The sequence below is a fragment of the Lycorma delicatula genome, chromosome 5 (genome assembly GCF_047948215.1).
Source record: "Lycorma delicatula isolate Av1 chromosome 5, ASM4794821v1, whole genome shotgun sequence".
NCBI lineage: Eukaryota > Metazoa > Arthropoda > Insecta > Hemiptera > Fulgoridae > Lycorma > Lycorma delicatula.
The window spans coordinates 104,975,613-105,097,508 of NC_134459.1; the positions used below are offsets into that span (position 1 = coordinate 104,975,613).

At 28.9% G+C, this 121,896-nt stretch overlaps 2 protein-coding genes across 5 annotated transcripts; one reads left to right on the top strand and one right to left on the bottom strand.

Moving 5' to 3' along the window:
• Window positions 1–38,244: 38,244 nt before the first annotated feature.
• Window positions 38,245–77,771, bottom strand: LOC142325265 (protein TAPT1 homolog). 3 transcript variants are annotated; one of them, XM_075366793.1, is made up of 12 exons: window positions 77,283–77,771; window positions 74,028–74,182; window positions 68,051–68,148; window positions 66,407–66,460; window positions 64,655–64,823; window positions 63,119–63,254; window positions 58,844–58,941; window positions 56,294–56,444; window positions 51,830–51,999; window positions 49,874–50,095; window positions 42,005–42,202; window positions 38,245–41,135 (listed from the first exon to the last, which is right to left on the bottom strand). In XM_075366793.1, exons 1-12 carry the CDS (start codon window positions 77,464–77,466, stop codon window positions 40,875–40,877), a joined length of 1,896 nt encoding a protein of 631 aa, XP_075222908.1. In that variant the 5' UTR covers window positions 77,467–77,771; the 3' UTR covers window positions 38,245–40,874. The 3 variants fall into 3 exon arrangements, with proteins under 3 accessions (XP_075222908.1, XP_075222906.1, XP_075222909.1); XM_075366791.1 differs by having other exon boundaries at window positions 74,028–74,185; XM_075366794.1 differs by lacking the exon at window positions 66,407–66,460 and having other exon boundaries at window positions 74,028–74,185.
• Window positions 77,772–77,837: 66 nt separating this feature from the next.
• LOC142325266 (peroxisomal N(1)-acetyl-spermine/spermidine oxidase) lies at window positions 77,838–112,044 on the top strand. 2 transcript variants are annotated; one of them, XM_075366795.1, is made up of 7 exons: window positions 77,838–78,038; window positions 86,717–86,886; window positions 91,251–91,361; window positions 92,998–93,772; window positions 102,441–102,639; window positions 109,572–109,692; window positions 111,585–112,044. In XM_075366795.1, exons 1-7 carry the CDS (start codon window positions 77,867–77,869, stop codon window positions 111,771–111,773), a joined length of 1,737 nt encoding a protein of 578 aa, XP_075222910.1. In that variant the 5' UTR covers window positions 77,838–77,866; the 3' UTR covers window positions 111,774–112,044. The 2 variants fall into 2 exon arrangements, with proteins under 2 accessions (XP_075222910.1, XP_075222911.1); XM_075366796.1 differs by lacking the exon at window positions 77,838–78,038 and adding an exon at window positions 78,047–78,230.
• Window positions 112,045–121,896: the final 9,852 nt, after the last annotated feature.

Sequence of the window (121,896 nt, forward strand, 5' to 3'; positions counted from 1 at the left end):
AAAAAATAAATATAAATTAGATTATAAACTTCTCTGTGTATTATACAAAGTATTATTACGAAGAATGTTTTTTAATCCCCGTGGCAGAGTAGTAACGTCTTTGTCTGTCATAGGGAGGGTCCACGCTCGATTCCCGGTCAGGTGTGGCATTTTTTTACATGCCATAAAATATATTTTTACTCACAAAAAAACGATCTGGGGACGATGGTCTTCTTGTTCAAAATATATATTTAAATAAACTATATTTTAAAATAATGGAATTGAATTTATATTACATTTTGCAAGTAGTATAATGTTTTAATTATTCTTATAATACCAGACTTAACGCAAAATGCTTATTTAATCCAGAATTCGTTTACAAAAAACCATTAAGTTTTAAAAAATTGTTTTATCAGTTCCATACTTTGGAGAATTTTAAAGAAAATTTATATAAGAAATTGTATTTGGGAAAACGTTTTTTTTTTATCCGTTGATTTTGTAATAATTTAAACTTGACTTTCCCGGAAATTTGATGTGAATTTTTATTTCTAAGATGGGGAAAAATAAAGATAAATACACGGTTATTTTAACGGTTTTACGGAGAAAAGATTGATTATTTTAGTAGTATAATTTTTTTCTACGGTACCAAAAAATACCAAAACTGATGAACAAGTTGTGTAGTACATTCGTAAAAAGGAAGCATAAAAAAGAAGAGAACTTAAATTCATCTCGGCCTTTCATCCGAATGGTCCCGGGTTCGAATCCTAATTAGGCAAGGCAGTTATCATTTGCTACTACATTCCATTTCCGTATTCCCAAGTACTTCAAAGCTTCTAGGTGAATTAAAGAATTAATTTATCAAGCAAAGAAGTATATATATACTTATTACGAAGGAATAACTTATTAAGTTATTATAACTTTATATATATATATATATATATATATATATATATATATATATATATATATACACTATTTTAATGAATATTCAAAATATTAAATAGCGCTGGTTTTCGTATCCCCTTTCAGTCGGTTTTCTGCATCCGATAAGATGAATGAAATTTCTGAATCTACGTGTACAAAATTAGTATAAGTACATATGGTAGTATAACCGAAAAGGTTGCATTTTTCATTCACAAAATCAGAAAGATTGTTTTCAAGATACCAAACAACCCATGCTACCTTACTAAGGAAATTAGGAATGAAGTTTTCCCCCGTTCTCTTCACCGAATCAAACATTTGTTGAATATGGGCATGCCAAATCATTGAATTACAGGTATTCAACACTAAGAGTGACATCTTCACACTTTTCACCCCAGGAAATGGCTTTATCACCGTAAATCATTACTTTCAAAGAAAACAACTCCAGACAGAACGTCTCTTGTACTTCAGATAGTTTACACCGGACGATTTATTAAAGAATTGGAGGATCGTAGCTCACTTTCAAATGAAATAAGTTTAAATGAAGTGCAGAAAAAAATGTGAATATGCAATTTAATAGGCGTACAAGGAAGTCATGTGGTGTCCACATCAGGTTTTTATAAACAACTTTTTGCGTTCTTTGCTGATTTTTTTTAGCGCAGTCTCTACATGTGATTACTGAATTAATTTCAGTTTGTATGTATGTACGTACGTATGTGCGTGACAGACGTCACATCGAAACTAGTCAAAATGGATTCAGGGATGGTCAAAACGGATATTTCCGTTGAAATCTGAAAACCGAAATTTTTCACGATCACAATACTTCCTTTACTTCGTATAAGGAAGTAAAACTGAGAATCTACAATTACTCGCACATTTCGATTGTTAAATCATCATGAATATTATCATATTTAAAGAAATATTATAAAAATAAATCTAAATACAAAATTGAAACGTAAAGAAAAATAAATAATTGTATTAGAAATATATACTAAAAACAAAAACTACTAATACTATTTATAAGTGGATACACTGACCACTACAAAGTAATGATTTAAAAAAGTTTATGCTATAAAAAGGTCAGATTAGGATTACAGTTAAACTTTGGAACAGGCATCGACAATAATCCTCGTACTATTATTTCTTTTAGTTTTAATTTTATTTTTTAATTTAGAAAAATTGAAAAAATTTGTTCCGTACTCGTAAGACTATTTTACTTTAAAATTGGTTTTGCAAATACAAATTATTTTTAATTATATCATTAATATCTAGAATGATGATTACTTAACAATAGAAATGCCTAATTGATCATATATATATTTTTTTTTTAATCAGTTTAACTTAAAGAAGGTTCTTTATTCGACCAGGATTTTTTAAAATAATTTTTACGCCTTACCAAATAGACCGATTTCAGTTTGGAAATTGACAGATTATCTTTTAATTTTTGTGGTAGAAGTTCCATTGATAAACTCATGTTAAGCTTAATTTTTACACTACTTTAGAAAAACATTTTTTGAGATGAAACACTACTTTAATTTCCCAGACGATTCGATCAATTTTTTTTTTCTTTTTGTCATTACCTGTAGTAACGCTATTATTCTAATATTTAAATTAGTTTTACATAAAAATTCAAGAAAATTACTTGGAAAACTCAAGGTAGTAGTAATAGTATATACCCTCACATTCTAAAGGATCATAGCTCACGTATAGTAGCAATCTTTTTACATCATTTCTCTGGACTTCTTTTCTTATTTTTATCAACACAAGGTTTCTTGTCTTCGTTCTGTACAGACAGTTTTTTTTATATTGTAACTTTTTTTAGGCCTCTACATATTTTAAACAAAAAATATATATTTTAAAACTTTTAAAAGATAATACCGAATTAAAAAACCACACCGTAATTTTAAAATATTAGTTTTTCAATTATTTTCTAAATATCCATCCTTTGATCTGTTCTAAATAAAAAACCAATTATCAGCATCTATTACCCTTAATTTACTAGCTCTGATTTCTAAATTTGAAATTTAAGAAAAAACTAAATAATTTTAGTACAATTTTTTTTAAGGTTATATAATATTTTTAAACTATTTTCAGCCTCCTTTTTGATATTTCATTTCCCATTTACTGTTTTAATATAGTTTTTCTTTATACACTTTTTAAATTTTGTAATTCTTACCTAAAGCATATGTGAAACGACTGGATAATCGACTAACTGGACCAGAACATCCCATTAAAATGTAGTAGTAAACGAAAAAATAAATTCAATATTTTAATTAAAATAAAGTACTATAGTATAAAAGTTTTATTTAGCAATCAGATAATTTATACACCCATAATATAATAAGAATGAATGATGATAAAAGATCAAAAACAAAAAGGAATACTTACGATTACATAGAAATGGTAAAACAAATGAAATATGGAATAATGAATGTGCAGGATATTTACCGTGAAAAAGAATAAAACTGGACAAAAAAGAGTTAATGTGTAGGACTCGAATATTGGATTACGACATGAAAAATACAAGAGATGAAAATATTTGGGAGAGGTCTTTAAGGACCAGCAATGAAACACCAATATTTACAAACTAATTCATAACTAAAGATTATCTACATTATTAAAATAAAATTAAAACAAGCACAGCAGCGACATTGACATCACATTCATTGACATCAACAGAAATTTTCCTCTAAACAGTACACAAGCGAAGAAAAATTGTGTATCTTCTTATGTTAGTGTTACGCAAACATATAAATGATTATAAATTTTAAATGACATAATTTTTAATTTTTTTTTTGTCTTCAATCATTTGAGTGGTTTGATTCAGCTCTCCAAGTTTCTCCATCTAGTGCCAGTCGTTTCATTTCGGTATATCCCCTATATCCTATATCCCAAAAATTTATTTTCCATATTCTAAACGTTGTCGGTCTGTAGAATTCTTTCCATCTACCTGTCCCTCAAATATCAAAACGACTATTCCAGGATGCTGTAAGATGTAGCCTATAAGACTGTTTCTTCTTTTAGTTTTATTTTTCCAAATGTTTCTTTCTTCATCAATTTGCCGCAAAACCGCTTCATTTATCACTTTATCCACCCATCTGATTTTAACGTTCTCCTGTAGCAACACATTTCAAAAGCTTTTAATCTTTTCTTCTCAGGTACTCCGATCGTTCAAGTTTCACTTAAAGCTACGCTCCAAAGTTATACTTTCAAAAACGTTTTCCTGACGTTTAAGTTAGTTCTTAATGTACGCAAATTATATTTTTGATTGAAAGCTCGTTTCTCCTCCGCTATTTGGCAGTCCTGCTATCGGTCCTGCTTCGTCCACCTATAGTAACTCTACTTCCCAAATAACAAAACTTTTCTACCTCTACAGTCCTTTTCTCGTCCTATTTTTATATTCAGTGGTCCGTCTACTTTATTTCTACTGCATTTCATTACTTTCGTTTTGTTCTTGTTTATTTTATTTTTAATAATTTTCACTAATTTATTCTCTCTCTCTCTCTCCCTCTCTTTTCTCATTATTGCATTCTCGCATTGCCAATGGTTTAAAGTGATTTTGAGGATAAGAATTTTATTTTTAAAATTACGTCTTAAAATGGAAATTAATAGAATTAAATTTTTACTAGACAAACGACTATCATTAGAAAAGTATTTACGTGAAAAAGTTGTACAATATTTTTGTTTTAAAGCTGCTATTAAAACGAGAATTAATTATTTTTTTTATTATTATTATATATATTTTTAAATCTATATAGGCTGTACTCACGAAAAAAATTACCAAAAATAAATTTATAAATTTTTCAGTGAATTAAATGCAAATTATGCGAAGAAGAAGTAAAACAAGACCTAAATATAAAAAGAAAATTCGTATTCTTTAGGTGTGGAGAAATAAAAGCAGTATGTGCTAAACAAACGACAACCTACTCTTTTTTCTAAATCCAGTATGTATGTCACAGCAGTAACCATTAAATAGTACCTTCATATCCAAATGTTTAGTTTAATGATTGTGAAATTTAAAATCATTATAATTAAATACCGGTCATTAAATACCGTATAATATTTTTATCATCATATTCGACCAATCCCTTACTTAAATTCAAAATTACTACTACTAATCTGGTATCTGCAGGGCCAATGCTGTTTAAATCCTTTTTCTCTTAACATTATTAAAAGAATAATAATAAAAGATTTCTAATTATTTAATAACAATATCTATTCAAACTGGATCGAGGAGTTTTGTTAAACATTGCGTTTTTATAGTATATAGCTAAAGTGAAACTATAATATACAGAAGAAGAAGAATTTTATAGCAATTTAGATTAAATATGTAATAAGTCAGGTCAGTAACTTATCTAATGACTAATGTATGTATACAAATCTGGCAACTACCAATACCAATCAAAATTTAAATATTTTATCAAGCGTTTAAGTAAATGCAGTAGCATTAATGACGCTAGAGGAAAATAAGAAACAAAGAATTTATTCGGAAAAACCACTGATGTCCTTCATAAAATGGAATTACATTTAAAAATGAGTCATTATTTTTAACTTAAATATATGAGTGCGTATATGAGCGCGCATATATATATATATATATATATATATATATATATATATATATATATATATATATATATATATATGCGCGCGCGCATGTATATATATATATGTGTGCGCGCGCGCATGCACACACACACACACACACACACAGTATCTATACCTCTTTTCTCATTAATACGAGGTAAAAAATTATTTTTTGCATTAATTAAAAATTTTATTTCAGCCACTTTAAAAGCATTTATCGATATTGTTTTACAAGGTGATCGAAGGCGAAAGTTATATTAAACTGTTGTTATTTTTTATGAAAACTCATTTTAAAATAACTATTAAAAAACATATCAACGCAATCAGTCTCTTTTTCTGTTGATAAAGTAACTTTTCATTCTAGTATTAAGTGACGCGCATCGAATATACACCATATTAGTTAGTTACTTTTTCTAGTCTAAATCGTATATCCTTTAACTAATAAGAGAAAGTTTTGACACTAAATTTAAATAAATGTACGGTTTAATTACTACACTTAGATTTGAACGCTGAAACAGGTGAAAGAAATCCACTTAAATATCCTACACGTATTTCATCCAAATATCATCATCGACAAAGGTTCTCTTTGCATCGTATAACGCAGTTATCAACTGTTAAAAGATTGTCATACTGGATAAAGTCGGTCTGCCACACTTAAAGCATTATAGTCATGTCACGTACTTAGGATGTGATGGGAAAAGTGTATTACATGTGAATTCGTGTCATTTAATTCAATTTGTTTTTGTAAATTGTTGCATGTCTTTGTACGCATAATCCTTAAAACTGTAAATAGATGGATTTTATTTACAGACTATCAAGGTTATTATTTAAAGCTGATAGATTTTTTTAATTTGCTTCTAAGGGGTGATTAACTTGATTTTGTTTCGTAGCGCTCTTAGATATAAGTCTAAGAGCTTCTTACTCCAACTAGGAATATTTTGTGGTCGTATTAGTTAATTTTACATATTCCATGAGCATTATATTTGTTTGCTGATTATGTTTGTGTATAAGAAAAATCAATCAATCACATTCCAGACACGAAACCGGAATCTTTATTGGTTAACAACTGATCTATCCATACAAAATCATAAAAATAGTAAAGCATAGTAACTTTAAAGTTCCTACAATCGGGAAGGAAAAGTAGATTATCCCTTTATCATTATCCATCGATTTATCTTAATCAAAATTACGTTAAATCGATGTATAATGATAAGGGATAATCTAACTATCGACGGACACCGAATTGAGAAAAACAACTCCACTCTTAGGAACGCTACAAGGATCTTTCCAAGCAAAAAGCATTCCGTAATTTACCCAGGATGGAAGCAGTGCATTATTATTAAATAATTTCGCGTTGAAAATCTCAGTACATCCTATAAAAACTTTTATTTCTCCACATAATAAAAGATCAGCTGATAAAAAATTGAGTCTTCTTGAAAGAAAACCCGTCATTAATTTCCTTTCGAAGTGGCGCTATTTTATTTTTGTAGCACCTGAAAGTATCTAATTAAATGATAAACTGTTCAATTTTAGTCTGATTATTTTAAATAAGAATAAATTTAAATTAAATTATTGGAAATTCTTTGAAGAGAATTAATTTTAAATTGCTGTTTTATAAATAAATAAAAATACCTTAAGAAAAAAATTGATTTTAATTATATGTAAAAGAGTTAGATTTTCAAACATAAGTTCTCAAAAATGGCACCACTTAGCAACGATACGCCACCATTGAATATGCTGAATTGAATTGATAATAATAAATTTAAAAATATTATTTAATAATAAATATATTTACAATTTTTTTTATTTGTATAAGATAAGATGAACAGTATTTATTAAATTTCAATTTTCTAGGGAGTAAGGAAGTATCTTTCTAGAACAAGCAAAGGGTAAATGAACTGTGTATTCAATTTAAAACTCAACAGATTAAAGTAATACATACGGTATGTACAGGAAGCAATATATATATATCCTGTAAGTAAACACTTTTAATTTTATAAAAGATTTGTTTTTAGGGAGATTCCGGAATACGTGGATTTTTTTGTGGTTACTATCGCCTAATATTTTATAAAGATTTGTAATAATCTAATAAAAAACATAGCAAAATATGATTGATAAGTATTCTTAAAATATCAAATCATAAACAAACAAATACAGAACGGAAATTCTAATAATAGTGTATAAAATCTTTTTATAGTTATGCAGAAATATTTCTCACAAATAAAGAAGTAACATTTACAGAAACACCGAGGGAAAACCATTAAACTAACAAAACACTACTAGCGGTTTTGTTTTTTCTGAAATTTAATCAATGATCCTGACGTCAAACAACCTGTGGATAGTATACAAGAGGGATAAATAAAGGAATGAGGTAGGACTGTTAAGGTATACACTATCCTAAGCCGTCCGTGAATAGTCTGAAATTATTTTTAGAACCTTATATTAATTCTTGTAGTTCACAAATAGCCATCATACTTTTATCATAATTAAATCGATTCCGAATGAATGTATAATAAAATAAAAAGAGTAAAAATAACATTCAACCTTTTTGTAACGATTAATAATTTATATTTTTACTAGATTAGAAAGTCTTGCTGTAAATTTTTTACTAACCTACTAGTTGTACAATAGTTTTGTCAGTTTATTTAAAACCTAATTTATTTCCCGTTTATTTAGAATCCGTTAACTTCTGCAGATTATAAACAAATGAATTGAATAATTTTAATAAAAAAACATGACAAATTTAAATTACCTTTAAATTTAATAAAATTATAAGGGAATAAATAAAAATATAAAATTTTAAAGGGAAAATAAATAATAAAATAGGGGATAAAACACCGAAAATGATATATAAAATATAAGATAAAAGCAAGTACGAAATTTTTTTTTTGTCTTCAGTCATTTGACTGGTTTGATGCAGCTCTCCAAGATTCCCTATCTAGTGCTAGTCGTTTCATTTCAGTATACCCTCTACATCCTACATCCCTAACAATTTGTTTTACATATTTCAAACGTGGCCTGCCTACACAATTTTTTCCTTCTACCTGTCCTTCCAATATTAAAGCGACTATTCCAGGATGCCTTAGTATGTGGCCTATAAGTCTGTCTCTTCTTTTAACTATATTTTTCCAACTGCTTCTTTCTTCATCTATTTGTCACAATACCTCTTCATTTGTCACTTTATCCACCCATCTGATTTTTAACATTCTCCTATAGCACCACATTTCAAAAGCTTCTAATCTTTTCTTCTCAGATACTCCGATTGTCCAAGTTTCACTTCCATATAAAGCGACACTCCAAACATATACTTTCAAAAATTTTTTCCTGACATTTAAATTAATTTTAAATAAGTACGAAATAAAAAACAAAAATAAAAACAAGTACAAATTACGAAATTTATTTTTAAAGAAAAACCAAAAAAAAATGTTTCTTATGTACGAGTATATGTATTTATTTATTTATTTTGAAAGTATTCTGCCTAATTACGGATTAACAGAAAACAATCCTAAATTTATCCAGTTATAATTTGCGATTAACAATCCAACAAACAAATACTCCAATCAAATTTATTTAAACACCATTCCTATCAAATCATATTTGACTGATTTTGAACGAAGTCTAGTGGTATTATACTGTATAAAAGTGTATCGGGAATTATTTTAAATATCAGATCTGCTGATCGATAAATACGTTTTTCATCTATTAGGTTATACTAGATGTTTTAAAGCAAATTTTCAAAAATTTTGGTAATATTTAGTCTGTAAACTTAATATTCCTAATACGTATCATCGTAATTAAGCCAGATCTACCTTTTTGGTGTTAAACCTATCAATATCTATATAAAGCATTAGATATTACTGCAAAGGTTGACTATATTATGTTAACCATTAATTGACGAATTTCATCTATATATATATAAAAGAACATGTCCTGACTAACTGATAATTAAGGTTGTGCAAAAACTACTGAAGATAAATTGATAAAAATTTGTGTACATGTTCTTCTTACGGTATAAGTGGAGAGTAAGAAAGGAGTTTTTGAAATTCCAAGTTTAAAGAGTTAAAATTGATTTTTGATTTTTTTTTAAATCAGGCTATTTTTTTTTAATTCTTCGGTAACAATAAAGACTACAACGTGATTCTTGGTGTGTGTAATCTTCATGTGAATATCTAAAACCTATCTTCTAGATTTTTTTAATTCGCCGAAAGGGGTGAAGAACGGTAAAAAAATGTCGAAAAATGATTGCAACTTTTCCCCGTTTCCGACTATACCAAATGAGAAATTTACCCGATTTGGCTTGCAAATACTATTTAGATAAATATCTCAAAACGATTTTCGAGTTTTTTGAATTTTAATATTTAGAGGGGTAAAAAATATAATTTGTTTTTTTTAATTTTTGCCGTTTTATGTTACCGCTATTGAAACAATCTTTATGAGATTTCATAACATTGTGATGGTAATTCATGTTTGTTTTTCTAATTATGTATTTCCCGAGCGAAGCCGTGACGGGAGATCTAAAAATCAATTAGTGGGTCCTTTACTGACGAAACTGTTGCTCTGAAGAAATTGCAATACACAGATAGTTTTTATAAATTTTACCGGCTTTAATTTTTATTTATCATTATTATTCTTACAAGCATTTAATGAACACAGAGGGTCCAGGGGTCAGAGCTCTCTGTCTAGACGGGAACGACGAGCGAAGCGAATCCTGACCGGCTAAATATCTCTTGAACGCGACGGGAAACGCGAAAACAATAATGTTTATAACTCAACCGTTTCAGTTAATTATCAAATTCAAAACTATATCAATCTCACCTCATTTTGAAAAAAGTGATACTGCAGTAGATGACTGGATTTATTCAATGAAATTCTGTTATTATTAGATAAAATTCAGTCAAAATATATGCACTGAAATTGCCTCAAGGACTTGTATCACCTTGATTTAACCATATCTCACTGTAAATAAGAATTTGAAAATTTTGAACGGTTATGCTTTACAAAGTATGATTTAATTTTTTAATGAAAGAAAGAGAACAGAATTGCTCTACTATATTAGTAGATAAAAGTAGTAGAATTCTGTTACTCTAAAATATATATACATATATTCAATTTCGCTTCATTTTCCCTTCACTAAAAAAGATCCTTATGTAATTCAAACCAAACGGCAAAAAACTGCTTTAGAGATATATCATGCAAAATTTCGGGTATGAACCTGCAAAAAAAATAAATATGTATATTAAAGTACCGCTATCGTGAAATTTGTAGGCAATCTGTCAAGAACATCGTCAATGAAAATTGACCGGCCATTTTCAGGAACAAACATCTTAAGAGAGTCCTTACTAAAGAAAATGAAAAATCAAGCAATACGGTTTACGGTGCTTCTTAAATACAGTGATGCAAATCAATACGGCAAGCTCACAAAAACGTAGGTGACATTCATTAATCCTTATAAATAACACCTTTACTTTCTTTATCGTAGGATCTTACTGTATAATAAGTTACTTTCAAAGGAAGAAACTTTGACAGTGTCATGTGCACCCCATATCCTGTAAATAGTTAATATTCATAAGAAATATTGTAGGAGGCAATAGAAAACGACTGCAAATTAATGTACCACTTTTCTACGGAATAATGTTTCATATGCATTGTCTTCACTCAATCTAAGAAAGTCGTAAAATATACTAAACATAAGAGAGATATGATTTGGAATAGACAAAATATTACAAAAACTAACATCACAGGATCGATTGAAGATAGCCGATAATTATTTTGTACAACAACGAAGCATAAATATAAATTTATAATTAGCGTACATATCTTTCAATCTTTAGGTTCTGGGTTCGAATTCCTTACTAGACTTGAAATTTTTCACTGCTACAAAATTAATAATCAAACATCTTAAAAAATGATGTAATTCTACGTCATTCAATCATTATTCAGTGAATAAATAATTAAAAACCTAGAAATAGTATATTTTAATTAAAGATGTTTTAAGATATGTTTCATGTTTCCCATCCGGTTCAGTAAAGAATAGAGAAAAGTTCATTTAATTATGTTCATTGTTACAGGATCGTTCACATTATGTATTATATTAAGCACAAAGGTCTGTACTGATAATTTTTTGACTCGCAATATTGTTATCACTGCCCAATCCGGTATAGACTGTATCCTGTTCTCCACAGCTAAATTTTTCAAACGAGTTTTATGTATAAAACACTAGAACTAAATCATCTCCCGCGTGTAGAAATGCTCGAAACCAAATCCATTTTTTATTCTTTTTTTAAATTACGTTGCACATGCTGCGGCTAAAAGAAAACCACCGATTCAGAAGCCAAACTGATTGATTGAAAATGAAACATTTTAAAACGTGTCATAGAATTTTTTGAGGACAATTTAGATTGTTTTAAACAGAAGTTCTAAATAAATGTTTTACTGCATGTTTTCTTTTATAATGTAAAAACACCGTAAAAATTATATTCTTAACTAAGAATATTCCATTATTTATTATTTTTTAATTATTCTGGTGAATTTAATGAAATAAGCATGTGTGCACTTCTGTATGAATACGTTTCGACAAATTCTAAAGCAGGATAATGGTAAACAAAAATAAATTTTTATATATATATATATTTTTTTTAATGAAGAAATTTTAAGACTATGCTTAAATTAGAAACCAAAATGGTGGCTTCTCAATTCAAAAGTCTTGGATTTTATTTCCAGAAAAATTCTGACACCTTCTCATCAATCACATCTTCAAAAAATAATACTAATAAATTCTTTGTAATAAATTGTATTGCTATAAGATAACGAAAATATTTAGGTTAAAAAATTAACATTAAATAAATAAACAAGTTTATTTATTAAACAACTCAAAAATTCGTTTTTGTTTAGTAGCTAGCGAATTCCACTGGTTTATATAATGGTTTAAAGGATTCCAAACAAAACTTTCTGGAATTTTCAGTGTATTTTAGAAATAAATTGTTTATTGCAGAAGAAACTTGTGAAAAGGCTAAGGACATCTAACTTGAAAATAATTTATCCATCATCCTTTAACGGTCAATACTTTTTAAAACTTTCTCCTATTTATTTTACAATGAAAATTATTTATAAAAAAAGAAAACATACAAAATTTTATTTGAAAGTTTTTTATTGCACTTAGTAGAAACCTTTTTTTCGTTTAACCTCCGGAACCATAATTAGGTATTGCTTCCGAGGATGAGAGTGAAAATGTAATGCCATGGGATTCGAACCCGGGACCTTCGGATGAAAGACTTAATAGACACCTACATACCGTTAAAAACAATGGACAATAAAATTTTCCGTATTACTTTAAACATTTAAACAAAATAATAGCTTAATTCTTTATTTAATTATTTTTACTCAGAAAACCTAATTTTTAAAAATAACAAATTGCTTTAATTATTATTACGTATTAAGACTTTACTTCTGGGTGGGTGATGATGGAAGATATCATGAATGTAAACGCATGACACAGTTTTAAGACACTGCTGTTAAAAAACAAAATTTAAATATCAACCTTTAATCGCTGAAAATTAAATATATATATATATATATATATATATATATATATATATATATAAGGTAAAAATATTATAAATAAAATATATAAGTTTATAATCATAAATAAATTATAATTATACGTACAGTATAAAAAATATGACATTTAATAACTGAAGAAAGCAAAACAATAGAAAACTTTCGAAAATTTCCCCATACTAAATTAGTAAGATATAAATCAGCATTAATTTCACCGTTCTCAATTCGTTTAAACTTTTTATAAACAACCGGATACGGTAACTTTAATTTACGGAAATAATAACCATCGTAATGCACCAGAATATTAGCCTACAAAACAAATTTATGTAATATATAAATCAAAATAATTTTTTTAAATATAAATTGAAATATTCAAGAAATTCCTTTATAATTTCTTAACAAACATAGTGTTAATTATATTCGAAACCAACAAAATCTTTAATAACTTTTTTTTACTTTTAATCTATATCCTACTTCTACACTCATAATTAAAAAAACAGCTGGAAAAGAATTTCTTACTTTCCCGGTTATTAATAATAAAATTAAAAGCGTTAGCGCCAGAAAATAAAATAACAGAATATATATTTTTAAAGAGGGATAAATTAAAAAAAAATTGTAATATCCATACATAGGTTAAGCTTAACAAATTTGCTTAAGTAAAGTAACACACCCTTCAACAGAGGCTAAAAATAAGAAAAAGAAAATTTTCAAAAATTTTTTCTTCATTTTTGGTCCGGGGTCTAATTTTTTTTAAACTTTACATACGAAGTATAAACATTCAAAAAATTCTTGAAAAATATCTAAACCAAAGGTATATATATATATATGTATAGCTTATATATATAACAAAAGAACAAAAAACATATATTTCAATTTTAAGAGGTGAGGATTAGTTTTTTGAATTTCTTTTTCAGTTGTTTATATTCGTATATGCATTTTTGGTAAAAAATTTGCTTAAACAGTTTTTTCTGTAATCTATCTCTGAAGAAAATCGAAATTCTCTGAAGAAAAAGAGAATCAATCTCCCCCTTAACGAATTTTGAAAAAAATTAATATGATCAAACACATATATAGAAATATTTTGGGGAAATTTGAAAGAAAATCGATTTCGTCAATCTTGAGTTATAAGGCAGTGCAACACACGTATGCACATCGTAGACACATGCATACATATACGTTTTTTTTTTTTTTTTTGTTAGATCAACTAATTGAACCCTAAAACAAAAATATTTGCAAAAAACCCCGATACCCCATTTTTTACGTAATCACCATACTTTCCCTTTAATTTAATTGTTCTAGCTAAATTAAATTCTAGCTTACATTCATCGGGAAAGTAAAGCCAATATAGCATTAATAAACTGTAATGAAATCAAAAAAGAATTGAATAAAGACTTTTTTTAACGCAGTTTCTATGAAAATAATATATTTATTAACTTTGCTATTATGTTTAAAAGTAAGATTTAAATTCAACAATTTCTATATGTAATGAGGAGAATGAATGAGAATAAAAGCTTAATCAGAATAATTCTTATTTGGACGCTAGATCCGATTATTTCGAAAGGGGAAAACGACGAATGTAATTGGGGAAAAAAGTGTATCTTTATATTTCGTATCAATTGTGTGTGTATGCAAATATGCACATGCTTAATACGGTATTTATATACGCATGTACAATAATAAAGAAAATAATTTTTAAATTGACATAAAAAACATTTGGTATTTATTAATAGAAATCATTAAATTGAATATAATTTACAAATAAGGAATTAATAATTTTTCCAGTGGATAAAAAAAAAATTATGTATAATTTACAAACTGTGTAATGTATGACAGATGGTGACCGTTAACGAATTGTGACCTCCACTCAGGCCGCTGCATGTAAAGTAGAACGATATAAATATGAAATCGAGTAAAATGAAATTAATGTTAATACCTCGCTTATCGGTTCAGTCAATGTAATCTAGTATATGGTTGACCAATGTTTTCAGTTTGAAATTTACACCGCTATGTAGAAGTAAATACGCTCAGTTAAAAAATATGAGAATAATTTTCTCTAGTTACGTCATCTATAGGCCGATCTAAATTATTTTTAAAGATAATCTATATGTATTTTCAAAGATAAGACAGTACATATTTTCTGTTTACCGTTGCTAACGTAGCTCAAATGTGATTAATTTTAAGTATCCAAGAGTCGTACATTATTAGTAACTCTATAAAGAATAAGTTCGCTCATTTTTACAAAATGAGTTCTACAACGACATTAAATTAATAAAGTAAAGATTAAAATAATGGAAGACGGAATTATCAATCATAATCGATTGTGGAAGTAGCTTGTATAAAAAGTAATCGTACTGTATAAAAAATAGTATTACTGTTTTCAGTAATACCGGACTTCACATATTGATCATTTCAAGGGGATACTTTCACTATATCCCCCCCCCATTATTTTTGTTGTATTTTTTAAAATATTTTAACTACAGCATGTATAAATATATATATAACGAAGTTAATATTTTTAACAGTAGTATGAACAATAAGAAACTACCAGGTAGTAGATGTTCGAATGCATCATTTTGGTTAAGATGATTTATTTTCCAGAAAAAAATGTCAAAATATTAGAGATAACAGTTAAAGCAGTCATCTAGAAGTTGATAAGAATCTTCGATTCAAGGAGGTCTTTCAATATGCTACCAAAAAGGCTTGTAATGTTTACTTCGGTGTTTGGAGAGCAATTCATCTCGATTGGGGGCTTAATTTCAGAACCATGCGTGTTCTATATAAGGGTGTAGGCGAAGCTATGATGTTATATGTTGCACCTGGGTGGGTTTATCGAATGAGGTACAAATGTTACAGGATAATATTTAGTGGAAAGTCCACGCCGTCTCCTATTGTTATCTGTGATTGGTGCCTGTAGGACTGTCTCTCGAGAGGCCGCCCTTTTATTTCTGATGGATAAAAATAGGATATCAATAGGCAAGGATATCCTATGCAGTTTGTTAGGTGAATTTCCCCCTATCACCATATTACACAGTTTCTTTCTGGACATGGTTCTTTTCGACAAAGGTTGGCTAGATTTGGTTTGATTAATTCAGACTTGTGTCCGGAGTATAGGACCATTGATGTCCTTTATTCGTCGTGTCTTATACGTCTGCTCCAGGTACAAAGCTGAACGTATACATGTAGTTAAGAGAACTTGCGAGAGTCAATTCTGGTTTCGATCTACAAGTTAATTGGAAAACCAAAAGGGAATAGAACATAGTTACTGGCTTCCTGAGATTCTTAATCTTACGAAGGATGGCTGAGGAGGTCTAATGCTATTATGGATGGATAAATAGAATAGCAACTCGGGTAGACAGGACCCCGCTTGGGTACTTACTTCTCTAAGATAGACGTTTTGGCATCGAGCGCCGGTTAGCTGCGATATTTGCTATCAGGATAACAATGATTATGTTAAGAACACTGTGATGGAGCTGTGGTATGGAAGGGTGTGGCATTGACTTCGCTTCCGAAAGCGGATCAAGAGATAGAGTATGTTTTCATTAGAAGCTTATTAAATTTAAATTTTTGAATCTCTTCTTCGATTTTTGAGTAAATCAAAAGGACTTTGATTAAATTGAATTGTAGGACAAAATTGTTGTTGATGTGATCAACATTTGTCGTTGGTTTAAGAATGGAGTATATTAGGTGTTTAAAAAACTCAAGTAAGTAGTAATAATCTGAGTTTATAGTCTATTTGAAGTTAGGTATGGGAAAAGATTTTGTGTGAAACCTTCGGTATTAGAGGAAGGCGGGGAGTTCGTGCTTCCTCGAAACGGTAAATTTGATAGTTGAGGGTTGTAAGTTATGGTAGGTGATCGTGGCTGGAGGAAGCCATAAGAAGTAATCGATAGTAAGTTGTGTAAATACACTGATAGAAATGTCTGCTGAGGCATTTGCATCGGTGGCATCCTGACAGAGGTCAAACTGATGATTTTGGTGTATTATCAGATTTAGAGGGTCTAGAAAACCTCCATTAAAGAGCTAGTGTATAATCCACACTGATCTAGCGTACTAAGATCTATTTATTTTTTTTAAGGGGAAAACGACGATAAAGTCTAACGTAAACATTTTTGTGTGGAGTTGCAGGAACGTGTTGAAAATGACAATAGCTTTTTTCATCGCCCAATTTTCGGTGATGAATCTACGTTTCACATTAGTAGAAAAGTTAATAGACATAATGTAAGAATATGGGGTACAGAAAAGCCGAAAGAAAGTTTACAACATATACGCGATTCCCCTAAAGTGAACGTGTTTTGCGCTGTATCTCGTGAAAGGATGTACAGGCCGTTCTTCATTCACGAAGTGACAATAACCGGAGTAATTTATCTGAACTTGTTAAGTGAATGGCTAAGTCTCAACTCGAGGAAGATGAGACAACGTAAACAAATCGAAGTGACAACTTCGATTTTACTATAAGATGGTGCTCCGCCTCATTGGCACTTACAGGTCGAAATTATCCACTGCTCTCAAATTTCTATACACATTATGTCTAATCTTTCGTATTAAACTGTGTTCATTTCTTTCAATTTCTTAAAACACGCTTTTAGCCAATTATTAGAGTAATTTTTAAATAAATAGTAGTCAAATTTTGTTCGAGTAACTCAATATTAATTATTCAATAGAATATGCTTCCAGAGGGAAGGGGTTAATAATCCATGAATTACAATGTAGCGTCTAATAGTTTACGCGACTGGATACTACTGGGTAATTCATTGCCTAGTACACTTCCCTTTGCTGTTTAAGACTTTTTACAGTAGATTTCGCGATAAGAGTAAGGTTAAACTCAGCCTCCTACCTATAAATACTTCTAATATGAATAAATAAATAAACTATATCATTATTTTTATATGATTTGAATTATAATCTAACAAAAAAGTCACGAGTTTGATTTATTATAATTCTGTAGTAAACAGTTAGAAATAAAAAATACAATTTATACAAAATTAAACAGTTTATTTTATATTATGTTATTCAAAAAACTGTTTAAACATAAAATAGCTTCTTTTTCGTAATTTTCTGGTCGATGCTTCAGAGCTAGGAAACTGTCAATACAAAAAAAATCTGATATGGGCACTACATGACTTCCTTGTAGCAAAAAAATTGATAGCAAAAACTGTCGGTTTTCAGATTTCAGCGGAAATGTCCATTTTGACCATCCCTGAAACCATTTCCACTAGTTTCGGCGTGACCTCCGTACGTATGTACCTCGCATAACTCAAAAACGATTAGCCGTAGGATGTTTAAATTTTGGATTTAGAACATCTAGTTGTGCACCTCCGCTTTTGATTGCAGTCGACTGAACCAAAAGTGTCCAAAAAAACCAAGAATCCAAAACAATTTGGATTTTGGACTTTTTCTTAACTGCAGTAATAAGCCCTCATTGAGAGCTTTTCAACGATATACCATAAGTAGTACTTATTTTCATTGGTTCCAGAGGTATAAGCAAATAAAATTTTAATAATATATTATTTGGATCTTACAAGGTAGAAGGCACATCGGTTCGAATTCGACTTCACCTACTTTTTTAAATTTTTTTTTAAATTTAAATATACTTATTTATTAATAATTATTAATATCTGATTGTAAAAAAAATTTACAATAAATAATAATTCAATTATAACAATAAAAGAAAAAAATATCAGAAGTTATTAGTGAAATAAAATATTATGTACTTTTCATTTAAAAAAAAAATGTATATATGTAGTTTAATAGGCGTTCAAGGAAGACGTGTGGTGTCCACGTCAGATTTTTTAATTATTAGCTAAAACGTAACAACGGCTCAACTCAAATGTCTTCTTTCATTAGTCAGACTATAATTTACTTTACTCTCTTCTCTAAAGTACATAAATTCCTTATAAATTTTAAACTTTGTGTTAGAAAAAGAAAAGGTTTATACAAAAAATTTATTCATATTATCATTGTGAAATTCATTTTTTTTCTTCATTATTTATCATTTAGGTCGCCCAGTACGTTTGAGGTGCGTAATAAATGTTAAAAAGTACAAAACTTTAAATAGACAAATATTATTGTTGTTCAGTAACCCATTTCAGAAGCTATTTTCATATAATTTACTATTTGAAATATTAATTTACTTATATGACACACTATTTTTCATATATGACATAACTTAAGATACACAGTAATTCAGGTGACACATATTCATAAAATACTTATGCTTACTTTCTAGGGACTATTTTTAAGATTACTTGCACTAAGTAAAATGCAAAAATTTAACAAAATAACATTATTTTACAATAATACTACTGCGTAAAATATACATTAAACTTTATGAAAATGGTAAAAAAAAATATATATATATTTTTTTTTTAATGGATTTTAATCCTAATATGAAGAATATATATCTTTCATAATACACTATTTAACTGGATATATATATATATATATATATATATATATGCACAAGGTGTATCACCAAGTTCTCGCGGGACTTTCATATAATCTATTCTACTCATGAAAATAATGGAAAAAGTTCATATGTTCTAAAATATTATAATTCATAATGTTCTAAAATGCTTCGTTTGCGAGTTTCGACTTATGAAAGATTTCGCTCGGACTTCAGCTACCCTGGTAAAATGAGGTCGTACTGAAATTTTTGGACGTTAATTAAGGAGCAGAACTAGTGATTACTATAGTTTTTGACCTGAAAAATCGAATAAAATAGGTCCCAGAACTGTATCTGCAGTAGCTGTTGGAAAATCTGTGATAAAAACCAAGCAAATTATGGTAAAAAACATATTTTTTATGTTTGACGTACAATATCTTTGTAACATCGGTAATAACACATAAACCCCTTTAAAAAAAACTTGTAGAGAATTAATTTTGAACAAAATGATGTAAAATAAGTTGAATAAAACGAAGAAAAGTTAGAATATTTGGAATTTTAGTTAGAAACAGTACACTAGATCAGTGTGGATTATACGTACTAATTATAATAAATATTCAAAAACGAGCCACCATTTTCAACACATATCTTGGCACGCTTCTGTACAGCTTTTGTTCCTCTTTTTAATTCTTCAGGGTTGTTAAGTGGCACAGCCGCACCCATAATGCGGACAGTTAATTTCTCACGAGAGTGTATTTTTGTTTAATATACAATATTTTTAATCTATTCCCAGACGCAAAAATTTAAAGTTATTAGATCAGGCAATCTTGGTGGCCAGGAATGTGGACCTCCACGACCGATCCATTTTTCAGGGAATTGATCATTTAAAAATACAGGGTGTCCCTTATAAAACGCAACCCATCAATCACTCATCCACGAAATTTCCAAAGTCAAGCTTACTCCTTTACTCGTTACTGAAATGGACTCGCGGCGACGCAGTAGAACACTACCGATAGTAACAACAATGCAATCATAACGTTCAGTATATTGCTAGAGACAAGATGGTGTTTTCGCTAGATGAACGTGTTTTCATTGTTGAGTTGTACTTCAGTACGAAATTAGTGGTTGCTGTGCAACATTTGTTTCGCCATAAGTACCCAGATAAACCAGCTCCTAACAAAACATCAGTATTAATGTTAGTTGAAAAATTTAGAGACTGGTTCTGTTAATAACAAGGAATACAAAAGATCTGCGTCAGTGTTGAATACAGATATAGTCACTGAAATCAAAGACTGATTACTCGCCTCGCCAAATAAATCGATCAGACGTTTGTCTGCTGAAATTAATTTGTCTAAATCAACTGTTCATCGGGCGACCGAACAATTACAATTACGACCTTATCGCATTCAAACGGTTCATCGACTTCTTGAGCCCGACAAAGAAAAACGGCTACAATATTGTCAATGGTTCCGTCGATTTCTGCGTGAGGGAATTAATGTTATGGATTTGTTATTTTTCACAGATGAAGCACGGTTTCATTTGGATGACTACATAAACAGTCAAAACAGTAGAATTTGGAGTGCTGAAAATCCCCGCGTTTATCACGAAAAACAATTACACCCGCAGAAGTTGGACTTGTGGTGCGCGATATCGCGGAAGAAAATAATCGGTCCTAGTTTTTTCAAGTACACCATTAATGCAGAACGATATCAGGATATTTTATTTCAGTTCATTGCACTCTTGGAAGAGGAAAACACACTGCTGGCTACAACATGACGGTGCGACATCGCACTACGCAGGTTCAACTTCTGATTTCGTTGAGGAATTCTTTGGTAATCGTGTTATCGGTCGAGGCTTGTGGCCACCAAGATCTCCAGATTTGACTGCGGCGGATTTTTTTCTACGGGGTTATCTCAATGAAAAGGCCTACAGCAACAAACCACGAACACTTGAAAGTCAATATTGAACCAGCTGTATTAGATATCCAGCTACAAACTTTGAAAAAAGTTGCAAGAAACGCTGTAAAAAGAACTGAAGCTTGTATTCAAGAAGATGGCGGCCACTTCCAACATTTACTCTAAATGTAAGGTAATGGATGGTAATAATAAAAATTACATTTACATTTACACATGCCTTTTTATTATTTCAATACCTACCAATATAAGGTTGGGTTGCGTTTTATATGGGACACCCTGTACTTGATAAACACCGTAAACAAAACATACGTTTAGAGTTGTCGATTGCATTTCACCAGTTGTAGAACTCCAAGCGGAGCGCACTGTCTCCTGAGTGGAGGTCTTGAATTGGCTGTATACGATAAGAATAAAACTTGATTTGTTACCCAAACCATCGTAAGCGAAACTCCGATTCGCTTAGGAAAACGTCGTGTACTGACGCCCGGACTGCATCGATAATAATTTCATCAATAACAACAGCGTCGTGTGCGACATATCTTTCGTAGCTGTTACTAAGTAGTGAACTATTTCACGAAGATTGCGAAAAGTCAGGCTAATTGTTTCGCAATCTGATCTGAATCCTGCTATTCGGAAAACGTGTTTCATATTCTACTGCAACAGCTGTACCGTTACCACTTCACTCACCTAAAATGATTGCCGCCATTATCAGCGTATTCTCCTATTGTAAATAAATACGGCATCACTTCAGTGACAATCCGAACACATTCAAACTAAAATTCACAGAAAACCTTCGCTAACGATAGTACAGTTCACAGTTCCGATATACTTAATGTATCTTAAAGAACGATTAAAACACTAATACAGATTGCGCACTGTTGATCAGTTGTTATTTTATTGCCTCTGAAATAATGATTTTTTAAATAATCTATTGTATTTATCATTAATAAAAAATACTATTATCTAAGTAATTTTTATTTATTCATTTTCATTTTACAATTGCTACGTAATTTCTATTTTTTTATTTTTTAACAATAAATTTTCTTTTTACAAATTTCTTACATTTACCAAAAAAGAATTTGGTTTTTATTTACATTAAATAAGTATTTTTCTAGCAAATGTAGATTTCTACATTGACAACGTACCGTTTCTAAATAAAATTCGCATTTTTCTAATTTTTCTTTGTTTTATTCAACATATCTTACACCATTTTTTTCAAAATTAAACTCTACAAGTTTTGTATGTTAATTACTACTGATTTAACAAAGTTATCGTACGTCAAACATAAAAAACAAGGTTTTTTACCCCAGTTTTATTTTTTTTGTTTTTCATCCGATTCCTCAAAAACTACTGCAAATATGGTTCTGGGACCTATTTTATTCGATATTTTATATCGAAGGCCATGAAAAATCACTAATTCTGCCGCTTAATCAACGTACTAAAAATTTCAGTACATCCTCATTTCATCGGGGTAGCTGAAATCCGAGCGAAATCTTTCAGTAGCCGCAACTTGAAAACAAAGCATTTTAGGACATATGTTTGCATGAACATTTTCTATTGTTTTCACGAGTAGAATAGATTATGAAAGTCCCGGGAGAACTTCGTGATACATTCTGTATGTTTTTAATTAAACAGGGCATTGATTAGAAAGTTTTTTATATATTTTTTAGTCTAACAAAGTAAGCCTACAGCCTAGATTAAAATATAATCTAATTCACATTTTAAGTGGTTTTATGAACGACAGTAAAACTTCCTTTTCTCGGGAAAGAGAACAAATAAGCTTTACGTCGAGAATTACACGAATAAAGTCTTTAAATCGACATAAAACGTTAAAAAAAAATCAGCTGTTCTATTTGCAAACAAGATAAACAGAAGTAGGTAGTGGTTTTTAGAAAATGTATGCACACTTGAAGAGGTACTTAGGTGACCACGCGCCCGGGCACGGGGCTTACAGCCCACTATGAACACCTTATACGAACATCACTGATTGTTTATCCACGGTCACCAATAATTAAGTAAACTAGTTTAAATCTAGTTTCCATATTAAAAACTCTTTACTGTACTTGCCCACACAATACTGTAATATGGTGGAACTGAACAGTACAGCTGTAGAGTGAATAACCTGTTAACTTGAATCATTGATGCATTTTGTTTTCACCTCATCTTATAATGTATTATTGGAATTGTACACGTGCGTACATCCATACACACCTTTGCACTGCACACGTTAACACAATGACAGAAGAAAGTTCAGTAATTTATTTATCAGTATTAAATCTTTTGTTACTATTGTCATGCATGTACTTCATAGTAATCAAAACATTATAATGCATATATTTAAAAAAAAGCAGGCCACATTGAAGTAGTGTCATGGGGCCACTGTCTAGCAATACAATTTGACCTACTAAAAGGGTACGTTTAGTGTACCCTGTTCTTTATATTATTCTATTATTGGGTCAAAGAGACTATATGATATCTTCTTTCCTTCCAAAATAATACCCATGAAAGAGAAATGCTGGAATTGTCTGTTCCATACAATCAGAACTTTCTACCATCATATTACATCCACCATTTTGAAAAAATATACTATAATAATAGAGAATTTGTTCCTTCAGAACAATAATTTATACTTTATTACTTTATTCTGTACTTTATATTACTCACCCAGTAAAATAGTGACGTAAGTCTAAATGAATGTTTTGAGAAAAATCCAGTTGATGTGTTAGAATTGCAGAATAAAACCTTAACTCAATTCAAATAATATTTCATAAGGACATTTCGTACGATTATGATAATATTTTTTTGAGAAAGAACACAAATTTTTCAGCCATTCAGTATAAAGATCTCAATTTCATGAAAATCAGACTTACGATGCTATTTTATTGGGTATGGAATATGTAAATACAAATGAAAAACAGATGATAAAAAAGGTATAAAGTAAACAGTGTTAGAGAAAGAAAATAAGCTACACTGATTTTAATGACATAATAATATTATACAGCAAGAAAAATGTTTTATAAGTAATAAACAAACTAGAATCAAGTATTCATCATATTAAAATTAATTTCACGTAGAAATTAAAAAAAAAAAATCACGCTAATGCAAAGACAAAATATGGTGGATATCAAAATGGTGGTAAAAGCAAGTAAACAGTTGAAATATTAAGAAAGTGTTCTCACCAAAGAATGGAAATGAAAGTAATTATAACTGCAAAAAACTGAAAGTAATAACTGCAAAACAGAGCTAGCAACATGAAAGGTTTTTAGTATCATAAAATGGATATAATTTTTCAAATATGTCTTATAATATGCAACATATGCATTGTTTTATCACCTCATCTTCAGCATGAACAATGAGAAAAAGTTAATAGATAATAAACATACTTGAAATGTGGATTTGTGGTGAATGTAGGAAACTGATTGGACAGGTAATATCAGAAGAGATATAGGTTTGAAAGAATGAATACATGAAATAAGGTTACTATAAATAATACAAAAGGAAAAAAACATAAATTTTAAAAACAGAATGTATACGTAATGGATATGTAGAAGTACAACAGATTCAGAATAGTAAAGATGTCAGATGACATTAACTAAAAGGAAGGAAAAAATGCAAACAATATTTTAATTGGAAATTTAAACAGAAAATAATGTTTCCATTATTGTTATAAGGGACCAGTATAAGAGCAGAAAACTTTATAATAAATACAATCCAAACCACATTATCATCCTATGTTTAGTAAAGATTGCTATAAAACTCATATAATATAGCAAATTGAATAATCTGGTGTACTTCTAGCTATTATCACTTCTTATATATCACCCAGAAGGGAACCCTATGAAACTTTAAAAAAATATTTTGCAAAAAATGTTTCAAATTTTTTTTTTTTTTTATCAATCTTGTCACTGTTAAGAAACTTTTTACTAAATTGTACTCGGGAAGTAAATCTAAATCCCCAAAAACATAAAATAAAATTCTGAAAAAAATAAAATAAAATTCTGTTTTAATCTATTGCTTTAGATGTTTTGCTAAAATTTATCCTAAATTAATAAATCATAAAAATAGTTTTGCCAAAAAAAGTGGAACTTCAGTGCTCTGTATGAGATGAAATAGAAAACTTCCAAGGAAGTTTGTTGGAAATATTATTTTAATCTCTAGAAAATATTTTTTTATATTTTCTATTATCCTAAATTTTAAAATTCCAATAACAAAAGGAAAGTTTTACTTAGGTTTTTAGAATCCACCTGTAAAGATTCAAAGTGATTATATAACAGAAAACTAAGTAAGAATTCAATCGCATTAACTGTTACATCTGATTAAAATGTTTTGTTACTGTAAGTTTGGTTATGATAGGCTTCACCATTAACAGGATATATATAATTGATACATTTGAAATAAAGGACAATAGATAAAATAAAATAACGGGCTTTTGTTTCAGTTTAAAAAAAAAAACAAGTTTAAAATGAAAATAAAATATATTTTAACAACTTAGTACATACATAATTTAGATGGGCCTTTTTCTCTTGAAAAGCTTCACTATGAAAAATGACAGCATTTATTCATTTTCAAAAATTGTAAAATAGTGAAACTGTTCATTAAATTGCTGGTATCCTGAAAAACCAGAATAAAATTTATTATATTTTCTAAATTATACTTTTATGAAAACTGTAAGGTTAACTCATGCAGACTTGACTTAGTCAGCAACTTATATGAAAAACTGCTTATAAAATAAAACATGATCTTAGATTAAGTCTTGCTGCTTATCTAATAAAGTTACTTGGATAAATTTATACTTAAAAACTTCCACAAGGTTCAGTGATAAAAGAATCATTCATATCAGCCAAGATGTTCTTTAAACCAAATATCCAAACATCAAACAACAAAGAATGGAACAATCATGTAGACAGTACCTGGCTACAAAGAAGAAAATCTATCAATAGGGTCTAGAGATATAAAACCAAATACAGGCTAATATAGAAGACAAAAGTCCATCTGAAAAATTTAGAGTTTTAGACTTGGAAGGATTGGAATAATTTTTCTTTCACAGATTATTTACCATTTATTTAAATTATTATTTTATTATTGTTTTGTTAAATGTTTCCTTAAGGCACAAAATTTACCAATTTTTTAGATTTTTTAAATGATCTATATACATTTTTGTTATAATAGTACTATACTACTTTCCGGCTGTAGTATCACTATGGCCCCAGAAACGTAAAACCTATGCTGGTCTTATCAAGGTAATAAAAGTATTAAAATAAAACAATATAAAAAAACATCATTTAAAAAAAATAATCATAATTGTATTTTGAAATTAAAATTATAAGTCACTACACTTTCCTAAGTATATAATAAAACAAAATTTACAATTAAAACCATAATAATAGTAATATTTAGGCAGAAAAGATATTAATGAAGAAAATAAGATTAGTTTAATCACATTCAACATAGTTATCTCTAAAAACAGAGTGCAAAATAATATGTTTGTTGTCACTTCTGAGAACTAATTTATCACATTTTACCAAGAAATGATATAATTTCTTTGCATAAGTGAAATTTAACTATAATTATTACTATGTATGCATTACTATTTTATAAAGAAATATAAGTCTTACCTTTGATTAAATAGTAGTGGATAATATTACAATCTTTTTTTTACACCATCATAAATAAATAAAACAGGAAGGAAGTTGAAAAAATATAATTTTATCATAAAAATATATTATTCAAAAATAAAAAAACTTAATTTACTAATAAGTATACACTTCAAATATGTGTATTTTTCAATGACGTGTTATATTTTCATAATATGACAGAAAACACTAAAATAATTATTTTAGAGAAGCAAAACAATATTTTACTAATTACAAAATTGAGTTTATTAACAGAACATATACATTTTATATCACATATATTACAATCATAGATTTTTTAACAGACTGTAACATTTAACACTGGAATCTACGTTTTTATTAACCTAATCTATATTTGTTATTTCATATTATTATTGATAAAAGAAACAACGAATATAGTGAACAAGAATGATGTAAAAATTAACTATAAAAAAAAACTGATAAGTATAAATCTCATTTGGCAAATTAATTTTTAGTGAAATATGTCCACATAACTAGGAAAGAAAAAATAAAATATTATTTTAATATAAAATAAAATATAGGGTATAGGAGTTATACACCTTTATCTATATATAGGTACAGGATGCTTATACAGCTCAGGTGGAATTGGGTGACGTAGCTTTTCGACAGCATTTTAATATTGTTTTGTTGCAGCATCCTTATGTTGTCTCAGGGAATCTGCCAGGTTTTGCTGAATGGAAATGCTTCTATAATGGTACTGATAGCATGCCTACTATTATGTGTAGAGATAGCAAGGGCTGTTATGTACAATATATTATATATATATATATATATATATATATTCAGGAATTTGCAAGGTATAATCCTTTGCTGACTATTTAGAAAAAAGTTAAACAAAGTTAAAAGTTAAAAGTTAAAACAGTTAGACTATTTTACCTAACAGGAGAAAACGGATAGCAGAAAAGAAATTTTATTCAAGTGAGGAGGTGGGTGATTGCAGGAACAATACATACTTTGTAGAGTTGGAATAATCCTACTATATGGTTATTTGGAAGGAATCAACAAACTGCAGTATTGGATGAAATTGCAAAAGCTTAAAACCAAACTAGTTAAGAAATAAAAAAGGTTAATCTTGAAAAATTAACTGGTTTTTATTTTTACATAGTCTTTTCAAACCACCTCATGTGTTTGTATGTATATATATATATATATATATATATATATATATATATAATACATATGTAATAGGTGTGCTCTCTATAATTAGCAACAGTACTACCCACTGTTCAGGATCACATTCTTGTTGAGATGCCCTCTGTAAACGACAGACAGACTGTTTTAAATTAGTCAATTTCCTATTCCACAACAGCGCTTGCCTCTCTCGACCGGAACTACAGGGTATAAAGCACTCAGCAGTGTCAATAAAGGTCATTGACAATCTTTCTGCCAGGTTCTCCTATTCCAAATCATTGACACTCCTGTCCTCCAAAACTCGGAGTCTTCCAATCTGCATACTTGTGCAGAAAACGACCCTGCTGAACTAGAACATTACATTGGTAGCAATCAATCAAGCCGGCAATGATCTCAAACACAATCGACCGATGATCACTCGAGTAACCATCAACTACCTTCCAATCGCACACATTGACAGGAATGAACCTGCCAAGTGTAACATCAATGTTTGTTGCTCCAAATAACGACAACCATTCACCATACCAACATACATGGACAATTGACCAGAAACAAACTGCCATCCAAACTGCATTGGGCAGTACAGCTTTGGATGTTTGTATCATACCTTAGATCAAATCTTTTTTTATCAAACTTATTTATTTTACTCTAGACACTATTGGCTTAAGCCAAATTACTGATAAGTCTAACTTTTTCTTAAAAGTTTAATTTTGAAAATATGAAATATGTCAAGCCTGACCAGAAACTTCTAGAATAAAAGCAGAGATGTTAACTACTCCTCTCCCAGGGAGGTCAATAATTTGCAGAACATGACTTCCTGGGGCATTCCAAGTGTTGCAGTACCAACAAATAGTAACGAATTCATTTCATCACTTACCCTAATATAACATAAAATGTTCCATTAGGAAAAGAAAGCACTTTGGGAGGATATTATAGAGCTATAATTAAGAGAAAAAATCATGTAAACTGAGAGGTCTGGAAATGGTTTTTCCCAGTTATTGCTGCCAAAAGATTTCAGTTTGATTTTAACTCTGTAGGTTGCCAATTAAGAAATGAAACTTTGTAAAAAAAAAAAATACTTATCAGAAATTTAATTTTAATAAAAGGTAAAGTGTGGCAGAAATTTTTACGATTCCAAATAATAGTCAAACAAAAAATCAAAATTACTAATATTCAAGTTAGTAAAATTTTAACTGATTTATCAAAAATACTGCTCAAAATAAAATAGACTTAATTAAACTTACTCCTATTGAATAATCAAATATTCCAATATTAAAATTAATTCACTAACTTGTCCAAAAATTTTATATTGCTCATCTCAAAGTATCTTTATGTCCCTCTATGAGGACAGTAGTATTTAAAATTCAAGTAATCACTTCATCTCACTTAACTTTATTTTCATCAAATTCCGTAATCAATCTAATTGTCAAATTAACAGGTCCTTAATAGCCAACCCATTTTCCAGTAAAATGTTCATTTAAAAATTCTGCCACATGATGATTAGTACGTAGAGGAGCTATATATCCAATTTTCACAGCGAGACATTTCCTAGTAAAGAAGAAAATTTACCTTATAAAAAGTCTAGTTTGCTTTGCTCATTAACATAATGTTTTAATACAAAAGAATTAATTAACTGATTGGTTAGCTACCATATTACACCACACATTCACTGAAAATTTTCATCAACAGTAGCATTTGAATTCTCTTCTTACTACTAATCAGAATTTCAGGTGTTATTGGTACCATCACGGGCAGAAGTAGCTTCAACTACAAAACAATAGTCATGAGAGTATACAGTGATTCACTAGTATCCATTCACAGAATTATAGTCATACAGCAAAATCTTCTGGCTGAGGTGCTGCCCTTTCTACACTTGAATTGGATACAATCCATTAAAGTAATTTACCAATCCATTTAACACACAACTCTTTAAAATATTAAGCTGTCTAGATATTCTTCACAAACTTGTTGTCCAACTACGTTTAACTGTTTAAAGAAAATGTTCAAGTTCATGCTCAAATCCATACCAGAAATATTAGAACTAGGGAAAGTAACACTCTAAGAAAATTGTTAACAATCATATAAGTACTTTATGGTCTGGATTTCTGAACCTAGGATACTTATGTTAATCATCAACGACTTAAGACTTCACATTTTCACTGCAAAATTCACAAACATAAACCACATGTGTGTATGCAGTATAAGTGAATAAGTCTCAGGAATTGTTAAAAAAACAATTTCAGTTTTTATAGACACATATTAAAATTTTAAACATAAATAAGCACAATTCGAAATTAAATTATAGTCATACATTAAATTAAACATTAAAACAAAAATCACAGTTCAAACATTTAAGAGTCTACCGGTACATTATTTTATGGTCAACAATAAATCTTATTCAAATTAAATTTCAATTCATTTAATTAGAAATGCCTATTATTTCATTAAAGTATTAAAATTTGATTGAAAATATTTTACTATATAAGCTGATTTGTAAAACAACCACATTAATTGCAGTTTGACTTTTTTCTATCGCATGGCTTTTTTCTTTAATTAATAATGTTAAATTTCTCAATCTAATAGTTGTTTTTATTGATTTAATTTATAATAATAATCTCAAAATTAAATTCTCTACATAATTTATTATAAAGTTTTACTTTTTAACTGGCAATTTAACTAATTTATTTAAGTCAAGCCTAAAACATTTTACTTGAGTTTTACATAACTTTCTTAAAAAATATTAGATACAGTTCTGGAAATCATCTTTTTAAAATTTTCAGGTCAATAACATAAAAATACACTAATTTTTTACCATAACTAATATACATAACTGCTCCATTTTAACCACTGAGCAAAAAATTAGCTTGAAAAAAGTTATTTCCAGATCTATGTTTATACAGCTTCTTATAAAAAGTCTACTCTTTTTCTAAACATAATTAATATATAATAATTATACTTTAGCAGTTTAGAAAGCTGTATGAAGTTTTGAATTGTCATAATTGTACACTTAATATGCAAATTACCGCAGCAAGTGCTATTAAGACTCTCCATTTTAAGAGGGTTAATAATGGAATAGAACGGTATATCACATTGAAGATTGTGTAGTACCTAATGAATTTACATTATGACATTTGACTTGGAAGCACGTTAATTTCTCTCAGGTTAAGAAACTATGTTATCAGTATGCATCTAAACCAATTCATTTTCTGGCTATTATTTTCTATTTTGAATCACTGCATAGTGTAAATTAAGTTGCAAGCAGAAACCATAATTGACACACTGTCTCACATTTAGTATGACTGCCCCAACAGCTAAGCATAGTACGAACCAAAATAAATTTTTTTTTTTTTTTTCTAAGCATTTGTTCATAGCTGACTAATTACTACCAAAGCTTTCATTATCGCTCACTTCAATTGTTAATCTAAGGTTTAAATTTTTATTACAACTTTCATTAAATTTTAGTATAATTGCAAATTGCTATACATACTGATCCTTATTTACTTCCTAAGAAGTAGCTGGATTCATATTTGTTTAAAAAAAAAAAGTCATATGAAGTGCTTGTAATCTGCAGAAATTTTTTTTTTTTGCTTGATGGAATTCACTACAAAAAATTAAAGCTTATTCGTACGAATAAATAATGTAATTTTAGTAGCATATGCGAAATGCCATGCCTGTCTGGGATTCAAACCTGGGACCTCCGTATGAAAGGCTGAGAAGTGCCATTGGGCCCGACAAATTACACTTAGTAATTTAAAATCTTTAGTCAGTATAATATGAAATGCACTGATTCATCACAGAAAAAGAATCATTAATTTGTAATCCTATCCCATTTTTTCTTATGACTAAAATGCATGCAAAACCTGATATATAACAGGCATTAGTATAAGAGATATTAGGCTTGCTTAACTAGTCTTGGGAGGGTGAGGTTAAATTCTCATCCTTGTACCTGTTCTTATGTAGTTTTTATTACTGATCAGTAATCTTCTGTTTTCACTGTAGGTAAAGATAACCCCATCTTCTAAAGTACAAGTGTACGATAAATAAAAGCTTTAGACTCTTCCAGAGAGCTCTCTGGAAGAGTCTAAAGCTTTTCTCTAACTGGGGATGCTTGATTTGTACTGGGATTTCTCTGAAAGTAAAACATCCTTATTCACCACTCATCCTTTTCCTTATTCCTCATCTCTTGCTTTCCTATAATCAGATGTATGTGTGTTCCAGCTTTGGCCAAGATGAGAATGAAAGAACTTGTAAAGCAAATGTATCCTTGGTGTGATCTCGTGATGAGCTGCCTCTGAACTCATCTACAGACTCACACCAGATTCCTGGTGACTGCACACTAAATTTAATAAATGAACTCTTATTGACTAAAGTAAGACTACCTAATCCATCCTAAAATGCATGTTTAACACTTATATTTAGCACAAACAATTGCTATTCATAAAAAATTATATAAGTTATACTTACACCAATACTGGTTGAAGAAATCAACACTAAGAAACAAATTAAAATCTGAATAAATCTGTAGCAAAGATATGAAACCTTTTAATAATATTACCTCACTTCTTTAACTAACATTGCTAGTTAACTTGTAATTTCATTGACAGCTACCTGTAAGCAATTTTTACTTATTCTGTTCCTTTAAATCTAATTATTAAAAATCTTTTTTCCAAACCTAAGAAATATAGTGTAAAAATATTAATGAAAGACATTACCAAACTTTAAAAAAGTAAAATTTACTTCCAAAAAAGCCCATAATAAAAGTAAAAATAAACCTTTTTTTGTTTTTTAGGAATGCAGACAAACAATGTAAGTGAAGACGTAATGAAATACACAATTTTATCAAATATCCCACAAATTTTCACACAAAATACTGACATTAAAATGACATTAGATGATATACTAAGCAATGAATATAATAACAAAAAACAATAAATATCTTCTACTTGTCTAGCAATGGGATTTTTATGAATAACTTTTTTTCGTAATGACTTAATGACATCAGATGAAGCGGTTCCACAAAAAAAAATATATAAAAAACACATAAAAAATATGGGTCATATTGAGAATCTCCGCTTTTTTTAAATAAATTAAAATACTACGCAAGTATACAAAATAGAATCATGTTTATTTATAAAAATATTTTAATCTGGACAAATAAATAATTCAAGCAAATACAACAATAATTAAAATAATGCAAAAAAACCAAGAGAATTATTGTTATAACATAAAATAAAATACTTTACCAAAATCACAATACCAACACCACCACCACATTTTTCCAAATATTCTTTCTGTATTTTTTTTGCAATAATTTTAACTGAACACACTGAGATCAGCAGACTAGCAAATAATAATAATAATATTATTTTATTATTTAGGCTAATATATCTAATGCTTATAGATATTTATTTATATATTTAAAAATAATAATAATAACTTGTCCCTAATGAGATACGTATTATTTAAATCAATATCAACAAGAAAAATGGTTAAATAAACCCTAAAAAATAAATATAAAATAAAAATGTTAAAATCTGTAAAAAGCATATTACTAAAATGAGTAAAAAGGTTAGTTAATGCCACCAAGCAAACTTACGTATTATAGTTTTCATGTCACCCAAAATAACATGCAATAGATTAATGTATATTAATCTAAATTAGGTTAACACATTATTATTATTATATTAACCATATTGGTAATAATCATTAATATAGTCCTATAACTTTTATTTATTACAATTTCAAATAATTGTACCAAACACATTTTGCTGTTTTATTTCTATTAAACACATTAACTATTTTACTCAATAATTACCAATAACAAAATTATGATTAACCATTATTATAATGATTAAAGTGTTAACAAATTTCTATCTATTACAAGGTTTGATCAAAAATCATTGGTCCCTATTTTTTTCACACCAACTAGCTGCACCACAGGGTAGGGATTAGAACTGCATGTGCTTTTGTTTTGTAGCGAATATCTGTGATTTTGTGCAAGACCACTGTACTCTGCAGGTGCTGCCAGACAATCATATTTGGACAGATACTCTGCACACATATCCATTTCTGTTTAATGTCTTCTTTTGAGTGAAAATATCAGAACGGACTGAACAAAGAGTATGCATTAGTAAAAAAGAAAAAGTGACTTTTTGGTAATGAAGCAGTGAATGCTACTCATAAATGAATGGTATAATCATTTTAAGAATCGCTGAACATCAGTTGAGAGCAACAAAGATCTCACCCAGCAAAAAGAAACAATCAAGAAGGTTTGACAGTTTTGATGGAAGATCACTAAATGACAATTAGAGAGAATGAAAGAAATGGGAATTTTGTTTGGCTCAGTGCAAATAATTCTGATTGACAATTTTTGCATATATCATATCTCTGCAAAATTTTTATCAAGACTCTGTACTCCTAACCAAAATAAAAGTAATACAAGTGTTACATGTAACAAATTGGATTACAATATTGACCCTGATTTTATAAACTCCTGAGTGTACAGTTATGATCCTGTGACAAAGAACAGTCACCTCAATGGAAAATACCATAGAAGGCACAACAATCATGAAGCAATCTAAAGGTCATGTTGACAACTTTCTTTGATCACCAGGATATAACTCATCATGAATATACTCATGGAGGTTGATCTGTCAAGAAGAGTACCACCTCAGTCACCTGTGAGATGCTGTTATATGTATGACCTCAGCTGTGGCAAAACAATGACTAGTTAATTTACCATGACATGTTCTAGTCTATGAATTACAATTCATATAGAATTTTCTAGAGAAACATGACATTGTATAGGTTCAGCAGCCTCTCTACTCATCAGATGTAGCTCCACACAATTTCTGTTTTTTTTTTTCAAAACTCAAGGCACCACTCAAAGGAATAAGATTTCAAATTAGGAATAAGAAACAAAGAATCAACAGGTGGGAAGAAAAGGGGTGTATCAACTCAAAAGGGGCTTATTACTTTGAAGGAAGTAGGTTTCCAGACATTCAGATAAGCAACTTTCTTCCTGGTCTAAGGTCCAATACTTATTGATCAGGCCTTGTACATGTGAACACTAGATCAGTAAAATTTATTTATTCAAATTTACAAAAATAAAAACTTTACGTATTCTTAAATTATATAAATCAATATATTAACACATTCAATAATAAACAAAACAAAAAATTAGAACAACACAATTTTATATTATTAAATATAAATATATTAATTATCAATCATTTATTATTGTTTTAATGTTTATCCAATAAAATAATATAACACATTTTTAACACTCAATTGTAGAAGATAGCTTTCTAAGACTATAAAACTTATTTTTTTCTAAGTTTTTAAAATTCAAATGTGTGTTACTTATCAGCAATAGCTAATATTAATCTTTTTACAACTATGGTAACACAGCTTGTTTTGCATTATAAATATTTTCTGTGCTTTGAGCATGTTACATTAAGTAGTACACAAAACTTTATAGTGTTAACACTTAAACAAAGCTATTAAAGAAGCATTATGTTTTCAAAAAGATTAACTTATTAAATATAAATTACAATAAAAACTTATTACGTAAACTTTTCTTCAGCAAAGTAGAGCATACAAGGATGTAGGAGTGCCACCTAGCTGAAATATATGTCATATATATATAAATAAGACTACATATAGTACACAAATTTAAATTTATTTATAGTATTACATAGTAAAAATTAGTCTTTATATTTTACTACAGTAACTATTTGGTGAATGTTAGTATGTAAGAGTAAACTCAAGGCATTAAGTTTTAAATGCAAACATCACTTTACCAGAGCTCTATCTTTTGAGCACAAGTATGCCAGTTGCGATAATGTACAGTAAAACACATTCTTATAACAATTTTACAAAAATGGGTAAGAAAATTGAAAATTTATTTTTAAAAATATTAATGTCAATAATATAAAATATACAATGTTAATAATACAATATTCAATAAAATGCATTCATTTATTTTTTATATACACATCAAAATAACTTCTCAATCATTCCCTAAACTATTTAAAATGTCAGACATTTAAAACAAGGTCAATCACAATTATTTAACATAATAAAGTTAATATTATACAACTTAAATTCTTGTACTTTATACTTTGAAATAAATTTCTCTGTGTTAAATCTGGTCTGCCAGATGGTGTAATGATAGAACTGCTGAATCCTGGAGTTCTAAATTTAAAAAAATCCAACTACACTGGCCTGATCTGTAGAATATCAAATTTGCAAGTTATATCATTTACTATATGCTCATAAAAAACGTGTTAAAATTATTTTTGAAGCTTGAAGAGTTTCAAATGTCTAAAAGACAAGTGAGAGATCACTTTAAAAAATTCTAAAGAAAAATCAAATATTAAATTTTCTAATAATTTTTTTTTATCAGTACAAGAATTCCACAGGTAAAACTGAACACAATGATTGAGATTTATATAAGATTAAGATATTTACATATAAATGTTACAAATAAATTAGTGCATATGGAGACTAAACCAAAATAGGTAATACCTGCAATATCATTTAGGCTTTTTTCAAACCTACCCCACTGTTCATTTGATTACGATAGTATCTTACAGTCAATGATTTAAAGATATGATGTATGATGTACCTGTGTACACTTGATCTTACTTATAGTAACATAATAAATTTTGACAGAAAATGAAAAAGTAAGAAAGGATATACACAAAAAAATGGAAAAATGGCCAAACAACCCATGATAACTCATGATTTCATGACTGAATTCATGATTACTTTGGGCATTACTTTTACTTGAGTCAATCATTTCTTACATTTCCCTTTCCTAACAGATTTATTACATCACACCAAATAGCACCGGATCAACTTGGATTAGACTATAAATTGTCCTTCTTTTAATCAAATAGTTCTGTAACATGTACAGAGTCTCAAGTAGCAGCATTGTAAGAAATGAAAGGATATAAAGTAATGAGGGCAAAATACCAATATTGAAGTCCACATATTAAATTTCTTATTCTTACAGAATTGTAGATTATGAAATTAATATTTACATTAATAGAATATATAATTTTCCATTTTTTTTCTCTTCAGGAATCCAGATATTTAAATTTTATTCACAAAAAATAACAGTAAAGTTAATAAAAGCAATAAAGAATATGAAAATAGAGAGTATTTTTTTAATTAATGAACAAAAATTAAAAAAATAATGTCTTACTTGTATAAAAAATTTAAAATTTTGTTTTATTAATTCTGATATTTACTGAAAACTAACCACAGATAAAATAACATGCAAAGTAAAACGTAATACAATATAGAGTATCTGTATGCCTCTTTAATAACCTACAATTTAATTTAAAAAATAATTTGAAGAGCTTAAATAAAAACTTCCTGTTTAGTGTCATACAAATTATATGCATCGTTATTAAAATTTATATTAAAGACATTAGTAATATTTTATTTTAATTACACAGAAAACCCCCCTGAATACAATGATTCATTTAACTTATAAGTAATAATTTTATTTATCAAATAATAAGTATACAAAATTAAATTATGGTGTGGTAGCAAGTGAAGAACAGATTCACTATAGCTCAATAGTAAAGGCTGGGATGGGATCCGAGGCTTACACCATTGTTCATTTGTTTATAACATTCATTCATTTTTGTGTTTATAACGTTCATTTCTGTGAGAAATGAATGAACAAATCAAACAAGTATAAACAAAGGTTTTAAACAAATAATCAAAGATAATTATAGTTTCCTAGAATTAGTTGTTGAATTTTTTTATTTTTGGAGAGATTACAAGACTAACAACCCTTTATTTAACAAGTCTTATCATGACCACTGGATAGGAAACAGTTTATATAATAGTCAACAGGCAGTCCTCCCCACTAGTGCATCCAGAAATATACTGTTTCTATTGGTTAGATATCTTCGGCATGGACCTCGTAGGTTGTGATTTACAGTGAAAAATATCAGCAACTGGTGTTAAGGAATAATATATAAGGAAAGGAGATAAATAATGAAAAAAAAAAAAAATATATATATATATATATCCTTTTTTTTTCCACCTCATATATATATATATATATATATATATATATATATATATATATAAAGGCTGTTCAATAAGTAATGATAATAGTGATCCTGAGGGAAAATGTGTTTTGAAGGGTGGTAATATACATATCATCATGTATCCCATTCTTTTAGCAATCTATAATGATCAATTTTAAGTTGATCAGTGCAGTGAGTGGACGTATGTGACGATTCGTGTAATGTGTGTTAGATATTCGCCTACCATGTCAAACATGGATAAAAATTAGAGCAACGTTGTAACGTGAAATTTTTAGTGAAACTCAGGAAGAAAAGACGAGTATGAATTATTAACTGCGGTGTATGGTGAAGATGTTATGAACCTTCTACAAGTGGTATAAAGCAATCGAGGAGAGTAGAAAGAGCACTGCTGACAAGCCATATGATGGGTGCCCTTCAATGTCTTGCACCAAGGTTGTAAAGAATACAACTACTGCTATCGTCTGCGAAGAACAACAAATTACTGTTGGGGAGCTTGCCGCATGTCTAGAAATTTCAGTTGGCAGCGCATTTTCGATTTTGCACAATGATGGCTATGCAATACGTGTCTTGCAGATTGGTGCCATGCCTGCTCACACCAGAGCAAATGTAACATCTCAATGGAAAAGGGTGCAGTTGCCACCTCCGAAAAAAGCAAAGATGAGTTGCAGCACCGGTAAGGTTATGATGATAATCTTTTTTGATTCTGAGGGATTTTTGTACCAACATGCTGTCCCTCAAGGTCATACAGTCACGGCAGATTATTCCAAATCCGTTTTGATCAAGATTTTGCATCATTTTAAGAAAAAACGGTCGCACAAAAACATTAACAAAATTTTACTGCATCATGACAATGTGCGGTCCCACGTCGCTCTCTGTAGTTAATTTTTTAATGCTTGCGGCATCGCAACTGTACCCCACCCACTGTACAATCCAGATTTGGCCCCTTGCGACTTCTGGTTGTTTCCCAAAGTTAAATTTCCGCTCAGGGGATGCATATTCAAGACCAATGACAAGGTCATCAAAACTGTGGAGGTGTGCTGCAAGGAGCTCGAGAAAAATTGTCTGGCATTCATATTTAAAAAGTGGCAGGAACAATGGGAAAAATGTATTAGGACCAACAGGGGTTACTTTGAAAAAGAGCGTGTGGATTTTGAAGACTGAATATTTTTTCTGTAGAGCATTTTTATGATTACTTTTTGAACAGTCCCCATATACATCCATGAAATCGAGAAGCAAGAACAGAAAATCCTTAGGAAAATCCACAATGCGGTACTCAGAGACAGAACCTGGATCAAAAGACCCACAAAGAAATTATATGAAAGCACAGACACCACCACTGACAAGTTTAGGAAAAGACATCTACAATTCCACAGACACTTACACAGGACGGGTGAAGACACACTTACTAAGAAGATTTTCAGCATCGTCAATGTAAGTAAATTAAAGTCATCTGGATGAAAGAAACACAAGATCATCTGCAACGACTGAACATATTAGAAGAAGAAATCATGGACAGAAGGAAATTTAGTAATGAAATCAGAAATAAGAAAATTGAACAAGAGCAAAAAGAGAAACATAAGGAAGAACATGGATGGAGGAAAGGAAGAAGAAACATAATGAACGAATGAAGAGGTTTTGGGAAGAAAAGAAAAGAGAAGGAAGTAAAGCCATGATTGGCTAAAGTTCATGCTCTCTCCTTAAGGGGGAATAATTGGAAATAATAATAATAATACATCCATGAAGAATATATCTACAGAAATAACAGCATGAGGTAAATAACCTAACCCAAAAGGGTCTTTCCAGGCAGCAGGCATTCATTTTACCCAGATCCCTTGAGAGACTGGGGTTTTTATATCCAGGATGGAAGCAGCACATTATTAATTGGTTTTGTATACAATCACCAATTTATCTGCTATACTACACAAAATCCAAATGAATCTATATTTTTTCTAATGTTAAATAAAGTATTATTTCACAGATTTGTAGTTAAAATATTTTTTTTAAATTAAAGTGAGGGTCCAGGACAAGATGATAAACACCACAATATCTGGAATATCTTATGAAGAGGCAATTAAGAGGCAAAAAAGATGAAAAGCACAGATAAAATTTAATGGCTAAAACCAAGATTAATAGAATTGTTCAGATAATCAATAAAAAAAAAGTGGTTGTTGTCTATCCTTGGGCAAGTAATAGGATGGAGTTAATGTTTAATGAAAAACTGCAGTAGTTGATAGCTGTTATAATTTAAAAAAAAGATCCATTCGAAAAATTATTAACTAACCACCATCCACTTCAAACAAGTTTCCTTCACTTTTGATGTAGCAGTTTTCCTACACTATACTAAATGACAGATTCCTAAGTATTATTAAAAGATCCTTTACTACATACTTTATAATTATTCAGAATTATATTTACTCATTACTTAATTATTCAGAATGTAAAACAATATAATTATCATTATCGTTACATATATACATAAAGTTTTTTAAAAATAATTAATCAGTCTCCCATTTAAAAAAAAATGTACATAAAACCCTGATTAAAATACAAAAATAATAAATACATATACATATCACATCACACCTTAAAACAATATTTACATATAATATAACTTTTTTAAATTAATTAATTTAAAAAAGTCTTTCAATAAATACATCGAGTAGTAGTAAATGCAGCATCAAAGTACAACATTTGATGAAGATTCTTCATTATCAACAATAGATGGGATGTTAGGTTCAGATTCAGCACGTTTTTTACTTAATTCAGGACTAGGCGGTGCACTAAGTTGTATCGGTGAAGTAGAATTTACTTGCTGTATTTGTTGTATATTTGGTACGCTTCGAGTTAAACATTCAGGTTCCGCTTCTCCGATACTTTCTAATTTAGCAACACCAACTCTTAGCATTTCTTCATTTAAACATACATCAGTTATGCTAACCTAAAATAAAGATTAAATAAATTAGTAAATATTTAAGTTCATTAAGTAATATTGGATTAATATAAAAACGGTAATACAATTCCAACTAATACAACTATGATTTAAAATATTTTATATTGATACATTAAACACAATATCCATTGCATCTACTGATTATCAATAAATTCATGAGTTAATATCCACATCTCTCATTTTAACCATTCTCATTCTTTATTGTAAAAAAACATTCTTTATTGTGGAGAACAAGTAGATTTAAGGAGATAAGCAAAACATATTTAAAACAAACTAATATTAATACTAAACACAAAGCTGATAAAAAGAATTCATCATGAACTTTGAAATCTCAGTCCATTATAATTAATAAACAGTAAAACCTAAGAATATAAATTTAGACATTAATCCTAGTTCTAGTATAAATCACTGAATGCTCCAAGATAACTTAGAAGTTGAAGATAGCAAGAAAATAAAAGCTTATAAAAATTTTTAAATATGCTTCAAAATTAAAATTAATATATTAATAAAAAAAAGATAGGAAGTTTATATAATGTAACCATACACAAACTGCCTAATTGGTTCAATGGCAGCCACAAAAATCAAATATATCCATTTGAAAGGAGTAAACTATCCAACACACATAACATCAAAAGTAATAGCGTCTTCACCTTGTTTATATTTAATAAACAAAATTATACATTATATAATTTTAATTATCAATCATAATCAGGAATGAAACCTGAAACCAGCTGATATAGAAACCAGCATATTTTTCACAATATAAATCCACTGGCAATAATTTATGTTTGAGTTTTAATTATATAAAAGTAATTAAAATAAATACATATGTGCACTAAATACTTCAAATAACATACAGCACTATTGGAAAAAATTGCACCAGGACCAAGAGTTGATCTAGGATCTGAATCAGCAGGAGTAGTTGGTGGAGCTGTAGGTGTACTAATTGTAACTTCTACTGTTGCTGAACGCCGTAATGGTCCAACGGGCCTTGTCGGACTAGTAGCTGAATCTTTTATAATTCGTACTGGGCTGTTCTCAACTGGCATGTTTTCCTGTTTAATATAAAAGATTTTATTACAAATAATAGAATACATTTTTAAAACAGATGATAATTTATAATACAAACACAAACTAAACAACCTTCAGTAAAGAAGACAATAATTTAAAATAAACAAAATTATTAAATTCTTAAATAGCAATTTAAGTTATAGGGCAAAAATGCTTTGGCGTTATCATCACCTAAAATATAATAAATGGTGGAAGATTTTTGCCATCCTCAATTACTGTCAATATGACTGTACATCACTGTTTTTCATAACCACAAGTATGCATGCGAAAGTTTTATCACAAACAACATTAACTGTTGAATCTGTTAGCATGACAAACTAAACTGGGGGTTTGATCAACATTTCCTATCTGCCCCATAACAAATTATTTTGTTATTGTAACTGAATTAAATATCTCTGGAAGGCCAATAATTTTCCTCAAAAGTATCTGGCAAATGATCACAAGCAGATGTACATTTTCTTATTGACAGTTCATACCTATTCATAAAATGATTTAACCATCCTCAACTTGCTTTAAAATTTGATATTTGAAGTTTCCTCACGATCTGTGGGGATTTTAATTGTGCCATCTTTGTTGAACCAGCAAATCCCTGCTCGTGTATGTCTTGAATGTAAGAAAATAATTGCTCTTCTACTTGAGGAAACTTCTGAATTCAGTCATAAAATCATCTTCTACTTTTACTACTATCCATAAGTTTCTCTTCTTTCTTTCTTCAACTTCTTTACATGATTCCAAAACATCATATTTTTGGCCTACTGGACAGTTATAAATTTCATGGGCTAAGCGAATAACTTTTAATTTTTTGCCAACCATAAATGAACACAAACATTTTACAGAACTAATTTCTATTAGCTCGCTTAAAACACAGTGTTAATCCTTATTATAAGTAAAACTGAACACACAATCTACCTTCACTCAGCTAAAACAAAATGAATACTGCAGTGTTAAGTTGAGATGTTTTAAGTCCTATACAAAAGTACAATAAAATGAATAACAGCAATGTCATAATAACCAAAAATGTGAAGAAAAAAAAATGCTTATGACAAAAGTTTATTTATAAACAGGCAATTACAATACAGCCTACATAACAGATGTGACTCAATATTTAGTTACCAATGTGAAATCAAAAGTAATTAGAATATAAGCTACAATTCATTTATGTTACTAACAAATATCAGTATATTATACCACAGTAAGTAGTACAATATTAATTACAGGTATTAGACCCTTATTTGGAAATCCCTATGTACCATGCGCACCCATATTTTCATGTTGGTTTTTAAGAAAAAAAGGTACATATTGTGCACAAGTAAATATGGTAATTATCCTCTCCCAGTACCCTAGCAGATATAAATATTAACAATATTTTCTGCTAAATTTTACAGATAAAAAAAATAAAAAAGTTACCAAGAATCAGTATTTAACACTTGATTTTAATAATCCAGGATGTTGAATGGGCCTTGCTTAAAAAAATTCATTTTTGGAATAAAAACCATCAACACTACAGATACATGGAGATACTGCATGATGGTACATATTATAGCTAATTTGTTTACCTATTAGCATCACATATTACAGTAACACAAATAATATTACTAAAAAAGCACTACTTGTTTCAGTTTACAGTAACAATTAATCTAGTTATAGTTTATCCACTACATAGTACTCTACAAGTCAAGAACTACACAGTAAGTAGTTTACAGTCAACATTGTAAGTAAGTAACAAGGAGTAAATTTTGAATTACTCAAAATTATATTACTTCAAATAAATAAATAAAATAATTTTTATTTTTACTGATAAAATCATACATCAGAAACTTCCTCAATGAGTCAATCATTATCACACACATTTTAATTATAGCAAAAATCCATTTAGTAAATAAGCATGTATAATTCACATAATTCTATATTAAGGTGTTTTATACTGTATAACAGAGAAAGGATATATATATATATTAATTCATAATAAATAGAGACAAATTCACATGCTTATATGTGAATGTATATACATATACAAATATATGAAACTGTATCAACAATAATTACTTTTTGATAGCAATATTTTGCGAGGTAGAACAGTAATATATGCCAATACCTGTAATCCCAGTTGCATGAGACTTTCCTATAATCTGAAATAACTAAGATTATTCCTGGGTCTAAAATTAATGCAAACCGACAGTAAAAGAGTGGCAATTATAATTTTAAATTCAGTTTATTTATGGCAATGAATTTCAGGTGCGTATCTGAATGTAGGATGAAAGGAGTCTAAATATAGCCAACCAATATATCATTACATTTCAAGGAAAAAAAATACTCAAAAGAAAAATAACTAATGCTAAAGCCAATAGACTGCAGTACACAGTAAGGGATTGTGGTATAATTGGAGCTGTCTCCTACAGTCTATTTCCCCATCAGGTTAAAGACACTCCTTCCTTACAAACTAGAATATGTTTTATTGAATGATATGGAAAAAAAGATACAATGGTTAAACCCAAATCATATATGAAATTAGTCACATACCGGATTTGGCTAATTTTATTCAAGTGACCACTTTATACAAAATACAAAACTGGATAAAAGAAAAAGATAAAAATGATTTTAATATCACATGTAATATCCAAAAATAATATATATATATAATATTAATCAGAGATAACATACATAATAGCAGAGAAAAAGTGAAATTACTGTATACAAAAAGATGATAGGGGTTGCCAATGTAGAAGTAAAAAAGTCAAGTGTAAAACACAATTATGCAGTTTTAACTTTACAAAAGTAAATCGGTTCAGTAGCCAAAAATGATACTGCCACAAGAAATCCAATTCTAGTTATAGATTTGAAAATGGGTTATCGATAAGATATTTGATAAACTATAGCAAGTAAAAATCTTAATACTTAAGAAGTAAACTATGTTTACAAAAAAAAAATTAGTGACAAAAATTCTACAATTTATTTTATATGTAATTACAATTAAATTTTAATGAATATTTAGTCTATTTTAAAAAGTTTTGTGATAAAAATCCATCATGTGGCAGCAATTTACTTATGTTTTATACGAGTAGTGCCATAAAATAAATCACATACTTATTACAGAATAATATTATATACAGAATATATTATTAGATAAGATTTGAAAGAATACATTACAAATAGGATATATTCAATTTATTTTTTCATTAAATGCATGCACCAAGTATCTAATATCGTGTAACATTCATTTCACTAAATATTAATGTATTATGCTACATCCTAATAATCCAAAAAATATGCTAATCTGAGATACATGAACTTAAGATTGCCAGGATGAACTGCAATTATTTTATACTACTTTTCAATGGAGATTATATATACGTATATCTCCCATTAAAAAATTCTTCTTCACTGCTTCATTGATTTAATAATAAATATAACAGAAATGATGAAATTATAATTTAATTACTGTAACGTTCAGTTTATCTGGTACGCCAGGTTATCCAGTCGTCAGCCAAGGCAAACAAAATTAAAAAGTGACCACAAAAAAAATCTTGTACTTGTACGGTGCCTGCAATGTCTCAGTGACAACCTCAATATTTTCATGTTCGTGTATCATATAAATATGATAGTATGATATAAATTGCAGGTGTTAGATCACACAGTATTTTGCTAGGCCTATTGTAACTCATTCTCTTGGGGTCTACGAGGAGCACTAGCATACCATCTGCATTTCATGCGCTTTCTTCTGTTTACATCAGTTCAGTTGGCATTGTGCTACTGTGTTCCAACTGGAGGTTATGTTTTGTGTATTTAATGGTTTAAGACTGTAGTGTGATAGTGTTGTTTTTGTGCAAGTTAAACTTATTGTGTTGAAATTTTGTAAATGAAGATGAATGGTGATAAGAGGGTAAAACTCATGGTAATGATTGAACAGAAACTTAATGCTGTTAACATACTTGATGCTGGAGAGTCCGCCAAGAAAATAACTTCAGAATTGGGAGTAAGTAAAACTACAGTTAGTGACTGGAAGAAAAATCGTGTTGAATTGGTGCTCACTGCAAGCCTCAGGAAGTGACATAAAAGTGCTTAAGACAATGAAAAAAGACCCACATTTTAAAGATGAGAGCAATGGAATTTATAGCCTGCAGAAGTTGGTTAGATCACTAGAAGAAGAGGTACAGCATACGCCAGATAACAATTGCCCGAAAATCTTTGTCTGCTAACAAAGACGCTGTGAATGATTTTAAGAAGGATTTCTATAAATTGATAGTTGGCGTGTCAGGTGACCATATATATAATTGTGATGAGGTGGGCCTCAATTACAAAATGATGCCTACAAAAACTCTAGCTGTAAAACAAGAAGCAAAGAACGAGTCACGTTGCTTGTTTGTAACAATGCAAGTGGCACCCACAAATTGGGACTTACACTTATTGGGAAGGCTATGAAGCCCAGGGCATTTAAAAAACTTAAAAACTTAAAAGTTTTATTTTTAAAAGACTTGAGTTTTCAAAATACTTGGCTTTATTTTTAAAGAATGGTTTTTTAAAGAGTTCATTCCATTAGTGGAGAAATTTTTGAAGGATAACAAGCTTTCAAGGAAAGCCTCTTCTTTTAGACAGTGCACCTTTGCGCCCTATCAATGACAAGTTGCAGAATGGTGACATTAAACTGCTTTTTCTTACTGCAAATGTAACATCTCTGTGCCAGCCTATGGACCAGGGAGTACTAGAGGCCTTAAAAAAGAATACCATTGGCGACTTCTCACTTTTTTGAAGGTACCAAGAAAAATGAGGGAAATGTTGAGAGACTGAAGCAGATTAACATATTTGATGTGATAAGATGAAGTTCTGAAGCCTGGAGAGAGACCTCACAAATCGCACTCATCCGATACTAGAAGATCTTTCTTGATCACCAGGGTGATATATATGAGCCAATACAAACAGATGACAATGCTATGATTGTTTTACTTCTTCAAGTTATCCCTGGATGTGAAAGTGTGGACATTTCTAATGTAAATGATTGAATGGAAAATGATGAGAATGAAGAGATTATGGATGAAGACATAGTATATATGGTGTCCAATGCGCTCCAACAAACATCGTAACTTTAAGCTCAACTAAGGTTTCTCATTCTGATGCTTTAAAAGCCATTGAAACCCTCCTCAACAGCCACAACAGGATGAGGGGAATGCAGCCGACATCAGCTAGTTACGAAGATGGAGAGAAGAAGCCACAACAAAAAAGAGGTAAGAAAACAAAAAACTATAAAAGACTTTTCTTCTAAATGAGTAAGGACTAAAACTCTATTCAAAAACATTATTTCACTTTATAGTAATGGCATTTGAAAACATAAAACTGTAGTTAAAATTTTAAGAGATTTAATGGCTAATTTAGGGATAAAAATTGCATTACACTACTGTACTGTATTTTTATTTTTGGCACTACTGTAGTATATCAGGAAGCACTGTATTAAATTTCACTAGGGAAGGTAAAGCTTTTTCAGTTGTTTAACAATCTACAACACAAATAATTTGCATAGTATTTCTGAGCATTCCAGATTATCTGGTTTTTTCACTATCTGGTTGAGTACACCACCATATTAGGCCGGAAAAATTTGACTTTACTGTATAGAATATTTTAACAGATTGATTATGTGGATTAAATCTAATGGGTATATTATATATATATATATACACGTGGTCTGAAAATAAAGTAATGAGACTGGTTCTAAAAAACCTTTTATTTACAATCCAATTATAGATGGACTTGAAATATATCACCTTCGAAACAGTTCCCTTGGGAAGCCACATAACGCTTCAAGCAATTTTCCCACTCTTCATAGCAGTGTTGGAACTTAAAAACCTGACTATCCTTCAGATGGTTGGTTACATTTTTTTTATGTTTTCTACGTTACAAAATGGTGTCCTTTGAGGTGTTTTTTTTTTTTAATTCGGAAACAGGAAAAAGTCGCAGGGATTCAAGTCAGGTGAATAAGGTGGTTGAAGAACTACAGGAATGTTTTTCTTTGCCAAAAACTCATTAATTGAGAGTGCAGTTTGAGAAGATGCATTATCATGATGTATTATCCAGTTGTCTTTGACGGCTGATCTCACGCGGGCAACTCTTTTCCACAGTCCTTTAAGAATTTCTCAGTAAATATTTGATTTACAATCTCTCCTGTAGGCAAAAACTCTAATGTACAATAACATTACAATCAAAGAAACAAATTGGCATGATTTTGATTTCCTCATTTTTGCTTTTTTGGGACGTGGAAGTTTGAAAAGTGACACTCCTAGCATTGAAATTTTGTTTCTGAGTCGTACTCGAATATCCAAGATTCATCATCAGTAATAAAATTTTTCTGAAAATCAGGATCAGTTTCAATTTGCCCTAGAAGATCGCACACACTTCCACCCTGTTGTTTTTCTATTCAACATTGAGGTTTTTTGGGACCAATTTTGAACAAATTTTTTTATGTCCGATTATTTGTCAAAATTTGATGGACTGTGGTACGCAGTTCAAATTCAATTCGTCTGCAATCATTCTGATAGTTAATTGCTGGTCGTATGTATCAAGTCTCTGATTTGCTCAACACTGTCGTCACTTTTTTTATGTTAACGGTCTTCCAAAGCGTGGATCGTCCGCAACTGATTCCCAGCCATCTGAAAATGCTTTAAAACACCTAAAAATTCGGACTTGCGACAGAGTGTCATCTCCATACGTCCTTTTCAATTTTGAAAAAGTTTCAGTAACATTATCACTGAGTTTTACACAAAACTCAATTGCACAACATTGCTCATAATTAGTATCACTAATTTTTTTAATACACAACAAAATCTCATTTCACGAAAAGTTTGTTAGTGTCTCATGTGGCAACAATAGACTAAAACCATTAATACCTAATATAAATCAGCTGTTCATATAACAATATGTTTACTAGTAACTTTGCAGAGTTGCCACTTTGGCTGCCAAAAAAGCTAGTCTCATAACTTTATTTACAGACGTTGTATATATACATATAGTGCATATCATTTATGGCATAATCTTTAAAATATTCTCAATCCACATAATATTCTGAATAAATTTATGCATTAACATTACTTTTTTTTTTACAAAAAATCTGTTTAATATCTTATGTTTTTCAATAATTTTTATTTTTTTCTTAAAAGAAGATAACTTATTTCAATAGATGATATAAACCAAATAAGAAATTTTGTATTTTAATTATTTTCATAAAAAGTTTTAAAAAATTATTGATCAGCATGACAAAATGTGGTTTACACTTTTAAATATCTAACTGATAAAGATCTTTTAAAAGCACATTAGCACATATTTAGAAAGCAAGTATCATTTAACATATTTTTTTTTTTTTTAAAAGACTATAATTAAAGTGAAAGAATAAGTATAAAAGTACAAAAAAAATCCATTTTAAGAAAATTTATGCATTTACTATTTATAAATCTACAACAAAAATGTAAAAATACTAAATTAAAGTTCCAAGCTAACACAAAATATCTAAATAAATTCTCAAATGAGCAAGTAAGAAAAATTATTTAAGCAATTAAGGTTTTTTTATTACAACTTAACTGTTACAGGAAAGGAAATTAAAGAATTAAAATAACTGTTATAAAATATTTTTTTTAAAAGCAAAAGAAAAAAGAAATACTTATGTATATACATACCTGCTGATGTCGATTAATCATGTCACAAGCTCTACCAAGTATAATAATATTATTAAGAACTCTGAATGATGCTATACAAAGATAACCTAGTAGTGCCAAACAACATGCAGCTGGGCCTTGAATTTTTACAGCAGTTCCAAGAACACGAATTGCAACAACACCTAGTGGTAAGGGTATGAAACCCATACGCCTTGCTACAAGATCTGAATGATCAGAAAAAGCCTGTAAAAATATTTGAAAGTAACAGGTTTTATTTACAACACCAACTTTCCAATTAAAATACTAATCAGATAAGAGAAATAATTTAAAAGTATGGACACAAAAATTATTTCATAAAAATGAAAAAATTAGAAACATGTTTTGTTACACAAGAATCACACCCAATGTGAAGCAGGACAGTTGAGAAAAAATATATCACATCGTTCGTCACTAAACATCTGCTATAACATTACAGTGCAGTATTTTAGCCACAATAAACATATACTTTTGAACACCAAAATGTCTATATATGTCAATTTATTCAACTATAACATCAACAAAAACAAAAAGTCAACAATGGCCCAAGTCTTACATTGAAGGTTTTTTAAATTTTTATTTCATTTTATTTATTTATCATTATTATATTCAGTATGTCCTGATAACTCAAGATGGCTTGATCACCAGGTCTATTACAATATATGAAAATATTTTACTAAATAATATTATTCTATTTCAATCCAAAGAATAAGTACATACTACAATGCAAGTAATAAAGGAAGTACACTATGATAGACAACCTGCACCAAATTAAGAATTATTACACAGATTGGTGCTACATAATAATATTAAAGTTATTTTAACAATACATCAAACGATTAAACAACATTAAAAACATTAACATTAAATAACTAAATAATAGCAGCAATACATGGTGGAATTTTAAATAATAGCAATAATGGTGGAATTTTCAAACATTTACTGTTCATTAATACAGTATGAGTATACCACACTGAGTTTTTTTTAAAGTAAATTAAAAAAAGTACTTTAATTTTTCAAAGATCTAAATTTGTTGTACTAAAAGCAGCTGTTTTTAATTTTTACAAATCCATATCATTATTCTGATAGGTTTTTTTTAATAATAAAAGTTTTTTTTTCATAAACTTCATACATCAATTTCTCAGAAATAAATTCTCCACACATTTTGATAATAAAATTTACGTATTCACTGGTTATTTAACAAAGTTATGGTACTTCAAACCTAAAAAAAGTGTTTTTCGTCACCAAATCTTTCTGTTTTATGAAGGATGTTATGAAAACTATAGGAGATACAGTTCTGGGACCTGTTTTATTCAATTTTTCAAGTTAAAAAAAATAAGAAACCATCATGTTTACCTCTTATATAAGGCCTTAAATTTCAGAATTACCTCATTTCAGCAGGTAACTGAGATTTTTCACCAGTCGAGATTTTTCGCTAGCCGTAACTTGATAATAAAGTGTTTTGGGACATGTTTGTATAATTTTTTTCATTATTTCAAGCTCTAGAATCAGTTCTCAAATTATGTTCCTTTCCTCCTGTATCACCTGTATTTATTATTGGTATCTTTTAAACTGGGAAGGAAATATTTATAATGTGTTTATTTAATCACAGGCTTCTTCCTCATCATTAATTTTGGTAAACAAACTCTAAACATCACACTTTATCACATACAGTTAACTTTTAGATAAAGTTAAATTTTCATCTATTGCTACACTTTTAATATCTTTTAAAATGGTTTTTGCTCAATATAATATTCAGGTACTGAAGACAGTACAGAGTGAAATTAAATAATTTAATTTAACATATTTTTATTTCTTCATAAATACACAATATGGATTTACTTGTTTGAATAACCTCGGTAACTAAAGTAAAATTAGATAAGTAACTCACTTCAAACTATTCTAAAAATATAATAATAATAATAATTTTTTTTAAATTACATTTTTTTGACGAGTTTGAGCCAAATCATATGCAAGACTTAATGTATAATCACGGTACACATCAACAGGTAGTTCATTAAATCTGGTAATAAAAGCATGTTTAATCCAATCAACTAGAATTTCAGCTAAAAGAACCATTAGACAGTCTGGAAGAAGGACCCAAAATGTCTCTTGAATAAAAACAAAAGAAAATGATAATTAAACGACATACATATTACAAAAAAAAAAAACAAAACAAAACAAAAAACGCTAATAAATAATTATTGAAATGAATTCATAAATATAAAATACAAGTATCTTCTACTTATAATATACATATATATATAAACCAAATAAACTTTGAAGCAACAATGAAATGTAATGACAACAATATTGTGAGGTTGGTTCGGAAAGTAATCTCTCTTTGACTATAAATAAAAATATTCTATTACATACAACTTAAAACTACAGGCTCTTAAATATTTTTTAACATAGTCACCATTTAAATTCTAGCATTTGTCACAGCATTTCGTTAATCTACAAATACTTCATAAAATTCAGCCAGCTGGATACCTAGTCAACATTTCACAGCATTTTGAGTTTCATTGTCATCATCATCGGAGTGCTGTGATGCAAGCCATTTGACAAAAGTCTACTGTGAAACTTCAAAGAAACTTACGTGAGCCATTCAGAGCAAACGTCACAATATGCTGTCATCTGGTACTGATTTTTTTGCATGACAATGCTCTTCCTCATGGTGCTCGAAGAACTCAAGAATCAAATCCAATGGAACATTTTTGATCATCCCCTTACAGCCTGGACTTGGCCCCAAGTGATTTTCATCTCTTCACTCACATGAAGAAATGAGATTCACAACAATTTGGTAATAGAAGAATAAAAAATGTTTAATTATAAGATAATTAACAAATTTTCACAAATTAATAAAAATTAGTAATACATTCTGAAACGAGATTGTAATACTAATGTAATCCTTTTTTTTTAAAAAAAAAAGGTTACTTTATTATGAATTTAAGTAGCAACTGTTACAACCAAACTCCCATCATTGTGCTATCTTTATCATTGTTTGTTAACTTCTTTAAACCAAATTCAGTAGCTTTACAAACAGTACAATTCACATATTACTAAATATATATTGCACATATATTTTATACATTTTCTTTAATGATGTGTTTCAATCAATCAAGGAACCAGACAATAAACAGTCAACAAGAATCTCAGAACATCAAACACAACCAAAAACCTACCATCATCAACAATCATTAAAATTGATCAGATCATCACAGAAAGAAAAGCACATTATCTTGATATTATTGTTATACAATTCATAGTAGAGTAATTATGATAATTGCTTATGGCAGTGATTCTCAGGCTTTTTAGCTTCACAATCCTCAAAATATAAAAATAAATATAACGAATATTTTGTGAACCCCCAACCCCAACCCAATGAAACCTAGTTAAAATTATTTAGCTGCATTGATAGCGATGAGTAAGAATATGCATGTATGAAATGTGCAAACATGAGCAATTTATAGGTTCCAACTTAACGTGTACGTGCTCCTTGTAATTTATTTAGCTTGCATAATATTCACTGTGAGAGCATCATGTTCAAAGATGCATATGATATGTTTGAACACATTGTGCTCTCAGCAGTATTAAAGAGAAGTAAGGGATTGCAGAATATAAGTTTAGTTTCTAATGCAAAGTGTGCATCTTTATTAAAGTTTTTAAAAACATAAATTCATTGAAAATAATTACAACTGTGGTTTTGGTTTTTTAGTGTATGGTTAAATGGTGTAACAGTGATTTTTGTTCCAATTAGATTCTTATGCAAAATGGAAAAATTTGTGAAAAAACAAAGTGAGCGATCTACATCTAACCAATTGGTAAAAAGACAAGAGTTTACAATGGCAGTTATTTAAATAATGGTTTTACCTGATTGGATAGAAAGCTACAGTGTACTGTTTACTTTTAAGTCCTCTCCAATGAAAGTATGAACCCATTAAAATTAATTCAGCACTTGGAAACTAAACACCTGGATCATAAAAGCAAACCCTTGGAATTTTTCAGACGAAAAGTACATACTTTGAGAAATCAATAAGCTGCTATTTGTAAGCTAAGCCATACAGATAAAAGTGCACTTGAAGCATCTTATCTCATATCATAAAAGGTAACTAAAATGTCCAAATCCCATACAATCACAGAAAAACTTATATTGCCTGCTGTAATTGATATGGTCAGTGTTTTAATAGGCATGAGAGATGCAAAAAAATTGAAAATGATTCTGCTTTCTAACATCACAGTAACAAGGTGAATCCATCACCTTGTTGCTCCAGATTCACCTTGTTCACATGCTGCAGATGTTCATGATCACATAATTCAGCAAGTGAGTTCAGGTGAAGTTTTTAGTATTCAATTTGATTAATCAACAGATGTAGCAAACATTTCTCAATTTTTATGTTAAGCGAGATATGAATGTGATAGAGAACAGGTCAATCAAAGAAAATATGTTTTTTTGCAAATCAATACCTAGTCATGCAACATGGACAATGTCTTTTTGATGTTTTTTATGAAGCTACTAAAACCTATAACATAGATGGACAAAATGTATTGTAGTATGTAGTTACGGTGCAAAGACGATAACAGGAAAGAACAGTTAATTTCTGAAAAAATTATAAGATCAACTTGTACAACGGGTGGAATAGACATACTGTTTCCTTCACAGACATGCTCTTAATACAAAAAAATGTACCAGAAAATCTCAAACAAATTCTTTGTAAAGCTGTAAAAATAGTTAATTTTATTAAAAGTTGACCATTATGCAATAGGTGTTTGCTAAACTATGCGATGAAATTTTTTTCCATACAGAAGTCAGATGATTATTGCAGGGGAAAGTGTTAACCTGGTTATTGGAATTGCAAGATAAATTAATAATATCTTTCCAGGATAAACAAACACCATTCTCAAAGGTTTTACAGAATAATGAATATGTGTTGCTGTTTGCTTACTTAGCTAATGTATTTTCACATTTAAACACTTGAATGTGAATTTACAAGGATGTAATAAAAACATTCTATTAATGACAGAAAGTTCATGCTTTCATTAAGAAGTTTGATATCTGGATTTTTCACCTTCAAAGCAAAGATTCTGATATGTTTCTACTCACTTCTGATTATACTGAAAAAAATTTAGATAAAGAAGACAATATTCATCACAGTTTGGATAGCATGAGTTAAACATTCAGTCGGCAGAGTATTTCCCAGAAGATAAAAATGATTTCCAAAAGAGATGGGTACTGAATCCATTTAATGAAAATGTTGTTGCAGCTGCTGAGTTACCAGCTAAGACTCACAACCAGCTCATCGAAATGGCTGCTGATAAAATGTTACAACTACAATATTTGCTCATTGAAGTGAATGTGAAAATTTAGTTGCAGAATTATTGAAAATATTAATCCTTTCAACATATCTTACCTCTGTGAAAAGGGTTTTTTGTCTATGGCTGCACTACAAACTAAATATAGGAATCATATTTTACCACTTGGAAATAATTTGCTTCTGTGTATTTCTAACATAGATCCATGTATGGGGAAACTTTTAAATGAAAAACAAATGCAATCTTCATGTTAATTTATTCTTTTTACACATGTACTTATAAATGTAAGTAAAATGTTTATAATAATTTTATTTCTCATAAAATGATTTCTTATTGATTGTGTGAAGTTGTAGGCTAATTTCATGACCCCCTTTCATATTTGTGAAAGGGGCTTTATGGTATTTTTAAATACATGTTGGGTACCCACAGATCTTTAAAATTTTTTAAATACCACAGGCGTTAAATTATTTTTTTTAAATTTTATTTACTGTAAACCCTTTTCCCACCAACAGATTTGAGTCCAATGAATCTAAGTAAGAAACATAATAATGCATAATAGATATCACACATCACAATAAATTTAGAGTAAATTAACTAGTAGTTTAGCACATATTAGTATTACAGAAGTATCATATTTATTAATGTATTAATAAAAACCCGAAAAACATAATAAAGTTGGCAACCTTAATCATAAATCTGACTTTTGTGCAAATCTGAATAGGGATAAGCGAAGTCAATCTAACTGGTAAATAAATATTAAAACCACAAGATGGATAATACATCCATTTACTTACTTGTAATCTGAAAAAAAGTCTTTAATGAGATATAACTTTCATACCATTCCATAATTGGTGCTACCAAAATATCTCTTTAATGCTTTTGCAATGGTTTTTAAATTTCATTAAAAAACTTTTCTGGGGCCCAATTCCTTTCATGGAAGAAAGAAGAAAGAAGAAAGAAGGTTTAATACGCTGCTTGGTTTCAATAACAAGTTGAGATTTTGAGATTATATACAGTACAATATAATGGATAGAAAATTCACGTTTCTTACTACAAGAAAATAAAAGTAATTACTTCAGCAGTAATACATACCTTCACTCCATGCATATTCTTTCATTGTTTGAAGAACAACAATAAACAATAAAAAGAACAAATGAAAACGTTCTCTACAATCACTGCATGCGACTTGAAAAAGATTATTTTTATCAAATTTTTTAAACACACTACCTTTCAGTTCAACAAACTGCAAAACAAAAAATAAATAAAACCTTTCAACTAAATAATTTCAAAAAGCAATGAAAAGTACAAGCAGTAAAACAAAACAAAAAAAAACATTATATATATAAGAAAATGTACAAAACCACATAAAAATAATATAGTAAATACATTTAAAGTTTATTATTAATATAGTATAAATATACTGTGCATGATATTTAAAAATGTTAATTAATCTATTCTCTTAAATAAGAAATATTTCTTAATAAAACTACTGATCATATTAAAATTACTGAAAAAAACTTCATCTAGCCAAAATCAATGCTCTTAATACTTAAGTAAATTGGATTTATTGAAATATAATTAATACAATAAGTTAAACCAGTGTCTTTCTAATTAAAAAAAAAAAAAACTTATTTTACATTAAATTTCTTTATAAAAGGCATACTCAGTGCACATCTTTGTGAAAAAAGGCATGTTTTTACTCAAACATAAAACAATAGTTTCTTAATCCCAAATATTGTACAAATTGCAACTAGTTCTGACCAAGTGAAATTTGCAATTTGATGGTCAATTAACAACCTAGATTACCCCATTTCATGATTAATAACTAAAATACAAAGCTGATTTACCTCTCTCAACCACGTAAAATTTATACTTCTCTACAGAGCAGTGCCCTTTGTCTAAAGACAAAATTTAATCTCATGACTCAAATATACAAAAGCTATAGTAAATAACAAAAACTATTCAATAAAATAACAAAAATAAATTCAAGAAATGTTTATGCTAAGAAAAAAAATGAAGGGTAAATGTGTGTGTCAGTTGTTAAAAGATAAAGAAGTGGTTATAATGAAATTACAAAAAAGTAAACAAAAATCAAACACAAGAATAAATACATAAGAAAGGAAAAATTTACCTATAGTAATAAAACAGAAATTATATAAATTCAATATCAGCAACCAAAATAGAAAGGGGGGAAAAAGGGATTTACAATATAATCTATAACACACAGATTCTTTTATAGACTTTCCAGCTGACCTGTCAAAGACTAATTTCCATAATATAAAGTATGATAATACAAAGATTCATCTCAAAAAAAGTCCAACAACAAAATCTCTAAACTGAACAAAAATATCTAGGTTTATTTACGTAATTTAAATGAAAAACAATTAATGGAATAATTATCACAGGAAATTTAAAAATTCTGTAAAAAATTTAAATACTGGTCACCTAACAATGCTTGACAGTACATTGTTTCCCAACCATGTATCTTCAATTTATTACAGATTTATTTTTAAACTTCTGTTTCTAATTTATAGAACTTTTTTAATCAGTTTCCAAGCAATGTTAAACCATGTCAAATTTTGTTAATACTCTGTAATTGCAATGAATCAAGTGCTCCTTTAATCTAGTGTTTTTATCCTGCAATACAACCAGAATACTAAATTAAAAATCTATTTCTCCAAATTACAAAATTGTTCAAATATACAACTGTTTCAAGTATAGTTTTAGGATTTTAATTTATGAAATCAATTTCAATAATAAATATAGAATATCTGGTACTTTAATTCCAAAAAGTATATATATATATATATAAGCTTCATTTTTTCTCCTTTGGAATTATGCACTAGAAAGTTTAGACTTTGGACTATTAGACTAGAAAGTTTTCAACTATGATTAATTTTCTTTGTACTAACAACATGCAGTTCTCATCCACAAGGGCACAGTACCTATAATATGGCTTGATTTCAGTGATCCAAAGAAACCTAAATTTTAAGTTACTAATAAGTGAGGTACTCCACAAGTAACCAAGAATCTCATGGCAAAAGGTGTACATAATGAAACAGATGTTCCATTATCTCGCAAAACACGGGGAGGATAAGTGCCCAGCTTATGCTTAGTTATACTGTACATTCATTTTATACCTAATTTAAGATAAGTTATACAATTTTTATTTTACATTTGACAAGACTCTGGGTAACTGTTATAAAAAAGGATACAAAAAATTACTTGATATACTTTCACATTTTCATCAACAAAACTAATTTATAATTAAAAATAAAACCATCTCCAAAGAACTAGTAGGGGTAACATTACCAGTATTTATTTATGTATGATCAACATTATGCTAGATGCTTACCTGAGAACCCAAAATCTATTGGTTTAGAAGCCACAATTCTAAAATTGTTTATCAGAAAAACCTACCATACACAAAAACTATATGTAACCAATAATAAAGACTGCCACTTTGATTAACTATTAAAATTATGGCAAGTTTAGAAATTAATAAGTACATTTTTTATATTATTTCTGGTGTGAGCACAAAAAATGACAACATAAATTTTAAATAAATTAACATAACTTTAAAAATATATAAAGCTCAGTTAATAAAAACTAGCATAATAAATTTTAATAAAACAAACTTACGTTATTAGACATCATAATAGTAAGAAGTGCTTTATTGTTAGAATTAATTGCTACATTTAAAGTTGTGGCTTGACACAGAACTAAAATACCATGAAGGACTAAAATTAACAGTTAAGAAAAATATGATTACAACAAATTATAATGACAAATAGTGATCAGAAATACATTTAGACGTTGACAACTTAAGATTCCAACATAATGAAGAATTTTTTAATTAAATTTCTACAAGTTTACATCTACTGAGATCAAAAGAATATTAAAATTACTCAAGAGTTTATCCATCCTCATCAATTTTACAGAATGAATATTTGTGACTCAACACCAAAATCAGTACAGTAAAGAAAATTAGTTTGCATTCTTTATATCAATACTTAAAAAATTATATTATATATATATATATATATACTTATAAAAACGAATGTTTGTTCCGTGTGCATTCCTATGCCATTCATCCAATTGCGATGAAACTTTAATGAGTTGTGGGCACGCCCACGAAAGTTTCTGAATTAGTTTTAACTTGCTAGGTAGCGCTGGGATCAAGATATTTCAAAAAATTGTATTTACGGTCTGATTTGGCTCATATTCTAAACATATATTAGTTACATGAAAAGAAATATTTTTTTGTAAAAAATGGACCAGCTAGGTGGTGCTCGGGTCGAGATATTTTTAATATTTTATTTATTGTCTGATTTGGTTCATATTCAGAATCTGTGTTACTTACATGGAAAAAAATATGTCTGCAAAAATTGGACCTGCTAAATGGCGCTGTGATTGAGATGCTTGGAAATATTGCATTCATGGTCTGATTTGTCTCATATTCAAAATACATATTAGTTACGTGAAAAGAAAAATTTTGTACAAAAACTATACCCACTAGGTAATAGTGTCAAGATATTTATGAAACAAACAAATATACAAATAAACTTTCTTCTTCTATATGTATAAAAGGCAATGTTCAGATGTGTGTTCGCTGTAGACTAAAAAACGACTGGCCTGATTTACGCCTGGGATAAAGGGAATAAGGTAAAGGGGGAAAAGGAAAATGTAAATAAGAAAAGGGGAAGGGGAAAAGGGGGGGAAGTGGAAAGGGGGAAAGAGGTGATAAAGAAAATTGAAAAGGAGAAAAGAAAGAGGGAAGTATGAGGAAAGGTAAAGGAGAAAGAAGGAGCAAGAAAGGGGAAAAAGGAAATAGGGAATAAGGAAAAAGAGAAATGGGGAAATAGGGTAAAAGTGAAAGGTAAAATTTTGTGAAGTTCCGTAATGTTCAGTTTTTTAATGTTTTATCAAACTTTCAATTGTGTTCATTTACTCTAAATATATACTCTAATCTAGCAATAGCAAAGTACTGCCGGGTAAGCTAGTATCTTATATATTTTTACTTTCCCATTTAGATAGTGCAATAGCTCTAGAAGGGAAAGTATTGTAATCAATCCAATTTGGGAATGTGCGGCTTTCACTGGATCTTGATGTTTTGACACCTGAGGAACCCAAAAACCAGATGGAAATTTTCCAAGTGTTATTGTTCGTATATATGTATATGTGTTAGGCGTTGGCCTCTAAATCACTTCTTCCAGAACTACTAGACCAATTTTGATTAAACTTGGTCAGATTACTTCTATATATGAGACATTTATGTCATTAAATGCCATTAAATGTTCTAGAGCAAGGCCACCCCCTTGAGATTTTGCCTAATTAAGGACATATTTTTTCTTAGGCAAATTTGTTAACAATTAAAAAATAAAAATACATGCAAAAAAGATTTTTGCAAAATCGCACCCCCACCCAAAAAAATGCTGTTGTAATCGTCTGCTATGTTGTGATGTCACAGGTGAACGATAGAATTAAATAAATTAATAATATTTAAAGTGTAAAAAAGTAACTTGGTCTGGCTGACTGGGTCTTGAACTTGATTACCCGGTTGAACCCCACAATTGTAGGACTTTCCTAGAATACAGCTTTAGCTGCATGACAGGAAAGTCCTACAACTTTGTTGTCAGCTTTTTTCAAGTGGCGTTGGCTACAAAAACTTTTTTTTTCTAAAATATTCACTGAATCTTATTACTTATTGGACCAAAAATACATAGGAACCAGAAAATATAGCGAAATTCCGACCTTTAAGGAATGAGAATATAGGAAGAAATCTTTAGTTCAATATACCAGTAGGAAGCAAATCAATAGGGTGGAGATCATTGCATTTGGTGACCCACATGTTTTTAAACTCAGTATATTATGTGTTCATGTAGAAGTCATTCACATAAAAATTACAAAGCTAGTAGAAAATGTTTTGATGTTCATTTGACTAGTTCAAACCTCCTTAAAATAGCAATCTTGATTTCTCTTACAATAACTATAAATATTCCCACTTACAGCAGAATAAATGTAAAAATACTTAAACTGTTTTTATAACTTGAATCTAAGTAAGCCATACTCACAAATCATATGCTTACTGCCATCTAAACTGCACTTAATGCACATAATGCTTGTAGATTCCCTAGTCACTGAGTAAGAGTAGTTAATGTAATGATGCACTTCATGTTAAAAAGGAATAGAGTAATCTTTATCTTTGCCATTCCTCATTTTACTCATGGATATAATTAACACACATAAAACACCAAGCTACAAGGGAAACCAGTCAGAGTTGTTTTTTCTGAGTAATAACATTCATTATTACAACGGGCATGAGAAAAGTTTTCCAAAACAATGGAACAGATCAACACAGGCAGTTACAAATTAGCACATATTTAGAAGATACACAGCTAGACAGACACAGCTGTAATATATCTGCACTGTAGCTATTTTATCATGTTTTAGTGTCATTTGATTTTTAACTGTATTACTGAAAAGAGGTAGTATGTCATCATAGTCAAAAAGTGAATACTGGGCAGTTTTGCATGCGAGTTAAGTGTTGATTAGTGTTTAGAAGAAATGACTCCTGTCCTGAGTTTGAATGGGTGTCCTCACTGTACAACAATATTTAGCTGGTACTGAGATTTTGAAAGAGGAAATTTTGGCCTTGAGGATACTCCAATTTCAGGTTAATCATCTTTAACAGTGACTGAAGAAACACTGCTTCAGTACAAAAAATGTTTGAGATAGACAGGCATGTGACTGACTACCACATAGAGGTGTCCATGGGCATTAATGCACCAGCAGTTCATGTTACTCTGTGAAATATCCTGCAAAGCAGTTCATGTTATTCTGTGAAATAACCTGCAACTTAGAAACCTTTGTACCATTTGGGTGCTGCTTAACTTGACCAATGATCAGATCATTGTCTTGTCATGGTGCCATAAAATGCTGAATAAGTTTGAAAATGGGAATATCCCAATGTGAACAGTATTGTGGTAGGTGATGAAACTTAACTATACTATTATGGCATCCCAACCAAGGCTCAGAACAATGTGTGGGTGTTCAAAGAGGAGATCCCCATGGGCAGTTTGAAAAGCTACATTAGTGAAGATGAGAATGGTGGCCATTTTAATTTTGTTAGAAAGGAGTTTAGAGAGTGTTTGAAACTCAGAAGACAGTTACAGGGAAGTGGTACAATCAGGAACAACTGCCTAAAGCTGTCAAAGCTCTCAAGAAGCTGCGCCCAAACTCAAGGATAGACACACCAATTTCTTTACCATGATAACACTCCAGCGCATTGCTCCAAAATTTGCACCAAGTACTTTGCCAGTACTAGAATAAAAGTGTTAGAGCACCCTCTCTACAGTCCTGTCCTCACTCCATGTGACTTAGTGCTATTTTCCCAGGTGAAGAACAGACTGAGAGACATTTTTTGAGCGATGATAACCTCCTAAGGACTTGGGATGATGAATGTACCCAAATCTCCAATAAAACAAGACAAGATTTCTTTGAAAACTGGTTTCATAGGATGGAGAAGTGTATAATATGTGGTGGAAATTTTGAAGAATTATAAAATATAAAGTCATATTACAAAACTTTCCTAGTGCCCTTTGTATGCCAGTCCTTGTGGCTTTCTTGAAGAAAAAAGATGTTACTTGCAGGGCTAAAAATCACTTAATTTTGATATGCTTGGAATGCTCTATTTAATAAAAAAAGGTAATAGGAATCCATATAATTTCTCACTTTCTGATTAAGTGTGCTAGTAATTCTTGAGAAACGCACTACACCATGTCAATTTTCAGGTTTGATCCATTTCTAACTGCCTGCAGTTGTATAACATCAAACAGACAAGTGCTACATATTTCAGTACCATTTAAAAATGACAAAAATTACAACAACAATAAAATCACATAATTAAAAGGATACAGACATAAACAATAGCAAATAAATGATGAGGTATAACACCTAAATGTTCTCTTTTTCTATCTCTAGGTTCTGTTGCTGTCCAAAATAATGCATCAATAATATCTTGTCCAAAAGCCGAGAATAATCTATCACCCACCTTAAATGAAAATAACAATAAAATCATAAAATATAAAATAAAATATATTATTTAAGATTTAATTATATATCAAGTACATTTAACATAAAATAGAACTTTTTTTTGTCCTTTACCAAACAAACTTAATTGAAACAATTAATTTTAACATCAGACAGTCACAGAACTCAATTGAAGTAAAAAAAATTGCAGGGAAATAATTCAATTTATATATATCATACTTATTAAAACTTCACCCAAAATAATTTTACCTCATAGTAATATAAATTAATAAGAATGCCACAAAAGTGAAATTTTAGTTATTAAGAAAAGACTAATTTAAACTTGGGTACATAATAAACTAGAGGAATCCCGGGCGTATGCACCCTTTATAGTCTAATCCATTTAACATCCATCAGTGAAATAATTTTTCACAATTTTCACATTACAAAGTCATTATAAATTTCTGATAGTTGTGAATTATTCAAGACTGATCCAAGACACAATATTATACCAGATTCTTGATCTAACTGTACTGGTTTAAATATCAAATCCCTAGCTATTAGCCACTCGCTGATTTTGTACTAAGCCACTGAGCAACTTAATCAGTATAACTATAATAGTTTTAATGGAGTCACAGCAAGACTGTTATCATTCCATGTAACTGATTCCTAACACAACTTTCTCACATTAAAAAATCTAAAAATGATATAATTACTTTCTTATTAGCAAGGGAGAAAAAATAAAAAGAGCCGTTTAAATAGGTTACTCTCCTTAATGGCATAGCTTCATAATGAATGACAGAACCAGTTTACAGTGAATATTTCTTATGAGCCATATTTACTTATCTTCTTCAGTAAACTGAGCAGGAAAATCCACAACCATTTTTAAACCTGGATCCTTAAAATCTAGCATATCAAACAACTAAAGCTAGAACATAACAATATAAAAAAAGGTAAATAATTAAGTAAAAATAACAAAGATGAGAAGAAGTTACGAGTTGAAAGTATTATAAAAGTATAAAATAAGCGTAGGAAAGAAGTATGGGTAGAAAGAATCATGAAACACTCTCTAAAGTTTAACTTTAAAGTGTAATTAGATGATCATGGATAGAATCCCCTAAGAAAAAAGAAAATTGTTAGCTGTGAAATCACTACATTAATGGAACAGTTTGAAAAATCAAACAGTTTAAAAATCAAGTAACTGATGACTAGTAATTGTAATTAAGTTTCACACATGTTTCAGACTTAACACATTTTATACATTTTTTTCTTTTTTTTATATTTAAATATATATTTTATAGATGTATTTAAGCAAGCATACCTATGTGTTTTCTACAAATGAATAAAAAAAGTTAAATAAAAGAGCATAACATAAAAATAAAATTTTTAAAAACTGTATTTTATTATAGAAATATACTTTACCTCAAGCATGTTATAAAATATATACAACTTAATAACAGATTGGCTTTTAATTAAATGATATACCATTGAAGTATCAACATAAAACATTAGGCCACTTGTTACAATTAAAATACTAGCTTTTAATAAATCACATATTTCAGCTGGTTTTAAATATATTTTTGATTTCCTCCTATAAAAAAAAAAAATAATTAACAACAGCAATTTCAATAATTTTTTAAAAAATCATCACGGGTAGGCTAATACTATTACTTTATATCCAAAATGTTACTGTGTAAAATATTTCTTATGTTGCAAAAAAAATCAGATTATAAAAGAATTAGTTCACCACCTTACTTAAAACTCACATACCAGGCTAATTAAAGCTGTATTAAAATAGTTCTTACTAAAAAATAGCAGGGGCTATGCATACAATAATAAAATAACTTAGTTTGTTCCATCAAGTTACTGAACCATCATAACAAATGTAATTTCATATAAAAACCATCAATCTATCATTTTTTTTTTTTTTCATAAAGCATGTCTCAACAAATAATTATTAGTTTGTTTTTTATCACAGTAGAAGGGTAATAGTACTCGAACAGTGTTGGAAATGGCCAGAATAAAAATAACTACAAAATAAAGACAACAAATGTTATTTTACAATTTTTAGAAGAAAAACTGCTATTTTAATTATATTACATTACTGATATTTTTATTATTGCAATTACATTTTTTAAAAGGGTGTTTTTATTGGTGTAGTAACACATCAAACTAAGTTGCTCCTGTTACAGTTTACACCACAGTCATTTACAACATAAAACTTAAAAAAATATAAAGTAATACAAAGTTCCTTTAAAATGGGTTTCTACAAAAGTGTATGAAAGTATTTCTGTACTTTATTATCTTCAAACGGAAAAAATTGAATAATATTCAAACAGCAGTCATAAAGTGACCAATAATTCAACATCACTCTTTCAATTAATAATGACATTTAAGTTATTCTAAACTGTTTAAACCTTAAACTAGCAGTTTGTCATTCTAGTAGTAATAAAAAAAAAACAAAAAACACACAAACCATCAGTCTGTATTCGAACACCTGTATCTGTAAATTACAGTCATTATTCACAGAAAATACATTAGATAAAGTGACATAAAACACATAATAAGCTTTTTTTTTTTAAATAATTTTTTATTATATTTTTTTTAGTTTTCATTATTAAAATTTATCAATTATACGTAATAGAACATGGAAATACAATATAATTAATTATATTACGCGATTTATGTATCACTTGTAATATATTAGTAGTTTATTAGTTAACAATAATAGTTGTTTACTCTTCTATAGACCATTCACAATATAATCTACCCTCACAAGCATCAGCAATTCTGGCTAAATTACAGTTTAAGCTAAGCTAAGAAACATAATTTTGTTCTACAGAATAGTCTGTAAGATTATACTAATCAAAGATTTGTGTTAGTACAAGTACACCACCAAATTAAACTGATCATATCAAATTATCCATCAAATTCTCCTAGAATGTTTTAAAAGTACTGACTTAAACGACAACAAAAAAAATTAAAACATGCCAAATTATGTGAGGTTTTTTACACATAATATTAATCATCAAATTACACTCAAAAAGCTTTTTATTACAAACAAAAATGTCAATTCAAAGCAATTATTCACAATTCCAATTTTCAAAATTTTTATTCCTGACACAACCTAATTTCAAAGCAGGAATATCATACAAACATTAATGAATGACCCACCGGATCTTATTTAAATGCTTCCTTAAGGCCGGCACATGTCTTGGAGGTAAATTTCTGGAATTTGAAACAATATTTAGTATAAATACACAGGCAAGATGATTATTTTTTAAATAAAGACTATACACTTACACCAAATAAACTCCCTTAACATTTTGTAAAACATTAAAAATATAATTTATTGCAAATTTGTTCAACAAATTTGCAATTAATTAATTTAAAGGAAGTACACCTAATATTAGTTAAAAAATGGTATAATAATCAGAAGGCTGATTCCAGCTGTTGTTTTTCTGGATGTAATAAATGTGCATAACAGTGTTACATAAGCTGCAGTTCTTAAGGCTCTTAAAGCCAAAGAAGTCAATCCTTATGAGTCATACAAAAATACCACGTTGGAGAAAGGTTGCTCAGAGATATGGCGGCAAGGTCAACCTTGATGTGCAGAGAAGTGTTTCCCAGGGCTCTATCATTGCACCACTGTTTTGGAATGTCATATATGTAGAGATTCTTGGAGTTGAGTATCTGGAAGGGGTAATCTCTGTCACCTTTGAGGATGACCTGGTAATAATTGTACAGGGAAAAATGGAAGCAGAGGTGATAAGGAGGAATGCTGCCATCAACCTGGTAAGAAACGAATTTGCTCACAGGGGCCTACAACTTGCTACAGAAAAGACTAAAGTGGTTATTAAGATACGTCAGCGGAAGATGGAGCAAATAAGATTTGAGGTTGGAGAGGTAATGATCCATTAGCTGAATATCATATATATTCAGCTATGTATGGCTGGACCACAGGAGGATACCACATTAAGCAGGTGGTGAAGAAAGCTGAGGGTCGTGGGAATGTTAAGTGTTTTGCTTGCAAATGTTATCAGGCTCAGGACTTCAAGGAGGAAGTTATATGCACATGTCACTCATTCAATATTACTATATGAAGCTCCAGTGTGGATAAGGGTACTCCAGTTGAAACTCAACAGGACAATTACAGAGAGGAAACGGAGGAAGATGTCGCTGTGAATATGGTTTGGATATAGAATGGTCTCATCCGAGGCGATATTTGTGGTAGCGAGAACAACACCACTAGATCTACTGGCAAGATCAGATTCCAAATGCCATCAGGGGAAGGAGAGGAGTGAGACATACGAGGTCCTCCTAAACCAATGGCACAGCAGGTGGGAGACCTGCTGTGACTTTTAGGTTCACTTTCCACAAAGGGAAAGTGAACCTAAAAGTTGATATTACAGGTTGTGCTCTGGGTAGGGTGGAGCTTTGGTAAGGTCAATTACCAGTGCCTGAGTAGCCACGGCTGCTTAAGGTCCTACCTCTATCCAAGAGGTTGAGCTGAAAACAAGTTACTGTGGAGAGGCTGACAGCCCAATACATGTTGTTTTTCACTGCAATAGATGGAGGACATTAGAGAATGATGATACAGGAGGCTTCCAAATACACACTGACTAGGGACTGAGTAATGATTGGGTGGGTTCTGATCTCCAGATGATGTCAGCAAGGGGGAGAGTTTTTAGCCGGTGAGAGCCCAACACTACCACCTGTGTGAGGGCAGGTGATATCCAGTAAAAATTTTCTTTCCTCCGACAAAAAAAAAAATGATACAATAAGCAAATATTTAAAATCATTAATAAGCTGACTTACCCAAAACATTTTTTAACAGGTTGTGTAATAAGATTCCATAACGCAAGAAGAAAACGCATTGGAAGAAAAGTGTAAACGAATAGAAAAGAATCTGCACACTAGAAAAAATATACAAAAAAATTAATGAATAAAACACACACACACTCTAATATATCTTTATCTGTCTTTTGATAAATATACATGTATATCAAAAGACAACAACTTAACCACCAAACACAGTAAGAAAAAAACCTAAAACAACTAACACCAATAGTCGACTTTCGCAGGATCCCACATCATCAGTCAGTACATAATATACATGAACATATATATATATATATATTTATATGTATACATTTGAGAGGCCAATATAATGTTCTGTAGACACCAATAAAAAATATATTTAACATTTCCAATTTGTGTTCATGTATATATGTATGAACTTGTTACATATTTTCAAATAGTATAAACAAGTTTTACATTACGTAACCACTTAAGCTACACAAAGCTTAAGACATTCACTGCACCTTAAGTTTTATAATCCAGAAAGCTTTTACAGTAAATTTTCATATGCAGTGCACATAAAAAAAGGCTTATCACTTAAAAACCCCCTTGAATAGCATGGGAAAAGATTAAAATATTGAGTTATTCAAACTGTTCTTTTTCAAAGCAATTCCTACCATTAGAGTCAAATAAAAAATTTTAATGATAACAAAATTTTAATCCTCTTAATTTCTTATAAACAATAAAATATTCAAAGAAGTATTTTTCAAGAGGTATTATACCTTTGGAGCTGTTAAAAAACTTAATGGCATCTAAATGTTTTAAACCACCTAATTCCCAAACAAACTTGTAAACATCCAAACTTTCAATTTACAAAAAATTAAGTAATCCAAAATTAAAGTTATTTTTCAAAATGGATTCTACCTTCAGAAATATGAAATAAGTTCCAACTTTTTGTCCACTTTAATATATGAGAACTGAAATAATGTCGCATCTTAACTGTCCTTTTTAGAAAAAAAAGGTATGCTCAGCTTCGAGTCATCTTTCCTCAAAGTAAGGCATTTGAATAGAAACTACTATATCAATAGTTTTGAAGAGCTACCTTTACTTTGCAGCTTTTCTTTCTGTAAAGGGGTCCCATTCATAACCATTACATTAAATAAAAAGTGAAATGTGTTATTTAAATTATTCTTCTTATTAAAATGCAAGAATAATCCTTAATAATATCACAAAGATTCAAGCTCCCTTATCCCTCATGATCCTTGCAACCTCTGGTGCCCATCAAAAAGTAAAAAAGAAGAAGAACAATCAATAGAATGCGACACTCCTCCTTCAACTGAAGAAAATGTTCAATGCCTCTCACTTAAAACAGTTACACAACAAAGGTGTGTGCTCAAGATTCTAAATATCCCCAAAATGAAGATTAAATTAAATTTCTATTTCTTGAAAATGATAAATTTTGACATATTAATTAATATAAATTTATGAAAATATCATACTCTTCTATTTTTTTTTTTTTTGTCTTCAGTCACTTGACTGGTTTGATGCAGCTCTCCAAGATTCCCTATCTAGTGCTAGTCGTTTCATTTCAGTATACCCTCTACATCCTACATCCCTAACAATTTGTTTTACATATTCCAAACGTGGCCTGCCTACACAATTTTTCCCTTCTACCTGTCCTTCCAAAATTAAAGCGACTATTCCAGGATGCCTTAGTATGTGGCCTATAAGTCTGTCTCTTCTTTTAACTATATTTTTCCAAATGCTTCTTTCTTCATCTATTTGCCGCAATACCTCCTCATTTGTCACTTTATCCACCCATCTGATTTTTAACATTCTCCTATAGCACCACATTTCAAAAGCTTCTAACCTTTTCTTCTCAGATACTCCGATTGTCCAAGTTTCACTTCCATATAAAGCGACACTCCAAACATACACTTTCAAAAATCTTTTCCTGACATTTAAATTAATTTTTGATGTAAACAACTTATATTTCTTACTGAAGGCTCGTTTAGCTTGTGCTATTCGGCATTTTATATCGCTCCTGCTTCGTCCATCTTTAGTAATTCTACTTCCCAAATAACAAAATTCTTCTACCTCCATAATCTTTTCTCCTCCTATTTTCACATTCAGTGGTCCATCTTTGTTATTTCTACTACATTTCATTACTTTTGTTTTGTTCTTGTTTATTTTCATGCGATAGTTCTTGCGTAGGACTTCATCTATGCCGTTCATTGTTTCTTCTAAATCCTTTTTATTCTCGGCTAGAATTACTATATCATCAGCAAATCGTAGCATCTTTATCTTTTCACCTTGTACTGTTACTCCGAATCTAAATTGTTCTTTAACATCATTAACTGCTAGTTCCATGTAAAGATTAAAAAGTAACGGAGATAGAGAACATCCTTGTCGGACTCCCTTTCTTATTATGGCTTCTTTCTTATGTTCTTCAATTGCTACTGTTGCTGTTTGGTTCCTGTACATGTTAGCAATTGTTCTTCTATCTCTGTATTTGAACCCTCATTTTTTTAAAATGCTGAACATTTTATTCCAGTCTACGTTATCGAATGCCTTTTCTAGGTCTATAAACGCCAAGTATGTTGGTTTGTTTTTCTTTAATCTTCCTTCTACTATTAATCTGAGGCCTAAAATTGCTTCCCGTGTCCCTATACTTTTCCTGAAACCAAATTGGTCTTCTCCTAACACTTCCTCCACTCTCCTCTCAATTCTTCTGTATAGAATTCTAGTTAAGATTTTTGATGCATGACTAGTTAAACTAATTGTTCTGTATTCTTCACATTTATCTGCTCCTGATTTCTTTGGTATCATTACTATAACACTTTTTTTGAAGTCTGACGGAAATTCCCCTTTTTCATAAATATTACACACCAGTTTGTATAATCTATCAATCGCCTCCTCCCCTGCACTGCGCAGTAATTCTACAGGTATTCCGTCTATTCCAGGAGCCTTCCTGCCATTTAAATCTTTTAATGCTCTCTTAAATTCAGATCTCAGTATTGTTTCTCCCATTTCATCCTCCTCAACTTCCTCTTCTTCCTCTATAAAACCATTTTCTAATTCATTTCCTCCGTATAACTCTTCAATATATTCCACCCATCTATCGACTTTACCTTTCGTATTATATATAGGTGTACCATCTTTGTTTAACACATTATTAGATTTTAATTTATGTACCCCAAAATTTTCCTTAACTTTCCTGTATGCTCCGTCTATTTTACCAATGTTCATTTCTCTTTCCACTTCTGAACACTTTTCTTTAATCCACTCTTCTTTCGCCAGTTTGCACTTCCTGTTTATAGCATTTCTTAATTGCCGATAGTTCCTTTTACTTTCTTCATCACTGGCATTCTTATATTTTCTACGTTCATCCATCAGCTGCAATATATCGTCTGAAACCCAAGGTTTTCTACCAGTTCTCTTTATTCCGCCTAAGTTCGCTTCTGCTGATTTAAGAATTTCCTTTTTAAGATTCTCCCATTCTTCTTCTACATTTTCTATCTTATCTTTTTTACTCAGACCTCTAGCGATGTCCTCCTCAAAAATCTTCTTTACCTCCTCTTCCTCAAGCTTCTCTAAATTCCACCGATTCATCTGACACCTTTTCTTCAGGTTTTTAAACCCCAATCTACATTTCATTATCACCAAATTATGGTCGCTATCAATGTCTGCTCCAGGGTAAGTTTTGCAGTCAACGAGTTGATTTCTAAATCTTTGCTTAACCATGATATAATCTATCTGATACCTTCCAGTATCGCCTGGCTTTTTCCAAGTGTATATTCTTCTATTATGATTTTTAAATTGGGTGTTGGCAATTACTAAATTATACTTCGTGCAAAACTCTATAAGTCGGTCCCCTCTTTCATTCCTTTTGCCCAGCCCGTATTCACCCACTATATTTCCTTCCTTGCCTTTTCCAATGCTTGCATTCCAATCTCCAACTATTATTAAATTTTCATCTCCTTTTACGTGTTTAATTGCTTCATCAATCTCTTCGTATACACATTCTACCTCATCATCATCATGGGCGCTTGTAGGCATATAGACGTTAACAATCGTTGTCGGTTTAGGTTTTTGAATTTATCCTTATTACAATGACTCTATCGCTATGCGTCTTGAAATACTCCACTCTCCTCCCTATTTTCTTGTTCATCACGAAACCTACTCCTGCCTGCCCATTATTTGACGCTGAGTTAATTACTCTAAAGTCACCCGACCAAAAGTCGCCTTCCTCTTCCCACCGAACCTCACTAATTCCTACTATATCCACGTTTACCCTATCCATTTCCCTTTTTAAATTCTCTAGCCTACCAACCTTTTTTAAGCTTCTAACATTCCACGCTCCGACTCGTAGAATGTTATTTTTTAATTTTCTGGTGACCCCTTCCTTAGTAGTCCCCACCCGGAGATCCGAACGGGGGACTATTTTACCTCCGGAATATTTTACCAAGGAAGGCGCCTCCATTATTGTATATGTGAAAATGCAGAGCCACATTTTCTTGGAAAAAAAGCAGCTGTAGTTTTCCATTGCTTTCAGCTGCGCAGTACTCAGAGGACTGAGTGATGTTGATACGGCCGTTTAAGTCGTCCTGACTCACGCCCCTAACAACTACTGAAAGAGCTGCTGCCCTCTTTCAGGAATCATTCCTTAGTCTGGCTCTCAACAGATACCTCTCCGATATGGTTGCACCTTCGGTCCAGCTACTCTGTATCCCTGAGCACTCAAGCCCCCTCACCAACGGCAAGGTCTCATGATTCATAGAGGAGGACTCTTCTAATAACCTTTGTATTATCATGGTAGGTATAGACCATTCAGTTAAGCAGCAAATCTTAATTCACAGATGCAGTTTAACATTAACCTCCCCTCCCTTAAATTATAGATTATTATTATAAATTTTACTACTTTATTAAAGAAAGTTCCAGAATTTAAGACCCTGATCTTGGAACTGACCTAGAGTCTTTGAAACTGAGGCAAAGGTTAAGCCAACCCACCAGGTTGGTCTAATGGTAAACACGTCTTCCCAAATCACCTGATTTGGAAGTCGTTCCAGCGTTCAAGTCCTAGTAAAGCCAGTTATTTTTACACGGATTTGTATATGAGATCGTGGATACCGGTGTTCTCTGGTGGTTGGGTTTCAATTAACCACACATCTCAGGAATGGTCGAACTGAGAATGTACAAGACTACACTTCATTTACACTCACACATATCATCCTCATTCATCCTCTGAAGTATTATCTGAACGGTAGTTACCGGAGGCTAAACAGGAAAAATAAAGAAGAAGAAAGGTTAAGCCACTTTTTTCTTTCTTTTTGCTTGATGATATCGCCACATAAGCTTGAAGCTTGTGCATGGGATATGTAAATGTAGCATATGAAAAATGCTATGCCTGAGCAAGATTCAAATCCAGGACCTCCAGATGAAAGGCCGAGACACTACCACTTGCACCACGGAGGGCGGCTTAATCCCTATAAGACACCTACTTTTTAGAACCTGTTAAAACTGATACACTTGAACCTATTAAATTTCTCTATCTTCCATAAAAGACTAATTTTGTTATTATTTTTATATCAACACATAAGATTAATAACAACAAACAATTAAGAAAAACTTAATATAAATTACAACGTTCTGACTGGCATTAACTGTGAAAAGTCTCAGATTTTATAATGTAATGCGAATAATTTTTTAGCTTCAAGATATTTAAAATTTTGAATATCATAACTGATAAAAATTAATAATTTAGTTATAAAAGAAAGAAATATCACAAGAACCAATAGCTGCTTATGCTAAGGACCTTACGTGGGTGATATCTTAATTACATAACAATTATTTTAACACACAAAACACCTATCAACTAATAACCAATGAATAACAACTGAGCAGGAAGTGGAAACAATTAGATTATCTTATAATTACTTTTTTAAAGAATCAAATAAAAACCAGCTAAGTAGTACAACTTGTGTGATTAACAAACCTGAAAGAATCCATAGGCCATAAACTTTTCAACTTCTCTAGGAATTTTCATAAAAGAATAAACTTTTTCTCTTCTAGCAGAGTACTGTTCCTCTTCATGTTCTAATATATATCCTCTTGTTAATTCTACACCAAGAAAACTCCACAGAGAAGGGTCTTCTAAAAGTAAAACATAATCATAATGTTAAAAAGAAATGAAAGTATAATGTAACTTTTACAGCCAAGTTATCAAGCAGAAATAAACTTAGCTGAGTAGAATAACTTGCTTTTCTCATCAAAAAGCACACAGAAGAGTAATATGTTAAGAAATAAAACACCAACATTTAAAAAATTAAAATTGTAAACTTACTAAGAGAAAATGATAGGAATGAAAAACCATTAGTCATGATAAAAATTATGATTTGTCTTGAAAATATCAATCTGTAATTAATTGATTAAAATGTCAGTATTTTACAATAAGAAAGAAAATGACAAAAGAGCATAAAATAAAAACACATATGGCATAACATATTTTTTACAACTATCTACACAATTTATTGTGTGTTTAGTTGTGAAAGTAAAAATGAGTTTAAGATGAAGTGATACCATCAACTATTTGGTTCAAGCTCTAAAAACAGGAAAAATCAATATGTGGTAACCTTTTAAACAAAAAGATGCTTAACCTTTTTCTTAAACAGCTTTTATTGGATAATTTTATAATATAAAAAAAACAAGTGTTCAGCAAAACTTGCTTGATTTATAGTGTTCGTCATGCAGTTGTCTTTCTATATCCTTAATGCACAAACTCATTTTAAAGTGTCAAATTATAAGTGAACAATAAATAGAATGTATGATCAACGTATTTCAAAGACACACCTGCAAACCAAATTATTATTAACAAATGCAAACTATTTACTTTATAAGTTCTACTTCAAAATGGTTTTCAGAAATCAAAAGATAAATATATCATTTTGCTTTTCAGAACTCCGTAGAAGCTGATGTACATCTGTAATGTTTCATAAGTTTCTAGATGTTAACATTCATTACAAAACCTATTTTTAGATAATAAATACCCAATAAGATAATAAACAACCAATACTTTAAATACATAACAATCAATTTATTTTGATTAATAATATTTCTTCATTAAATCATAAAAATCTACTTGCTCAGACAGCAATTATGTGATTAAACACTATATTATTAAATTATTAAACATTATGGAACTAATAACACATAAACACTACCGGGATAAATAATAAATTGTGAAATTTTTAGCGAAACAGGTTAAATAGTTTTTGAATTATTAGGGCACACATAAATCAAAGATTGTCTTTTATTTATACAAACTTTAATAAAATTATATTCACTATATCAATAGTAACATATTAATAATCTTATTAATTAATAATTTATTCCAATACAAACTGCTGATAGTTACATTTAAAAATTTTGTTATCTTCAATTTAGCTTGATTTAACACTGAAGTAGTTTATTGAAGCTCTTTTAATTGGCTTTCATTTGATATGTAACACAAGCCAGTTGATTGAAATCAAAGTTTCAAACTTGCTTTCAAAATATTTGTAAATCACAGACATAATTTTTTATCCCCCCAAAAAAAACTGGTGTGTGTGTGTGTGTGTGCGTGCACGTGCGTATGGATTTTTTAAATAAAAATAACATTTATTTATCCACACGATTCATTACAAGGAGTAATGCATATGTTATACGGCCTTGCGCCATAATTTCCGAGCTGATCTGGTGGTTAACTCATCATCACAAATCAGATGATTTCAGTCGAGAGTTCTAAGGTTCAAATCCTAGTAAAGGCAGTTACTTTTATACGGATTTGAATACTAGATTGTGAATACCAGTGTTCTGTGGTGGTTGGGTTTCAATTAACCACACATCTCAGGAACAGTCGACCTGAGCATGTACAAGATTACATTTCATGTACATTCATACATATCATCCTCATTCATCCTCTGAGGTAATACCTTACGGTAGTTCCAGAGGCTAAACAGAAAAAGAGAGAAGGCCTTGCTTTGTAAATTTGTATTGCCCAGGAATTTTCGTCAAATCCTGGGCAACAATAAAGAAGTTTTGGACCAGGTGTTCTTGTTTCTCCAGAGTGCTAATATTTTACATACTTTTTAATAGGAGTTTTAGATTTTTTTACAGTAGTTGTATGTTTTGTGTCTTAAAATTTTGGTTTTTTTATATATATTATACATATAAGGTGACAAACGTTTTTACAATAAAAGGAGGACACAAATAAATTGAAGAAAAGGATATTGTAAATAAAAGAAACATTTTAATTATTGCAATAAAAATACAGAATACACTATAACATGATAAATGCAAAATGAAAACATTTGTAACATTTTATATTGTAATTATGCTTACATGTCTATTAATTATTATTTAATGAGTACTTTTCCATTAAAGGAATATTTTTTGTTAATGTATCATCTTCTAACAACATATACTATATACAATATCACTTCTAACAACACAAATATGACACAACACACGCAACGGATCAGCTCTGCATTTACAGATTAGTCTTCAAATATCAAAGTGGAGGACACCTTTTTGTAGGAGTACAGAACTTATAAAAGACAGGCTGGAACGGTTGGTCACCTATATATATACTATTTTTTGTGATTTTTATGGTTCAATGGGGGGGGGGGCTTTCTATATATCCACATGTAAACTATACAAAAGCTCAACTCAAGGATACAGTGTTTACTGGTTAATGACAGACCTTAGATCTTTCCTAATTACCTATTTAAGAGCTAATTTACAAAATAGAAGTAGGATATAAGTAGAAACCAAAAAGGCAAAACCTCTTAAGATTTTCAAATTACATTCACCTGTTTCATTTTCCCTTTTAGATGCTATCTATTCAGTTATATGGAATCCAGTAAAAAAAAATACTTTCAATGGTCATAAAGTAACATAAAATCTACTTCTCATTAAATTAAAACATCCCCTGATACACTACCAATATTTTTATTTGACCTTGTTCAAATTCTTTAAGCAGTCTAAAGATGATTACACAAATGAACAAGGCTTCTCACTCAATTCAACTATCTACTCCACTGTACTTGGCAATTTATTTTCTAAACCATACACAAATCTCCTATAAATAGATAACACAAGATAGACACCAAGCATTTCATGGGCACTGTATGTGGGTGCTGTAAAATATGAAACAGTAGCATAGTAAAAGAGATTAAGAATTATACAAATACATAAAAGTTAGCAAGCTCACCATCATCACTGGTTGCTAAGTGTAAATCCTTCTTTTTATACTTCTGCTCCGATTTAGATCTCGGTCTCTGTGAAAGTTCTTCAACTTTGTTATTAAATGCTGCTGATATACCAGGATCGGTGGTAGAAGAAATTGATCTAAATTTTATTTTTTTTTCAAACGTATCAGTCAGTTCTTGCGACATTGTAATAATAAAGTCAATGACATCTAATCAAAACACAAACACTATCAATAGAAAAAAATAAACACCAGGAAACTTTCACAACTTAACCTCAAAACCTCGTGCAATAACGTAATGCCGGCTAAAGAAAGGAAAACATCTGACCTGATTTTTCATTAATACTACCTTACGTACTAAAACCATTCTTAAATTAACTAATTAAAAAATATGAGTAAATTATTCCTGAAACCCTCTAACATAAATGTAATTCACTTCAAAATACTATATGACAATGTCCTTAAAATTTACAAAAAAAACCCAAAAACAAATACCCTCCTTATCACCTGGTGTCTTCAAACAGCTGTTTTCACGGCTGTCGGCTGTTAAACCTACGCCGCTCTTCGCTGATGATTGAAATTAGAAAATGGCTTCTGCTGCTGAAGATGAAAATAAAAATAAATGTAAAATATTAATAATAGGTGCCGGTATGGCAGGACTTTCTGCAGCAAGCCAATTAGTTAAAAATAAAATGACGGATTTTAAAGTTTTGGAAGCTAGAAAAAGAATTGGAGGTCGTATTATATCTATTGAAGTTGGTGAGTGAGGTTAAGCACTTAAGACGTTCTAGTTTTGAATTTTTTTTTACTTCAAAAAAATTTGTTGTGAGTTGTTTATAACGTATTAAAAATTTTCAGAAGTGATTTACACCCCAAGTTACTGAGTTGTCAAAATTCCTTGAAGTGTATATTATGTGCAGGATACGTAATATTTTTGAATTGTATCATTTGGTAAGATCTTAATTCTTTTCTTAATGTTCGACATATTTTATTAAAATTGTGGGTCAGGACGCCTTTTTATATGAAATAGTTCTGCTGATAAGCAGACATAAAAAAATACCAAAGCTGCAAGAATAAAAATATGTTAAGAATTGTATTTAGGCAAATGTTAGCTTGTGTATATTTGATATGAATGATTACTGATGAAAATATAAAAGTTCCAACCTGGAATCCCATACCTTCACTATAGTAGTTAGTTGCTCTATGAGAAAAATTTTCAGTGTGGAAATTAATTTTCTAATTAAATATTTTAATTAGTACTTGTGTATATAGTGATATGTTTAATTGAGATTGTGTGCAGCATAGGTCATCTCATGTTTATTATGAGAGTTTGAAACTACTGTTTTATTATGTAGATATTCTCCTGTTATAATGCTCTCTTTAAGATCACAAGTAAATTGCAATGAATATTTTATAATTTATAATTAATTTAGTGAATTTTCTTTATTTATTGCACTTTTTATCTCTGTTATTTGTATTATTTGGACATAATTATTTTTTCGAACATTTATTTAAGGATTTTAATTTTTAGTTAAAAAAAGCTAGTCAAAAAATGTGATTAAACTTTGTTACAATTGCCTGGCACTCTTATGAAGTCTTAACATCCAGAAACCTTCCAAATATGTTATGCAGGTCAGGTTACCTATATCTTTACTATAGAATTTATTGCAAAATTAAATTCATATGACCTTAAATAATTATGTAATAGAGATTATTACATAAAGCATAGTAATATTACTGTTCTTTTATTTTGAAATAAATATTATTATAAAACTGTTTATTACTATTCTGGAAAGGAAAACATACTTGGAAAATTTTAAATAATATAATGTAAAAAAACCAGTAATTTAACTCATTAGATTTATATAATTTATGTAACGTAACAATTTAAAGATGGTATATTAATTTTGTACATAAATATATTAGAGAATCAGGTTAGACATAAACCTTTTTATGAAAGGTGAAACAGAATGTAAGTCATCATAAGGGTGCTGGACTTATAATAGAATTTATCCAAACATTTTTGTGACATCTTTTAATAATTGGAATAAATAATAACATTTTGAACACTTGTTTACTTGATGTTTTTTTCTTTTGCAGTTATCATTAAAAAATAACATTTTACGAGATTATTAATTTACACAATCTTTTTTGTTCTTTTAACCTCTGGTACCACCATTAGGTATTGCTTCAGAGGATGAGATAAATGACAATTTTTGTAGCATGTGAAAATGCCATGCCTTACTGGGATTCGAACCCAGGACCTCCGGATGAAAGGCCGAGACGCTACCACTCGGAGGCTGGCAATTTACACAATTTAGTAAAATTTATTTCACATTGCACTATGTACATGAAATTTGACACCAAAACATAGGTGCTGTTAAATATGTTTTGCTATTTTTTATCCTACAGTCTTTCTTCATTAAATTAATATTCTAATTGTTCATTGCTAGATAATTTTCGACAGAAAAACTTATTTCATTAAATACGCCAGTTATGAATGTTTTGTCTTTTGTTTTGAATTTATTTTTTAAGTGTATGGAAAGCTAGGCATGTGGCTAACAACAACCATACACCTCATATTTTTTATTATGACTTGTTTATTTTATTTTTTTTGTTGTACCCTCATTTCTTATTAAATTGTTGTATTTTACCAGTTGACTTTATAAACATTATAAATTAAACATTTTATAAACATTAATATAAATTACCCAAGTATATGAAATTTAATTTGTAAGCATACCAAAAAAAAGGTTTTATTTTTTATGTATGAGTGTTTTGTAAAAAAAAATAAAAAAATAATTGCTATTAATGTAAATCAGTGTTTGATCTTTAAGTCTTTAAGCACAAAAGCAGAAATTCATTTTGAAAACCATTTGTAAATTTATTGTATAATTATAGTCTACATTGTGTAGACAATTGTATTGTAAATATAGTTATTGCTTAATTCAGTTGTGATAAAAACAGCAAAACATTCAATTTGCTATTGTAAATACTCTGTGCGTTCCAAAAAGTGTATCATTAATTATTACCATCCATCTATTCAACAAATTCACCTTTGTACTCAGTAGGGACAATTTTTTTATTTTATTTATTCATTTAATACCATATATTGTTTTTTGTGAGTGTTACACTTTCACAAAAAAAAACAAGTCAACCAATTGACCTGAAATTTACATGAAAATAGTCTTTATACCTGAAAAGAACATAGAACTATTGCTGTTATGAATTGATTCACAATTTCAAGATGGTGGCCATTTTAATAGCTTGTGGTAACAATCTAATTATTTCCCTGCTAGTAATTAATGTTACTTGGCCAAACTGTTTTTTTGTCATATTGAATTTTAGAAACCACTTGCTATAATTGAAATTAAATTTTCTACAAAAAAAAGTCTATTTATATTGTTCAATTTCTCTTTTGGTTATCAAGGAAAGTAGTAGCTTTAAAGTCTAACATTCCTTTAGACTTGCCCTTCACTTTTAAGCACCTGCAGTTTCCTTTTAAAGTTGCTTTTTTGATGACAATATATAAGTACAAGGACAGGTGTTTCAAGTGGCTGGTCTCCACTTGGTGGAGAGTCAGTGTTTCTCATGTGGGCAACTGTATGTGTCTCCTGAATCTCTTGTGAAAACTGTATATATACAAAACAGAGAGAAAAGCTGTAAATATTGTATACAAGTCTATTCTTTAGATTATGTTGTTCACAAATTGTTTAATACAAAATCTGATGTGCACACCACATGACTTCCTTGTATGCCTATTAAATTACATATACACATTTTTTTAAAATGAAAAGTACATAAAATTTTATTTCGTTAATAACTTTTTATATTTTTTTATTGTTATTATTGAATTATTATTTATCGTAAAGGTTTTTTTTACACAGGAGGTAAATAATTATTAATAAATCAATATATTTAAATTAAAAAAAAGGAGATGAAGAGTGATTCAAACCGATGTGCCTTCCTCTTGTAAGATCCAAATATTTTATTAATTAAAGTTTTATTTGGCTATAACTCTGGATCCAATGAAAATAAGTACCACTTATGATATATCGTTGAAAAGCTCTCAGTGAGGGCTTATTACTGGAGTTAAGAAAAAGTCCAAAATCCAAAAGCAATTGGATTTTGGGCTTTTTTGAACACTTTTGGTTCAGTCGATTGCAATCAAAAAGTGAGGTGCAAGACTAGATATTACAAGAGTCATAAATCCAAAATTTCAACATTCTACGGCTAATTGTTTTTTTAGTTATGCAAGATGCATATGTATATATACAGACATCATACTGAAACTAGATAAAATGGATATTTCTGTTGAAATCTGAAAACCGAAAATTTTCATGATCACAATACTTCCTTTACTTTGTACAAGAAAGTAAAAACACAAAGAAGTTAAAAACAAAATTTAAAAAAAAACATAAAAAAGTAGAAACAAAGAACAATTACCTCCTCCTGGTGTTTGTCGAGTAACACTAAGAACCTAGCAAAATATGTTTTTACCCATGTAAAGGACAGGTAACCAAGTATAACTACTACTACTAAGATAATGACCAACTATTCTGAACCCCATAAGCAGTACTTCAGAAAGTTTGGAATTCTGTGCTGACCAAACTCTTTCTCTGAAGAAATTATAATATATTGATAGGTTTTATCATTTGAACAGAATTTAATTGTAATCTATCAACATTATTCTCATAAGCATGAGAATATTGAACACAGAAGGGATCCAGGAGTCCCCTTGCTAAACAGGAAGGGTGAGCAAAGCTTGCCCTGACCAACTAGTTTAGTAATAATCCTATAGTTTTTGTTGTCTTATATGTTTTTACAATAAGTATTATAAAAATACATGATATATAGTTATTCATTTGAGGTATGAATAATTGTTTTGTACAAAAAAAGGAGCAGAATAAAAACCTTAGTTTTCACGATAAAAGATTCCACTTACTTTACACCGAGATCCTGCTTCATTATTTAACATGTCTGGTATTTCTGAAATGCTATCATTTATCATTGACAGAAATTTGAAGACATTAATTATATTCCTTGTTCATATTAAATTGAGTAACTGTGGATTGATAAATTGTAGTACTTTATTGCAAAATAAGTGTGAAAACCAAGTAACTAAATTTACACATGAGTATATGCCAGTTGTTAGTTCTCACTAAAGTGAAAAAGAAGTAATTCTCTATACAAGAAAACTTATAATTAAGTAAATTAACAAATTATTTATTAGAAATGAACAGCAATGCTATTAGTAAGTATTTTGAAATGTAATACTAAGTTATTATTTTGTTTTAATGAAGCACCTGTTAGTTTATAGTACTTTAATCAATAAAGAAAATTTAAACTTTCACTTCAGCAATTACTTTTTTTTAAATTGTAATTTTAGTTTTGAAGTCTCAAGTTATATGTCAGGATTTGTAGCTGTTGATTTTTTTTTGTTTGAAATAAATGCCCTAATCTTGGTTCTTTAAATGGTTATTAAATACAGATTGTGTTTAATTTTTGTGCTCATTAAGAATGCCTTATCTCTGTTTAAAATGCTTCTCTGTTAAATCAGTATACGAGTTTTTTTCAGTAATAAATTATTTCAGTTATGAAATAATTCATAACTTTTATAATTCATAAATTTTATTTTCTTCAGTTAAGAAAATAAAATTTTATGTGTGAAGGTCAAGTAATAAATTTTAGTAATTGATTAATAATTAACTTGTTAATTTAACTTTCATTAATAATAAGCTATTATTTTTTTTCTGTTGTTTTTCTGATACGTGTGCAAAGACCTTATTACTTTTTATTACATAACAGTTTATGACTGCACATTTAGTCATTGTATATTCTTTGAATTTTTTTCTTTGTAGATATTTTAGTTAACTAATTACTTTTTTTTAGAATTGTTGTATATTAAAGAAACCTTAAAAGAAAATTTAAAAAATTACGTTATCCTTTTATTTCTATGTATTTACAGTCAACTTAAAATAAAAAAAATTCTCAATTTGGCTTGTAGGTTGTTTATTTTTGTATATATGTTCAAAACCTATCATACACTGTGTAAGTGTTGATGAAAATTTCTGATGCCCAAAGAATTTTCGTGTAAATAATCAAGAAAATGTTCTGAAAACTTTAGTTAAAAAACAATGTATCTATATTCCTGCATTCCAGATACCCTTCGCTCATTCTCACTAGTTTTCTTTTTATTTAATTTCCCTCATTTTTTTCTATTAAAATAGTAAAAAACTGATTAATATTCTCTTAAAACATGGAATCTTAGCTCACTTTTAGTAGTAATCTTATGCTGTTTCTCCATTTCTTTAAGTGTTTTTATAAAAACACTTGTTGCTTCTCTTATATTTCTTGCAAGACAATTTTTTCTGTATGAGCTTTGTTTTCAAGAATTTTTGTCTTTGTAGTTTTCATATTCCAATAAAACTAAATGACAAAATAAACATTTAAAAAAAATGAAACCAATTAAAAAGATAATAATTTTTAATTTTTTTTTTTTTTAATTTTGAGCCAAGGTCAGGATTCGTAAATATGCTTATAGTTTGTTTTTAATTAGTGCCAACTTTTGAAATTCAAATTTTAAAGAGGAGTTGGAATATTATTATATTTTAATGCATTTTTTTTTTTAAAGTTTGCTTTACTTTTTTAATTTTTTAAATGATTGACAAACATTGTCAATCATTTGATTAGTTCAACACAGTTTTTCATTGTTTTATTTACACTCTAATATTTTAATTTTTAATATTTGTTCCATTCTGCTCTTTTATTGTTCTAGGTATTATAATAGTAGGTTGTTCTAGTTATTGTTCTAGGTATAAAGAAAAAGACCACAATATATGTACTGAAGTAGGTAGTATTTCTTGAATCTCATTCCTGGTAATATCTCTTGAGTCCCAAATATAACTGCTCTGCTTTTAAGTAAACAAAAAAAGAAAAAAAATTAAATTTAGATTAATATTTTTACTTTTAATTTTTTAATTAATTACACACATTTAGAATTGTGTAGTTTCTTTCTGAGTACTAATAAGTAAAAAGTAATTCATAATAAATTTGAATAATGCAGTTTTTTATTACGTAATTCTAATTAAAGAATTTACAACACTATTTAGTTGTAATTAAAATATGAATCATCTCTTAAAAAAAAGTATGATTTAAAAAAAACATGTTTCTGATTTTCGTTGTAGAGAACTATTTTAATATTTCATCACGAAGGTTCTGGACTTTGATTCTTTCTTAAGCTTGGCATTTTTCACACATACTTTTATTTTATCGCTCATTACCAATTTGTTACTAATTGGTGTGATACATGTGGCTACTTAAGTGAATAAGTAATTAAACAAATTTATGAGAGATGATATGAATTGTAAGCTTTTTTAAAAATAAAAAATTGTTCAGCAGTAAAGGATAACCAAGATTAAAATTCTAAATTGAAATGTTCTGGATTCATGCCTATATCAGAAAACTTAAATTAAATCTTAGGTTTACTTCGTTCAGATATTATATTTCTATTTATATAGATTTTCATCGTGATTTATATTTTATGATGAAACCTTTTACATGTACAAAGAAAAAAATCTTAAGAAATAATTTCATTGATAAAGAGTCATTTAAATTTAAAAAGTGTGGATTAAATTGTCAGATGAAATCATAGTGTAACTATTATCAGTTTGAATTTTTTTTTTATAGATTAATATTAAAAAGAAATTCTGTTGAAATCACTTTTACTTTCCCATTTATATAGCAATTACAGCTATATAGAAGGGAAAGTATGGTAACTGGTCAAAATTGGCCATATCCGGTTTTCACTGAATCTTGACGAATTCACTCCAAAGGACCCCAGAAAACTGAAAAATTGCATCGAAATTTCCACAACAAAATGTGCATATAAATGTATGCTGGCATGTAAATCACTTTATATTTCCAGAACTACTTGACTGATTTTCACCAAACCTGGCTATAATATTTCTATAGTAGGGGCATTGATGCTATTAAATTTTCAATTGCAAAGGTCAGGGAGTGGGTGGGTTAAGGTTTTTTTTTTATAATTTTGTGAATATTAACAAACAACTTTTGTAAAAAATTTTTTTTGTTAAATTTCACTCTCACCCCTAAAAATTGTTTTAATTTTGAAGAGTTATAGAAGGCAGTACAAGGAGTGATTTTCGTTGCATTTTTTAAAAATTATAAAAAAACATCTTTTGTATAAAAATATTTTTTCTAAATTGCACCCCCACTCCAAAAAATACTAACGATTTTGAAACTTTGTAGAAGGCAGTACAGTGGGTATTTTTCATTGCAGTTTTTCTATTACCATCTTGTTGCATCCACAAATTTGTTCCCTATTAAAATGGGATTGTAACCCAGCCACCTCCCCATTACACACCCTACACCCACTTAGCGGTCGGACTTCTGCTGCTGCTATGTTGTGATGTCCCAGGTGAGCAGTAGAATTAAATAAACTAATAGTATTTAAAGTGTAAAAATTTATTTAAATTGGAAACTAGTAGCACCACATCCACACATGAAATACGGTATGCACACGCGCTTTAGTTAAATCATTGAATTAAATAAACAAAAAATATTGTATTTAAATAAAATTATAAATTAAGTTGTGTGTGTAAACTGTGCATCAGAAAAAAGCTGCATGATGGGAAAGTTCTACAACTGTGTTGCTAATTTTTTTTATTAGTTTGCTTTAAGTAAATGTTTAAATTAGAAATTTTATTTGGCTACCTTTTTCAGATATATTTTTATTGCAGTTATAATTTTGTGATTTTTTGTAATATACTATTTGTAATATGGGAGGTCTAACAATCAGCTTCTATTCTAGTAAACCTCTTTGAAATCATAAATAATTTATAAATAGAATAAAAGATGAAATCTCTTAATTCAACAATTAATAACTGTTACTGAACAATAACAACTATTCTAATCACAAACTATTATTAAAAATAACAACTCTTATTAAAAAATAATTATCATTAAGAGGGTTTAACATGATGGTGCACCATTTTGAATGATTTGAGATAAATCTGCAAAGGTTGTGTTTCAGTTGTTTCTGAAATACATTTCTGTATCATTATGGGTGTTTTGCTATTTGCAATATTTCTTTTTCTATTCAGGATCATAAATTCAAGTCACAGAGCAAGGATTGGAACCGTGGGTATAGTTTATATGAACATATACTAAATTATATAGATAACATAATTCCCCAAATAGTACAAGATGTGTTTCAAAATCCCATTGAACAATTAGACTTATGCAGAAACCTGTGATGGTCATAATTTTCAACTCTATGTAAAATATATTTAACTACTCATATTCCATTTTGAAAATTTTTTTATAATTTCACTGAGCTTCATTAAGATAAACAATAACTTTTGATGCTCCGTATCTAGAATATTTAATATATAAATGTATTTTTTTCTTTTTAGATAAGCACAGAGTTGAACTTGGTGCTAATTGGATCCATGGTGTATTAGGTAACCCAATGTATGAAATAGCTATGGCTAATGGATTAATTGATATTGTAAATATACCAAAACCACATAAAGTTGTTGCTGCAACAGAAGATGGAAAGCAAGTTCCTTTTAAATTATTACAGGTATAGTATATTTTTTCCCCCGAGTATTATTAATTTTGTTTAAAATTTTAGAAATAATCTTAATTGGTTTTATAATTTTCTCTTAACTTCACTAATTTTTTTTATCTGAGTAACTTTAGAGATAATTACTTGTCTGTGTTGTCTATTTAACTAGAACAACTGAAGTTTATTTTCACAATAAAACTCTTTTAACAGAAAGATAAAAATTAATAACCAGAAAAATTATTTTTTTTAAATTTGAAAGTATATATTAAATTAATTCTGATAACTTAATAATATTCAGCTAAATATTTTTTTTAATGGGACAGTGTCTGTATTTTAATTCTTAATTTAAATTTGCTTCAGTTAATGTGACCCAACTTAGCTGTAAAATGATACTTAAGGTTGTCATGACAAAGAAAGTGAAACGTGAACCCAAGTAGAAGGTTTTATTATATAATTATTAAGGTTTGATTTATTATTATATTCTGCTGTTTCTTCTTTGTTATGTAAAGTATTTTGTAATATTTACAATCTTTGTATATTTTTGCTGCTACTCTGGGATTCTGAATTTAGTATGGAGTGAAATTTTTGCAAAAGCAATTTATCAATATTGAATTTTTGTATCATTTGAACACACCTATTAGGTGATCTTAAACAGTGGAATTCAGGTTTTGGCCTAAAGAAAAAAAGGAACTGAATATCTAACAGTCAGACATAGGATGGGCCATTGTGAAAAACATAGATATGTTATTAAAAGCATACATAGTTATGTTTATTCAATAAAACTTTTGGTAATTTGTAAATCTAGAAATTTTAAATTGTGCTCACAGTGCAGCTATTTATTATATTCTCAAGAATAAAATGGGGTTATTTTTGTGTTTAATAAATCTACATTTATGCTAAGGTATTATTTTTTTTTTTTTAATTTTGGTTTTAAGAAAGAGCGAGACTTCAGATAAGAAATCTTATGCATATTATTAAATTACCATATATATATTCTGAATTTGTTTTTTACCAATGTTAATAATAAAATAATCTCTAATTAGAAATTCTAAATTACTTATTTTTGCACAAACCACATAATCATCCATTGTATGATATTTTTATTGTTTTTGTGTACCTGATTTTTCATATTAAACTTTTGATCTCTCAAGTAATATTTAAATCTTGCATGATGAGCAAACCAGTATTGGTCTGTAGGTGAGTACAGTGACAGTGATCTGAATAACATTGGTATATTTACTAATACTCTCAGATTAAATTATTTCTGTAATATAACAATTTAAAAATAAAGAAAGAAATGAAACCAGTTTTTATTCCCAAGATGATTTTATTCCATTGAACTATTCCTTTCCTTTCTCAGTACTAAAGAGTTCAGGTACTTGTAGATTTAGGATTAGATTTAAGTTGAACCTCTGAATAACCCTATACTCACTTTTAACCATGGAATTATATTTATATATGATACAAACATTTTAATCCATCTATTTCATTCCTGTGGATTGAGATTTTTATATAATTTATTTTATTTATTATTATTTTATTAGTATGATAATTGATAATGTTGGCCTCTTAATTTGTTTTCATATCTCTTTTTAATTTTTATGAGAATTTCAGTGTGACACGCTAGATTAGGTTATTAAAAGAAGGAAAATATATTAATTTTACATTTTCAATCGTGGTTATAAAATGATTGATGAATTTAACAGATTTAAAAAAAATTACAGTTCTTGATTTTTTCCCAGAAAAAAATATAGCTTATTTTATTAATTAATTTTTGAACTTTTAGGATTAAATGAAATATTATCCTATGACAATGTATAAAGTATATGCCCTTAAATATGCTCTACTTAGGAGGCGATAATTGTATTTTATGTTTATAAATAACACTGTTATATGTACTGAAAAAAATTGTATGCATATATTTATACATTCAGCTATTTTGGAAAATATTGCACTCATTGTTCAAAATACTATTTCTCAAATAAAATTATGTAACCAAATTAAAAAAAATTAATAAGTTAACCAAAATTGATTCATGTATTTTGTAAATTATGATATGTTACAAAAAATTTAGAAATTACATAGCATCTGGCTTTCATATGCTATTTGTTCTAAACTTAAAACTTCAAATGATTTTCTTTCTTACATTCTTACCTAATTTGCTCAGATATATATATGGTTAATAAAACTACTATACTGAACTTCTGCTTGAAATGATAGTAAATTATAGTTAAATTCTTCAAAAAATGTATATCGATATTTCCATGTATATTTGCAAAACTGGCTTAATTCTATTCAATTTTCACCATTTAAATTTGTCACCAGTTTATCAGAATCCAATAATTTTTTATGCAAGTACCTTATTCTCAATTCACAAAGGATAGGGCATGTATCTTCATCCACTCATCTATTACACAAAGAATACTTTAAGTTCTATAGAATAGTTATATTTGTTCTAATAGGTTCGTTCCATCCTTAAGTACTTGAACACAAAAATAGTATCTGTAGATAGATGTACTGGAGTATTAAAATCCAACCTTTTTTTTATATAAATCCATTTGACTACTGAGGAATTGTGGGAATAGTATAAATACTAAAGGTGGACTTAATAAGAGTTAGTATATTATTTTTCTTACACTTCTTCATTGGAAACCAGTCCTTTGGAGCATTATACTCATGACTGAGACTATTCAGTCTTTCAACCAGAAATATTTTTAACATTTATTTTCTTCAATAAAACTTTTGGGTATCTATCTAGACGCAACATGTAATACTTCTAAGCATAGTTTAAATGCAACTTCAGCTTATATATGAAAGTTGGATAAACTTTATTTTCTAGATACAAGCAGTAATCCAGTGCATAATTTAGTAAACCAGATATCTTAATAAAAGATTTTTTCACATTTTCAACTACTCATATATTTTGAAACCCTGTTACATGTGCACCTCCTTGCCAACCCACATCATAATACAAATCCTCAAATGGCATTGAAAACTTGTAATTTAGCAGCGAATGATATCTTATCATTATTTAAGATTGAATTGAAGGTATTGATTGATAGTATGCTTAGCCTTACTCACATTATCCAGAAGATGAATTTCAAAATTGATGACAGATCTATATCTAGATTCCTATAATTTTTTTATCATATCTATATGATCACTTTTCTATCCCAAACCACCATTGATATGCAATTATATATACTTTGTAAAATTTTAAATAATTTTGAAGAGTTACCAATCTTACTTGGTTTAAAAATTAACACTTGTCTGTTATGTAATCAAAAACAGCAGATGTTGACAAAAAAATGTAACGACAAAAAGTGTTGTCATTTACATAATATGAGTATTAACTTTACTCTTTATTCATTAATCATTGACTAAAATTGTCAATCACTGAATAACATTTTCTAAATCCACTTGAAATTCCTTTAATATCATGTTCTCACCAACCCACTCTACTTGCCTATTTTAATAGCAACCCTGCAAAAAGCTTTCTAATATAGTAACCGAATTGTATTCCTCTGTAATTAGAAGCATCACACTTTTTATGTAATGGGAACGAAATGATTCCTTTTAAATCATCTGGCAGTACATCTTTATTAAATATTCTATTATAAACCTGTAACAATTTTTTGTAAAACTTTTTCTGATGCATTCCATTCTCGAAAAACTCATAAGGAATTCTGTCATATCTTGGAACTTTTTTATTTGTGGCTTTGTCCAACACATTTGTTAATTCTGTCATTTAAAAATATTTTCTAACTTAAGTTTCAAAACCAGAGGTTCATCATACAGAATTTGATCATTTTCAACTGAAGGGCTTAAGATGTTTTTAAAATTAACAATCCTGGATTTCTATTCCATTACCATTGTAAAATAATTTCCTCATCTTAACATTGAACTGCTCTCCAAAAACAAACAGTATACTCTACCTCATTTAATTCTTTCATGCTAATTTTTTTGTTTCTAAATATTGCTGTTTGATGGGTTCTGAATTTCTAATTTCATGAAGTTGCAGCAAACTAAACACCCTTAATCGCACCTTATAACATTCCAATTCAATCAAGTCATTCCTGTCTAAAATTAATGACTTTAGCTTTATTGTTGATCAGTTCACTCAGCACAGATATTATAATGTAATATTATAATATTAAAATATATTTTATAAAATATAAAAAAAATAAATAAAACCTTTTAAAAGAATCTAGTGTATTATTTTCTAAGCATTCACCTAACACATAAGTGCCTATAATGTTGAAATAAAAATTAAAAATTTTAAAAGAACCTAATATATAAATAGATAAATCTATTTAAAATAATCTAGATTTAGAATTTATTATAATATAGATTAAAATTAATTTAGTGTTTTATTTTAGGAAATATATGAAGCATATATGTGTTTCCTTCATCGTTGTGAAGAATACTTTTTATGCCAGTATGAACCTCCAGCAGGAATTGCAAGTGTTGGTGAACACATTGCTCTTGAAGTGAGTTTTTTTTGTTATTATTCACTTTGCAGTTTCATTTAATTCAAGTTTATTAAGGATACAGCCGTAGAACATTACATCTACTGAATATTTATCTTTCTCCAAGTTTTATTTTAATGATTTTTCGTATAAGTTATTTCTTCCACCGCTGCATGTAAATAATAAAGCCAATGATGTTTTTAATGTCTATCTTTTCATGGAATTTCTTTATCCAGCCTTCTCTATAGTCTGTATTATTTTAGATCTTCTCCCAACATGCCGTTTATTGTTTCACATTTCTCATTCCCTTGATTTTATTCTTGCCCTGTGCAATTGTCATTCATGTTGCAGATGTATTAGCTATAGTTAAAAATAAATATATGTTACTGATTACTTGGCATTAAATTGATATTTTCATATACTAAAAACTAAAATTTTTAAAACCTTTCTTCAATATCCATTTACTATTAGAAATTTGTGCTGGCTCAAACATTATAGCTTGTAATTATTTCATTTCTCATTAAATTAATATATTATCAGATAATAAACCACATAATCACTTACCATTGTACAAGAAGTGCACTCAGCTTATGAACATAACATTTTCCATGAAGTTTTTTTGCAAGTAACCCATTATATATTCAGCATAAAGGAAATTTGTTATTGAAAAATATTTATTGTTTTGAAGGTTGTTATCATACAATAAGACAAGTAAATCTTGTTGAAAAAAGTTTTTTTTTTTTATTACTTTTATACTGATGCTATTGTTTAGTTTCTTGGATTTTCTCCCTTAAATGTTGGAGGCAGTATATGCAAATATAATGGCATTACTTCTTATAGAATTCAATACATTAATTATCCTATCTGTCCTGGTAATTTTTATGTCTGTGACTCATGTACAGTATCTGAGGTACAAGTGGTACTATACAGAGTTATGGTGAGAGGACCCGTCAGTCAGTGATGTTGAAATCCCTGTGGTACAAGGTGTTACAAGATGTCACTCACTGAGCTGCATATTTGCAATTTTGGAAAACTTAGCAAGCAGATGTGTGGGAGTTTATTCAGCTCCATGAAGAAGAAACCATTACCCCTCTCTTTTTTCCTAATGTCATATATAGGCTGATTTTTGTTTTTTGTAATGGTTATACCATTTCCATGAGCAACCTGTTTTTTTTGTTAACAGTTTAACAACTGATAGGTACTGGTACCGAACAAGTAGATTAAAGTATCTAGTTATGTACTGGTGTCTCTTGAGTGTTTACTAGTAAAGATCTTCCAAATTGCACAAAGTTAAAGGTGATTGTTAATGAATGATTGTTGTAAATGAAGTGGATTAGATGAATATTTTAACGAAAAATAAAAATAAAATTAAATTGTGTAAAAATAAATAAAATGATAGCAACTAACAGACTCTGAAAACTCTGTCAGTTGCTTTCTAACTTTCAGTTAAGCAACTTTTCAGTTGCTTTCAAGGATCAATCAAATATACTTATACTTATGTTATTATACCTGTAATGTTTATTAATTTAAAATTATTCATCAACCAGGTTTCTAGCTGTGGAAAGCTAATCTGTGTATTATGAATATTTTATATTACTGAATGAAAAAATTATTTAATTAAATGTTAAAGTAATATGTATGATACATTTATTTACAGGTGGCTCTTTATTTAGAAAGAATTTCTGATCCAGAAGAAAGAAGAATAAGACGTTTAATATTTGAATGTTTATTAAAACGAGAAACTTGTATTAGTGGTTGCAGTTCTATGTCAGAAATCGATTTATTAGAACTCGGTAGTTATACTGAATTACAAGGTGGTAATATCGTTTTACCATCTGGGTACAGCAGCATTCTTGGCCCGGTTTCTCGAGGTATACCACCGGAATCAATTTTAATTGATCACTCCGTAAAAGTAATTAATTGGATGAATAATATTTCACAGACTGTTAGTCCTGGTAATGATTCAGGTATTAGTGATCCGGGTAATGATTCAGATGATTCTGACAAAACAGTTACTGAAGATGTACCACCTGTTCGTAGAAAAAAATCAAAAGATATCTCAGACACCGATAGTAAAAACTGTGATGTTGATTATGATAAAAGCAGTTGTAGTGGTGGTGATAATTCAAGTAAAGTATATAATTTAAGTGCGTTATCTTCATCATCGACATCAAATGTTGAAGTGATATGTGAAAATGGTGTTAAGTTTTATGCTGATCATGTGATATGTACTATTCCTTTAGGTGTTCTTAAAGAAAAAGCATCGTGTTTATTTTCACCTCCACTTCCTGAGTATAAAATTGAATCGATAGATAAATTATTGTTTGGTACTGTAGATAAAATATTTTTAGCTTATGATAGACCATTTTTAAATCCTGATGTAACAGAAGTGATGCTTCTGTGGAATACTGATTCTGAATCATCTGTTAAAGGTAACTAATTTTCATATTTATTGAGATAAACCATGTTTGAAACAATTTTCCTTACAATATTAAATAGACTAGATTTAGAAAGATTAGGTTATTCAATCAAAAAAGGTAAAATCATAAAATGTTTCATTTAAAGTAAGAGAAAGTTGAAGAGAACTTTCTCTAACTTTAAATAAACTTTTGGAGGCTCTGTATATTATTTGCCTCCCTTGTTTAGTCAAGGAATAATATAATTAAATCAAAGGAAAATATGTTCATACCAGGTTGATCACATTTAAAATAAGGTTTTATTCTTAAGAGGACATCCAGTCTGATTAATTACTATTGTTATTGATCAGATGTTAGGTAGTCAGTGATACAACAGAAGTTAATTTCTAATCAAGTTAAAAATGTATTTATTTTTAATCACATTTAAACATTCATATTACCTTTGTAATCCAGTTGTTTGGCATTTCAGTCAGAGATCATACAAATAACAATTGCTGAATTGTTGTCAGTGATTCGTTTAGGCAACATAGTTATGAATAAAATAATAATTATAAACTAACCATAATTAATTAAAAATAAATTAATTGAACCCAACCTCACATAAAAAAAGCAAACACACAGTTATAGGACTTTCCCGTCACATGGCTGAAGCCGTATTCTGGGAAAGTACTACAACAACTGTGGATTGTTTCTGATGCGTGGCTTACACACACACAACTTAATTTAAAATATTTATCATTTTATTTAAATATAATATTTTTTTCATTTATTTAATTAAATGGTTCTCACTAAAGTGTGCGTGCGCATATCATATTTAATTTGCCCGGGTGTGGCCGTGCTAACGGCAACGGTCAGCACTAACTAAACTTACATAATTTCGCAACTTACATAGAACAAATTTTGCTTGTACAGTCGCCAGACTGGTGTTTTATGCACTAGGTACCAAGTCAACTGGGCGACTAAGTTTGAGACTCAGCCAGACAAAGTTACTTTTTTATACTTTAAATATTATTCATTTATTTAATTCTACCATTAACTTGTGATGTCACAATGTAGCAGTAGTTTAGAGCATTTTTTTGGGGTGCGGGTGTGATTTTGCAAAATGTATTATTTTTTAATTGTTAACAAATGTGCCTAACAAAAATATGACCTTAATTAGGCCATATTTTTAATTAGGTCACTATTTAAAAAGTAAAGGAATTAAACGTTTATACATATGAAAAATTAAGAATTAGTAATACCAATTGCAGAACAGTACACTGTTTGTTAACCATATTAAATGCTCTTTTGTGCTCGTGGATTAAGGTAGATCATTTTCATAAGTGCTCTGTAATTTGAACCAAGTCTGGTGAGTGTTACAAATAGTATTTTCTATGGCGTAGAAGACAAATTAGTATGCAGTTATTAAATGCATTGTATTCAATTAGTCTACAATGTGCTGCTAAATATTAATCATTATTGTGACATTCTACCTCCGAGATGGTGTAAACAGTGCGATCGTGTTTGATTCATAAGAGACAGTGGTGCAGAAGCCCTAGAACAGATCAGATTCCCTCCTTTACAATGTTTGATCAAAGTCTTATTTTAACTTGATGTTTTAGGCTTTTTTGTGTGTTTGCAACACAGTTATTGCCAGATGCATTTTCTTTTATTAAGCTGCAATAAAGTTCCTTATTTCATGCAAAATGACACTTATACAAAGTTTCATAAAATGGTCCATTTTAAAATGTTGACTGCTATTACTTTTCCTAAGCAGAGAGGTGCAGTGGAAGAATGGTTTTATTCCTGGGCCACCCCCTTCACTCTTGGTTATCTTCCCTTCACTCTTCACCTTCTGTACTGCTGACATCACCCCTCTTTAAATCTAATGTTTTTTTTCTGGGACTGTTCTCCTACTATCTATAATTTTAAGTCTTTTTCAGTGCACTATTATATATTTAGCTTTCGTTTGTTTTCAGTAAACATTTTTTTGCCAAGATTTTGAAAAATATGAAAAAGATATATTTTTTAATATAGGAAGGTAAAAAATACCTCTGCAACAGTCATCTGTAACATCTGGTATTCCTGAAAATCGTGCTTACAATATTGCTGAAGAAAACCATTTTTGATACTGGCCAAACATTCATGATCAAATTTGCTAATTTTGCTAATTATTATTTAATTTTCATTTTATTAATTCACTTTTTATTGTAGAGTCCAATTTTTTAAATTTAGTGGAAAATGAGCGAGATTATTATTTACAGAACTATTAGTACAGTGCTTAGAGTCACAAAAATGTTATGGATTTATTAAATGCAGGGTTCTTATGAAAATAATTCTCCACGAGGTTTCACCACCTAGAAAGCACATTTTAGTAATTTACGTGCTTGCATACGTGGCATAAATCTAAATTATAAAAAACAACCAATGTATACACATTGTGTTAGTTATTTTTTATTTCTATAAATATTTTGCAGGCGTGAACACATTTTTAAAACATTAATATCTTTTAGCAAGTACACCTTTATCAACTATTAAAATCAGTTGATTTTGACAGTATAAGTTGAGTAAAAAAGAAAAATAATAGTACTGAATTTTAAGTAGGACAATCTTTTCTTTTTAAAATTCTAGTAATCTGGTAATTTTTGTAGTCATTTTTATTTTACTGATGAAATTTTTGTAACTGCATTGGTCTCTGAAATTAATGTATACTAAATAATCCTCTATCTAAGTCTTAACTTTTTTTATGAATGTTAATAATAATAATAACTGTTAAAACAAACATTTAATTTACTTATATATATAGCTTGTCCAAGCCAAATTGGCCCATATCTGATGAACAGGATAGCTGTATATCTTGCCTTGCTACCTATCAAGCACGGGTTTATAATGCTATTCGATTAAAGACAGTATGTATGTGGTACGACTATTGTTTATTCCAATCAATAAACAAATTCACATCTTATATGTATTAGTTACTTATTTAATCCTGACTATATTATATTATTCAATGAAATATTATGCAGACTAATTGGCTGTTACTGATTAGTGTTTAGGTCAAAGTAAATTTATTTATAGTTTTATAACTGTGCATAATATCCAAGCCAAACAAGCCCAAGATTGATCTCAACTGTTTATGCTATGCTCTTCGTCTTTTGTTCTGGGAGCAGCGAACAACCATATGCTAGCCTAGGCAGTGGATCATACACAAGAACAATTTCTTTATTTAGGTTTGTGTAAATAATAACCAAACGATGTGTCATTATAAACATTCAGATGAAACATTAATTCTCTTATTTATACAGATCATTCCTAATTCATTAAGAGACTAACTTGTTTTTGTAAATGATTCTGTTCTAATTTAACTGTATTTGCAGTTGAATATGATATATATATATATATAATATTATAAATTAAATTATTATAAACAATAACATGAATCATATAATTTTTGGCAGGAAGTTTGTTAAGGCTCAGGTTTTTCTTTAAAATTTAAATCTCTAAATAAATTCTCACCTTTCTTGTTACTCTTATTTATTTAATGATTTTTCTAATGTGGTTGGTCAGTCTAGTATCAGCCATCAACATGTATTAAAACTTGTTCAGTTAATTGTGTGTGTCTGAAGAGTAAGTTATTGTCCGATTATAGCATTCTTTGAGTTTCAGTTCTTGAAACTAGTTGAAGTCTTAAGTGAAATTTTAAAAGTAATTTATTCATTTAAATTAGTAAATTTTTGTTGGCTCTATTCTTATGGTAGTGAATTGATTTTATGATATTGCATATTATGTCTAATTTACATGGAAGAGACATTCACCACCAAGAGAAAGAAAGTATACACAACGTTTTTAATTACATGACAGTAGAAGCTGCAGTTGGAGTGTTTGTTAGTGACCCCAAAAAGTTGTAGAACATGTTACATGTGCCACAGGAGTCTCTAAAAGAACAGTTTGTTGAATTACTGGTGAAATAGCTTCGGAAAAAATTCAGTTCTCGCAAAGTTATAAAATACAAAAAGGAAGAGACAAACCCAGACAGTTTAGATCGGAATGCAATACAATGTAAAGTGTTAGAATTTTACTTAACTGAGGGCTGCTTGCCTTCTCTAAGGAAACTTACCGCAGAACTAAAAAGTGATGGGGTATTTAATGAGCAAAGGAGTAGCTTATAGACACTTTTGTTATGCATGGATGTCAAATGGAAGAGAATCAGAAATAACAGGGCAATTCTTATTGAAAAACATGATATTCAGTACAAATAGTTTGTGTATTTGAATAAAGTTGAAGGAAGACCTCATCTACATCAATGAGATTTATATTTTAAGTTCTCATCGCCAACAGAAATGTTGGTAACCTTCAAATGCGTCTGAGTGTTTTGCTGTGCCGATTTCAAAAGGAGGAAGGATAATAATTATCCACACCGATGGTGAAATGGGATTCGTTCCAGATGCTTGACAGTATGGAAAGCCAAATCTTCCTCAGGTGAGAAATCATTCTCAGATGAACTGCAACATGTTTTTAAAGTTGATAAAGAGAAAAATTAATGCCTAACTTGCCAGTATATAGTGTTGTTGTTTTAGATGTTTCTTATTACAATGCTGCAGAAAGCTGAGCACTGAATTCAGCATCAACAAAAAATCAATGATTGACTGGCTTCAGACTAACAGTTTAGCATTCCATGAAAATTCGACGAAAGTTCAGTTGTATAAGACAATTAAAAAAATAATGGTCATCTGAAATCATATAAGATAGATAAGATATTGGAGGAAGGTGGGTTCCCTGTTTTACACCTACCTCCACATCATCCCAATCTGAATCCCATCGAGATGATATGAGAATGGGTGAAGAAATGGATCGCAGCTGAAAATGTACAATTTATGACAGTTGCAACAATGGAAATTTGTCATAAAAAGTTTGCAGAACTCTCAGTCAAGGAACTGGATAAAATGTTGTGAACATATTAAAAAAAACAAAGATGAGTATCGCAAGCTGCAAGGATCTCTAGAACAACAAACTGAAGTGTTATCAATTTGGGAAACGATAGTTCATCAGAAGAAAACGAAAACATGCAGTAGGGAGTGAAGTGCTATATGTTAGGCAACTTAGTAATTTTTTTTTTTATTTATTTATATTATTAGTGCTATTTACAAAATTCATAATAAAATGCATTATAACATAAAGTGTAAAAGTTCTACTGAAAAAAGAATTGTCGAGTTAGTAAAAACAATTATAAAAATAAGAAATACCTACATTTCAAGGTTTTTACTTTAGTATTTAAAAATAAGTTAACTAAAATATTTATGTATTGTTTTATTCAGTTATGAATTTATTTAACTTTTTATATAAATATAAGAAAAAGTTTTTTTAAATTTATGATGTGAGTTTGTTTATTAATTGGATAAACATTAGTATAAAAAATACTACAAAAAAAAATTATACCGTAAATTAGTATAAAAAAATTAGTTAAGTTAAAAAATAAAAACAAATTATACTGTATATATACAGTATAATTGAAATGGAAGACTGATCTGATTGCCGAGATCAGCTTGGACTGATCGGCTTGGACAAGCTATACCAGTATTTTATTATATAATTTAATTAAAACCATATTATTTTTCTACAACCAAATGATGTAACTGTTGTTATATAATAATTCATATCTTTTTCATTGCACGAAAGAAATGTTTATTATGCATGTAATTTTAATGAACAAAATAAATTATATTAAATAATTTCAATAAAAGTGATTTTTATAGGAAAAATCCTAAATTTAATTGTATTTTGTTAAATTAAAAAACTAATATGGCTCATTAAATATGTTAATGAATTATAAAAAAAGTTGTTACACTCAGTAACGTTTGTTTTTTATCATGCTGACCTGTATGATGGAGTGCTAGGTTTTTATCATTTGTTAGAAAGGTTCTAGGTTAAAATCCCAGTCAGGCTAGATATTTTTTTATGTTACAAAATACATCTATAATAAAGGGTCTGTAATTGAATGTAAGCCTGTTATTGCTAGAGAATGGATGAGAGAATGAACAGTAACAAAGTTACTTATGTCAGTCTTTTTCCTATTAACTGGCTGCCACTTAATCTGTTGGCACATTTTTATAATTTCATTATTTTTATAACTAACTTGATCATAATTTTCACTTATTTTTAATTAATCTAAAGCCCTAAACAAAAATAACTCACACTATTTAACTGAATTTGGTATTCTTTGTATACCACTAGTGGAATATAAACTTGGTTTTATATGGACTATAAACTTGGTTTTAGTGTTAAACTTGAATTTAGTGTTACACATCACTGGAATTTCTATCCTCTCCTCACTTTATATTCTTCAACTAATAGAATCTCACATTCTTTAGTGTGCTAGATTTGAGTTCTCATCAATAGATAAATAAAATTATATGATGGTTGATTTGTAGATAGATATAACTTTCAATTTTTGCATACAGTATATTCATCCATCAGAAGTTGTAATAAAATATGGTATTATGCTGAAATTTCCTTTTTTTATTTCTGTCATTATTATAGTGATGTCTGCAAATTCAGCCGCAGACATTTGATTAAATTCCTCTCATTGTCTACTGAAATTCACTGCTGTGGAAAAATTTTCTATGTTGTGATAGTTTCTCATCCACCTATAATCATCCCATTGTCTTAATCACAATACGATATTTCACTTGGCCATAGTATTCTTAATATTACTTAGTTGATATTGCAGAATTTAACATAAACTTTCCACATCAGAAATAAATAGATTGAAGTGACAACTGGAAGTCTGCTTTCCAGTCTGCCGCTGACTGGAAAGCAGAGGTTGCATTGCTGCTTTTATTCCATTCCAGAAGTACAGTTTTATCTTATGGTTATAGTAAAGTCAAAAATAATGCCTTGTTCCTAAAAAAATACTACAGCACTTCTGAATTTAGCAGCTCCCACAAATTCAAGTCAAACAAGCAACAAACTAGAATTAGAACTAAATGAATAAGCAAACCAACCAATGAAAGAAAAACAGGAAAAGCTGACAACAGAGTTGTAGGACTTCCCATCACATGGCTAAAGCCGCGTTCCAAGAAACCCCCTACAACTGTGGGTTTTTCTGATGCACAACTTACACATACAATTTAAAATATTTATCATTTTATTTAAGTATAGTATTTTTTTGTTTATATCACTCAATGAATCTAACTAAAGCACATATACATACCGTATTTAATTTATACGGGTGTGGTGGTACTAGCGGCTGCAGTCGGCACTAACTAAACTAATTTCACAACTTACATAGAACAAATTTCACTTGTACGGTTGGTAGACTGGTGTAGCTGTGAGGATTAACTCACCAGGTACTGAGACAACTGGACGATTGAGTTTGAGACCCAGCCAGACCAAGTTCCTTTTTTACATTTTAAATATTATTCATTTATTTAATTCTACTGCTCGCCTGTGATGTCACAACATAACAGATTATTACAGCAGCATTTTTGGGGTAGGATGCAATTTCGCAAAAAACATTTTTTACAGATATTATTTTTTAATTGTTAACAAATGTGCCTAAGAAAAATATGACCTTAATTAGGTGAAATCTTGAGATACTGAGGGTGTCCTTGCTCTACAGTTCACACTCCCTTGATCTTGAGGAATCTAAGTTGAAAATTTAATGGCACCCCATATATAGAAGTAGTCTGACCAAGTTTGGTCAAAATCGGTCCTAGTAGTTCTGAAGATGTAAGGTGATTTATAGGCCAACATCGAACACACACATATATACATTTGAACATTAACAATTGAAAATTTCCAAAGGTGTCAAAATGTCAAGATTCTGTGAAAACCGCATATCCCCAAATTGGACTGATTACAATACTTTTCCTTCTAGACCAATAGAACTATCTAGATGGAAAAGTAAAATGAGGCATCTTAAAGAAGAAAAATACATTTTAATAAAACTAATTTAAATAACTGCCAGTTATTGAGAAGTACCTGAAAATTTCTGTGTAAAGTAAAAAAAAAACTCATCCTTTTATAATTGATTTAGATTATTTACAGACAATTTAATATTTAATCAAACAGCTAAACTCTTTATACTATCTCTGAAATTGTATTACTGTAAAAATGAAAGTTTTTAATTGTTTGTTTTGTTTGTTTTTTAGTATTAATGTTGATAGATTAATGGATTCCATTTCTAATTCAAAAATACTGATGTGCGCTTAAAATATTAAATTAAATATTAAGAAAAGATATAAGACATGATTAAAAAACAATTTAACAAATTTTGTCAGCAAAACATTTGAAATGTTATTGTTTCATTCTGAAACTGAATATGAGCCCATTTGTCAAAAAACAGTAACCCACCAAGGATATCAATAGCCTTTAATGTTAAGTGTCCTTATAATTCTATAAACATTTTAACTGAAACAAAGTAAATATCTACTACACTTGAAATACACACTTGAAATTAAATACTTATTGAAATTTAATACTACACTTGAAATTTAATACTTATTGTATTAAATTTTTTATTTTTTCATGGGATTTTGGCCCATAATAAATTCTAGTGGGTTATTTCAGTGTTATTTTTGCTTTGAATTTCTCCATTTCTTTGGTATTTTGTATGAAAAAAGTATGCTTATAATAATATAATTTTAATACATATTTTTTAACTGTAATAATCATTGCTTGTTTATTAATTTTTTTCATTTTTTAGATGATTTGTCACATACATGGTACAAGAAAATCTATTCTTTCTCAAAAGTAACTGAAACATTATTATTAGGTTGGGTTTCTGGTAGAGAGGCAGATTACATGGAAAGTTTACCTCAGCAACAAGTTGCTGAAACTTGCACACAAATATTAAGGAAGTTTTTAAATGATCCTTTTGTACCAAAACCTAAACTTTGTGTTCGGTATGTTATTCTATTTGTATTATTCAAATATTGTATTTTTATTTTGTTTATTTTTTAATTTAGAATTTTATTCTTTTCAGATATTTTGCAAGGGCTATTCAGAAAGTTCTTGGCCTGACAAAAAAAAAAACCAAAAGATTTTTCACAATTTTTTTTAATTTTACAATACAGCCACCGTGCAAGTCAATGCATTTAGACCAATGACTTTCCAACTTTTTAATACCCTCAGTGTAATGCGATTTTCCCAGCTCTAAAAAATAAGTGGTTGTCTTAGCTTTGACATTATTGTTTGAAATGAATTTTCATCCAGCCAGTCAATTCTTTAAGAGGAAGAAATTTCTGGGAGAAAAAGCTGCCAAATACAGTACATGTGAAGTACTTCACATGAAGTACTTTGAAGTACTTCAAAGCATATATCATGGGGGTTTTTCAACAACAACCCAAGACATGTTGCTGGTGGATTATAATGGTGACAAGCACTTTCTTTTTGTCCAGGTGTGGGTGTTTAATCTGAAAAACACCATTCAGTCAGTCTAGTAGTGAAGCCCAAGTGATGGTCTCCAGTGATGGTCTTGCCTTTTATACCAGCTCCACACTACAAGAATCCCAAAAACCGTAGACACAGATGGAACCATTTTTGTTTACTTTGATGCATTTTCTCCTTTTCTACCCGCTATTTGATCTGGTATCTTGTCTGATAATGGTGAATCTATGTTCCATCTACTCTTATAAAACATCAAAGAAACTCAGTGGAACCACATTTAAATAAGTCTAAACACCTTTGAGAAGTGTTCAGTCAAATAAATGTGTTTTTGTTCGATTGTTATAGCACCTATCAAGCTGAAATCTTTTTCATACCCAAAAAATTGTGTAAAATCAAGTGGACATGATCCATAGAGATGTTATCGGTAAGCTTGCATATCTTCAGTCGGCAATCATTTTTAATGTGATATGTAATTTTATGATGATTTTGTGGTCTAATGGTTTTTTAGCATCTTGAGCATTTATGATTTTGAATGAATAAACAACCATATTTAAATTCAGCACTCTACTTTTTACCGTCCAAAATGAAGAAAAAGAATCATTTAAATTGGAATCGTAACTTTTTTGCATGCTCATCAAGGTTAAACCTTTTAAAACAGTACTTTATAACAACAGCTCGAACTTCAGTTTTATTCATTTTTCAGAAGATGCCAAAACTTGTTTGCTTACTCTACAAACAAGCAACTAAATACGCGCATCTGCAACTTTGCAGCAACCATCTAAAAGATCATACTTGATAAATATCATAGTCATTTGGTCATACTTGCGCCATCTCTGTGTCAGGCCAAGAACTTTCCAAATGACCCATGTATATATAGATTTTTTGTTAGCACTTTTAAGTACTTTCTTACAAGAGGAAGTAAAGATGTTTTTTTTTTAAATTATTGATTGAGTTGTAGTAGATTGTATCTATTCAACCAATTTACCATTTAAGAAACTTAAAACTGTTAACACTATGCCAGCCTAAAGTTGGAAAAATGTTACATTTTTAATTTATTTTTTGTGATATTCCTAACCTACTAACTGTACAGAATAACTGTAATGTTGTTTTTAAAGATAATCATCAGTTTCTGTAACTATTTCTCAATAAAGGTGTTATTAGAAAATAATTTAAAAGTATCTGTAGGTCAGAAATTTTTTTAATAAGAACTTATGAATTTTTTAATTAATCGTTGATCAGATATATTTCTGGAATAACTCCATTTTTTATTCTCCACTTATATGTTTTTATTTAATGTTTGAATTCTTTATGTTTTTTTTTTTTTGTGGCAGGAAGGAAAAAATATGATGTAGTCTTGAGTACACCATTTTAATAGCAAAACATATCCAGTTCGTCATTCACTTTGTTTATTGTTTGTAGAATGAAATAGAATTGTTAGTGTTTGTATTTTGTGTTTGAAATTTGAAAAAATTTGCTTTTTGTATTATTAATATTTTGGCGTTATATGAAAGGGATATATATAGCTACAGCATTCTTGGTGCTAAAGTTTGAATGGTCATCTGGTTTGAATCAGCCATGGTCTATATGACCGTGGCTGATAGAATTTTTCAATGGGCAACATGACATCAATGGTGGTAATTGAAGTAAATTCAGCAGGGTGATAGAAATGAAGACCTAGGATATCAAAAATGTATTATGTTATTTTATTAAATGTAAAGATAAAAATAGTGCCATTATTCAACCCTTTGATCAGCATTACTGTATCCAAGATATAGTAATTCACTCATAGCTTAGGACAATGAAATGTTGATAGTTTAGCAGAAATCAATCATAGTTGTAACTTAATGGTTTTCTAACTGTATAAAAGAAAAGAATGTAGATTATATATTCTTCCTTCTAGAATATATGAATTATGGCTGCTGCAGTATATCTCTAGGTATATCCCTTAGTATATACTCCTAGGTATATTTACCTTATACACATTGAAGTTGTTTTACATAATACTACTTTTCAAAAGTGTGGTTTATAATTTTAATGTAAGATATTTCAAATTTCTTAGTTCGTTATTATGGTATTATAATAATTATTTATACTTAATTTTCATTATTACAGATCGTGTACAATAATTCCTTCATTTATACAAAGGTTATGTAACAGTAAAACTCTACTTGAATTTTGAAATTTGGGTTTAGGTTCTAGTCTAAATTTTTTTCAAAAATGTACTTTTATTATTCGTCTTGTAATTCAAAATAAATTTTAATTGAAATAATACCGTATTCAAAGAAAAAAATTTCATTAGGTTATTGTTTGACAAAAATAACTGGTTATTGTTATGTGTTTTTCCTTGTTTTATAAAAAACATTTTATGGCAACAAAATCTCCATTTCTTTTCTAAATTTTTTACTGTGGTAATTTTTGATCACATTCAAAATAAATTCATCACAATTTTTAAAATTTTACCTAATAATTTTAAATGCAGATAATTAAAATAGTATTTACTTTCTTCAATTGTTGTGTTATTTTCATCTTACATGATCCTTTTGACAAATCTAAAACTTTCTCATCATTAAGTTCAATGTCTTCCAATGGTTCATCTCTTTTGCATGTAAGTTACAAAAACGTTTTCTTGTTTCAATGTAAACAAAGTTACTTATTTTTTAGCCATAACTTTTTTCAACAGGAATTCAGTATTATGGACTGCAAGTTGTCTGTGATTGTCATTTTTTATGAGATTTTGACAATATTTAAGTACAAGTGAAAAATTTATCTACCTCTTAATCTTTTAATATTTCTCTTATAATTAAACAATCTACTTAAATAGAAAAATTAATACATTGTACAGAACATAAAAGAATACAGATAAACATTCTTAATGAAAAACATTTACAATATATATATATACACATATTGAATACAATTACCTGATTACATAAAATCAAAACAGCAGAGATTAAAGGACTACTAGAGCTTTTTTTACATTTTCTTATTTAAAAATTTTTTGTCAAAACAAACAGAACCACAAAAAAAATATTTACTACTATATTCTTTTATGTTGGGTTGTTCCATGTGATAATAAGTAAATTGATTTATTATTTAAAAAATTCATTAAAAATCGACTAATCATTTATAAGCTATGGGATTCTCTGTAAATAATTTTGTCAGTTTCATGAAATACAAGTTGTAATGATTGGTATCAGAACATGCATCATTAATTCTGAAAACGCAATCTCTTTTCCCTCAGAATTAATATCAATATCCACTTTAATTTATTAATAGTTTTATTTTGCTCTAATGTTTTACTTTAAATTCACAATATATGTTTTAATAAAAGATAGTAATGAAGAAACTTCCAAAAATCATTATTTAATGAAAAACCTAACTGCATTAAATATTGAAGATGTATTTTTTTTAAGAAGAAGGAATAATCTAGAAAGAAAAACTACTGTTCAGTAAATCTATGTGTTAAGTGTTATAAAAAAAATTCACTAAGTAGATGGACTGTGGGAATGCAGTTCTTTTCTGAGGAACTGAAAGTTTAATAATGTAATTAACTAGTTTGATGAAATAAATTTGTGTGTGCCTTTTTTTCTATTTTATTATATGTACACAGTGATTCTGGAGGAAAGGGAACTAATTTGGGAACTGACTCTAGACTTTAAAATAAGGAAAAATGTTCACACAAACATATGTCCAAAAATGGTTTCTTATCAAGTAATGGCTAGTGAAAAATTTCACCCAGATTTCAGTTCCTCTGGAGAAATGAGGTCACACTGAAATTTTTTAAGGCGTTATGTAAGAGGTAAACTTGATGGTTTTGTGGATTTTGACCTGAAAAATGAAATAAAATAGGTCCCAGAATTGTATCTTCTGTAGTTTGCATATATCAAACAGAAAACGAAACGTTTTGAAAAACAAAAAATTTGGTGACAAAAAACCTTTTTTTTTATGCTTGAAATATGTAACTTTGTTGAATGACTAATAAGTTTATAAGATTTTATTATCAAAACTTGTAGAAAGTTTAATTTTGAAAAAAATAATGTAATAAAACATTTGAAAACAAAAAAATTAATTTTTATTACTAAAATCAAAACACAACAAAACTTAACAGAATAATGTTATGAATTTAAAAAAATTAAAAGTAGCTGTTTTTAGTATAAGTTTAGACTTTTGAAATATTAAAGAATGATCACACTTCCCAGCATTCATGTTTCATTTGAACGTCAACTGGTGTATGGTGATGAAAAGATTCTTCAGGTAGTACAGCTTAACCCACCGGGTTGGTCTAGTGGTTAACGCGTCTTCCCAAATCAGCTGATTTGGAAGTCGAGAGTTCCAGCATTCAAGTCCTAGTAAAGCCAATTATTTTTACACAGATTTGAATACTAGATCGTGGATACCGGTGTTCTTTGGTGGTTGGGTTTCAATTAACCACACATATCAGGAATGGTCGAACTGAGAATGTACAAGACTACACTTCATTTACACTCATACATATCATCCTCTGAAGAATTATCTAAACGGTAGTTACCAGAGGCTAAACAGGAAAAAGAAACGGTAGTACAGCTTAATCCTACAACGTGCATGCAAAGTATTCTGACATGACTCAACATTCCACAAAGTTCAGTATAAGGTGGACATTATATGCTCATGGATTGTGTCCGTATCATGTTCAAAAGATTCAGCATTTCCAGTGTGGTGACCATGCCAGATGACTGCAGATTTATCAGTGAGTTAACAGCAATTAACACTGTTAAGACTCAGGATTATTTAAAGGACTTATTTAATTTTTAAATACTCTTATAAATGTTCACTTTTTTGGCTTCAGTTTAAATGTTGGAACTTTAATTTTCATTTAATATAGGACTTTTAAATTTAAAAATTTTCGGATTTGGTCTGATTCATTCAGCCCTTTACACTTCACTTGGCTCCTTTCAGATGCACTCAGCTCCTGATGACGATTCAGTGGCTCCTTATACAGTATATAAGCAAGCTCATCACTTCATTGGGAGACTCCTGTTCCAGTCTCTGACTACCCTACAATCTTTAATTATTTCAATCATTAATACAGTAATTTATCATTCATTACATTTATGGATACAATAACTTATACAAAGATTCACGTGTATATGAATAATATTTACAATTTACAATAAAAATAATTATAATCACAACTACATAAGACTTAATTTCATTAAATGAACCAGCACCAATTATTTTACATAGACAAATTCTGTTCATATTATTTTAGATAAAGCTATTTTAACCTGTAATGACATAAACAACACACAAAATTCATATTGGTAGCCTGAAGAAAACCCACGTGCTGTAGTTGAATAAAATTTCCAGCGATGATTTTCAGTGAACGTTTGTTGTAGTATGATTGCCAACCAATTAATAGACCCTTTTATTCTAGAAAAAATGTGGAAAAATTATCTGGAATTTTTAAACAAGAAATTTTTTACAGTGCTTGAAAATTTCTCAATATGAAACAAATAGAAATCTAAACTTGAATGAAGTAAGATGATTCTTAGATGAAAGATTTACTGGTAAAAAGATTGGATGTAGAGAGCCAGTAAATTGGCTACCTAGATTCACCATACTTCCTTAGATTACTGTTTACAGGGATGGATGAAATGCAAGGTATATAAGCTAAAAATAGTCACACATGATGAACTGATGGTCGTTCTCAATGCTGCCGCTTTTATCGAGGGTTATATCATTAGGTTGGCAGCAGGAAATGTGTTGAAAAATGCATTGATGTCAATGGTAGAATTTTGGATTATGTATTGTAAATTAAGTTAATATAAACCACGGTGAGTATTTTTTTTTTTTAAGTAAATTAAAATTATTTAAATTTTTCAAGCGTCTAAATTGATTGTACTAAAAGAGCTGTTTTTAATTTTTACTAATTCATAACATTTTTTTAGTTTTTTTTCATGTTGTTTGTAATAATAAAAGTTGATCTGTTTTGTTTTTCATAGATTTTATTAATCAATTTTCTCAGAATTAAATTCTCCGCAATTTGATAATAAAGTTTATGCATTTATTAGTTGTTTAACAAATTTATTGTATTTAAACCTAAAAAAAAAATTTTTTCATAACCAAATTATTTTTGTTTTGCATTAGGTAAAAACTACATTTTACACGAAAACTACCAGATAACAGTTCTGGGAACTGTTTTATTTGATTTTTCAGGTTAAAAGAAAAAAGAAACCATCAAGTTTTACTCCATATATAAGGGATTCAAAATTTCAGTATGATCTAATTTCACCTGAGGAACTAAAAAACAAGCAAGATTTTCCACTAACCGTACTCTATAACAAAGCATTTTGGGACATATGTTTGTATAAACGTTTTTCCTTATTTTAAGCTCTAGAATCAGTTCCCAAATTATTCCACTTTCTTCCTTAACTGCCCTAATATAAACTAATGTTTTTTTTGTTTTCAGAACAAAGTGGCGAAGTGAGCCAAACACACGTGGTTCATATACAGCGGTTGCGGTTGGTGCTAGTCAAACAGATATCGAGAACATTGCTAGACCTCTTTATTCATCACCACAACAAACTAAAGTATAGTATAATTTTCTTTAATTATATTTTATTTTTCACTTTTAATTTAATTTTTTACCTTTATATTTTAGTTACTTCATTATTTTGCATTAATCACATAAGAAAGAAATTAGATATAAATGATTCTATAAACATTGAACACATTCACTGTAGTTTTTTGCAGTCATTGTAGTGTGTTGCTACTTATTCTAGATAACTTGTTACTTAAAACTTTACCAGTTACTAAAATACAGAATATATTTGTCACACCAACTTAATCAAGCATAGCTGTACAGTATTGTATGCAGTTACAATTAAGCACATATTACTGAACCATCATATATAGCTTACAGTTAATATAATTTAGAAAAGAAGTTGATTTTTGAAAAGGTAAAGGATGCATATTATGCAAGGAGGAGCAAGTCCATAATTTGACAAGTTTCTTTAATTTTTTTTAACTTTATATGCATTAATTGTTGATTGCTAATAAGATATCAAAAAAGGGAATTCAGTTTATGTTGTTCTAGGACTGTTGGTTGATAAAAGCACCTTTATTGTATCAGATAGTAAAGACTTAATAATCACCAACAGAGAACAGCATCACAAACATCAACTGAATTATCATTTTAGATAAAAATTAAATTAAATTTTCACCATCTTTAATATAAAATCATAGTAAATCACTCCATAGTCAGGGGATGTGAAAGTAGTACTTATACATAAAAAATTATTGAATGAAAGGACTTGTTCAATAAATATATTTTAGTTAGCAGGCAGATGACTGAATCCAAGGTGTTTTTGTTTATTAGACTAAATTTTTTTTTAGTTTTACCATATTAGATTGGTAACTATATAATGTAATTCATGTTAATTTTGAAAAATATTTAATTAATGTAATTCATATTCATTATAAGAAATTAACATTAATAAAATTTTGTTTTAATATCATTAGTTACAGTTTATAAAATAATAAAAAAAAACAGTTAAACATGATTTAATAAATTTAAAGTTTTATTTAAGTGGCTTTAAATCACAAAAAATAATTACCATCCTCATCATCAAATTGAAATTAAAGTATTGATTAAATAAAGGGAATACATTTTAATACGTCTATGACAAGTTGTAATTTTCTATGCTATAAAATAAATAAGTTGAAAAATGTATATATTGAACAGTTGTTTAAAACGGTAATTTAATTGCATTCATTAAAAAAAGTTTTCAAATTCTGTTTCATTGTTTATAGTATGAGTAAAAATGTATTTAAAGTATTTTCAATATTTTCAGATTATATATTTGATTTATTTGTATATCTTCAGATTATATATATATATTTTATTTTTTTTTAGTCATATTGTTACAATCATTAACCACTAATAAATTCCAACAGAATTCAAGGAAACTAAACCCATTTCTTTTTCCTGTTTAGCCTCTGGTAATTACCGTTCAGATATTATTTCAGAGGATGAATGAGAATGATGTGTATGAGTGTAAATGAAGTGTAGTCTTGTACAGTCTCAGCTCTACCATTCCTGAGATGTGTGGTTAATTGAAACCCAACCACCAAAGAACACCGGTATCTACGATCTAGTATTCAAATCCGTGTAAAAATAACTGACCTTACTAGGACTTGAATGCTGGAACTCTCAACTTCCAAATCAGTTGATTTGGGAAGACGCATTCACCACCAGACCAACCCGGTGGGTAAGGAAACTAAACCCAGGATTGTTTAACTTATTTGATTTGTTGGAATTAGTTTACTAAAGTGTTTTGATTTTAGTACTAATTTTTCACGATTTTAGTACTAATTTTTTCAGTTACTGAGATGTTATAGAACTATTTGACATTGTAATTATTAGAGTTTACCATTTTAGTTTTATTTTTTTGTAATTTGTTTTAAACTTTATTTGTTATAGCCTGTTTTAGCATTTGCTGGTGAACATACTCATAGCAGTTTTTATTCTACTGTTCATGGAGCATATTTAACTGGTCGTAGTGCTGCCCAAATTTTACTAGCACCTGATTCACCTGGACCTGAACTGGTTATACATTGTGATGAAACAAGTGATCTCAGCTCCTGGATACAAGGAATATCATTAGATTGAATGGAATAAGTTTAATCTGTATAATAAATTTTTAAATAGTATTTTTAGTTTATATATATTGTATATGTACCAATAGAACTATATTATAAGTAAGACTGTAACAGCTCTTTATATATTTCTATAGTTATTTTGCTAATGCTCAGGCCTTTTATTGTATTACTATTTTATTTTATTTTATGTATAAAGATAAATTTGTCCAAAGACGTAATTAATGATATATTATTCACTATCATAATTTAATTTATATCTAACTATTATTTCTTAATTTTGTTTTATCACCTTATATAAATGTTTATTGAAATTTACATAAATTAGCAGCATGCTTTGTGATATTATTTATTAAATAATTTAAAGGAAGTCTAAAAAGTTATGGCTTATGAACTAATTTTAAATGAATAAAATTAAAATCTAATCAGCAATTTGTACTAAAAAGTTTTGTATTGTATAGACTAGTTTTATTTTAAACTTTATTAAATATCTTTGATAGAAATATATTTCAAAATATATCCGTTTAGAAACAGTACTCCAAAATTGTTAATCCAATATCATCTGCAATTTGCAAAAACTAATTTTATTATGCTTAAATTTCATAACCAATGAATTGGATTCAAAGCAGCGAGAGCAATACTAATATTGAGTTATACTCTCATGATTTCAATACTTGCTGTTACTAACTTGGGAAAGTGCAATTATATAATAACACAAGCCTGTGTTAGAGCGAGACCCATTTTTTTTTAAGGTATGATAAGAATTGTATTAAGCTGCGGTATTCTGGTTCTGATTAGTTGAAAAATTTAGTTGAATTTGACTGGATTAGTATACTTGGCTTACAAGTTCCAGTAAACTTTGGTATCCCAATCTCATCGTAAATGGTTATCCTTAATTTAAAATGTGGTGTTGAAAAGAATTGTGGGCTATTTATTTCTTAGAAATAATTTTTTTTTATTTTACCTCCGATGCCATTAAGCCAGTAGTCTATGATTAAAAGCAGATTTGGAAATAAACCCAAGCTGCTCTACATATTCAGCATGATGTTGTCAAAAAGCTTGTTTCTTAATCAGTTTATATTTTGTGTACTTTTCATCCAAATTATGCGTAATATGTATTTTACATCTAAAAAGAGTTAAAGTATAAAAGAGTGTTGAGTTCTTTTCAAGCACTTATAATGCTAAAATTAAACTAAGATTTTATTTAATAAGAGTTGTATTATATAACTTACTGATAATAATTTTCTGTGAATAATTAGCAGAACTGTAACACATACATTTATATTGTATTTACTTTATGATTCAAAACAAACTTGCTTTGTTTTTTCATAATATTTTCTTCATAGTTCCAAGTGATACACAATGCATTAATTAATAATAAATGAAATACCTTTATTTAAAGTTGAAAACAAAATAAAAAATGATAATGCAATCGGATATTTAATAGGGAAAGACTACTAGTCAAAAAATAAAAATTATAAAATGATTTTTTTTTATGTTGGCAGCTATAAAAATTAGAATGTATAACTTAAAAAAATATATGTATAGCTTTGAAATTTTACAAAAATGTTCAATTAAGTTTATAAATACATTTGATATTGATGATGCAAATGACATACAGTGAACTATCTTGGTACAGTGAACTAACAAGTAGATGTGTGTGATAGATCACAAAGTTTACATTAGCCATTTTTAAAGGGTTAACTTGTGTTTATTCGGGAACCATTTTTATTCAGCTGGATAATTTATTTCACTAGTTAATCAGAAATAATATAAATTTTCAATATTTTTTTAAATATCACAAAAAGTTAATATGATATAAATTAGTTAAGTTAAATTTATAGCATGTAAGTTGGCTGTAGAGTAGACCAGTGTTGTTATTCAATATATTGTTATTTTGTAATAGAGTTATTTTTATATGGAGGATTAATTAGTTTCTGGTTTGAATCTTGCTTGGAAATGAACACTATAAAATTAATCAAACTTTTATGCACAAACTTTAATCTTTTGTGATAAACAAAGTAATATGACCTAAAAAGATAAAACAAATGCCAGACCCATACTGGATATAAAATCCAAGACTAGTTGGTAGGATTAGAATCATTACATCAACGGGCCGTTTAAAAATTATAAATTAGTTTCAAATATAGTGAGATGAGTACTGAGAGCAAAAGATTTAAGTGATAGACTATAAAGATAGATGCATCAAGTAATCCAGATGCACTTATCTTTACATCCATTTACTTCTCTTTCATGTAATTGTAATCAATTACTCCTCCTATATACAACCTGTTATGGATTGAATTGCGATCATCAATAAATTTACTCTCTGTTTGTATTCTATTATCACGACACAATAATAGGAATATGATGCTCTTAGTTTTGATATTTTATCTCTTAAAAATTAATTATATCAACTGTAACTATCTAATTAGGTAAAATTAAAAGATTACATCATTCTGTTTTTCTGTATGTTTTGATATTTTTATTTTATCTTATGTATTTTAATTAAACATTATCTAAACAATACTTAATATATATTGTTCTGCAATATAAATTTTTATTATAATAAACAATTATTTTTACTTTTATAATGTTATATGTAGATTACATTACAGATTTATGTTGTGTTCAATTTTATTTTTAATGTGTTTAATGTAGTTTTATGTATTGTCTGTGATTATTATCCTTAATTTGTATATTATTCTATGTATGTATGTTTAATTTTTTAGATTATTATATGTATGTATAGTCTTATTTTATAACATTTCATATTTATTGATCAATACAAAAAAAAAATATAAAGCAAATTTTACAGTTCCTTCTTTAGCAGAGTTGCTGTAATAGCTTATTGATAACTAATAAGCTACAAACAAACTTTTAGAAGTAGTTTGTAAAGTTACATTTTGTAGATCAAATATTTATAAAGTATATTTTTATTTAATTTTCTTTTTAGGAATATTCTTATTTCTCTCTCTAAAAATTACTCTCTTACATTTGGTATCTTAGTTAATTATTATGAACTTTCCAGTATTAAAAATATCCATATTTTGTTTATATGACTAATGATAGATTACCACTTTTGGATGATAGTGTATAGATATCTAGAAGACTTTATTTGTATTAAAAGTGGCCTACAGAAAATGTTATACGTAGAGCATATGGTAATCCAGTATAAATATTAATTTGATATTAGAGGAAGCATTTTTCTGTATTTCTACAAAGAAAATTCAATAAAGTAACCAATTTATGCATTAAATAAAACAATAAATTCTATTGCTAGCATTTTCACTATAAAAAATAATTTTTTCATCATTTTAATGTTTAAGTAGCTTTCCATCTTAAGTGAGTAAATATTACATCCATAAAAGTTGTATTACCAAAGGAATATATTTATACATATATTTAAAAAAATTCTTTTTATTGATATCTAAGTGAATTTTTTCTGTTTGTTTTTTCCTTCTGGCCATAACCTGAAATACAGTTCATTTTTCCTAATTCAATATATACGTATTCTTCAACCAAATCAGTTTTAACTTTCTTAATTAACACAATCCCCTTTATATCAATAATACTTAACATTCATTATTGTATTTTTCTCAGTAATCGTAAAGTATAACCAATCCTTATGCTTTATTTTAATTTTATTAGTGTCCTAATGTTAAGTAATCTATATCAGGAATTTATATAAAATAGTGGCAGTAAAATGATTTGATATTCATTTATCAAATAACTTCTATAACTCATAACTTCTATAGTTAGTCCAGAAATCAAATTTCATTAAGAAAGAGCTGGAGAAACTTTTATAAGTACATGATTATTAACTGTACATAATCTAATCTAGGCAGTATAATTAGCTTACTTTAACTTATCCTATATTTACTGCTACCTACAGTAACCTTTATTTTTTATGCTTCTAACAAATGAAACCTTTCTAGTGTATTATATGTTTAAATTTTCTGAGCACTTTTTCAAAACTTCACAGCAAACTGAACATTGAGAAACTTAAATAAATTTTCAGCATTATCTACACTGGCAATCCTGAATTAGCAAATATGTCTTATTTAGCTGAACATGAAAAATTATTTTGTTAATTACAAATATAAATTGTGTATTTAGTTGTAACGGATCCCTTCACCCAATGTCTTTGACACTGCAGTTGCAGCCAAGCAACTACCATGATAAGGGGTCTCCTCCAACCATGTCAACATCCTTATGTTAGGGCAGTTGTACCAGATGGGGAATCTGAGCACTGTACAATCCTTGATATGTAAAATCATCCATTTTAATTTCTCCATTCTGATCTCCCAGATGGAAGAGGATGCTGCGAGTCAAGCTGTTATAGATTTGATGTTAAATTTTGAGTTTTTTTAAGATTAAGACAATGTTGATGATAGTCATCATGATAGCCAACAGTTGATAGTGCCTGGCACAAGAAAAATAATAAGATAGAATGCTTAGTAACAACATGAAACTCAAATACATCAGTTTATTTAAAAAATATAAAAATAAACTTGTTTATTCGCAGTTAATAGCATTAGTTTTCTGTAATAATTTTATATTTATACCTTTTTCATTGATTTTTACGTATTTCTTATACATTTTATTACCCATTGTTCTGCTACTAATGAATTCTCTTTCTAAGCTGTATTTGTTTAAATAAAAAAAAATCATTACATACATAAAGATATGTGTCTTTTATTATTATAATATTACTTTACTTATAATTATTCAACAGTAGTATAAAGAATCATCAACGCTATACTCTTTCATCTTGTAAAGTTCCTTACATTTGAACTGCTAAAAAAAAAAAAAAAAAAATACCAATATATAATGTTTATCAAATTCACTGCATACTTTATGTAGTATTAACTTAAATGTAAAGGTTGCATTTACAAAGATGATTCGATGCAAATAAAATCATAGTTCTGTCAGTATTAAAATAAAATAAAGCTCTTATACTAATATTTTATTGGCTTTTTTTTTTTATAAATTTTGTATCTATTATTTTTATTATTTATTAAATAATATTTTATATTTATTGAATCATTATTTGTTCATTTACAGAACTCTGGTTCTGATTAAGCTAAAAGTGTTTTTAAGTTTCTCTATATTCACTTCACTATATAGTTTTTAAAAATGTGCTCAGAAAATATGAGCATTAAAAAAATATTTATTAAATTTGTTAATAGAACAAGAAAAAAGTTAATGCAGATCCAGAATAGATTGACTAACCTATTACAGCAGGTGATGCTATGTTGGTGCATACTGTATAGTAATCTATACTGTGTGGCAATTAATTACTACACATATAATCAAGGTTCTCCATTTCTCTCAGTGCACTTTCTGTATAAATGGTGTAATATCTATATTCCGAATCCCAAAATATTTAAAAATTTTATTACTATACACTGTGTATTTTATTAAATACATTTAAGGTTAAAGAATATAATGATGTTCATATTGCCTTCACCGATTGATGGCAGCTATCACCATCTTCGTGTTTGGACATTTGTTATTGAGTTTGGGTTGGATATAGTCCTAACAAGTTCATTTATTGTATCACTATCATTCATTTATTATTTGTTATTCACTATTACTCAGCTACATCTATTTTACATATATTGTATGTGGTTTCATGGTAGCTTATATTTTTTGGTAATCATTATCATAATGTGAGTGTGTTTAGATATTTTTTGTATTTTTTAATCATCATCTGCTCCAAGTATTGTATTTATTAAAATTCATTTTAGAGCTATGTATTGATTTATATTACATTGAAACGAATGATGCATAATATGACTTAACAGATTTGTTTCCATACATTACTTTACAATGTTTCAGAATCAAACTGAAAACATTGCAAACAATATTCCTTTAATAATTAATAATAATAATAATGTTTATATATATATATATTTTTTAATTTTTATTATATTATCTGATTTTTTGTGCTTATAAATATTAACAATATCATATTTTGCTTTACTTATACCAGTTTTATTTGTTGTTGATACTATTTTCATTCTTCCTTCTAATGGAGGATCTGTTGGGAAATAATAATCCATATAACTTAAGCAGTTATTATATTAAGCAGTATAGATTATAGATTTTTATTTGAACGGATGACTAAATATTGTTTATATATAATACATAATAACAATCACAGATATCAGTGGCACTTTAAAAAAGGCTAATCCCCGCTCAGTAATTGATGTAATAAAACTTAATATTTGAAAATAACATGTCAAATGCCATTTTTATAATCTTACTATCTCTCTCATGTTTTAATTAAGTATTATTTTAATTTAGCATACTTGTAAATTATAATCAATAACAAAAGATAAATAAAGCTAAATTTTATATTTTTAATCAACTGAAACTTTTTTTCATAGACAAAACTGAAAAAAGAAAACCGATTAAATTCAAGTTTGTTAGTAATTATTTCATAATAAATTTTCCAATACATTGAAAAGCCTATGTTTTGGGAGTGCAGCTATATTATGGGATTATAATTGTAGTAAGAAGCGTAGCGCTACCTAATTAGTAGAGGAGCCTTTCCTGATAAAGTTTACCAGCAGAATTACCATCCTTGGTGACAAAATTCTACTATGAAAACTACTGACCAAATTGTCATGGTATCTATGCAGGAAAAAAATTCAAATCTACCTTGCAAAAATACAATAAGTAAGAATATTCATTTCATATGTTGAATGACATGTACCACTCGCAAATTTTGGATTTTTAATTTAATTTGAAATGTAAATTTCAGTTTGAAAACATTGTCTAATGACTGGTACCAAAGAAAAAGTAAATTGGTAAGGTACATCATTTCACTAGGCGTAATGTATACAAATCTGTTAATGTTTTATGATGATGATGTGTTTTTAATATTGTGGGGGAAATTTATCAGCAGTTAGTTAGAAAATGGTGACAACTAGCCAATCCATATTTTAGTTGCTATCACATAAAACCTCATTTTCATTTTCTTACTTTGAATAAAACTGTTACAAAAACCATTGGTAAAAGAACAAGTAGTTACTTTAACGCACATTTTAAAAATGTATTTGTTTAATTTTTTAATATATTAATTAAAAATAGAGACTGATGAAGAGAATTACTAAAAAGGTACTTTTTTGTAAAAATTTTAGTATATAAAGTAACATCAAAATGTTATTTGTAGATTTATTTATATTGTTTCATATATTTATATAATTTTTGTATTACTGTGATTTCTATAAATATTTTATAATGACTATTTATTTGAGAAGATGCTTTATAGAGATAATTTGTATTAAATGAGATTGTATGTAAATATTATAAATTATGTTGGAAGATACATCACTTATAAAATATATATATATATATATTTAGATTGTATGAAATTTATTAAGTTTTTTATTAATTATAATATTAATAGATTAATTTTTGTTAATATATTAATATATACATATATTTTTTTATTGCTATGTAGAAAAAAATGTCTTCTTTTGCTTAAGGATATTATAGGTCTTTTTATGTAAATTTTTCCTGACCCACATTTTCTGCCTGCGGTTTGGCAAAATATATATGCAAAATAAGGTAAATTAAATACATGTGAGATTGTTATTGGCATATTTTTAATTAAATTATTATAAACAATTTTAAATTGTGTAGGACTCTCCTTAACATATATAGGTAATATCATAGTTATATTATTAAATTTTACATAAAAGATGTGTTTTATCTACAAATTGTAATAGATATTTACTATTAACAGTATTATACTGAGCAACACATCAAACTCAATAAAACAAATCAACCCATCTGTGCAATACTAGGTTGTTATAATTGTGTATCTATTCCAGCCAAGTTCTACCTGCTTCATCAGGTGTTTAATAAATATTATTTTTTTCTTTATATACATTCTTGTATGTTTATAATATATTACATAATTTATAACAATTAATTGCAGGATTTATATATAACATTTTAAAAGTGTAATTAGATTAGACAAATTTTCTATATTTTGCTGATGCCTTTAGGGTATAGTGAATAACAAAATTATTATAATGAATTAATATCTTAAAATGACCATGCTTTTAATAAGTTTTTTAAATATAATATTCACCATTATTTTTTATTATTTATGTTTTTATTTTTAATTAATTGGTGTGATATGCTTTTTAAAATTCACCAGTTTCAACTAGATATTTTGTGTCTTTATATCTGTAAGTTATACTTACACATAATTTGTAAAAATTATTGTAATCAATAACTATAAATAGAATTCCATTAGAAAGATAGTTATTATTATTTTATTATTACATAATTCTAGATATTTATGTTGCATAATAAAATTGAAATGTTAATAGTTTGTTTTTTAATGTTTATTTTTGTTACAGTTTATTGTAATTACATTTATGATTCTCAGTAATTTGGGCCTTTTTATTCCAAAAATTACTCTAAATCAATAGTACTGCATGACAATTATTATTAAGAGAAAAAATTTGCTAGGAATAAATAATAGGTAGTACAGCTAATTGTAACCGTCTAGCAGAACATGACTATAAAAATGGATTATTTTACTTACTGCGTCAGTTTTTGTTGAAGTTAGTACTATCATAGAAATGTATGCTTCTTCAGAACATTTGTGCGAGTTAAATTGTAAACATAATTAAATTATAGAGAAGTATTTTTACCAACTTGGTCAAAATTGTAAAATGGATTATTCTACTACAATTATATAATCATGTACATTCATACATCATGACCACACACAGATAGGCACCGGGGCAACAATCTTCATGATCTATCCCAAACTTCTCAAAAGTGATTCACTTGACATCATTTCTAACATTGCCATTTATTAAAAACAAAAGTTTTTAGTATCTTGCAGGCTATAATTGCAAATTATTTAAAAGCTGTGGTCCAATGAGTAGAACCTCCTTGAATCTTTCTTTACAGTATTGTTTAAGATAAACTTTTCAGGTGAGGAGAATGATTTTGAGAATTATGTAAATAATAAAAGAATTTTACTAATTAAATTAAAATATATTAAAAATCATTTAACTTAAAAAAATTACCTTTGCTTACCTTAGCCACAAATCTACTTGTAGATTTGTGAACTGAGTCATGTCCCATGTCCACGTTAAGGATTGCACTTGTAGCTTGTTACAACCATAGATTTCCAAGCTAGGGATTAAACAACAGAATGGGCAGAAACTGTAATGAAAAGCAGTTCATAAAAACAACTGATTTGACCAGTTCTCAAACTCTCTATCTCCTGTGAGGGAAGTCCTTAATCATCTATGTCATTTTTGACAGATTGAGAAATACTTTTTGTGTACATGTATAATATATATATATATATATATTACACACACTTTTTTTAACTTTTTTAACTTATATTTCTTAACTTTTTTTAACTTTGTAATTTTAATGTTTGAATTAAATGAATCGTATGATTAGAGAGAAAAAAAAAGTTTAATGGATGATGAGAGAAAACCTCGAAAGCGCCATTAAAAAATAAGTATAAGGTAAGAAGCATTATTAAATTCTGTACTCTTGGCGGCAAACAAGTTTACATCAAACAAACACTTTACAATATGTTGTGAGACATAAATTTAATAGTCCAGAAGAAGGGAGAGAATTCTTTTTGTATTGATAATATTAATTTTACCTACATTCATATTTCTACATTAAATCTAGTAAACACAATGATTTCAGGAATGGGAAAGTGTTAATGAATTCTAATCCAACAACTTTATCTATAATGTAAACAGCACAGTACTTTTAAAGATAACCTGATTTCTAAAAAAATGTTGGCAATGAGGGTTTAAACTAAAAAGAGGGGTGGAACACCCATTTTGATAGAGTTTCATGTTATTTTGTCATTTCACTGGATTCTTATTTAGTAGTATAAAAAAGGTTACCTGGGGGTTGATGCACATGTCATACCTACATTCATGAATTAGAAACTCTTACAGACTAAAATTATGTTTTTAACTGACTGTTATGATCTGTTTTTACTGCTAATGATTATTAAATTTAACATTTTTAACTTCATTCCTATCAATTTCTAGAATGCTACTCCCTGTTATGTTTGTGTTATTGCAGATATGTAGTGTTAATTTAAATCTTAGAGAAAATCTATG

What these genes read in the sequence shown, in the direction of transcription:
- LOC142325265 (XM_075366791.1), bottom strand. Translation starts at nt 77,466, where the DNA reads ATGTCGCAAGAACTGACTGATACGTTTGAAAAAAAAATAAAATTTAGA. An exon ending in AAGCATTTAAATAAGATCCG is followed by an intron (nt 64,824 to 66,406) that starts GTGGGTCATTCA and finishes TTTTTTTTATAG; the next exon opens with GAGGAAATCAAAAATATATT. An exon ending in TGATTAATCGACATCAGCAG is followed by an intron (nt 42,203 to 49,873) that starts GTATGTATATAC and finishes TATATTAAACAG; the next exon opens with GAAAACATGCCAGTTGAGAA.
- LOC142325266 (XM_075366795.1), top strand. Translation starts at nt 77,867, where the DNA reads ATGGCTTCTGCTGCTGAAGATGAAAATAAAAATAAATGTAAAATATTA. An exon ending in TATTATATCTATTGAAGTTG is followed by an intron (nt 78,039 to 86,716) that starts GTGAGTGAGGTT and finishes TTTTCTTTTTAG; the next exon opens with ATAAGCACAGAGTTGAACTT. An exon ending in GTGAACACATTGCTCTTGAA is followed by an intron (nt 91,362 to 92,997) that starts GTGAGTTTTTTT and finishes ATTTATTTACAG; the next exon opens with GTGGCTCTTTATTTAGAAAG.